The 122,500-nt window shown below is 36.9% G+C and overlaps 1 protein-coding gene and 2 long non-coding RNA genes across 10 annotated transcripts in view; all 3 read right to left on the reverse strand.

Moving 5' to 3' along the window:
- LOC147842525 (uncharacterized) overlaps positions 1 to 5,565 on the reverse strand; it is a 6,633-nt gene extending 1,068 nt beyond the window's left edge. Inside the window, exons 1-3 of the long non-coding RNA XR_015497442.1 lie at positions 2,454 to 5,565; positions 198 to 2,129; positions 1 to 150 (exon numbers count right to left, since the gene is read on the reverse strand). The exon at positions 1 to 150 is cut by the window's left edge and continues 1,068 nt beyond it. This is a non-coding gene — a long non-coding RNA (uncharacterized LOC147842525). The remainder of the gene's footprint in view (positions 151 to 197; positions 2,130 to 2,453) is intronic.
- Positions 5,566 to 10,193: 4,628 nt separating this feature from the next.
- LOC147842526 (uncharacterized) lies at positions 10,194 to 21,659 on the reverse strand. Of its 3 annotated transcripts, XR_015497453.1 has the most exons (4): positions 18,010 to 21,659; positions 14,418 to 16,271; positions 13,125 to 14,375; positions 10,194 to 12,250 (listed from the first exon to the last, which is right to left on the reverse strand). It is a non-coding gene; the product is annotated as an uncharacterized LOC147842526 (long non-coding RNA). The 3 variants fall into 3 exon arrangements; XR_015497452.1 differs by lacking the exon at positions 18,010 to 21,659 and having other exon boundaries at positions 14,418 to 16,387; XR_015497454.1 differs by lacking the exon at positions 18,010 to 21,659 and having other exon boundaries at positions 11,787 to 12,065; positions 14,418 to 16,387.
- A 5,377-nt stretch (positions 21,660 to 27,036) lies between these two features.
- On the reverse strand, positions 27,037 to 98,605 carry bicdl1 (BICD family like cargo adaptor 1). Of its 6 annotated transcripts, XR_015496800.1 has the most exons (12): positions 97,916 to 98,605; positions 81,375 to 81,590; positions 62,190 to 62,306; positions 51,749 to 51,895; positions 44,955 to 45,134; positions 44,019 to 44,237; positions 43,246 to 43,389; positions 41,203 to 41,333; positions 39,490 to 39,610; positions 30,692 to 30,809; positions 28,303 to 28,720; positions 27,194 to 28,108 (listed from the first exon to the last, which is right to left on the reverse strand). XR_015496800.1 is itself a non-coding variant. In NM_001442753.1 (10 exon segments), coding segments are annotated over 10 exon segments (1,821 nt in total). In that variant the 5' UTR covers positions 98,297 to 98,605; the 3' UTR covers positions 27,944 to 28,555.
- Positions 98,606 to 122,500: the final 23,895 nt, after the last annotated feature.

Below are 122,500 nucleotides of genomic sequence, written 5' to 3' on the forward strand. Positions count from 1 at the left end.
AGTTTTGTGCTCAAAGCACCTGCTGACTGCCTGGAGCTCAGACGTGTGCATATGCTGCAGTGCATGCCAGAGTGTGTGTGTGGTCACGTGATGTGCGTTTTCAGCGGTATAGAGTGGATTGAGATCTTTTCAGAAATGCTAGATGAAACCCTAGTGTGGACGTGGATCTTTTTTGTTCTAGAATGCCGTTTTATAACTAAGAGGTATTAGTGTTAACTGGGCCTGAGTATGTGTTTTTCGCAAGAGAGTTGCTGCTGCGATTGGGGACGGGCAAGGATCGCGATGCTGGCTCAGCATTGTGATGTCTATCGGCGATGATAGATGATGCCATCGTCCAATGCAACCCTACTAGACAAAAGGAAAGTGTTTAATCGCATTCTCTCCTCGAGTCGTACCGCCCCCAAACACATGTGAACATTTTAATTGGCTGTGCCTTGCCTTGCTGTCATGTGAGAGGCTGTATTCAGATGTAAAAGCGCCAAAACTGCACAGGGGAACTTCCTGTTCAATAATAAGTGACACACACAAAAAAGGATGTCGGCAGCAAAAAACGGTGGACAAAGAAACTTTTTTTTTTAATGAAAAGTGTAAGTCACTTAAACGCAAGTTCGCTACTAAATGAGTCTATCATGATAATGTCGTTAATGCTTGTGTCTTTTCCCTGCTTTAACGAACCGTCTATCGTTATAGCAGGCGGATATACTCTGCTTAATTCACCCTGGAGTGTTGGATTCGCCCATCCTCACCAATGTCAAGAGCAAACCTATGCCCTTGGATGACAGTACAGATTCAGAATATTTGACCAGATATTTTTTTACAAGATACTAGTATTCTGATTAAAGTGACATTTAAAGGCTTAACTAGGTTAATTAGGTAAGTTAGGATAAGGAAAATCATTGTACAATGATGGTTTGTTCTGTAGATCTATATGCTCTGTTTATCAAAAAATATACTGCTTAACGGGGCTAATAATATTGAATAAAAATAAAAAAACTGCCTTTATTCTAGCCGAAATAAAACAAATAAGACTTTCTTGAGGAGAAAAAATATTATGAGAAATACTGTGAAAATTTCCTTGCTCTCTTAAACATCATTTGGGAAATATTTTACAGAAATTGACAGAAGGGTGAATAGTTTTATCTTCAACTGTACTGATATACTGATACAGATATGTATGTACAGTCGTTTAGTGATGTGGTGCATTAAAAAAAATACTATTACAGTGCTGAGAATTTAATGAGAAGTAAACCATCTGGATGTGTTACAGTAATGAGCATTAGATCGAATCATTATCATGAAGATGGTCTTAAAATAGGCCTCAATTTTTCATGCAAAATAGTTTAATTCAGTCTTTCAGATTTAGGACTGAATGGGTTTTTTCAGGAGATTCAGTGCATTAGTTCAGGCTTCGTGATCTGGATAAATGTCTTCAGGACAGACGGCGAGTGTTTTTGACCTTCACAGACGTCTTCAGGCTTGTTTTTTTTTTTTTTTCACACATCAAGTGGACGAATACGGATGATACTGCCATAATCTCAGATGATGATGATGATGTTATGACAGAAAACTCTCTTTCCTTCAGTGTTGCCATACAGTTATGTTCGCCGAGAGCCAAGATTTGGTCTCATGGAAGGCCACATTGTGCCATACGTATATGAGCACGTTGTTATGAGTCCTGTATGAAGCACTCAAGTCTCCACATTTAAAGGATTGGTTAACTTTTGGATTTAAAGTTATCTGATAATTTACTCACACCCTTGTCATACAAGAAGTTCATTTCTTTTATCTTCAGTATAAATGATCTTTTTTGTTGATTTTGAGGAAAAAGCACTGAAGTTCACAGAATAGAGGGGCATCAAGTGTGCGTTGTAAAAAAAAAAATAAAAATAAAATAAGAATAATTAAAAAAAAAAAGCAGGGTTTCACATTATTCATTCCTGTTCCCCCAACATGAATCCTTTAAGTTAGTGGTTCTTAAAGTGGGGGTCGGGACCCTCCGAGGGGGCGTGGGTCAATGAAGGGGGGTCCGCCTGGTGATTTCCAAAAATCTATTTATTTTTATGAAACCATAAGAATTACTATATTTTATCCATAACCTACTGAAGAGAAAAAATAGTCGTTTATAGTTACTATGTATTATATAGTTACTATAGTAGCTTATACTTATAGCAGGCGGATATACTCTGCTTAATTCACCCTGGAGTGTTGGATTCGCCCATCCTCACCAATGTCAAGAGCAAACCTATGCCCTTGGATGACAGTACAGATTCAGAATATTTGACTAGATATTTTCCAAGATACTAGCATTCTGATTAAAGTGACATTTAAAGGCTTAACTAGGTTAATTAGGTAAGTTAGGATAAGGAAAATCATTGTACAATGATGGTTTGTTCTGTAGATCTATATGTTCTGTTTATCAAAAAATATACTGCTTAACAGGGCAGTATAGTTACTATGTATTATATAGTTACTATAGTAGCTTATACTTACTAGTTTTATTGAATTGCAACCTCTGGGGTAATTACATTATATTAAAGACAGCAATAGCAGCAGATTGACTTTATAACACCAAGTTAAACTTTCTGGCACATGTACAGCACTGACATGCATAAAAAAAATTAAACGAAGAATAGACTTGGTGTGTGTGTGTGTGCGATTGCATGCAACGTTGCTGTTTTTATAACCACCTCGGAAGATATTAGGGGTTGGGAGTCACTGGCATTGGTATTTTGGGGGTCGCGGGCTAAAAAGTTTGGAAACCCCTGCATTAAGTTAACATAAATTTAAGACGATTAAACATTAAACAACTAAATTTCCCTAAATAATCCTCAGAATTGTGTATTAGCTCATTTTGAATATGTACTTTGCACAAGCAGCAAAAATCTTTCGGTCTTGTGGCCGTTCGGATTGTGTGCCAATTGCCAAAAACTCAATAAAATCACGAAAAAACTGTTTTCATGTCTGCAAAACACACTGACTTTTGAGTCCGCAACACAATAAATTAATTTCTTATCTATTGAGTAATGAATATGGTATATGTCAAATGTTGTTCCCATGCTGATAAACCAATTTTAATTGTTTCCAATTTATACAATTACTTATACAGCATTGATGTTGTAATGTCATTAAAATAAAATCAGTTAAATAGACTTTGGCATTCATTTAGTTGCTGAAGCGTAAAACGTGACTAACAGCCGTTTACTCGTACACGCCCTTCAGAATCGGCAAGCTAGCGCAGAAGCTCCATTGAATATACTGGGGTAAAATAAATGCTCATATCATAAAGACATGGCGGAGGAAAATGTAATTTAATGCAGTGTTTCTTGTACAATCTGAAACCCCCTTTATATCGGATATCACTCAGGCAGTGGAGATCACAGATTTTTAAAGAAAACAGACCTTAAACGCACTGATTTTGCAATGGGTTATATGTCGAGCTAGTGTTCCCATACTGATAAACTTCCGATGACCTGTTATTGTGAGTTTTTTTTTTCCATTTTACCCGGTTCCTTTTACATCATCGATGTTGTAATGTCATTAAAATGCACTCCCTTAAACAGACTTTGGCATTCAATTAGTTGCTCAAGCATAAAACGAGACAAAAAGCCATTTACTCGCACGCGCCCGTCAGAATCGGCAGGCTAGCGCAGAAGCTCCATTGAATATACTGGGGTAAAATAAATGCTCATCTTATAAAGATATGGTGGGGAAAATGTAGTTTAATGAGGTGCTTCTTATACAATCTGAGACCCACTTTAAATCGGATATCACTCAGCCAGTGGAGATCGCTGATTGTAAAGAAAACAGACCTTAAACGCACTGAATTTTGCAATGGCAAAGTTCACTGGAAGCGCTTAACACAGGTTACTGGCAAATTAAAAGTCCTATTAGCATACTTCGGCATATACCCCATAGTTGAACTATGGTGGGAAACACGGATGGATAAACGACAAACAAAAGAACAAGGAACGCAGTCAAAAATAACACTTGCAACTATATATTTCTGTGTAACACCCAAACGCAAATTAAAACGCCAATCAACTCGGTTCTCTCGCTCTCTCGCTCCACGCCTGGATCACTCCAGCACAGTTGCTGCATCCCATTTCGCATACTTGTACTGCGCCCTAAAAGTTAGTACTTTTTTGTGAAGGAAAAGTTTACACTTTTGAGTTTGCAACAGAAGAGCATGCAAGCTTTAGGACAAACTACTTCCTCTTTAACAGATCGTTGTGTTGCTTAGTTATGCCCTCTGTCAATCATCCACACACCATCCACATTTCTGTCGTATTTAATTTCTTACCTTTTTGGAAAAGCAGCAGCAGGTTAATCTCCCATTCATGAGTCTTTCATGCTGAGAAATCTCCTCAGGTCTTTGGGTAATTCTGCATTCAGACGTTCAGACATCCAAATGTGTCTTTATATAAGTTATTAATTATTGTTTCAGATGAAATACAACACAGATAATGCCATTTAAATATGTTCCAGTTGGCTAGATATTGACTAACAGTCATTTAAACATCTTTACCGAAGCCTCTCTACTTAACGGTTGGTCTCGCGCGTCCATCATGTTTGTAGTTTATTTACACTTTTCACATACGTTTGTAGTTCTAATCGAATTCATGCGCAATGTATTGTGGGCAATATCAGCGGTTAGAATATGGACGCTTCTACACTTACATTTTTTATGGCATCCTCTTTTCACCATACTATAGTTTGGAACATACTAGTTCTATTTTCAAATACTATTTAGGACGGATAGTATGCGGATTGGGATGCAGCAGTTGTCTGTGTAATTAGGGCGGGGCCTATGCTAATGTAAAGAGAGAGACACACACAAACACACCTGCGGACGCAAATGATTATTTACATAAAGGAGAAAAAAGTACATCTCAGAGCTAGTGCCAGACTAGGTTTTGAGGCTAAGATGTACTTTTATAAAAGAAATTAGATAAGAAATAAATACAGGCCACAACTGAACATGGAGGATGGTCTTCAAAGTTAAATGACTAATAGACTTGGGCTTATTGGTATGTGTGTGCCGTTTGTATATTTATAACCACCTCAGAGGATAATGGGGCTCGCGAGTCATTGGCATTGTTGTTTTGGGGGTCGAGAGCTTGGGAGTTTGGGAAGCCCTGCACTAGGTCAGACTCTTATACATTGTCTTGGATCATTTACAACTGAATTTGCAAGTTCAGACTGCGATTTGGGGAAAATCCTGCATGTTTTCCCTGTTAAACCTAGAATACTTTTTAACTGAAGGATTAAATGAACTTCTTGGCTGAAAAGGGGGGAATAAATTGAGGATTTGTTCATTCATGCACAGTTGCAGAAGCAGCTCCACTGCTAATAAGAAATGTCATGTGTTTTTATATGTGGAAAGGAGATCGGATCTTCATGTATTTTAGCCAAAAAAGCTGAAACAGATTATTGGGTTCGTTCCTAAATGGACAGATTTCTTAAATCTGCTTGTGGCTTTACTGAATAGAGTCTTGATGGCAGATGCAAAGCCTCTGCTTTCCTGTATATGATCTTCTATTGACGTTCTGTAGTCGTGAATCTCACAAAAACATCACAATTCAAACGGAAATGCAGCCATTTTTAGACATAGTTTTGCATGCATTATTGTTAATCTAAATGGTAACACATCTTCAATAAGATTGTATTAGTTAATGTTAGTTAATACAACACTTGTACAGCATTTAATAATCATAGTTCAACATTTAACCAATGCATTATTAACATCTAAATTCCTGCTTGATAACATTAGGTAATGCATCGTGAGTTAAACTACAAATAAATAACTTTTTTTATTAACTGATGTTCACAAACATGAACAAGTACTGTAGTAAATGTATTGCTCACTGTTTGTTGTTCATGTTAATAAAAATACAGTTAGTCAATGTTGATGTTAATTCATGGTGCATTAACTAATGTTAACAAGGATGCATTTGTATTTTAATAATGCATTAGTAAATGTTGAACTATGAATAATGAATACGTTATTATTAGTTCATGTTTTTAAATACATTAATAACTAATGAAACCTTATTGCAAAGTGTGGCCATGTGAATATAACTATTGTAAGGTTTGTTTGCAGAGAATAAAAAATACAAATATAGTTGAATAAAACTATTTTGTTCTTTGCTTTAAAATCTAAATTTACTTTAAATAAGAGTAAATTGTAGCATCTTTCACAGAGAATTGAAAATGCATTTAAGATAACATTAATGGCTTGTTTTGTCAATAAAATAAATAGTTATATATTTTTATTTTGCAATAAAATTCTATTTTTGCATTTTTAACATCTAAATTAATTGCTAAATTAATAGTCAAAGTACTTTTAAAATGTTGGATTTTTATTGAAGCGGCTTAATACATAATGTATTTGCATTAATTCTTACAAAGGGTTATATAATCAAATTTATTTTGCATATAAATAGAATTATTTGCATTAAAAATATAAATGTGTTTCATTACCTAAAGTCAATGTTATTTACACACATTTTTTTGTTAAAAATTTTAATTAAAAATCTGTATTTATTGGATTCCTAAATCTGTAAGTTATTAAATCAAACAGTGGTAACATTTTCCATCACAATATTTTTCATGCATTTTGCTTTTATTTTTACTTTAATAAATAATGTATTTGCATTAGAATAATTGCTACGAATGGTTATATAATCAAATTTATTTTCCATAAAAATAGTGTTCTGTGCATTATTAATAATATAAATTTATTTTATCACCTAATATTAAAAACTAAATAAAATTGTCATTTATACACACTTTTGCTTAGAATTAAAAATCTGTATTCATTAGTTTCAAAAATCTGCAAGTCATTACATCAAACAGTGGTTATATTTTCTATTACAATTTTTTTATACATTTTATTTTTTATTTTTAAAGTACCTTAATACATAATGTATTTGCATTAGAATAATTGCTACAAATGGTTATATAATCAAATTTATTTTGCATAAAAAATGAATTTTGTGCATTTTATTATATAAATTAATTTCATTACCAAATGTTAAAAATCGAAATAAAATTAATGTAATTTATACACACTTTTACAAAGAATTATAAGTATAATTGCTACAAATGGTTATATAATCAAATTTATATTGCATAAAAATTTTATTCTGTGCATTAATAATAAATAAATTAATTTAATTATATAAAGTATAAAAATAATAATAAAATAAATGTTATTTACACACAATTTTTTTGCAAAGAATTAAAAATCTCTATTTATTACATTCAAAAATCTGTCATTACATCAAACAGTGGTTATATTTTCCATTACAATATTTGTCATGCATTGTAATTATCTAAGTGTGTTGCATTGTTTAAAATGCACTATATTAAATTATATTACTATAAAAATTAAATAAAATATAATAAAATAAAAACGAAAGGGCTTCATTTAATTCAGAAACATCTCATTTCTATTGATTTGCTATTCTTGAGTGATTTTGTGAGATTCACCAATAGGTTTAATAGTATTAATCGAGTAACGGCTCAACCCTGCGAGAATTCTGTTCATCGTATTTGTGCAGAGACAATACATGCACACATATATATGAAATATCAGCACATGTCCATGCAAACTGTGCTGGTTGAAGACACTTCTTTCAGCTGTGGTTATATTATACACTGGAGAAAAAGAACTTGTATAATGGACCTCCCCTTTATCAATTAAAATCATTTAATAAATATTTTAAAGAATTAATATTTGACACAAGCACATTTGTCCTTGTCTTTATTAAGCATCATCAGAGTATTACAAGCTGTCCTCTTCATGTTTATTGCAGGTTTGCAAAGCTCTCTTCACGTTTATTACTGGAATAAGTTCAGTTTTGCATTCTTTCTTTCATTGACATCACAGTGCACTCCACATGCAGACATTTGGAAGCCTTTTAAACATTGCATTTCTGTATAACTTCTTTTGTTTTTAAGGAATCATTTGGAAAAATAAGAATTTGATCATTATAAAACATACATCGGCTTGCAGTTACGATGAGTATAAATGGCATACATTTATGGAGAGTGTAACATCTGCTTTGTTTACAGGTTGACTGATGTTATTAACAACTGTACAGATAATAAATACACTTGTCCGCAGCCTTTGTCTGGAAGTGAAGCATTTTGAAGGCAGAACGTTAGCAAAATGGGGTCTTTTTTTTTTTTTGATCAGACTGAAGTGTGAATCACCCTTATTTCTTTTACATGTTTTGTATATATAAATCTAGTGAGGTTTGTGTTGAGATTAAGTTGTCATTTTAGCAGCCATTATTTTAAATTATGGATTTACTGCAGAAATGTAATACTGTAAACTGGTGGTTAAAAGTTTTGAAATAGTCATTTTTTATATATTTTTTTAGGATTTTTTTTTTTAAAGGTTTATGCTCGCAGTGTCTATATTAAAGTAACTGTTTTTCTATTTGCATTTTAAAACAAACAAAAAAAAGTGAGTCCAGTAATTTAACCCTTAAAAGCCCTTTTGTTATGTTCAGGATGAAAATGTCCACCGAATTAAACTGCTGTAAAAATGCATCAGATTCATATTTTTTTTTCTATTTTGTTAGCATTAAATCTGTTAATCAACTTCAGTACTGATCAAGACTACTAAATTGCTTTAAATTACAGGATTTTAACTATTTAAATGCCAAATTCATAAATGATGTCACTATTTAGTGAAAAAACACACATAATGACGTATTTTCGATATAAAAAGTAATTGTGGACTGTATTTTTTTCCCTTTTATCACAGTTTTGAACATGTGAACGATTAATAACAACATTGGCTTTAATGCATTGTTAGATTTTTATTTTTTTCTCCCTAATTTCCTGTTGGTGGCTGTTTCTGCCCTATTGACTTCCATTATAAGCACATTTGATGGTGCATAAATGCACAGTCTTTGTTTTTATTTACTCCATGTAGTTCTGAGAGCTGAGATTCATATTTAGATTTTCTCAAACTCATCAAGGTAAATGTGTAAAGATCACTCTCACAGACACACATTCACACAATTGAATTTGTTGTTATACTTCATATAAAATTCTGAAATTAATTTTTTTTTTTTTGCACGGGACTATCTAAAAGCTTTAATTCAGCCAACTGATGATCAACAGTAAAAATGATAAATTTCACCTAATCCCAACAGGGAAAACCACCAACAAAAATGCATTACATGGTGTCATGGCTTTGCAATAAAAAAAATGTGGTTACAATGGAAGTCAATGAGGCAAAAACAGCCACCAACAGTAAATTGAGGAAATCAATTCAAAACAGTCCATCAAAGGCAATGCTGTTTCACATGTCCAAGACTGTGCTAAAAGGTCAAACAAAATCCAGTCCACAATTACTTTCAATATTGTAAATGTGTCATTTTGTGTGTTTTTTTTTTCACTAAATCAGTAATGTCATTTATGAATATGGCAGTTAAAGAGTTAAAATTCTGTAATTTTCTGAGCAGTTTAGTAGTTTTGATCAGGAGGATGATTAAAAGATTTAAGATTTTTTTTTTTTAAAGAAATATTAATTAAATGCATTTTTACAGGAGTTTAATACAGTGGATGTTTTCATCCTGAACATAACAAAAGGACAGTAAATTTGCCCAAAAATTCAAAACATTTTCTCAAAATAAGATTTGTCACCAAAAATCATTCCGCTGAAACAGAAAATGTTGTGGCCAAATTAAGACTCAAAATCACCTGAGAGTGGATGAAAACATCCCCAACAGCACACAAGGTTAAAGCTGAATTTTCATTCATCATTCTAATATGATAATCATAGAGTGCTTTCTAATGATCATGTTGGATATATTGAATATTTTTGTGAGCAACTTACATTTTTTTAAATAAATAATAAATACAAATAAATCGGTGTTATATGATTCTTCAGAAAATCATTCTAATATTTTTTTTGTTGATTTGTTAAAAAAACTATATATATATATATATATATATATATATATATATATATATATATATATATAAAATATTCTATCTGATAAAACCATTTAAACTTTAGCTGAGCAGTGTATGTATTTGTAGTGTTATATTAATTTTCAGAAAGTGCAGAGAGTTGAAGGAAACATGGCACTTATGAAAGCCTGGTTAAAACCATAAATGTTTGTTCTATAAATAATTTCATAACTATTAAAATGAATAATTAAAATAAAATGAATAATTAAATGCATCTATTTATTTACATTTTCTATGTAAAATATGTTTTTGAGTCGCATATATGATCCACAGCATCACTGTAAAAATAAATCCACACATTAGCAGTTTTCAGTATTTTGTAAATCATGTTTTCCCCGTTTATTTCTGCTTTTGAATTGCATTATGGGATCTTGATCTTTACACCAACAACTTTTAACCTTAAAGTTGAAAAAAGGGACTTTTATGAACATTTGTAATAGTTTAAAGTGATTCATTGTCTGGGTTGCTGTTGTATATTATGCTACAAAAACCTTGCAATAAACTGCAAGTTCATATTCTGCTATTTTACATGATTATTTCTGTCCATATGTAGTTGTAAGAAATAATATAATTTAAAAAAATGTCATTAAAAGTTACTTAGGCTGTACTCACACTATGTACAGTTGCCTTGAACCGGGCCAAAGCACGCTTGTCCTCCCTCCCGTCTCCCCTGACGGCAAGCACATTTGGGCCTGAAGCACGTTTGCGTCATCGATGATGTGCTGTTCAATAAGAAGCGCTTTCGCTCAGCACAGTGGAGATTTCTTTATATCGTTTAAGTCATTTGATATGCAGTGACACGCAGTCAAATATTTCAAATCAAATATAGATCAGCCACTTTTGATGCTAATAAACAGTCATAAAGTCCTCGTGCTGCAGGAATTAGGAGGTCTGCTGAAGGTGCAGCTGTGGTGCAGTGAGGGCTTTGCGTCTTAAATAATCTATGACAGTTTTCCTTCATTGAACAGTGAGAATGATGAATTAATCCATATGAAACCCTTAAAAACCCTTAAAAGTTACGTCTCGCTTTCAGTTTCGGGCTCAGGCTCATTTTGGACTCACACAAAAGCGTACCATCCCAAAGCCCAAGTGAACCGAGCTCTGGCACACCTCTTCCAATTGGGTCAGGGCCGGCCAAGTGAAGAGCACTCGCAGTTCTCAAAGGATCGGGGAAACGGGCCTGGGTTAGCATAGTGTGAGTGCGCCCTTAGTTAAACTGTAGTTGAACTTTCAACATTAAAAGTCCATAGAGCAGAGATCAACATCCCAGAATGCAGTTCATAACTCTAAATAATCACTTGTGAATCATAAAATATGAAATCTGGTAAATAACTTATTTTTTTACTATTAGAATTGCTTCGTAATTGTAATATAATAATCAAATAATCTCCTTTTGTGTTATGAATGAAATACAAAGACGTGCAGATCCACACACACGAGGGCCGGATTAACCAATGGGCATTATATGCACAGGCTCAGGGGCCTGTACGCTTATGGGGCCCCTACGAGGGCGGGAAAATGTCGATTTTGTTGTGTCTATTTAGGCTAAATGCAAATAGCGCACCTCAATGGAATAAGCTAATTGAGTGATTCCCGCCCATCACAGTTTCATTGACAGAGACGACATAACTAAAGAGCGCGACACACAGCAGTGTAAGTGGCCTAGCTCGTAAAGAGCATGGCAACTTGTTTTGATGCAATCATGAACTCGGTTCGGATCCAGCGTCTGATGAACTCATCCCCCCATCAAATTTAGTCTTCTCTTCATCAAGAGGAAGACAAGTAGGAATCAATAATAAGTGTGTGTATTATGAAGGATTCAGATTCATACAACTGGATTGGAGAGGTGTTATATCCTATCATATGCATTATAAGTGTGTGGACGTTAGACATCAAAAATACCCTTAAATATAAATTTTTATTACTGCTTCAGTGAACTTTAACAAGTATATTAAAATCCATTCATTTTCACTAGTTGTATTAGTAATTTTTTTTTTTCAAAGTGCGCTTTAAATGCTTAAAAAATTAGTTCAAGCTCTATAGCAGGGGTGGCCAACCCTGTTCTTGGAGATCTACCTTCCTGCAGATTTCAGTTGCTACCCATATCAAACACACCTGAACCAATTAATTAGCACCTGAACACCACGTGATAATTACAGGCAGGTGTGTTTGATATGAGTTGCAGCTAAAATCTGCAGGAAGGTGGCTCTCCAGGAACAGGGTTGGCCACCCCTGCGCTATAGACTAGAAGTATATACTGTATATCAGGCGTGTCCAAACTACGGCCCGCGGGCCATCCCGCAGTCAGTTTTGTGGCGGCCCGCGAGGCTTTTTATAAATATCAATAGAATCTGGCCCGCTATACAAAAATGAACGTAATTCAATAAATAACCACCGGGTGTCGCTATTACATGCATTCAATTAAGCAGCAGTTCTTGTTATGATCTATCTATCTATCTGTCTATCTGTCTGTCTGTCTGTCTGTCTGTCTACACACAGTTGAAGTCTGAATTATTAGCCCCTCTTTGATTTATTTCTTCTTTTTTAAATATTTCCCAAATGATGTTTAACAGAGCAAGGACATTTTCACAGCATGTCTGATAATATTTTTTCTTCTGGAGAAAGACTTATTTGTTGTATTTCGGCTAGAATAAAAGCGGTTTTAATTTTTTTATGAACCATTTAAGGTCAAAATTATTAGCCCCTTAAGTCTTCAGAACAAACCATTGTAATAAAATAACTTGCCTAATTACCTTAACTTGTAACTTGATTAACCTAGTTCAGCCTTTAAATGTCACTTTAAGCTGTATAGAAGTGTCTTAAAAATATCTAGTCAAATATTATTTAATGTCATCATGGCAAAGATAAAATAAATCAGTTATTAGAAATGAGTTACTAAAACTAATATGTTTAGAAATAAAGGAAAAAAATCTTCTCTCCGTTAAACAGAAATTGGGGAAAAAATAAACGGGGGCTAACAATTCTGACTTCAACTGTATATATATATATATATATATATATATATATATATATATATATATATATGCGTGTCTGTGTGATGTGTGTAAAATTTGGCCCGCGACAACGTTGTTTTTTTTGCATCTGGCCCTCGGCCCAAAAAGATTGGACACCCCTGCTGTATATGATTTACTTTAAAAATGCAGGCAAAACATTATACATTCATTTAATTTTTTAAATATTATGATATTCTTATTTTTAAATTTAACAATGGGGTGCGACCTGGTAGAGGACCTACAAGACATTGTGCCCAGGGGCCTCTGAATTCTTAATCCGGCCTGACACACACACATACACATGCATGATGGGAGTTGTGCAAAGCAGCTCGTACTGCAAATCTATTTACAGGGGGTATGTGTGTAAATGAAGATGACTGGAAAGACATTCACAACAGCAGCTCACATTAAGACGCACACCAGAGAGACTTGCAAAAAACAGTGTTTAAATGGCAAAAAGACACAGTACAAAGTCAATGTGACATGAGACGCTTACAGTGTAGAACTCCAAAACGAACAATCTCTACAGAAGAGGCTCGTGTTGAAATGTTGAACGTACAGAACGACAGAAAGAGGCGATTCAGGCTTGGGCTGCTGTCTGGAAGATTTAAAGCACATCTGTGGGGTTTATATAATCGACGTGCTGCATGTTTAATTCATCCGCTGTCGGTCAGGAGAAGAACTACAGGCATTAATTAATAAGAACATCTGATGCTTGCCTTTTTTTTTGCATTAGCATTGGCTCATGTTTTTCAACTAGTTAGTTTTGACCCCTTAACTGTCACCGTCATGTTTACTTTCCTTTTTTTGCAATTAAATCTGAATCTAACCATGACAATCTGCTTGGAAAGGTCTAAGACTTCTAAATAAATATTTAGCCAATTTTTTTTTTATTATGTAGAAAAAGTAATAGGTTAAAACCAGCCTGACCTCCCGAGGAAATGTAAGTATTTTACGTTTTGTCAGTTTAGTGGCTAATTCGTACGAAATCAAACGAGTTAAGTCGTACAAGAAAGTACGATTTTAAAAAGTAACCCCACCCCTAATTCCAACCGTCATTGGGTGATGATGAGCAAATCATACTAAATTGTACGAATTAGATCGTACAAATTCATACGAATTAGCCGCTAAATCAAAAAGTTACGAATTGCCGTAAGATTGCGTTGCTTATAACACATTTCCTGTCATCCTACAACCTGTGAGACTGTTTGCAGTTACATATTTAAACTGTAATACTGTAGTCTAAACATAAAGCAATCATGACAAACTATATATTCTTTGAAAGCTTAACAATTCTAGTTTCCATTTCTGGTGACTGATTTTTGATGGGTAATACTGAGCAACAGGTATTAATTTGCAACCAGAATACTCATCAGAGTAGTAAAGCAATACTTTGCTACAGCAGTCCACATCAAGTTTAGTTTTTAGAGGGTATATACAAAACAAATACCACCAAACTACCCATACTAGTTTAGAATTTGATCTTTACTTCACAAATGTTGTCGAAAGTATGAAAAATATGCTCAAAACATAGAGGGCGTCCTTGTATGTTTACCAATAGAAACTAGCGATCATATTTGGTACTGCGGTTAAACAAGCTTGTGTTTTGAGATATCAACTTCAAATTTGGAATATAATTTGTTCAGATGTCTCACCTGCTAAAACAGGTTTTGTAAAATACGTATTTTATGTAATATAATCTAATTTTAATAAACTTTAATTTTAATAAACATAAAGGCTCATGACTAGGCCCACACGGAATCTGCGCGCTGAGATTTCCGCAGATTTTTAGCTCATCATTAATTCTGATTATTTACTTGTGTAAATGTGTGTAAATTTATATTTAATCAGTTTTAAAATTAATTTCAGTATTATTGACTAATATGGAAATATTCAAATGATTTATCAGCAATATAGTTTTAAAGTAATATCTTGTCTTTTAGTAGATATATTATATTGCTTTGTTTACTAAATAAAGTGGATCTAATTGGAGTTGCATTGTAAACATTAAGTTAAAAATGTATTGTTTTTTTAATTTCATATATTAAGTTTTTAGTTATGATACTCCCAAAATAATTCCGCATAAATCCGCAGATTTTAAACAAAATACTGCTAAAAATGTCCGCAGGCTCTCGCTGTCTCTATGACTTTTATTTGATTTAACTTTGAGTTTTTTATTACTTCAGCTGCAATTTGACATCTGTCTTCTTCAAAATGAGACCAAGCTTAAATCCATGCGCTAAAGCAATGAAGATCAGCTTTCATTGAAGTTGAATGTCGTTTTTGTTTTCTGTGTTCAAACAAATAGGGGTGACAGTCAAAGGTTTAAAGTGGCATTCAATGCAATACAAATGAATTGCAATTGAGATTTTGCTTCCGTAATATTTTAGCATTTTCTCCCATTATTTTTCATTAAGTCAAAAGGAAAACAAATCTTAATTTCATGCACATCTTTATGCATGTTTTCTTAGATTTCAGACATTTTCCTACCATGTTTGCTCTTAAATTTAAAGCATAATTTTATGTAATATGCATTACTTTCATTTATAAAGTTCATGTATATTTAATAACACAGCGCATCATTTGCAAACTAAAAATGTCAATTTCCTTTGTTAAATCACAGGTTTTGTTGATCTGTAATGCCTCTCCTACAGACCGGATCTGGACTGATAAATCAGAAGTAATTGAGTATTAAGTCTGGATTTCAGGCTTTGTCCACACGAACACGGCTCTTTTCAGAACCAGTTTTTTTTCTATGCAGTTTAGCTGTTTGTCCACATGAAAATAGGTGACTGAAACCGAAACTTTCTGAAAACTCTGACTAAGGAGATTTTCCAAAACTCTGGGTAGAATGTCATGTGGACACTACAACTGAAGTTTTTGCCTCACGACATCAGATTGCGCTGTTTTCTCCTTTCTGATTGGCCAACACTGCCGGGTTCACACCAAACTCAGAAGATTGGAAAGAGGCAAATTTCACATGTTAGCAGCAAAAGCATAGCATATTCGTCGTTCACACCGAGTCTCTGTTCTCACGTTTGCAATAACTTGAATGCAATTTTACTTGTGAAAATACTTTAATTCTCATTTGGTGTGTTAAGTGTCATTATTGCCGCCTGTTGGTTTGGTGTTGGCTTAACATCCAGCACAGTGGGTTTTGCCATTTTGTGTGGAAAGAATTTTTTTTTTTAAACGAAAGGAGTGAAAAATTAGTTCATAAAAATACCTGTGTAGATGTGGATATGGCCTTACTGTGCGTTCACACTAGAGGCGGCGAGAGCGTCAAAATTCATTACATTTGATCTGGTACCGTTGCAGCAAATTAGCAAATCACTTACTTTCCCACATTAAAAAAGTGCTTACTATAATAATAATAATAACAATCATAATATTAATAATAATAATTTCTTACATTTATATAGCGCTTTTCTTGGCTCTCAAAGCGCTTTACACATTGGGGGGGAATCTCCTCATCCACCACCAGTGTGCAGCATCCACCTAGATGATGCTACGGCAGCTATTTTGCACCAGACCGCACACCACACACCAGCTGATTGGTGGAGAGGAGACAGAGTGATGAAGCCAATTATGATAAGGGGATGGTTAGGAAGCCATGATGGACAGAGGCCATTGGGCAAATTTGGCCAGGATTCCAGGGTAAAACCCCTACTCTTTTTCTAAGGAAATACTGGGATTTTTAACAACCACAGAGAGTCAGGACCTTGGTTTAACATCTCATTCGAAAGACAGTGCTCACTGAGCAGTCCCTGTCACTATACTGGGGCATTAGGCCCCACACAGGCCGCAGGTTGGGCGCCCCCTGCTGGCCTCACTAACAACACTTCTGTCAGCAGCCTAGCTTTCCCATGTGGTCTCCATCCAGTTACTGACAGGGCGCAGCCCTGCATAGCTTCAGTGAGCGACCATTTGAGAGTTGCAGAGAGTGTAAATGTTGCGCGCCTTTTATCGAATTCATTTAACTATGGAAGATCAAGTTGTAGTGTGTGCTGTAGCTTTGCTCCCACTTATCCAATACGTCCATATGTCTGAAATATTTTTAAGCAGTAATACGGTTTTGTACTGTCGTCATAGTTGGCATGAGATCCCGCTTTGAAAAAAGTTATATAATCTTATGTAACTCGCCAGTAACTTTTTTTAAACTGTATGTTCGTGTAAGAAAGGGTTTTTCAAAGTCTAAGACAGTGGGCCTCCCTTTTGACACAACTTATCCATTGACGCCCCCCTCCTCCCAAACACGCACACACACACACAATCGCACACACACACAAAAAATTCTGGAGTTTTTCCTGCTACCTCATCATGCTTGGTTTCAAGGTGTCGCCGAAGTTTAGCGGGTCTCATGCTGTCATTAGCCAAAATTATCTTGACAAACCACACATAAAGGTCGTGGTTCATCAGCTGGTCCTGTCCACGTAAATCCTAAACTCAAATACTGATCATCATATAGTCGTCTTTTGGGTTTAAGCCCTGAACTTGAAGGCTTTGTATCGGGGGTCTCAGAAACCGATCCATTGTATTAGCAGGCATATACCTGTATTGGCGGGCTTGCCAAACAGAAGCGAATTCACAGCTATGGCCTTCTGGGTAAAAAAGGTTTTCTTATTTTTGACGTATTATTTTTTTTTTTAGCTTTGTTTAATTATAAAAAATAATAATAAATACATATAATAATTAAACTTAATAATTATATATTTTTTATTATATAATACTTTTTCCCGCGCCTCCCCTGACATGCTCTGGCGCCCCCCAGGGGAGGCGCGCCTCACACTTTGAAAACCCCTGGTGTAAGAAAACGTCGTAAATAACTTGAAATCTGACGACCGCAATAATCAGACCCTTGAGAACAGCTGTGGTCGGAACCATGGTGCTCCTTGCTGCTTTTTGCAGCTGTTTTTGCCTCTCCCATTTAACATTAATGACTTCCAGCTATTTTGACGCTCTCGCCACTTTCAGTGTGAACGCACAGTTGGGCTACGTCTACACTAATCTGGATAAAATTGAAAATGGAGTTTTCTTCTGAAAATGCTCCATGTCCACACTATTGTTTTCAATTCTTTCAGTCATTCACACTAATGCCTCATTCAAATGTCAGCGTCAACGCTTCCCATTCACACCCATTTGAATGGGTGATGTCAAACGTTGCCAAACTGAAATGTAGATTCGTCAGGCCACTTCAGTGGCGTTGAGGGCTGCAGAAGTTGGCAAGTTCTCAACTTTTCAAGTGCCAGCGGAAGCATCAGCCAATCAGATCGCTTCATGCAAATACCCCAGCTCAGACATTAGTTGATTGCAGACTAATATCATTAGCCCTAACTTCAGACACAACCTCCGTCAAGTGGTGGCGTTGACGCCCAGCGTGAATCGGCAGTAAAACGACTGAAAATGCTTTCAATCATATTCTGCGCATGCGCACAGACGTAAGACGCTTTTACCTGCATCACAAGCGCCTGTCGTTTATTTACTTTCCATCTCTTTAAAACGTCATGGCAAAATGTTGCAACTTTCATCTGCTTCCGCCTCTGAACAACAGCACCCAGTTAATGTTCTTTGACCTTTAAAGATATGGAGCATCTACAAATTGACGTTGATTTTTAATAAAGCTGTCAAAATGGACAGCATCCAAACATCTGCTTTACAATGTCGTCCACCTGAATTGATCACATGACTAAAATGCATGATCTTTTTCAAAAGCCGCAGTTTTCAGTCTACACTGCACAGGCCCGGATTGGGTAATCGGGAGGACCGGGAGAATTCCCGGTGGGCCGGTCCGTTTTTTGGCCACGAGGGCCGGTGTCCCTACCTGCTTGCACTCTCAGCAGTCGCACTTTTTCATTTATTTATGTATTTGACCATAGCCTCACTCTTTTTATTCATTATTTTGCCGCAGCTCCGCTCTTTTTATTTATTTTCTCGCAGCCCCGTGAGCAAAATGCAGCCTGCAGGGTAATGATGTAAATATCATCATTCGACCCCAAACAGCGGCACCTTAGTGGATATAAGAATTCGAATAATTAATATTAATGAATAACACACCTGCTCAATGAAAATCAGATGATTCACTATATTCACCTAAATTATTATCATTTTATTTTTTTCATTTTTATTGTTGAGACATATAATACTTTGAGGGCTGTTGAGCATTTAAAGTTCTAATGCAGCTGTTTTCTTGAAAAAGACGTGGAAGTGTCATAAGAAACTGAAATGGAAATGACCTTATTTTAATATAGTCAGTCGTGAACTGAGGTGGGCCGGTCTGGCTTGAAACTCCAGGGCTGAAAAGGAGTCCCACTCCAGCCCTGACACTGCAACACGAAAACGGCATTTTCAAATTGATCCACTTTGGAAAGCGTTTTCCATCTAAAAACCTTCCCTGTGTGGACAGAAGGCCGAAATGGAGAGAAAATGATGCGTATTAGTGTGGACATGGCCTAAATGTAACTTGATGGTTTACATTCAGCTGTGTAACAGAAGCAGACCTGATCGATCCTCCAGAAACATTCACGAATCCCACACACGACACACAAACGCTTACATGGAAATTGTTCTTAAATAAAAAGAAAGAAAACAAAGTGTTGATTCTTCGTTCAAAAGTTCTACATTTACAAATATATCGATTCCTTTTGATTTCAAACCTATTTGTGTCTTTGCGTATAAAAAAAATCACTCTTTGGGTTTCTCCAAACCAAAACTCACCTCTGCAAGAAAGAAGACAACGGCTGCATAGCTTTTGCTCACAATCTGCCCTACTTTCACACACGCGCACACACACACTCACACCTAACGCACACACTCAGTCACAGCTCACGCGTGCTCTCTTCATTCTCATAGGCTGGAGGAAGTACACTCTAAAAATGACCCAGGCTGCGTTCAGAATCGCGCACTAGCAAACTACAGTGCAGTTCTTTTTCTATGAAAAAAGACTGCCTACAGTGCGGTATACATATTCAGTTTGCTACAGTGAATACTGCATCACACAATGCACCTGATTTTGTCTTTCCAGTGTCCATTTACAGTAAGACTAATGTTTATCCCTATATAGGGCACTCCTTGAAATACTTCTCACAGCAGGAAGGTCACTGGTTTGAGTCCTGGCTGGGTCTGTTGGCATTTCTGTGTGGAGTTTGCATGTTCTCCCCGTGTTGGTGTGGGTTTCCCCCACAGTCCAAACACATGCGCTTATAGGTGAATTGAATGAGCTAAATTGTCCGTAGTGTATGAGTGTGTGTGAATGAGTGTGTATAGATGTTTTCCGGTACTGGGTTGCAGCTGGAAGGGCATCCGCTCTGTAAAACCTATGCTGGATAAATTGGCGGTTAATTGAATAAAAGGACTAGGCTGAAGGAGAATGAATGAATGAATTTACAATGTGGTTTCAACAACACAATCGATAGAAGTCGTTTTAAAAGGTATTGCAGCCTGGATTTTAGACTACATAAAAATTAGATCAAAATATTAACTAATTAAATCAAATCAAACCAGCGACCTTCTTGCTGTGAGGTGACAGTGAGCCACTGTGTGGCCATTGTAGATTTATCCTACTAATTTTCAATAAACATTTAATTAAAAACAAACGTGAGAATTTTTTGTGAAAACAATCTAGCAAACTACTATTTTCTTAAATGTTCGATTTTTCTATACAGTATTCCAGTTTATTTTCTCACCGTTACAGCAGTTTGCTACATTATAGTCACTAGGCATTTGCTGTTTCTCAATTCCAAGAATGCAGAGAATGGATTTGCGTTCTTGTGGAGACCGGTCTTGCCAGGTGTCCTCGGAAGAACGAACTCAGGAGACCGCGAGGGCAGAGAACGCGTCCTTTGAGAAATGAGATGCTGCGTTCTTCCTGATGGTCACGTGACCTTTACGCTTTTTAAATAATTTAAACATTACAGCACTCATACAACGATTTATTGTTTTTCCCCTCTTCAAAATATATACTTTGCATAAAAGCATTATAAATATACCCTGCACAATATAAATAAAACAGATTTTAATACGAATTTCAGCAAACAAACACCCTTAATGTGTTTATTCCTTTATTAAGATGTTCATGGTAATGTTTACTTTCACCGTTTCATTTAGGGAAACTCCTGAGGTAAATAAATCATATCTCTGAACTTTAATAATAAATCTAAATAAAATGCCGCGCTTCCCATCTCCAGTCGCAATGACTTCTGGGACTTCCAGAGCGAGTTCGGTGCTCAAGTCTGCATCGTTGCGTCCTCGATATCAAGAACACATCCGGGAAGTTTCATGCGTACTCCGTACTTGCGGTCTTGAGTATTGGAACTGAACTTAGGCAGCTAATGATGAGGTTACACGAGGACGCAAGACCGCTAAACAACGCATATTGAGAAACAGCCAGTGTCTGAGATGTCAAATGAGCGTTTTGTGTTTGTAGTGTGCTAGTGTTAAGATTGTGAACACAGCCGCAGTTGGAGTGCATCACTGAGGACTGATCATCATTTATCACATTGGTGAGTGTTTTCTTATGTGTCTTTAGTTTCTCTCATTTCTCCTGTGTGTGTGTTTCTGTAAACGTTTTTTTTTCAATGCAGTATTTGCAGAAGCTTCAGCTCTTTGGTTCATTCACATCTGACAGCAACTTCAGCATCAGTCGTGTTCTCCAGAAATGTGCTGAAAACAAGCAGGTATGATTGATAAAGCAGCCACTCTTTATGAGTCCTGTTGCGTTAGAGTTTGGATACGTGGCGTGCTGTTGTTTATGATCGTGTAAGCAGCTGCTGAAAGTTAATTGTGTGTACAATATTCATTTAATTGGTTGAAAGTAAATTGTGTTCATTTCTGTATGAAATATCTGTGAATGAACCCAAGAGCAGAACGCCTGTAGCTGTTTATGACTCTGAATATCGCAATGTGTTCAAGCATCATCTATAATCAGGCCCAAAGGAAACCTGTGTCCTTGCTGCTGCACTTCACCATTGGTTTGCTGTGTTATTATGCAGTTCTGCAGGGGTAATCAGGTAGATTTGGGAAGGTAGTGTTGGGAAAATTACATAAAGTCATTATTAATTATTAATTACATCGTTAAAATTGTATTTAAATAAATGTTCTTATTACGTTGACTGAAAGTACTCAATAAGTAATTTAATTACTTGATTTTAAACTACTTACGTTCATAGAAATCTTAAGGCATTGACATTAGATATTAAACACTGATTATTTGAATTTCGGTTTAAATTTGGGGGCTCGTCCGGGATCATCCATTATTGTTATAATAATAATAATAATTCCTTACATTTAAATAACGGCTTTTCTGGGTACTCAAAGCACTTTACACATAGTGGGGAATCTCCTCATCCACCACCAGTGTGCAGCATCCACCTGGAAGTCAAAGAACATCCTTGGATTTTTAATGACCACAGAAAGTCAGGACCTCAGTTTCCGAAAGAAAGCACTTACTGAGCATAATAGAGTCCCAGTCACTATACTGGGGCATTAGGATCCACACAGACCGCAGGTTGAGTGCCCCCTGCTGGCCTCACTACCAACACTTCCGGCAGCAACCTAGCTTTCCTATTTGGTCTCCCATCCAGGTACTGACCGGGCGCAGCCCTGCTTCGCTTCAGTGGGCGACCATGTGAGAGTTGCAAAGAGCTAGCTGCCGGCTACATCCTTGGTGAGGAGTAACTTAAAAAAGAGAGGGGTCAGTTTAAAATGTAGTTAAAATTTACTTAAAAATTTTTGTTTTATTTAAAAACTTTAAACTTAAAATGTTTCAAATGAATGGCACCATATTTCATACATACTCTATATTGACAGATTTCTTTCATGTGTTCATTAAGCAAGTGCATTATTTAGTTGAAACTACATAGTCTTCTTCTCTGAAATTATACCTTGTATTTTCATAAACTAATTTCTCACTCAGATAATTTTTTTTATCCATCTGCTATAGATAAATATAACCTTCTTTGATTGAAAAATAGAATTTTTCTGCAAAATATATTTGTATAACAAAAAATACAATCACTCTGCTTCTCTGAATTGATTAATGCAGAACTCTTACGTTAATTTACAGTATTTAAGGCAGGTACATTCTATGTGGCATAACTTGTTTTGCAGAAAATTATTTTAACCATAGTAACTAGTTATTTTACCTGTGTCTGTAACAACATCCTGGTTTCTTTTCATAACAGCAGTCGATTTGTCACTACAACATCTCTATTCAGAGACAAATACTAGCGTGGAAACTTTGTAGGCTTCTGTTTGTTGATAATGAGTTTAAAAAAATAAATATTTTTGAAACACTTTTTTGTTACTCCTCACCAAGGTTGTAACATTATATAACAATCTCGGACGAGCCCCCTTAATGATGAGACTTAGTAGTCTAATGTTTGATGATAATGAATTTAAAATAATGTATTTTTTTTAATGTAAGAATTTAACAAAGAAAGAATTAAGTGTCCTGGATGAGCCCCCAAATTTTGTGACGCTCGTAGCGTAATATTTGATGACTGTGAATTTAAAAATAAAAACTATTTGGAAGGCTTCCCACCAAGGTTGTAAAAATATATGATAATAATATACACCCCCCTAATTATAAGACTTTGTAGGCCAATGTTTGTTGATAGTGAATTTAAAAATAAAATATTTTAGAAAAACTGAACCCCTTTCTGTTTTTTTTTTACTTCTCACCAAGAATGTAACAATAAAAGATGATCCTGAACAAGCCCAATTTTGTGATGCTGCGTAGTCTAATATTTGATTACTTCATATAAAAATAAATATTTTTGAAAAACTCCTTTTTTGTTACTCCTCACCAAGGTTGTAAAAATATATGACAATCCCGGACAAGCCCCCGGACAAGGTTTTTTGAAACATTCCTTTTGCTTTTGCTTTTTTGTTACTCATCACCACTGATGTAACATTAAATGAGAATTACGCATCCCTGACAAGCCCCCGATTTTGTGTAGTTTCGTAGCCTAATATTTGAAGACTGTGAATTTAACAATAAAATCTTTTGAAAAAAACTCTGCTACTCCTCACCAAAGGTGGAATCATGTAGGACAATTCCAGAGCCCCCCAAATTATGAGACTTTGTAGTCTGTTGTTTGGTGATAGAGAATTTAAAAATAAAAACTTTTAGAAAACTGAACCCATTTTTAGAATGTAACAATAAAGGGTGATCCCGGACAAGCCCCCGATTTTTGTGATCCTTTGCAACCTAAGGTTCGGTGACTGAATATAAAATTACACCTTCTTGAAACATCACTCTTGCTTCCCTTTTTCTTACCACCAAGAGTGTAACAATTAAGGAGGAATTAAGCATCCTAGACGAGCCCCCAATTTTGTGATGCTTCATAGCCTAATGTTTGATGACGTAATATAAAAATAAAGTTTTTAAAAACTCTCCTTTTTTGTTACTCCTCACCAAGGGTGTAACCCTATAGGAGAATCCCGGACGAGCCCCCCAACTTATGAAACTCCGTAGTCTGTTTGATAATTTAAAAGTGAATTTAAAAATAGAATCTTTTTTTAAAAACGGAACCCTTTTTGTTAATCCTCACCAAGGATGTAATAAAGGATGATCCCAGATGAGACGCCACATTTTGTGATGCTTCGTAACTTAAGGTTTGCTGACTAAATATAAATATAAAATCTTTTTTAAACCACTTCACTTCTCAATTTTTTTTTTGTTACTCAACCCCAAGGGTGTAACAAAGGAAGAATTAAGGATCCCGGACGAGCCCCCAATTTTGGGATGCTTCGTACCCTAATATTTGAAGACTGGCAATCTAAAAATAAAATCTTTTTAAAAAGCCTTTAACCTTCCTTCTTTTTTACTCCTTATGAAAGATGTAACAAAGGATGATCCCGGACGAGCCCCCCAATTTTGTGCTGCTTCGTAGCCTAACATTTGAAGAAAGGGAATTTAAAAATAAAATCTTTTTGAAAAACTTTTGATCCCGGATGAGCCCCTAATATTGGTGATGCTTCGTAACCTAAGGTTTGCAGACTGAATATAAAAATAAAATCTTTTTGAAACATCACCCTTGCTTCCATTTTTAATTTTTTGTTACCACCAAGAATGTAAGAATTAAGGATCCCGGACGAGCCCCCAATTTTGTGATGCTTTGTAGCCTAATATTTGATCACTTGATGATTTTGATTTGAATATAAAAATAAAATCTTTTTGAAAAACTTATTTTTTTGTTACTCCTCACCAAGGGTGCGATCATATAGGACGATCCTGGATGAGCCCCCATTTTTTTTAAACTTGGTATTTTAATGTTTGTTAACAGTGAAAACTAAATCTAATTTTTTTGTTAATGTCCACCAGGGTTGTAACAATAAAGGGGCAATTATGCATCCCGGACGAGCCCCCAATTTTGTGCTGCTTCGTAGCATAATATTTCATGACTGTGAATTTAAAAATAAAATCATATTTAAAAACTCTCCTTTTTTTTACTCGCCACCAAGGGTGTAAGAAAGGAAGAATAAAGCATCCCGGATGAGGTCCAAATTTTGTGATGGTTCGTAGATTTGATGACTCAATTAAAAAATATAAATATTTTTTAAATGTCACTCCTTTTTCCCTTTCTTTCTATTTGGTACTCCCTAAAAAAGATGCAACATTAAAGCTAGAAAAAAAAGATCCCGGACGTGCCCCCTCTAAATTGTGCAGCACAATTACAGCAAAAAAAATGCCGAAATGCAGCAGCCATGACACTTTTGACATCATCATCATCTCATCATCATTTCAATAATACTATAGGTTTCTCATATCCTTCCATGTGTTCTCTCCTGAAATCAGCACAGATTGTGTGCGGGCCTGAATCTACAGGCTGATGTTGAAGACCGTTCTGTGATATTCATCCTGAGTTTGGTCTCTGGATCTGTGATGAGCCTCTGGCAGTGAGCTGAGGAGAAGCTTTTCTGAGGCACTCGCAGGCCAAACGCACTGGAGAATTCTGGAAAACCTGTCGAACAGAGCCTCGTGCTGTTTCCGACTGAGGTTTGTAGGTATGGATAAAGTGCAGAATGGCTGAAAGCCGTCAGACGATTGGGCTTGGTAGAGCAGTGGTTCTCAACCCCATAAATGCCTTTGTGTTTTTGGTTTACATAAAGGTTCCAGTAGTTAATGCATTTACTGGCATGAACTAATAATGTACAATGCCTGTACAGCAATAATTAATCATTGTTCAACGTTTGCTAATGCATTATTAAAATCCAAAGTCGTGCTTGTTTTTCATTAGTTAATGAATCGTGAGTTAACATGAACTAACAATGAATTACTTTATTTTTTTAAACTAACATTAATAAAGATGAATAAATACATTATCTAATGGAAACTTTTTGTAAAGTATTTTACACTGCGTTTTTGGTATTGAAATTTTAATGCATTATTCGACATTTCGGTTTCTGTTGGTTGCACTTAAATGCACTTAAAATATTTAGGGCTAAATTTAGATTTTATTAAACAGTTTTAGATTTATAAATTTGATTTCCATATCACATTTAAGCAATAATGTAACAGATTTCTATTCTCAAAAATTATAACAGTTTCAAATTACTCAATTTCTTTAAAACTAAAATAAATGTTCTTTGGTTAAGTTAAATTCAACATATATGCAACTATATATATATATATATATATATATATATATATATATATATATATATATATATATATATTTATATATTTATATATATATATATATATATATATATATATATATATATATATATATTTATATATATATATATATATATATATATATATATATATATATATATATATATTTATATATATATATATATATATATATTTATATATATATATATATATATATTTATATATATATATATATATATATATATATATATATATATATATATATTTATATATATATGTATGTATATATATATGTATGTATATTTATATGCAGTTCAAATTCATAAATCAAAATATCTACATGTATACATTTGTATTTATTAATTAATTAAACTGAATAAATAAATAAACAGTATTTGAAAATTATATTTTAACAAAATATATTTTTATTCATATTTGTAAAAAAATACTTGTACATTTAGATCTGCTTTATTTTGTGCAAGTAATGCAAATATTCATTAGAATTACATTTACGAAAATATTATTTTGTTTATAAAAATTAAATCTAAATTTAGCGTTATTTTTTTCCCCATTTCAAACAATTATGCAAATATATTTATATTACATTAATGAAATTAATTAACTAAATGTTGCCATAAACATCTGATTGCATCTATACTACCAATGAATGCACATCAGTATCTATGACCCCATTTACACTGTCAGGTCTTGATGCCCAATTCTGATTTGTTGCCTACATCAGATTGTTTTGCTTGTCCATTTACACGTTGTTTTAATTGTGACCCATATCTGATTCATGTGTTTACACTTGCTATACAATTTATGACAACGCGCGTGCGTAAAAGCAGGTTCTAGCATCTGCGCCACACAAGCTACTAAAAATCGTCTTGCTTTTAGCTCTGCGAAATATGCGCAGTTCATCCAACTTTAAAATTATTTTAAGGGGCAGGAGGAGGAAAAGGGCCGTCATCGCAGCTTGCTCCTACGGTTTATATATGATGTCCTCCACCATTCAGAGGAATTTGTGGATACGAGAGAGATCTCAGGTCTAGTGGGAGCAAATTGTGGCGACTGACCACAAGTCTGTGTTTCCTCTGTCGTTGTTGTTGTTGTTTACCGTGTCAGCTTCTCCACACATGCTCTTTGTTTCTACGTCATTAAACCGTGGAGAAGCACCACATTGTCGCAAGTTTAAGCACGTACAAAACAGAATGCCTCAACAAATCCGTTCTGCCTGTTTACATGAGTCGCGTTGTCACATATCACAAATCTGATTGATTTCCACATATGAAGGAGGACTGAAACCAATCTCTGAATATCCGAATGCATGAATTTTTTGCTCGTTCGCAAGGTCATAGAACAGATCCGATCTGTGTTACGTATAAGCAAAGAATCAGAATTGGGTCGCATTTAAATGGCAGTGTAAACAGGGCCTAAGTGTACGTGTGTGTGCATATAGTCAAGCTCAAAATGATTCATACCCCTGGCAAATTGTGACTTAAAGTTTCCTTAAAGTTTTTTTGTGACCAGAAATGACACAAGCTTCTCCCAAGAGATAGTAAGACAATAATAAGATAATAATAAGTGGCATTATTGTGGAATATAAATATATTTCAGCTTTCATTTTCACATGAACAAGTCCAAATTTGCCAGGGCTATGATTAATTTTGGACTTGCCTGTGTTTATAAATGTATAAATGTAGTTATTCTTATTTGAGTTATTTGAGTTGCATATAAATTCTCCATCCATGTGGATCTCACAGTTTTATCTGTTAGTATTAAAAATCCTAATGCATATTTTGGAGTGCACCAATGCAACCAATGAATGCATATTAGAGTTAGTCGTCCAAACCCAGGTGAGAACCACTGATCTGCAGATTGAGTCTTCCTGTGGTTTGCTGTCCTCTTCTCTCTCTCTCTCCTCCTGATCTCAGTTCTTCTTGAAGAATGAAAAGAGTGGCTTGTCTCGATCTGCCAGGCGCTGTGTTGGTCTGGAAGCAGCGGCTCCTCGTCTGCTGAAGGAGAACGGAGGATCCTTCCACTCCTCCTGGTGTTTGTCCATCAGCTGCTGATCGATTACTCTGTGCATGTCATCCTGAGAGAGAAACGCACATCATTCAGCGCTTAACTTTCACACACTGAGCGGTGAGTGAAGACGATAAACATGAACACTTGCTTTATAATGTCTGCTCTGAGATGCAACTCAAATCCCTGCCTAGTAAATAGACAAAACTGTCTGTCTGTACGTATGAGAGGCCCAAACACTTTCAAGTGTAGTTTAGCCTAGATATTTTTCAAGACACTTCAATACAGCTAAAGTGACATTTAAGGGCTTAACTAGGATTACTAGGGAGGTTAGGGTAATTAGGCAAGTTATTGTATAACGATGGTTTGCTCTGTAGACTATCGAAAAAATATAGCTTAAATGGCTAATAATATTGCCCTTAAAATGGTGTTTTAAAAAATTAATAACTGCTTTTATTCTAGCTAAAATAAAACAAATACGACTTTTCCTAGAAGAAAAAATATTATCAGACATACTGTGAAAATTTCCTTGCTCTGTTAAACATCATTTGGGAAATATTTAAAAAAGAAAGGAAATTGTAATGGTGGCTAATAATTCTGACTTAACTGTATGTTTTTATTCCAGCCAAATTAAATGAAATTGGACATTCTCAGAAGTAAAATATAATTGTAAATACTGTGAAATTGTTTTTGCTCTGTTTACCACTATTTGGTAAAATAATTAAAATAATTTAATTATTACACTACCTGAAAAGTCTTGTCGTCGATCCCAGTTGTAGGAGCAACAAATAATAACGTGACTTTTAGTTGATCATTTGTAAAGTGGAAGGTCGTTTTTCAGAATCATCTGTTGAACTTCAGCACAATCATCACAAATACAGCAGAAGACCTACTGGAACCCACATGGAGCCAAGATTCTGACAGAAATCTGTCAAGTTTGGTGAAGAAGAAAATCATGGTTTGGGGTTACATTCAGTATGGGGGTGTGCAAGAGATCTGCAGAGTGGATGGCAACATCAACAGCCTAAGGTATCAAGACATTTGAGCTGCCCGTTACATTACAAACCACAGGAGAGGGCAAATTCTTCAGCAGGATAGCGCTCATTCTCATACTTCAGCCTCCACATCAAAGCTCCTGAAAGCAAAGAAGGTCAAGGTGCTCAAGGATTGGCCAGCCCAGTCACCAGACATGAACATTATTGAGCATGTCTGGGGTAAGATGGAGGAGGCTTTGAAGATGAATCCAAAGAATCTTGATGAACTCTGGGAGTCCTGCAAGAACGCTTCCTTTGGCATGGCAGATGACTGATTTGAGTCATTGCAGAGATGTATGGATGCAGTCCTCCAAGCTCATGATGGAGTCAGACATAATATTCATTCTGTTTCCACTGCAGTATGACTTTATATTCTATACTGGACATTATCTCTGTTCAGTGACAAGACTTTTGTCTAAATAAAGTCAGACCTTACTGTCCTAATGAAATTATTAAAAATCAAGGCATGATCATAATTTATTGTGGTAAAATAAGCGTAATCTAGAGGCCTTTACCTTTCATATAATCCACTTCTGATACCAAATGATCAACTAGAAGTCAAGTTATTATGTGTTGTTCCTAAAACGTGGATAGGCGACAAGACTTTTGTCAGGTAGTAATGTGTATTAACTATTAAAACTTAATTGAACAGTGATTCTAAAATGCTAACATCACTAACACTGAAGTCAAATCAATTGAATAATATAAAACATATTTATACTTAAAATAAATATATATATAAAAAAAATGTCAATAACACCAAGCAAAATGACCAAAACCTAAACAAAAATGTAAATAAAAACATCAATCTACTTCAAAATATTTCTAAATACCATTAAAGTATCCAAAACAATATTGTTCTTGACCCTACAGGCGAACAATTCACTCCACTACATCAGAATTATTGTGAGCATGCACTGAAGAACTGGTGATGAAGCACATCACAATGACCCCATGACCTGGTGACCCCGAGAATGGACATGATGGGGACGGTTAGCTCCGCTCACCTCACCTCTAAGGCAGGAGGGATTGACCAGAGGGGAGAAGGGGACGAATGGAGGCTGAGAAAGGCCACTAGATCAGAAACCACAAGAGCCATACAGTGAACAGCCCTGAGGAGGCAAACTGCAGGCGGAGAGAGAGACAAGGGAAGCTCAGAGTTAAACAATCACACTCACACACACACTATGGAAGGCCATCAGGGACAAAAGTCATGCGGAAGTCTAATGCTAGCCAACTTTACCATCATAAAACATACAATAAATCAGACAACTTCCTAATTAAACGTAATTAATAAAATCAATAATAAATAAACTGTTATTAAAAAGTGTTAATGAAACAACTGCTACACATTACAATTTTTATATTTAATTGTAATTATTATTAACTATTTATTTATTTATTTATTTACTTATTATATTAACTTATATTATTTACTTATTAATTTTAATGGGCATCGTAACGAAACAGTTGTTAGTTTCATTCATGATAATTTAATGGAAACTCAGAATGTAATGGATGACCCAGAGTGCGTAGAATAGCTTAAGTTTTCTTCAAAACAACATTTTGGTAAATTACCAATCTTTACTAAAGCCTCTCAACTGTTGGTCTGGAGTGCAACTGTTGTAATTAACAATTTTTACCCATGTTTGCCGTTCTAATCAAATTCACATCTAACTCGTGTAACCCCACCAGGCGACTCTTCACATGGGAGTCGGTTGCTCTAAGGGCGTACTCACACTATGCTATCCGATCCATGCCCAGGCCCGGTTCCCAGATCATTTGAGAAGTGTGAGTGCGCTGAATCGGGCTCAGGCACAGTTCACTTGGCTGGCTCTGGCCTGGTTGGAAGAGGTGGGCCTGAGCGTGGTTCACTTGGGCTTTGGCGCGGTACGCTTGTGTGTGTGAGTGCACAAGGAGCCTGAGCCCGAAACTGAAAGCAAGACGTGACTTTTAAGGGCCTACTCACACTATGCTATCCGAACTGTGGCCAGGCCCGTTTCCCGGATCGTTTGAGAAGTGTGAGTGCGCTGAATCGGGCTTAGGCACGGTTCACTTGGCCAGCCCTGGCACGGTTGGAGGAGGTGTGCCTGAGCGCGGATCACTTGGGCTTTGGCGCGGTACGCTTGTGTGTGAGTGCAAAACGCGGCAAAGCCCAAAACTGAAAGCGAGACGTGACTTTTAAGGGACTGTTTCATATGGATTACATAATCATTCTCACTGTGCAGTGAACGCAAACTGCCGTAGTTTATTAAAGACGCAAACCCCTCACTGCACGACAGCTGCGCACCTTCAGCAAACCTCCTAATTCCTGCAGCACGAGGGCTTTATCATTGTTTATGAGCGTCAAAAGTGGCTGATCTGTTTGGCGAAATATTTGACTGTGTGTCACCGCATCCCTAACGACTAAAGCGAAATAACTGGAGAAATCTTCACTGTGCTGAGTGAGAGCGCTTACTGAACAGCGCAGCATCAATGACGTAAGCGTGCCCAGGCCCGATTGTAATGTGAGTGCGGGCCATCGGGGGAGACAGGAGGGGGGACAAGCGTGCTTTGGCCCGGATCAAGGCAACTGTACATAGTGTGAGTACGCCCTAAGGGACTGTTTTATATGGATTAATTCATCATTCTCACTGTTTAATGTAGGCAAACTGTCCTAGTTTATTAAAGACGCAAACCCCTCACTGCACGACAGCTGCACCCAGGGCCGGCGCGTCCATAGAGGCAACCTAGGCGGCCGCCTAGGGCGGCAGTATAGAAAGGGCGGCATCCGCGACACCTCCCTTACCACCCGCGTCCTCAGTTATGTCCGCGGCACCTCCCTCACCACCCACGTCCTCAGATATATTCGCGCATAGATGCAAGAATACAGAGAGCGCCGTCAGCGACACCTCCATCAGCACCCGCGTGTCCTCAGTTATATCCGCGCATAGGGCGGCAGAATAGAGGTCCGCGACACCCACGCGTCCTCAGTTATATCCGCGAATAGGGCGCCAGAATAAAGAGCGCAGTGTCCGCGACACCTACCTCCCTCAGCACCCGCGCGTCCTCAGTTATATCCGCGCATAGGGCGGCAGAATAGAGAGTGCGGTGTCCGCGGCACCTCCCTCCCTCAGCACCCGCGCATTCTCAGTTATATCCGCGCATAGGGCGGCAGAATAGAGGTCCGCAACACCTCACTTCATTTTCATAACCGGTCACTTTCGTTTTCACATTGGGGTTGAGGGCGGCGTGATCATCCTCTGCTTAGAGCGGCAGTTCAGCTTGCTCCAGCCCTGGCTGCACCTTCAGTAAACCTCCTAATTCCAGCAGCATGAGGACTTTATGAACGTCAAAAGTGGCTGATCTGTTCTGCGAAATATTTGACTGCGTGTCACTGCATTTCAAACGACAAAAGTGCTATAACTAGAGAAATCTCCAGTGTGCTGAGTGAGAGCGCTTACTGAACAGCGCAACATTGATGATGTAAGTGTGCCCAGGCCTGAATGTAATGTGAGTGCGGGCCGTCGGGGGAGGTAACAGTGCAATACTTATTTTTTCTTCCAAACGCACTAGCATAACAGTGCCATTGTGGTCTAATGGTCAGCACGTTGCGTTACGACGCTGCTGACCTGAGTTCAAACCTTACATAAATATTAATCTTTTTTTTTTTTTTTTTCATTTTTAGTGTTAAGACATGTAATACTGTTTGGGTTACTTATGTAGGTGTACATATTTTATTTATATTTTTTGTGTGACCACTGTTATAAAGGACTGGATATCTATAAAGAATTTTGCACAGAATATATATTCAGATATTGCAGGGAAAGACATTGTGATGTTTTAAAGAATAGTGTTGGAGATTTAGCTCCCCTTTAATCTTCTCATATTTCTGAAAACATTTGAAGTTCTAAAGAAGAAGTTTTCTTGAAAAAGACATAAGTGTCATTAGAAACTGAATTGGAAATGACCTTATTTTAATATAGTCAGTTGTCATAGATATATACACTAGATGTCGCCTGGCCTTTTGTTGTCTATTGGACGGAATGCGTCAATAGCGCCGCCATCTTGGTACAGGGTAGCGCTCCTTTAAAATGAATGCGGGACCAAGGTACAGTGGAGGACTGTGGCCATTCAAAGCCAGAGATATACACGTATACACATATATCTGTGATCGGGAGTTTTCCTGGATGCTAGTATGTAATTTTTTTTTTCTAATTACGAAAATTATAATTTTACATCACTTTTCAACATTGATGGATCAGTGACCGCACAGCCATTCCTGACAAAAAGCTTGTGTTTGTGTGTACAGAAATGTACTATTCACCCTCCCTGTTAAATTTGATCTAATCATGTCCTGAAACACACCTCCTCTCCTGCTTTTACTTCTCATACTGACGGAGGGAGCGATTCGATTCGATTCGATTCGATTTGTGAATGAATCCCCCGAACGACTCGTTCACTGAGCCGACAATAATACAATTTTCTGGCAGCGCAGCATCTCGTTGTCATATTTCTTTTGCATTGTTTGCTGATTTTATTCAACAAAACTAGCATAAGCCGAGTGTTTAGTGCGAGTTGGAGCTGCTTTGCCGTATGGTGAATGCAGTAAGTGACTATTATCATCAATAACGTTACCTGATTAGCACAAAAGTTCAGAACATACAAAAACAGAAAAACACTTAATCTTACCTATGAAATGTTCTGCCTTTGTGCTTTGTTTTCTTTGTTTGCTCGTTACTACACTTGTACACAGCGTTAAAGTCCCGCATCTTCACGTAATAACACTGTCTTGACTAGTGCGGTTGAATGACATTTGTCCTGGGAGCACTGTACCAATGTGGCGGCGCTATAGACGCATGCTCAGGGTCCCTATGCAATATCTAGTGTATATATCTATGGTCAGTTGTGAACTGAGATTTGTCATAAAATGGACACATTTACAGTGTCAAATTGCAAGTCTTGATCAAATTTTGTTTAAAGACTTCTGGTACAGATTGCCTTCCATAACACACATTCATAGACTGTCAAAAGTGTGTTTATCCTTGTTTTGGATGAGGAAGACTGAACTTTCAGACAACACACACACGCACACAAACATTCATACACTCAACAAAGGTATAAAGTCAACATGAAACTTGACTTAAATCTGAAATCTGAAAGTTGATATTAGATCTTCCTTCAGAGTGTTTCCATGCATTTTTTAAAAGTTTATTAGTTTAACCTTTATAATATGCATATTTTATACTATTATAATATGCGTATTTCATAGTGTATGCGTATAATAATAGTTTTTTTTTTTTCATTCTTTTATTTATTCATTTTCTTGTCGGCTTGGTCCCTTTATTAATCTGGGGTAGCCACAGCGGAATGAACCGCCAACTTATCCAGCAAGTTTTTACACAGCGGATACTCTTCCAGCCGCAACCCATCTCTGGGAAACATCCACACACACATTCACACACACACACTCATACACTATGGACAATTTAGCCTACCCAATTCACCTGTAGCGCATGTCTTTGGACTGTGGGGGAAACCGGAGCACCCAGAGGAAACCCACGCGAACGCAGGGAGAACATGCAAACTCCACACAGAAACGCCAACTGAGCCGAGGTTCGAACCAGCGACCCAGCAACCTTCTTGCTGTGAGGCGACAGCACTACCTACTGCGCCACTGCCTCGCCTTCATTCTTTTATAATACACATTAATGACTTAAGTAATACTGAGTATGATTATCGTAAATTTTAAAAGTCTGGATGCTTTTTTGTACTTTTATTACAAAAAATTGATTCATATTTTAACGTCATTTCATTGTCAAAACTATATTCACTATTAGTGATGACAAAATATGAATAAATAAATGACATTTATAAGCAGTTGAAGTCCGAATTATTTGCCCCCGTTTATTCCCCCCCCCCAATTTCTGTTTAACTGAGAGCAGATTTTATTAACACATTTCTAAACTTAGTTGCATAGTTTTAATAACTCATCTCTAATAACAGATTTATTTTATCTTTGTCATGATGACGGTAAATATTATTTTACTTGATATTTTTCAAGACACTTCTATACAGCTTAAGTGACATTTAAAGGCTTAACTAGGTTAATGAGGTTAACTAGGCAGGTTAGGGTAATTAGGCAAGTTATTGTATAATGATGGTTTGTTCTGTAGACTCGAAAAAACGTTTAAAGCTTAAAGGGGCTAATCATTTTGACCTTAAAATGGCTTTTAAAAAATTAAAAACTGCTTTTATTCTAGCCGAAATAAAACAAATAAGACTTTTTCAGAAGAAAAAATTTTATCAGACATACTGTGAAAATTTCCTGAATCTGTTCAACATCATTTGGGAAATATTAAAAGAAAAACAAATTCAAAGGGGGGCTAACAATTCTGACTTTGACTGTATAAGCTATCCATTGTATATTATATTTTTATGTTAAGTATGTTACATTTATTGTATTTAATTTTGTATTTGTGTATTTAGCTTGTTAATATAATGCATTAATTTAACACATGCAAATAGGATCAGAAATTTGTCTTGAAGATAATAATCCTGATTTCATGTTGACTTTAAACATACAGAAAGGAAGGAGAAATAAGAGAGGAAGATGCTGAAGGAGACGCTCCTGTTCATTAGACACAAAAAAAGCATTTACTGCTCCAGGATTATAAAGTGCTGATGAATGCAGTGTCTAAACCTGTTAAACATGGTGAGGTTTTGAAGTGTGGGGGTAAATAAGTACATTTCAAACCATGGAAGTCAATGGTCGCCAACAACCAGCATTCTTCAAAGTATCTTCTTTTGTTTTCAACAGAATAAAAAAAAATCATAAAGGTTTAAAACCACATGAATATGAGAATAAATTACGAGGTCACTTTGTATTTTTGCATGAACTACACCTTTTAGGTGTCCTTGTTAAGAGTACTATTCATTAATTGTAAAAGTGCTAGAGTAAGAGTTTTTTTGTTTGCTTTTTTTGTGTCTTTCTACAGGTGGTTTGTCAAGCCCACTCACCTGTTTGAAGCACTACGGAGACACGGAAGGGGTGGAGAAAAAAAAAGAGTGATTGGTAAAACTGTTTTTGAAAGTTTTTGCATTCCCTCGCAAAGATGTTTTGTGTTATCTTGCAAAACTGTTGTTCGACAAACACCTTTCATACATGACAACCCTCCTGTTTTTGCTGGGATTGTCCCGTATTTTACCATTATATCCTGTTATTAGGTATTTTCCCATATTTCTCTCATATTTTTATTCTTTTTTTTTTTTTGTAATTCAGTTTTTTATTTCGGAAAGTGAGAATATACAATTTTTACAATCAGATAACAAAATACTTTTAACAGATATAACCCCATATACAGTATATTCCCCATCCCCCCACCCCATTATACGCACATCAGGAAACACAGAATAACTATAGTTTAGACCAAGCTGTTGGAAAATTTACATTAAGTTGTCATCTGTAGCATCAGATGAGGGTTAAGTGTCCAAGATTTCTTTGACGTTGCATATGTAGATTTTCCATGCCGTAAGAATGTCCACTTTGGCATGGTTGATCCGTGCTGATGACAGTTCCAGATACAGTATTTCCAATAATGAATGTAACCAGTGCTTAACTGAGAGATCATGAGGAGGTTTCCACCTTTGTACCAACATTTTCTTTGTAGCAGTTGAAGTCATATTTTTATTCTTGAGAGCATGTTTAAATTAATATAAAAATGTCTGCATTTACTTTCTTTCCATTAAAGCTGTGCATCGATCAGCGCCCCTTATATGCAACCTCTGAATCTGTGAATGCATGTATAAGCACTGACTGACAGACGCGCTCCGTATGATAAATTGATCCCAGATCAGCTTCTGTACACACCATTTAAAGTGAAACTCTGTTATCAAACAAGTGAAGAGCAGCAAATGAATCTCTTGTTTTGTTTTGTTCGATAACAGAGGTGTCACTGCGAATGCACTGATAACAAAAGCATACTTTAACGGTTTGTGCTCATTTAAGAGTTAAAATAAAACACGCAGGACGTCCGGGCATGTTTACATATTATTAAGTGTATTTGTCTGTTTATACGCACACCCGAATTCCAAATTGTCCTGCACTTTAGCTCCTCTTTAAATGGCGTGTACAGCTGATCTGGGAGTCAGTCAGCGCTTATACATGCAATTATTGATTCAGAGCTTGCTTATGCGGGGTGCTGATCGACGCACAGCTTTAATGGAAAGAAAGTGAGTGCAGACATTTTTATATTATGTCAACATGCTTTCAAGATTAAAAATATGAGAGAAATATGGGAAAATACCTAATAATGGGATAAAAGTGTAAAATACTGGACAATCCCAGCAAAACCATGAGGGTTGTTGTCATGTATGAAGTGGAGGGTTTGTCGAACAACAGTTTTGCGAGGGAACGCAAAAACTTTCAAAAATATATTTACCTATCACTCAGTTTATTTTTCTTCCACCCATTTTTTTCTCCACTATCACGTCCCTTCTGGGTCTCCATAGAAGCACACTTTATAAATTCATACATTTTATTTTAACGTTTTTTTAATGAATATGGATTGATTGTAAGAACGTTTCTGGTGCAAATACTGGTTCAGTTAATGTGTCAGAGTTGAAAGAGTGTGTTTTTTACAGGTGGTTTGTCAAGCCCACTCACCTGTGTGAGACACTCAGAATTGCATAATGTTTGGGGTTCTCATGTGGGCACATACCTGTATGCAGGGCCGGATTAACCAATGGGCCTCATGGGCACAGGCCCAGGGGCCCGAGTGCACTAGGGGCCCCTGCGAGGGGGGAGAAAAAAAAGACAATTTCGCGATTGTCTTTTTAGGCTAATTGCAAATAGCGCATCTAGTTGGAATAAGCTATTCAGGGTTTACGCCCATCGATGCCTGATCGATAGAGACAACATGAGTAAAGAGCTGTGTTGCATTACAGCCGCAGTGGCGCACCTCGTAAGGCGCACAGCATCATGTGTTGACGCGATTGGTCATCAACTCGGTTCGAATTCACCATCAGCTGAACTCGTGCTACTTTTTTTCTTCCCATTACATATCAGATTGGAAATATATTTATTTTCAACAGGAAGGAAACATTTTTTTAAATTTTGCAAATGTGATATAAAGTCACAAGTGTCTCGTGGGTATTTAATAATGTTTAGCCTTATTATAGGTGCCTCCCTCTCTGCAAAAACTATATTGCTCAGACAACTGTATTTCCTCTGAGCAAAAAAATCGCGATCACATATTAATATTATTATTCTATTTAAATTATCTTTATTTCCTTAACTAAACAGAATGTTGTAAAGCAATACATTAGAATACCCTTAAAAAATATATATATATATATATATATATATATATATATATAGTTTTATTAGTATCTTTATTCAATGCTTTGAAAAATAATTTAAATCTTTGTAGACTATAAATACATATGTACTATATATAATTTATACAAATATGTGGGCAACAAATTATAGATTCATTTTATTTAAAAATTATTATATTATTCTTATTTTTTAAATTCAACTATAGGGGTGCAGCCAGGTAGGGGGCCTTACAAGACAATGTGCCCAGGGGCCCCTGAGTTCTTAATCCGGGCCTGCCTGTATGTAAGCACATACAATGTGTAACAAGGACACCTTAATATAAAGTGCTACAGGTTTATTTTTAGACACCATATAGTTTGAGTTGAGATCAGCTTTATTGACAGTACATTATATATAGTGGCCAGTGCTGATTTATTCTTACATTGAGTTCTTCCAAGTTGACATGTGTTTTGTGATTTGATGTGTGTGTGTGTGTGTGAGACTAACCTGCCAGGCTTCTAACTGCTGAGACAGGTTGAGTTTCTGCTGTATGGCGTCCAGCAGCTGACTGTTCAAAGACATGATGTCGATCTTACATTTGGCCAGCTCCATCTCCACCGCTTTCTTCCTGCGGCAGAGGGAAAAATGAAGAGCTGCTGAACTGCATCTCAGCTTCATGTGGAGAATGGCAGAAACGGGTACAGCCTGCACAAATTGTCATATCTCTAGTGCTGCGTTAAGATTAATCACATTCAAAATAAAAGTTTTTTTTTTATATAATACATGTGTGTGTATTATATATCTTTATTACATATATGTAATACACACACATCAAAACAAAACTTTTTTGCATAAATATTTATATACAAGTCGTATTATATTTATATCAAGTCATTCTTATATATATATATATATATATATATATATATATATATATATATATATATATATATATAAATAGAAATTAACATTCTCAAGTATATGCATGCATGTGTGTATTTACACTCACTGGCCACTTTGTTAGGTACACCTTACTAGTACTGGGTTGGACCCCATTTTCCCTCAGAACTGCCTTAATCCTTCATGGCAGAGATTCAACAAGGTACTGGAAATATTCCTGGAAATATTCAGTTTGAACTGCAGCAGATCGTCTTGACCATGTCTACATGCCTAAATGCATTGAGTTGCTGCCATGTGATTGGCTGATTAGAAATTTGTGTTAATGAGCAGTTGGACAGGTGTACCTAATAAAGTGGCCGGTGAGTGTATATATAGATAATAAATATACACAGCACACACACATATATTGTCAATTCAAACTTACTTTGGATGCGATTTATCACGATTAATGTTTGCCCAGCACTAGTAAAAACTGATCCTTTTCTGAGATTAAAGGCATTTGCTGACTCATGCACTAACAATATCTTAAATGTTTTGATGAAATCATCATTTTTAACTAGTGAGACAGAGCGTGTGCTGAGTGTTTATGCTACTGAAGTCTGGAGAATAAGCTTCCTGTTGTATCACAGGAAGCAATTTTCCTCTCTTTGCATGTGTTTTTTTTTTTGTTATCACAGTTTTAGTTTAAAAAATACTTATTTAATATTCAGCTAAAGAAAAAAAAAACACCTACACCTTGGTTGGCTTGCTTGGTTAGGCCAAATAAATTAACCACAACTTCTACTTTTTAGATGATCTATCTTTAGAGGACTCGTCTCATCCAGCATACCACCTATTTCAAATGTTACCTTCGGGAAGACGATATAGAACCATAAAAGCCAAAACAAACAGACTAAAAAATAGCACATATCCAAGGGCTGTTGCAATAATGAATGGACATTAATTTGAGGGTGTTTCTGGCCAAAATTATTTTAATCTTTTTAATTTGCTGCTAGGATATGCACTTGCCACTTTATACACTTGGACATTAAATTGTATGCCTTTCTGGCTCACATTTTATTAACTTTTAAATTTGAAAAGCTGCTTGGAAATGCACTTGCCACTTTATATGCACATCATACGCACTTTTAATATTGTATTGTGACTCTTTATTTGATCTTATTTTTTTATCTCTTTTTAATTATTGTTGTTGTTTTAGATAAATAGGACTGAACTGAAGGGAAGGGCAAATGTAAATTTCGTTGTATTTTGTACAATGACAATAAAGATTCTGATTCTGATAATGAAGAGTGCAGCCATTGATGTTCAATAGAGACATACTTGGCAATGGCTTCATCTCTGTCTCGTATAGCGCTCTGCAACTGTTCGTTGGGTTCGTGTACTTCTGTCATCGCTCTCAACCGCTCGTTCTCTTCTCTTGAAGAAGAAACCTCCACTGAGAGCAGCGCCACCTTCAGGATACACAGAACAGATTAATTAACTGAGGAATTTATGTGTTTTGAATGAACGAGACATTCACTACCTGACAAAAGTCTTGTCGCCTCTCCAAATTTTGGGAACAGCAAATAATAACTTGACTTCTAGTTGATCATTTGATATCAGAAGTGGCTTATATGAAAGGCAAAGGCCTCTAGATTACGCTTATTTTACCAAATTAAAATATAATGATGCCTTGATTTTTAATTATTTCATTAGGACTGCAAGGTCTGACTTTGTTTAAACAAAAGTCTTGTCACTGAACAGAAAAAATGTCCAGTATAGAATATAAAGTCATGCTGCAGTGGAAAAATTTTGAATATTGTGTCTGACTCCATCATGAGCTTGGAGGACTGCATCCATACATCTCTGCAATCACTCGAACCACTGATTAATAAAGTCATCTGGAATAGCAAAGAAAGTGTTTTTGCAGGACTCCCAGAGTTCATCAAGACTTTTTGGATTCATCTTCAATGCCTCCTTCATCTTACCCCAGACATGCTCAATAATGTTTACATCTGGTGACTGGGCTGGCCAATCCTGGAGCACCTTGACCTTCTTTGCTTTCGGGAAATTTGATGTGATAATGAAGTCATATATACTGTTGCAAAATTTTTAGACTTTCTATTTAGATTCTGTCCTTTTGATTTTTATATTCATCAAAGAATTCTTTGAACAATGCAACAACAATAGTGAACAAAATATTGAACACTCAACTTCAATAATTAACAACTCATAATAATCCAACAACAAATCAGCATATCAGAATGATTCTGAAGGATCTCGTGCTATTGCAGTCACAATGAATCACAGAAATAAATTACATTTTAAAATATATCCGAGTTATTTTAAATTGCAATAATATTTTACTGTTTCTAATGCATATTTAAAAAAAACATACATAATAGATTTTTTTTTCCCAGAAACATAAAGAGCCTAAAGTTATTACAAACATATGTCCTTGAAGTGTGTTAAAAAAAATAAAACTTGAACAAAACACTTGAAAAACTTAAACTCTAAAGTTTAGAAGCACAATACACAAGGATGGTTTTTACTTCATATTGTAACAAAATATGCCATACATTCTTATTTTAGATCGACATCAACATGATCACATCTCATTTGCAAAATCCCAGCCTGCTAAAAGCATACAAACACCAATCAAAACTAACCTGCCCAGCTGACCAATCAAAGCAGAGTTGGCTTAAGATTTTTTGTAGAATGCCCAAAACCTGTAACCATTGACTTCCATAGTAGGGAAAACAAATACTATAGAAGTCAATAGTTACAGGTTTTTAGCTTTCTTCTAAACATCTTTTGTGTTCAACAGTAAAAAAAAAAAAATCATGAAGATATAAAAACATATGAAGAAGAGTTAATAGTGAGGTAATTTTCATTTTTTGGGTGAATTATCCCTTTAAGGAGAACATTAGTATAGAGTACAGGTAAATTATAGAAAATTATGGATTAAAGTTGTTATTAAATTAGATTGCAATTATAAGAATAAATAGGTGCTCTAGTTTGTTTTTCAATGAATTATTCATGTAATCAGTATTAATATTCATGTTTGCCATGTTTTTATTTGAGAAAATATGAAAAAATACTTTCCTAGGATTAATAGCGCAGTTATAATGACTTCTGTAGTCGTTGTTTATGCCTTATTTGGAACAGCTGATGGGAGAGTAAATAATGGTAGAATTTAAATTTTTGGGTGAACTATCCCTTTAAGCCCTCAATTGATTCAAATGAAAAATGTTTCTAATATTAAATTAATATTCTGAGAAAAATGTCTGACCTTAAATGCATTTAAATCTGTTGTAGGACACTCTAACACAATACTAGGACACTTTAAGATGCCTAGTTTTAATAAAGATGACATATCTGCACCTGATTATGTAGCTGTAGCGCCTCCTCCTGGCTGCTGTGTGTTTTCTCCTGCTCCTGTTCATACAGTTCTCGGAGATCTCGCAGCTCCTCGCCCAGTTTACGAACCTGCTCTTCTAAAACCTCCTCATCGCTGCGCCGTGACCCCTGAAAACACACAAACACATGCTGAACTGGAATACTGTAGTAAAGCCTGCACATTCAGTGTGATGATACGAAGATACTACACACTTTGGAGCCCCCCAGAGATGTGCTTTACTGGTAATAATAACAGTACGAAGTCAGAATTATTAGCTTATTCTTTTTCAAATATTTCACAAATGATGTTGAACAGATTCAGGAAATTTTCACAGTATGTCTGATATTTTTTCTTCTTGAGAAAGTCTTATATGTTTTATTTCGGCTAGAATGAAAGCAGTTTTTATTATCTATAAAACCATTTTAAGGTCAATATTTGTTTTCGATAGTCTACAGAACAAACCATCGTTATACAATGACTTGCCTAATTACTCTAACCTGCCTAGTTAACCTAGTTAAGCCTTTAAATGTCACTTTAAGCTGTATAGAAGTGTCTTAAATGATATAGTCAAATATTATTTACTGTCATCATGGCAAAGATAAAATAAATCAGTTATTAAAGATGAGTTATTAAAACTATTATGATTAGAAATGTGTTATACAGGGAGGCTAAAAATTTAGGTGGGCTAATATATCTGACCTCAACTGAATATTTCATAGTAACCCAAACTGCTGATTGTTGACCCCGTGATTGTTACCGTTGATTCATTGCCGTCCAGCAGGTTTTGTGTAAGTCTGCGCAGCTCCAGAAGACTAGAGTGCAAACTGCCCGTCGGGACGTCCTTAGCCGACAGTGTCTCTGAAGACTCATCCATGGACGAGTCGGTGGATAAGGCGGAGTCTGTGATGTCATTTCCTCTGAGCTGAGAGCAGATGGAGCGCACCTGACAGTAGGCCTCCCACAACTGCAGACGGAGCTGAAGGAGAAACAAATCACACTCTTTTCGTCTTCGTATGCACCAGACACCTGATAGGCTTCCCATGCAACTTTGCACTTCTGAGGGGGCTATACACAAGTGAGTATGTGCACGTCTTGTGTAAGATGGATGGATGGATGGATGGATGGATGGATGGATGGATGTTGATGGACGGATAGACAAATGGATAGATAGAATAGATAGATAGATAGATAGATAGATAGATAGATAGATAGATAGACAGATAGATAGATAGATAGATAGATAGATAGATAGATGGATGGATGGATGGATGGATGGATGGATGGATGGATGGATGGATGGATGGATGGATGGATGGATGGATGGATGGACGGATGGATGGATGGATGTTGATGGACGGATAGACAAATGGATAGATAGATAGATAGATAGATAGATAGATAGATAGATAGATGGATGGATGGATGGATGGATGGATGGATGGATGGATGGATGGATGGATGGATGGATGGATGGATGGATGTTGATGGACGGATAGACAAATGGATAGATAGATAGATAGATAGATAGACAGACAGACAGACAGACAGACAGACAGACAGACAGAAAGACAGAAAGACCGATGGACTGACGGATATTTGATTATACAATTATACGCTTGTTTGTGTGTGAGCATGTGTTTTTTTTTTTTGGTGTTATTTATATGTTTGTATGTATGTGTGTGTGTGTGTGTACCTGCTCTCTCTCCTGCTCGAGCTCCTCCTGCTCCATGCTTTGCTCGATCTCGCAGAGCAGGTTGTGTGTGCTGGGACTGAAGGCCTGTAGACTGTGCTCCTCCGTCAGCTCGTCCAGTCGAGAGCTCAGCTGCCGGTGAGAGACACGCACCTCCTGCAGCTCCAGCTGACACTGACGCAGCTGCACACACACAAACATAAATACACATACTTACTGTATATAAATACACACACACACACACAAATATACACTATATATAAATACAGTCGCACACATACCCACATATTCACACAACTACACACATACATACTGTATATAAATATACACATGCACACACATATATACAGACATGCATATATAAATACACACAAATAACACATGCACACATATATGTACAGTAAAAAAACACATATAAACATGTTTAATGTACACACAAACACAGACATGCATATACACATGCACATGTATACATATGCACGCACAGATATGTACATATGCATGCACACATACTGTACACACAGAACATTCACAAATATAATCAAACAAACCCATAGGACTGTAATAAACATATACAGTACAGTCACAAACACATTGGACACACACACACACACATACACCCATAGGACTATAAAAACACAAGCAGTACAGTCACAAATAAATTGAACAGCCATAAGCACACATTTATATGCACACACACACACACACACACACACACATATAGGCACGGCAAGTTTATTTATATAGCACATTACATTCACAGTGGCAATTCAAAGTGCTTTACATAAACAAGAATAAAAGACACAAGTAAAATAAAAAAAATAATAAAAATAATTTAAAAAAATAAACAAAAAAAAACATAAAAACGGGTAAAATGTGATATAAAAGAATTAAGAAGAAGAGAAAAACATAATAGTGCAATCTGTCGGACGCAGCACAGTGCTCATTCAGTAAAGGCACAGCTGAACAGATGTGTTTTCAGTCTTGATGTGAATGTGCCTAATGTTGGAGCACATCGGATTATTTCTGGAAGCTGATTCCAGCAGCAAGGGGCATAGTGGCTAAAGGCAGATTCACCCTGCTTTGACTGAGCTCTTGGAACATCTAGTTTATATGATCTTAATGATCTGAGTGATCTGTTGGGTTTGTATTCAGTTAACATATCTGTAATGTATTGAGGTCCTAGGCCATTAAGTGATTTATAGACCAGTAATAATACTTTAAAATCTATTCTGAATGTAACTGGGAGCCAGTCTAGAGACCTGAGAACAGGTGTGATGTGCTTTGATTTCCTGGTTCTGGTCAGAATTCTGGCTGCAGCGTTCTGGATGAGCTGCAACTGTCTGACTGTCTTTTTGGGAAGACCAGTGAGGAGTCCGTTACAGTAATCCACCCTGCTGCTGATAAAAGCATGAACAAGTTTCTCTAAGTCTTCACTGGAAACAAAGCATCTGATATGTTTTTGAGATGATAGTATGCGGATTTACTAACTGCTATATATAAGAGATATAAGAGAATAGGATTGTCATACTAAAGCAAACGTGCCGTTACTCATGTTATGATTGTGTAAATGCTCCATCCACAGCCATACACTACTGCATGTGTCATTTCTGACTCATTTATTCCACAATCAGAAGTGTGTGATAATAGAAACGCATCAGTGTTTGTGATGTTGCTCATGCTCTATTTTTAGTCTCATGTTAGTGATCATCATTTTACACTAAATGTGTTAACCTCTATCATCTTTCTCCCCCTCAGACTTTATAAAGTCCATTTTGACCCAGAACAGACTGTAGTTTTAATAGTGGATGAAACTTTGAAATGACACCATTCAAATATTAATAATATCATTACATGTTTAGATCCTAGAGAAATCCTTTTTGTTATGTAGTGTCTTTTGTGGGGGCTTGAAACATTTGGGACTGACTTTTATTGCTACGTTTATATGAACCCCTATAGATGGATTATAACGGGCCCGGATTGGCTAATCGGGAGGACCGGTGTCCCTAGCTCCAGAATCTGTTGCTCTCAGCAGTCACACTTTTTACATTTATTTATTTACTTGACCACAGCCTTTTTATTCATTATTTTTACCGCAACTCTTCTCTTTTGATCTATTTTAATGATGATAAAACTCAGTTGTGTCATCATTCATAAAACAGTTGTTGTGGTCGAGCGGTTAGCACGTTAGGTTAAGACGCCGCGGACCCGAGTTTGATCTTCGTTAGAGTAATTTAGTGTTTTCATTTTTATTATTAAGACATATAATACTGTTAGGGTTGTTGAACATTTGAAGTTCTAAAGCAGCTGTTTTCTCAAAAAAAAAAAAAGGCGTGACAGTGTCATAAGAAACTGATTTGTAAATATTTATTTATTTACTTATTTTAATATAGTCAGTCGTGAACTGAGGTGGGCCGGTCTGAGGCTTGAAACTCCAGAGCTGAAAAGGTGTCCCACTCCGGCCCTGGATTATAACATCACTTTATAAAAGTCTGAAAGCAAACATTTATCAAGTAAAATACATGTGTTTTCTATATGTTTTATATCTGTAGACTGTTTTTAAGCTATCATGTGGGTTTCAAGAGTTCACACTTAGCTGATGATTTATAAAAGCTTGTTTGGCATGCTGTCCCGGGAGAGAGCCCCGAGCTCAAGGGCTCCTCGAGCCCGGGGCTTCCTCCCGTTGGCAGAGCGAGAGGGGAGCCTGAGCTCGGTGGATCTCAGAACTCCCCTGCTGCGGTAGCTAAGGGAACACAATGGGTTAGACAAAAGCTTGATTGTTATGTATGTTGAATGTCTTTGGATGGTGGGAGGAAACCGGAGAACCCGGGGAAAACCCACGCAGACACGGGGAGAACATACAAACTCCTCATAGAAACACCGGCCCTGTGGAACCAGGGCTGGCAGTGTTCTTGCTGTGGGGCTCACAGTGCTAATCACTGGGCCACCGTGCCACCCAATCAGAGGTAAAGGAGGAGAATAGGGGAGGAGGGGGGTTTCTTCCAAACGAAGATAAAGTGAACTGAAAACTGTGGCTATTTATAGTAGCTTAGGGTTCATATGATTGGAATATAGTAATTAGCAAATGCGAGACCGGCCGTGATAAATCATAAGCACGTGACCCTCTCGAAATTAGTTTATGAATAAACTTCACTTTTTTGTGTTTGTTTTAGGAAATTTCACTCCACTATTGTCACAGAAGTGGTACAGTAAATGCAATAATAACATGGTATTATTAAATGCAATTATAACATGGTATCAACATCGTACCTTTTAAAACTTTGGGCCCTATCATACTGTGCAATAAGGCGCAAGATGTGTTTGCTATGATTTGTTACAATTTTCAGACCCGCGCAACCCTAATCTTCCCATTTTGCGCCACATTGTTTAAATAGTAAATCCATCTGTGCCACTTTGTGGATGTGCTGGTTTAAAAAGGAGCTGCGTTAAGGCCCATTGTTGGCATGTTGCTATTTTGAGAAACTGAAATAGACCATCTGATGAAGCCAACAGAACAACATCGTCTGCGAATGTCTTCAGCATGCACTGGGGCGGTTTGCTGCCGAGTGTGACGCGGCTGGGATGAGAATCAGCACCTCCAAGTCCGAGGCCATAGTGCTACACCGGAAAAAGGTGGTTTGACATCTCCAGGTTGGAGAAAAGTCCTTACCCCAGGTGGAGGAGTTTAAGTATCTTGGGGTTTTGTTCACAAGTGAGGGAAGGATGGAACGTGAGATTGACAGGCGGATCAGTGCAGCGGCAGCAGTAATGCGGTCGATGTACCGGTCTGTTGTGGTAAAGAAGGAGCTGAGCCGAAAGATAAAGCTCTCGATGTACTGGTCAATCTACGTTCCTACTCTCAACTATGGTCATGAGCTTTCCTTGAGTTTCCTTCGAAATGAGTTTCCTTCGAAGGGTGGCAGGGCGCAATCTTATGGATAGGGTGAGGAGCTCTGACACTCGGGAGGAGCTCGGAGTAGAGCTGCTGCTCCTCCACATAGAGAGAAGTCAGCTGAGGTGGCTCGGGCATCTGTTTCGGATGCCTTCTGGACGCCTACCTAGGGAGGTGTTCCAGGCATGTCCCACCGGGAAGTGGCCTCGGGGAAGACCCAGGACACGCTGGAGGGACTATGTCTCCCAACTGGCCTTGGAACGCCTCGGGATTCCCCTGGAGGAGCTGGAGGAAGTGTCTGGGGAGAGGGAAGTCTGGGGCTCTCTCTTAAGTCCGCTGCCCCCGCGACCCGGCCCCGGAAAAGCAGCAGAATATGAATGAATGAATGAATGAATGAAATAGACTGTGCCACTAACCAACTGAAAGCTGCTCTAAAGTCCAGTGCAGAGCGTGTTAGTTATGTGCCTATGCAGGTCTAAACCCTTGCACATTGCTGAATACATGCAGGATGTACAGAAATACACAAATATCTTTACAGATGAAAACAATTAAAGGATTAAAATATTACAAAATTATTATTTTCTACATAAATATAAAAACCACTAGCTCCATGCCTTTACCTCGGGGGCTTTTTTCAGTTTATTCATGACAATCTGCATTTGTATAATGTTTTTATTTTTAGCAGTATCATTTATTATACGCATATTTATATTTGTTTTTAACAAAAACAAGTTTAGATTTGTCCACCTGTCAGGTTTTGGAGACGTCTGCATCACCATATGGTGCATGAGAACAGGACGCATGTTTGTATATATAATTTAGAAAAGGCATAGACCTGTCTGAATATGGTCCCAGGGTTGACAGTGCATGTCTGTCACGACACCAGACAGAGAGATCTAAGTGCAAGTAATATTTAATAAAAATATGTATCAAAGGATACCAAATGGCTTGTAGCCGGAAAACATGAGAAAAAGCAAAGTTCAAAACAAAGAATGCCAACAAACCAAACAAATTCGTCGTCCGACGAACAGAGAGGAACAAGAACAAACAACAGACTGATAACCAGCAGTAGCCACAGGGTGAAATATATAGGCAGTCAAACAGGGATCAGATGGACGATGATTAAGTTAGCTGATAACGTCAGCTGATGCGATAGCACGCTGTCAACACAATAAGGTAAACGATCACACACCCTCGCACACGACAACACACATGGCATCACACAACATACAAAAGGAACACACAGATCCATCCATAAACCATAAAGACAAAGGAATTGTCTGTAGACCTCCAAGACAGGATTGTCTCGAGGCACAAGGCTGGGGAAGGTTACAGAAACCTTTCTGCTGCTCTGAAAGTTCCAATGAGCATAATGGCCTCCATCATCCATAAGTGAAAGATGTTTAACCACCAGGACTCTTCCTAGAGCTGGCCGCCCATCTAAGCTGAGTGATTGGGGGAGAAGGGCCTTAGTCAGGGAGGTGATCAATAACCCAATAATCACTCTGTCTGAGCTCCAGCATTTTTCTGTGGAGAGAGGAGAACCTTATAGAAGGACAACCATCTGTGCAGCAATCCACGATTCAGGCCTGTATAGTAGAGTAGTCAGACTGAAGCCGCCCCGCCTGGAATTTGCCAAAAGGCATCAGAAGGACTCTCAGACCATAAGAAACAAAATTCTCATGTCTGATGAGGCTAAAATGTAACTTTTTGGAGTGAATGCCAGACGTTATGTTTGGAGAAAACCAGGCGCCGCTCATCACCAGGCTAATACCATCCCTACAGTGAAGCATGGTGGTGTCAGCATCATGCTGTGGGGATGTTTTTCAGCAGCAGAAACTGGAAGACTAGTCAGGATAGAGGGAAAGATGAATGCAGCGATGACCAGAGACATCCTGAATGAAAACCTGCTTCAGAGTGCTCTTGACCTCAGACTGGGGCGACGGTTCATCTTTCAGCAAAACAATGACCCAAAGCACACCACCAAAATATCAATAGAGTGGCTTCACAACAACTCAGTGAATGTCCTTAAATGGCCCAGCCAGAGCCCAAACCTAAATCCTATTGAACATCTCTGGAGAGATCTGAAAATGGCTGTACACCGTCACTTTCCATCCAACCTGATAGAGCTTGAGAGGTACTGCAACAAGGAATGGAAAATTCCCAAAGACAGGTGTGCCAAGCATGTGGCATTATATTCAAAAAGACTTGAGGCTGTAATCGCTGCCAAAGGTGCATCAACAAAGTATTGAGCAAAGGCTGTGAATACTGATGTACATCTGATTTTTAGGTTAGGTTTATAATTTTTTTTATAAATTTGCAACAATTTCAAAAACTCTTTTCACGTTGTCATTATGGGGTATTGTGTGTAGAGTTTTGAATAAATGAATTTAATCCATTTTGGAAAACTCAAACTCCAAACTCGGCCCTGGAGGGCCGATGTCCTGCAGATTTGAGCTCCAATTTGCCTCAACACACCTGCACAGATGTTTTTTAGAGAGCCTAGTGAGAGCTTGATTAGCTAGCCCATGTGTGTCTGATTGGGGTTGGAACTAAACTTTGCAGGACACCTGCCCTCCAGGACCGAGTGTGGACACCCCTGCTATAGAGAGTCCCCATAAACCACCAAAACCTGTGTGTGTGTTGTGTGTGTACTGGTTTTAGGGGTTTACAAGTACAGAAATGTGTATAATAACATGACTATGACCTAGGTATTACAACATTTAGGTGGTTTATTAGGACATGCATGATGTGCTCATAATTCAAAATGCTTCAATATCATGCTTAACAAGGTCTCAGTCAAAATTTTCAGAATAGGTTTTTACAGTATTAAATACAATGCACCTATAGAGAGTCCTCTTAAACCACTAAAACCCACATGTGTGTTTGTGTGTGCGTGTCTGACCTGCAGGTCTTTATGGTGGCAGTGTTTCTCCAGCTCCAGCGTCCTCTCTCTCAGCTCCTCCACGGTGTTCTGCAGCTGCTGGTTTTCCTCCAGAACAGCACAGACCCTCCGCTCCAGATCCTGCTTGCGCTCCGACAGCATCCGGATCTGCACACACACACACGGTACACACCGATCACACACCCGCAGACTCTCTGTATCTTCACATGAGCAATAATGACCGCCTCAGTCAGCGCGTTAGATGTGGTTTGGTGGATTAAACGGGTTAAATGTGTGGTGTTTGTGAAGGAATGCTGTGTTGCCAGGCTTCAGGAGGGAGTCAACAACACCTCCAGAGTCAGGAATGTGTGCTTGATAACGGAATAAATCCTCCTTAAACTGACTCCTGAAAACTGCTGAAGCACTCAGAGGCTCTTTAAAGGGTGCATTCTCACTGTGATGTACTAAAACTTGCAATGTGTTGTTTTCAATTTAGTTCAAGTGTATTTGTATAGCACTTATCACAATAGTTAGTGTTTAAAAGCAGCTTGACAAAAAGGTGCACATTATTGCATTGCAATTAAAATCAGAAAAGTTAATTTATTAGTTACCATAACACTTTATTAGTTCCTAATTACTTTAATTAACTAGTAACTAATAGCTTTTAACTGTTATTTATAGTAGTAGTTATATATAGGCATAGTTAATCTGCAGTTCTATAGTATATAGGTGATGTCTATGCCTACAAGTTGGTATTTTTTACTGTAAAGTGTTGCCAGTTCACACTAATCTGTGAAAACACAAAATGCTGTGATTTAATGGTTATTACCATTGACCATTGTTATTACCTTTTGAAACTGAAAAAGAAATGTAGTGTAGAAAATGATTTCACTCAGAAGTTATTAGGGAAATCAAAAGTTGCAAATTCTTTCAAAATTATGGCATTTTTAAGAAAAAAAAACAGCTAACAATTTTGCTATATTAACACTTTTATAATATTTAATGTAATAATATACATTTTTGTGCTGCATTCTAAACAAACAATATTATGACAGGAGAGCAGCTAGAATCTTTTAAGGTCCATGCCAGGATGAACCATTGCTGTGTAATATAATACTTTTAAAAATACTTTTATTCTTATTTAGTGAGTATATATATATATCACAGAATAGTTTTACTTTGTAAAATATCCCTTATTGTTTTATTTTGGTTTAATTTCTAAAGTGTTCTTCTAAAATTGCTAGTAATAGATTGAATAGTGGCAAAATACAATACATTAAAGTTATTAAAGTTAAAGTTATGAAAGAACTTTTTACAAAAAAAGTTTATAAAAAATGATTATTTTTACAAATAAAAATTGTGTTCATTTTATATTACTTTAATAACTATAAAAATGTATGCTTTTATTTTTAATGCTATATTAGCATTCATTAATTCTGTATTGCTTTGATTTGTAACCTTTCTGGCAATTTAAGAAAGAAAATGTAAATCAGCTATTTTTTAGTCACAAGACATTTTTTTTTAGTACATTGCGTTTTTTTTTTTTTTTTTTTTTTGCATGACACATTATTGACACTAATCTAACTCCATAGTTTTCTGGTAAAACGTCATCTGAATGTTTATTACTACTTTGTATTTTTTGCGTAAATTATTATTGGCACTACACTAGCTTCATATTTTTCAGGAAAAATGTGATATAAATTTTTTTAGTACATTGTGCTTTTTTAGTGAATTATTTTTGGCACTATTGTAGTTTCATACTTTACTAGTAAAATGTAATCTAAATGTTTTTTAGTACATGTGTTTCTTTTCTACGTAAATAATGTATGGCACTGGTTTAGCTCTATACTTTTCAGGTAAAATGTGACCTGGATGTTATTTTAGTACATTGTAGTTTTAGCATAAATTATTTTCGGCACTAATCTAGCTCCATTCTTTTCTGGTAAAAAAAAAAAATTATCTAAATTTTTTAGAAAATTTTGTTTTTTGAGTGAATTATTATTGGCACTAATCTAGCTCCAAACTTTTCTGGTAAAATGTGATCTGGATTACTTTTTAGTAAATTGTGTTTTTTGAGTGAATTATAATTGGCACTAATGTAGTTTCATGCTTTTCTGGTAAAATGGGATCTGGATGTTTCTGTAATACATTGTGTTTTTTTGTGTGAATTATAATTGACACTAATGTAGTTCCATACTTTTCAGATAAAATATGATCTGGATGTTTTTTAGTACATTGTGTTTTTTGAGTGAATTATTTTTGCCTCTGGTTTAGCTCCATACTTTTCTGGTAAAATGTGATGTGGAGTTTTTTTTTAGCACATTGTGTTTTTTTGCGTAAAATATTTTTGGCACAAATCTAGCTCCATACCTTTCTGGTAAAATGTGATCTGGAGGTTGTTTTTAGCACATTGTGTTTTTTGCGTAAATTATTTTTGGCACTAATATAGCTCCATACCTTTCTGGTACAATGTGATCTGGAGGTTTTTTTAGCACATTGTGTTTTTTGCGTGAATTATTTTTGGCACTAATCTAGCTCCATACTTTTCTGGTAAAATGTGATCTGCATGTTTTTTTAGCACATTGTCTTTTTTTGTGTGTGAATTAATATTGACACTAATCTAGCTCCATACTTTTCAGGTCAAATGTGATCTGGACGTGTTGATGTTCACAAAAGACCGACTGACAGTGAGAATCAGTGCTGGTCTGTTTGTGAAGCGAATGAAAGCGTCTTGAGCAGGAGTTTTGCTGGTTTCTCCCTCATGTCTTGACCCAGATCTGCTAACCTACTTCACCGCACTGAGGGAATCTCCCAGATAACACTGCAGGCCAACAGGGTAAAGCAAATTAACTAATACTCATCACCATGCTTCAGTACAGTAAGACTAAATGTGCAACTCAATTAAATATGCAACTAAAACTGCACATGAGTCATTAAAGGCACAGTTCACCCACAGATGAAAATTCTGTCATCATTTACTCGATCTTTACTTGTTCAAAACATATTTGACTTTCTTTCTACTGTTGAACACAAAAGAATATACTTAAAAAAGTTATAGTTGTATTGTAGTATTGTCTTTTCTGCTATGGAAGTCAATGGCTGCCAGCAACCATCATTCTTCAAAGTATCTTCTTTTGTGTTCAACAGAAGAAAGAAACTTATAAAGGATTAAAACCACATGAGGGGGAATAGACATTTTCATTTTTGAGTGAACTACCCCTTCCACTGTGTAAATGTGCATTTTGAAGTTTTCCATGTGAAATGAGTAACGGAAACGGCAAATCACAATTAGAAATCGCTTTATTTGCAAAACAAGAAGTTTTAGGTTTGCTTGAGGTAGTTTTGGACTTGTTTGAAAAGGTTTAATGTGAATAATGGGAGATATAAAAACATTTCCTGAATAAACTCTGTAAAACTTTTTTTTTTCCCGAAAATGTCATGTAAAGTAGACCTGTTATGCAAAAATCACTTTTATAAGGAGTTTAAACACTTGTGTGTGTGAATATAACCAGCTTCTAATGGTAAACATGAATTAATTTGATGTTTTTATCATCACACTTGATATAAACAGTCTACAGAAACACTTTGATCGACATTCTCCCTGTGTACATGCCATCAGAGGGGGAAAGCCCCACCCACTAGTCACCTTCTCTCCCTCATTAGCATAGTTTTTGATTGTGACTCTTTGCTGACACATAGGCATCTGTAGCTCCGCCCTCTTTTAAAAAGAGCACAAGCTTATTTGAATTTAAAGCGACAGTCACCAAAACGCCACAATTAGGATTAAAGCCTAAAAGAGGCATTATTTGTGTGGTGTTTTGTGCTGAATCTTCACACACACACACACTAGAAACATCAGAGACTTATTTTAGATCTGGTAAAAAGGGGCGTAATAGGTCCCTTTTTAAAAAGAGCTGAAGCAGACAGTGATGGAAGTGTGTTTGTGTCCTGGTCGTTTCTCTCTCTCTCTCTCTCTCGCTCTCTCTCTTTGACTGCAGTTTCAGGAACACCCAGTCATTGCAGCACTGCCTCTTGAAATAGAGCAGAAGTTTTCCTGCTGGAGTTCACACACTCCACATGGGGGATTCACTGCTCAAGAGCCTTTCCATCCGCACACTGCTCAGACTCTCTCATTCAGGTGTCTTTACACTGTTTGGATGGACAGAGCTCAGCTGATCCTGTCGATCAACTCAAGTTTGATTGACAGCTCGTCACTATTGACCACTAACCATGTGACTAAATAGCCTCTCAACCTTAACCTCCAGAGAAACTCACTGCACTTCTCCATGTTAATTGGACTGTTTTATTATTATAGTGCAAGTGTTTTAGTATCAAGTAATTAGGATACTTTTCATTACTTTTTTCCAATTAGAATTTTAATTATTAATACTTTTTAATAACTGTATTTTTGTTTTTGTTTTTTTGTGAGTAAGAACACAAGACAAGGTATTTACTGTATACAGCACATTTCATACACAATGGTAATTCAAAGTGCTTTACATAAACAAGAAAATAAAAACAAATTATTCCTTCATTCTTTTTCCCTTTCGGCTTAGTCTCTTTATTAATCTGGGGTCGCCACAGCAGAATGAACCGCCAACTTATCCAGCATATGTTTTAAGCAGCGGATGCCCTTCCACCTGCAACCCATCACTGGGAAACACACATACACACTCATTCACACACATACACTAGAGACAATTCAGCCTACCCAATTCACCTACAGCGCATGTCTTTGGACTTGTGGGGGAAACCGGAGCACCCGGTGGAAACCCATGCCAAAACGGGGAAACCATGCAAACTTCACACAGAATCGCCAACTGACCCAGCTGAGGCTCGAACCGGAGACCCTCTTGCTGTGAGGCAATCGTGCTACCCACCGTGACGCCCCCACAAAAATTAAAAAGATAAAAAAATAATAAACTGTGTTAAAACAGGTTTTAAATAAATCATAACAATGAAAAAACGCCACAAATAGTGTGATCGCTGTAAAAAATGTAGGGTTCCGCGCAATTTCTTCATGTTGTCCCAACACAAATTGCTAAAGTTAACTTATTTTTGCACATTTATGTACATTAAACATAAAACAATTAAGTTGTGCCAAAAAAAATCTCAAGAACTGTGTTGCTTCAGCTCATTTTAAATAAGTAGCTTAAACAACCATCAAAAATAACTTTATGAGTGCGTACAGGAGTATTACGTACATTATAAAATATCATTATTCTGGTTTAATTTCTACAATATTCCTTCTGAAATTGCTAGCAATACAACGAATAATGGCACAGTGCAATTTAGTTATTAAAGTAAAAGTTATAACAAAACTGTGTAAAATAATTCGACATATATAAATATAATTTTAGTGGTTAGCACTGTCGCCTCACAGCAAGAAGGTGGCTGGTTCGAGTCCCAGCTGGGTCAGTAGGCATTTCTGTGTGGAGTTTCCATGTTCTGGCGGGGGTTTCCTCCGGGTGCTCCGGTTTCCCCCACAGTCCAAACACATGCGCAATAGGGGAATTGAATAAACTAAATTGGCCGTAGTTTTTTGTCAGGAGGTACAGTGAAAAGCAGCCCATACAGTAGAGCTGTGAACCTACACTAGTCTCACGGTTCGGTTCGGTTACGATTATCATGCCATCGATTCGGTTCAATTCGATATCTCGGTGCATCACGGTGCATTGACGATGCTTTTCATAAACAGTTTTATAGTTTCTTCACAGCAGCAATTCTTCTATTAAATGTATGAATATATTTATATTTATATACTATTTGTAATACAATTTAGTCATTTAATACAAACAGTCAGATATATAAACTTTACCTTTAAACAACACGAGCATTTAGCAAATAATATAAACAAATATAAATATCCAGCTCGCTTTCTGATCCTTGTCTAGTTCTCTTACACCCCTTTGATTGGTCACACCCTCAACAAAAACGGTTGCGATTGGCTCTTGCACGCTGCGCTCTTTACAGATGAGTGACACTGATAAGCGGCAGGCGGCAGCGGCGATCACAGCTGATCCATGATAGACACGGTGGAGAAAACTCTGCAGACATGCGCTCGTTTCTGTATCAGAAATAATGCTATAAAACAGCCGAGAGGAGAAGAAAAGTCACGCCAGCAGGTTAAATGGGCCTAACTTTGCGTGTGTGTGTGTGTGTGTGTGTGTGTGTGTGTGTGTGTGTCTGTGTGTGTCTGTGTGTGTGTGTGTGTGTGTGTGTGTCTGTGTGTGTCTGTGTGTGTGTGTGTGTGTGTGTGTGTGTGTGTGTGTGTGTGTGTGTGTCTGTGTGTGAGAGAGAGAGAGAAATGGAGTACTTTCATTCTCTCAATCGCAGTAAAATAGAGGCTTTTGTTGTATTTGTCAGTGAAAGACTGATCCAGCAAACACACACAGTGAAATTGTGCACAGTTTATGAGTTTTAAGTAGTTGGAGCGTTGTAAATACTCGCGCTCGCCTCCCTCGCGACAGAGCGCATATGAGGTAAATGACGTCAGTACATAATAACCTGTTATGATTATTACTGAACCGATACCGAATTGTCCGCGTCTGCATTGCGGTGCACAGAAGAAACAATTAATTTTGACACCCCTACCATAGACTCACATCTGCTTTACATTTTATGGGGGAGTGTAAATATTGCAGGTATAACCGAGATAAATGTATTCACATGAAGAAAACAGAGACGAAAAATCACTTGATCACGTTAAAATGACAGTTAACATGCATGTATTTGACACATTTATTCACATGTTTGCATTACTGAGAGCAGGACAGAGGCAGGCTGCACTGGTGAGCAGTATCTTCATAATACCATTTAATTAAAATAAATGATCAACAAATGAATCTGTCTCGACAGCCTTTATAACTGAAGGAATTATCTACACACAATCTGAAGTCCCAATTAGAAAAATACTACAAACTATAAAATACTATTCATGAAAATACCTAAATACAGGCAAATCCAAATGCCCAACACAAGCGAGCTGCGCTCCAGATCAGCTTGATGACGTATAATGTCTCCGACACCACCTGTAGTCCCATTTAGCAGCCGTCTTTTTAAAGAAGCATAACCGATTAAAAAATTTAAGAGTGTGCCGTAAATGATGTGTTTTATGTCGTAGAACAAAACGTGAAAATATCTTGAGTGTGTGTTTGCCACGATCCTTATTTAAGCGATTTTACTGAAACCCTTTCAAAAAACCCATTGACTTTGGGATGAGGGAACCGGAACTGCTAAAATGCTAACTCGCTTCCGGGTTTTTGCATACAAATTGACGTCATAGTTCCTCCACTCTATTGGGACACCCCAACCCTTTTCACGTGAACGCACAAAATGAGTGGTAGAGAGAAAGGCTGACGGGTCAAATTGGGATCGGGCCTAAACGAACAGCAAATGTTCATTTTAGTGGTGAACTATCCCTATAAGTCATTTTCTGAGAATTTCATAATTTTCCAAAGCTGTGATTTGATGGTGGTTCGCCATTGATGACGGCCTGTGAAACTCACACTGACACTGTTTCTCCTGCTCTGTCACAACACACACTCCAGAAGCCAATTCACACAGATGAGTTAATGAGAAAAGCAACACACCCTCGCTCAGACGGCACGAAAGCAGTCACGATATGATCCACAATGAGCATGCAGGAAGACAAGCGGTTCGAGAGCACTTACTTCAAGCCCTTGCTGTTAGTGACGGGACACAAACCATCATTTGAGGAAGGAAAACAGAGGAGAGGAGGTTTTGAAATATGGTGTCACACTGTAACCAATAGTTGATTTAATTAAAAATAAGTGAGTAAACATGTGTCTTTTAAAGCAATTAGTTGACTTTACTTAAAAAAGTGTGGCAACTCTGTTGCCTTACTATTTACTATTTATTTCATTAAGTAAATAAACTCCAGCTGAAGTCAAAAGTATTCGCCATACTGTGAATTATTTCAAATATTTCCCAAATGATGTTTATCAGAGCAAGGAAATTTTCACAGTATTTCCTATAATGTTTTTTCTTCTGGGAAAAGTCTTATTTCGGATACAATAAAAGCAGTTTTTAATTTTTTTAAACCATTTTAAGCTTAATATTATTAGCCCCCTTAAGCAATATCTTTTGTCAACAGAACAAACCACTGGTATAAAATGACTTATATAATTACCCTTAGATAATTACCCTAACTTGCCTAATCAACTTAGTTCAGTCTTTGAATGTCACTTTAAGCTGAATAATAGCATCTTGAAAAATATCTAGTAAAATATTGTGCTGTCATCATGATAAAGATAAAAGAAATCATTTATTAGAAATCAGTTATTAACATCAGTGCCAATAGCCTATGGGTTAAGTGCGCTGACATATAGCACCATGGTGCTCACCGTGACCCAAGTTTGATTCCCGGCTCAAGGTCCTTTGCCGACCCTTCCCCTTTCTCTGTTCCCAACTATTTCCTGTCTTTTCCCTGCACTATTCTATCCATTAAAGGTAAAAAAAAAAAAAAAAAAACTTTAAAAATAATAATAATAAAAAGAAATGAGTTATTAACTTTTATGATTAGAAATGTGTTGAAGAAAAATGTGCTCTTCATTAAACAAAAATTAAGGAAAGATAAATATCCAGGGGGAATAAAAAATTGACTTCAACTGTATGTGCATAGTTATAAAAAATTAAGTTGAATCAACTTGAAAGTTCCAAGTTACAATGGCTTTTTAAATTAAAGTCAACTTGTCTCACTGGGTTTACTCACTTTTTGGTAACACTTTATAATAACTAGACCAGCAGTTCTCAAACCTTTTTCATCAAGTACCACCTCAGAAAAGAATAGTCTCCACCATATTGAACAGTATTGAAATACAGTAGCGTAAAGGCCTAATTAAGCAGCTACAGCACTGCACAGTTCAAAAACCAGGCAGATTAATTCTTATTATTACAAATATTTATTATTGTCAGCCACTTTAAACATTATATATAGTTTGAACATTAACACTGTACTGTGCTTATATGTAAAAAGCAAACAAACGAAATAAAATGTCAACATTTTAATAAAAATGTGCTTTTAAAAGTTAAATTACAATGTTAGACTACTGTTCTTAAAAAGTAAAAAAAAAAAAAAAAAAGCTAAAACTCGTACTTCACTGTACTTCAATGTAAAATATTAACATATAGTAGCCTATTCATCAAGACCTAGAAATGTTGTTTGGACCTCATAAATAGTCCTCATATTCACATATAAATAATTTGTAATACATTTTTCAATATATTTTGTGTGTAAATATATGAAATATTCCTATGCGTCCCACTAGAAGTATGCCTGTACCACAGTTTGAGAACTACTGAACTAGACAATATGAATCATTTATTAGCAAATAGCATTAGCAAATAGTTCATTTATTATTTGCTAAGAATTACCTCTACATTAATACACGTTAGTTATTTTGTTAATGCTTAAAAAATAAATTAAATATTTGCTAATGCTTAATAAATGATTCACAGTGTGTACACTACCTGGCAAAAGTCTTGTCTCCTATCCAAGTTTTAGGAACACATAATAACTTGACTTCTAGTTGATCATTTGGTATCAGAAGTGGCCTCTAAATTACGCTTATTTTACCAAAATAAAACATGATCATGCCTTGATTTTTAATTATTTCATTAGGACAGTAAAGTCTGACTTTACTTAGTCAAAGGCCTTGTCACTGAACATAAATAATGTCCAGTATAGAATATAAAGTCATGCTGCAGTGGAAACAGAATGAATATTGTGTCTGACTCCATCATGAGCTTGGAGGACTGCATCCATACATCTCTGACATGACTCAAATCACTGATTAATAAAGTCATCTGGCGTGCCAAAGAAAGCGTTCTTGCAGGACTCCCAGAGTTCATCAAGATTCTTTGGATTCATCTTCAATGCCTCCATCTTACCCCAGACATGCTCAATAATGTTCAAATCTGGTGACTGGGCTGGCCAATCCTGGAGCACCTTGACCTTCTTTGCTTTCAGAAGCTTTGATGTGGAGGCTGAAGTATGAGGAGCGCTATCCTGCTGAAGAATTGTCCCTCTCCTGTGGTTTGTAATGTAACGGGCAGCACAAATGTCTTGGTACCTCAGGCTGTAGATGTTGCAATCCACTCTGCAGATCTCTCGCACACCCCCATACTGAATCTAACCCCAAACCATGACTTTTACTTCACCTAACTTGCGGTTTGTCCATGCGGGTTCCAGTGGGCTTTCGGCAGTATTTGTGATGATTGGGTTACAGCTCAACAGATGATTCATCAAAAAATCGACCTTCTGCCACTTTACAAATGATCAACTAGAAGCAAAGTTTTTATTTGTTGCTCTTAAACTGAGATTAACGACAAGACTTTTGTCAGGTAGTGTAGATATTATAAAGTGTTACCCACTTTTATGTAGTAAAGTAAATGATCACTTTTTACAGTGCATGGCTTTGTAAATGCGGTAAAGCTTCACCTCAGCTTGCAGCGTCTCCAGGCGCGTCATGTGCTGGTTGCTGGAGATGCTTTTCTCTTTGAAGTCGTCCCGTAATGAATGAACCTGAGTTGACAGCTGTTTCTCCACCTCGGCGGCCTGTGGACACAAACACACACTTATTGTTTATAGACGTCTACCATACATGGGCTTCTACTATTTAAGCAAGTATGCAGCATATTGCGAATAGTTCTTGTCATTTTAGACTTTTTGTTTTGTTTCTGGACCAAAAATTAATAAATCAAGAAGCATTTTCTAGACAAGCACACAATATTGTCTTGTTTTAAGAAATAATATGGTCAAATTAAGTGAGTTTTTCCAGGAGGCAAAAAAAAAACCTGTTGCTTCTCCAGTAATCTATCAGTGTGAGTCATATCACAGAGAGAAACCACACACACACACTGACACACACACACACACACGGATAAGCGCTGGCATTCTGTGGAAGTTTCCAGCAGATCCAGTGTTTTCCAGCTCATTGGCTGCTGTGATTAGACCACTGAGAGAAACACTCATTACCATCAGCAGGAACTGACTCGCATCATCTGTGACTGTTACTATAGCAACCCTCCAGCCCTGCGACTGTTCACCGTGACCAACAACAACAACAACAACAACAATCACACTCGTCCAGATATCATATCATTTCTCGTAACTTGAAGATTGTTTAAAACTTAGAGCCAAAAAATCACCAGCAATAATTTACTGCCCAGTGGACACATGAAATCAAGGAGAAAGGAGATCTATTCATCAACCATTCTGTGTCTGTCTGTCTGTCTATCTATCTATCTATCTATCTATCTATCTATCTATCTATCTATCTATCTATCTATCTATCTATCTATCTATCTGTCTGTCTGTCTGTCTGTCTGTCTGTCTGTCTGTCTGTCTGTCTGTCTGTCTGTCTGTCTGTCTGTCTTTGTCTGTCTGTCTGTCTGTCTGTCTGTCTGTCTGTCTATCTATCTATCTATCTATCTATCTGTCTGTCTGTCTGTCTGTCTGTCTGTCTTTGTCTGTCTGTCTGTCTGTCTGTCTGTCTGACTGTCTGGCCGTCCGTCCGTCTTTCATTTTATCTATCTATCATTCTATTTGTCCATCTATCTGTCTATCGTTCCATCTCTGTCTCTCTGTCTGTCTGTCTATCACTCTGTCTGTCTATTTATCTATCCATCAGCCTGCATATCTGTCTATCTATCTATCTATCTATCTATCTATCTATCTATCTATCTATCTATCTATCTATCTATCTATCTATCTATCTATCTATCTATCTATCTATCTATCTATCTATCTATCTATCTATCTATCTATCTGTCTTACTATCTATCTATCTGTCTGTCTGTCTGTCTGTCTGTCTGTCTGTCTGACTGTCTGGCCGTCCGTCCGTCTTTCATTTAATCCATCTATCTATCTATCTATCTATCTATCTATCTATCTATCTATCTATCTATCTATCTATCTATCTATCTATCTATCTATCTATCTATCTATCTATCTATCTATCTATCTATCTATCTATCATCTATCTATCTATCTATCTACCTACCTACCTACCTACCTACCTACCTAACCATCCATCCATCCATCCATCCATCCATCTCACACACAAGACGTGCACAAACTCACCTGTGAAGGGCACACTCAGAAGTGCACAATGTTGCATGGATGCTTATAAGAAGGTGTCTGGTGCATACGACGACAAAAAGAGTGTGATTTGTTTCTCCTTCAGCTCCTATCATCATTCTATTCGTCCTTCTGTCTGTCTGTCTGTCCGTCCGTCCATCCATCTATCCATCCGTCCGTCCATATGTTGTTTTATTTATCTGTTTGTCCATCTATCTGTCTGTCTGCTTATCTTTCTTTCTGACTGTCTGTCCGTCTAACTATCTATCGTTTTATCTATCTATCATTCTATCTGTCCGTCCATCTATCTTTCATTTTATTTATCTATCATTCTATCTATCTGTCTGTCTATCCATTCGTCTGTCTGTCTGTCCGTTCATCCATCTACCTATCATTTATCTGTCTGTCTCTCTGTCTATCTTTCTATTGTTCTGTCTGTCCGTCTGCTCATCCTTCTTTCTGTCTATCATTCTGTCTGTCTGTGGGTCTGCTTATATATCTATCTGTCTGTCTGTCTGTCTGTCTGTCTGTCTGTCTGTCTATGTAATTTGCATATATTTCCATAGATCACATTTCTATACCTACAAATCTGAGAGGCCTTTAATTAAACAGCTGTAGTGATTCTTTCTGCAACTCCTTCATGAATTACACCAATCAAAACTCCATTAGTGTGTGCGTGTGCGTCTGTGTGTGTGTGTGTGTGTGTGTGTGTGCGCTGTCTGTCTGTCGTGTGTGAATCAGACGCTGGTCAATGTGGGCTGAAGTGCAGCTCTACATGACCAAAGCACATGGCAAACACTGGCCTCACATGCTCATCCCTTTATTGAGCCGCAAGCGTCACGTGTGTGTGTGTTTATGTGTGTGTGTTATGTCAGATGGCAGATCAGGGACACCTGCATTTAACATGCCTATTCCTTCATCTCTGCCTCATCTGCATAACAAAGAGCGTTGCTAGGGGAACCACTTAGTACAGTGGTACAGTACAGAGATTCCAGAACCCCAGATTCACAATGAGATCAATCAGTCTTTGAGTTTAGCAGCTGTATTTAAAGGTATAGTTCACACAGAAATGAACTTTATTCACTCTCAAGTGCCTAAAAACCATATTGAGTTTCATTGCTCAGAACACAAGAGAAGATATTTGAAAAAAGCTGAAAACCATTGACTTTGATTGTAGTAAACACAGTGACAATGTGAGTCAATGGTTACAGGTTGTCAGCATACTTCAAAATATCTTCTTTTTTGTGTTCAGCAGAGGGTAGACACTCAAACAGGGTAAAAGGTTAGTAATTGATCACAGGATTTTCAATTTTGCGTGTACTGTCCCTTTAAGGGGTGATGGTCACACGTGGAATTGAACATAACACTCAGGGTTGCCATAGCGATATGTAAGGATGGTGATTGGCGGCGATGAGATATTCCTGAGTCACACTGTCAGAGGAGGAAAACCTGTCTGCTGTATGAAGAGACACTGAGACAAATGTCAGACTGCTGGACGATCACATAATCAAGCTATAAACCCGCTCCATGTGGTTTGACCAAATTTGATGGGAAGATTTAAAATGATTACAGAATTAATATACTTTTGTACTCTAATGTTATCTAAGATGAGTATAGCTACTACTACTAATGCTGAGCATAACATCGCTCATTCATTCATGTCAGCTCAGTCCCTTTATTAATCTGGGGTCGCCACAGCGGAATGAACCGCCAACTTATCCAGCATATGTTTTACACAGCGGATGCCCTTCCAGCTGCAACCCATCACTGGGAAACACTTCAACATATTAACAGGTCAATTTTTTTTTTACCTGTACCGCATGTCTTTGGACTGTGGGGAAAACCAGAGCACCTGGAGGAAATCCATGCGAACACGGGGAGAACATGCAAACTCCACAAAGAAATGCCAACTGACCCAGCCGAGGCTTGAACCAGCAACTTTCTTGCTGTGAGGCGAGAGTGCTACCCACTGCGCCACCGCGTCACCATTACAACAAATTATTATTAGCCATTTAGTAAGATAAATTCAACACAAATACATTTTTAAAGGTGCAGTATGCAAGTCTGACACCCAGTGGTTGAACTAGGTGTTGCATTCTTGGAGCAAAACAAACACAAGCGCAGGTTGCCAGATTGAAGACCAAGTCGTTCGAGACTAAAGGCCGACTAAAGTATTTTCCATATTAAAAGAAGTTTTATAAAACTCGAATTGATATATTAGAAATGGCTTCTATTTCTCACAGGTGAACAACAGAAAACTGACAATGATCAGCTCACGTAGACCTCATGTGCTTTATTCAGTGCTAAATGCAAACAATGTGAGTTTAAATGCCGTTTTACAACACATTTATTGCCATACTACTGAAAGCAGCAGCAAATAGTTCACCTCAGATCTTGAAAATAAATAAACTGTTTAAAAATTTTACTTTAGAAACGAGACTCAGTGCAAGCCAACACATATCTGTGATTCAGCATGCATATTTGCTAATGTTAAAGAGGTTTAATATGTATTAATTAGATTACAACCCATTACATTTCGTTTGGTGCAAACAGCCAACTTGCTTATCACTGCGTATCTCGACACGTAGTGTGTTGTTAGGACATGGGGTTACAATGTAACCTGCTCACCTGATGTTTACATTGGTAACATTTATATTATTTGCTTATTAACAACCACCTTATGTGAAACTCTGAATCTGCATCTCATTTCTGAGTCTGCTACTGTCCACCGGAGGTCGCATTTCAGTCACGGACGCATGCTATTTTGACTGTAGTTGTTGAAAAAATACTCTGTTTTCCACTAAGGCAAAACAGGGTGCTGAAATATAATTGGCTAAACTGGTATTGGGCGAGTTAAATCACCAAAACAAAGGCAGCCGTTGCAGCACGTAACGACATTTTCAAAGCAGAATGTCTGACTTCAACATTGTTTTTCAGATAAACAAGGATGTTTATTCAGCATGTTTCTTGGCATTTTTATGCTTTATAAGTGTCAAAATCTTACATACAGCACCTTTAAGCAGTTTCAAGCACTTTATCCAGAATTGAAGCACTGTTCAAGCTTTGAAAACATTCGATTAAATTCAAGCATTTTAAGGATTTTTAGATGATATTTGACTAGATATTTTTCAAGATACTAGCATTCAGCTTAAAGTGACATTAAAAGGGTTAATCACACAAGTTAGGGTGGTTTGTTTAGAGACAATTGAAGAAAAACATTTCTAATAATACTGACCTTAAAATGGTTTTTCAAAAATTAAAAACTGCTTTTATTCTAGCTGAAATAAAAAAAATCTGACTTTTTTCCAGAAGAAAACTAAATTATAGGAAATACTGTGAAAAATTCCCTGCTCTGTTAAACATCATTTGGGAAATATTTGAAAAAGAAAAATCACTTAAGGGTGAATAATTATGACTGCAGTTGTAGGTCAATAAATAATTCTGCGATGTGCTGATCAGTTGTTTCTTTGTCTTCAGTTGTAAAGCTTATTTATTCTGATATTGGGGTCTGTAACTCCTCAAACGGCATCACGGTTGCTCAGTGAGTAGCATGATCGCCTCACAGCAAGAAGGTCGCTGGTTTGAACCTCGGCTGGGTCAGTTGGCATTTCTGTGTGGAGGTTGCAAGTTCTCCTCGTGTTCGCATGGGTTTCCTCCGGGTGCTCCGGTTTCCCCAACAAGTCCAAAGACATGCGGTACAGGTTAACTGGGTAAGCTAAATTGTCCATAGTGAATGAGTGTGTATGGATGTCTCCCAGTGATGGGTTGGAACCCATGTTGAAGTTGGTGGTTCATTCCGCTGTGGCAATCCCAGATTAATAAAGGGACAAAGCCGAAAAGAAAATGAATGAATGAATGAATGAACTTCTTAAACTCTCCACTGTCCTGTATCCTGCTCTCCCATTGGCTGTAGGTCATCACTAGCTATGTTTCCATTCACCTATTATTATGCACATTTTGGATATAAGCATAAAAAAATGGTTGATGGAAACGCCAAGATGCGCATCAGTTTTGAAAATGCGCAAAAAAAAAACATGTGCATACCTGAGTACACTCTCAGAAATAAAGGTACGCAAGCTGTCACTGGGGTGGTACCTTTTCAAAAGGTACAAATTAGTAGCTAAAAGGTCCATATTTAAACCTTAAGGGTACATATTGGTACCTAAAAAGTACAAAAGTGTTCCTCTTTAATCTTTTAGGTACTGATATATACGTTTGAGGTACCAGTATGGTGAAAAGGTACCACCCCAGTGATAGCTTGCATATCTTTATTTCTGAGAGTGTTGGATAAATTTTTTATTCGATAAGAAAACACGCACATAAACCACGATGGATTACAAGAGATCATGTGATGATAAAAATGTGTGTGAATGGACAAACCAGCAGGCTGAGCGCACTGTAAAACATCTGAAATGTTGTTTTGGTCCTTATAAAACACCTTAACCGGTTCAGTATTAGTGTTATTATATTAGTGTTTTTTCAATTGTTTACACACAATTTTGAAAACTGGGTTATTTTTTTTCAAAATATAACCACAATTATTCAAACACCACAATCAAATTTGCAGAATTCCTAGATTGTTTGCTAAATGACACACTTTAGTCAAATCACACACTTCAGTCAAAACATACACATATTTATAAAAATGCTATTAGTTTGCATTGAACTAACACAGTCCTCAATGATCAGACACTATTGCAGACAGTTTCACATTGCTGTGATAAATAAAAAACACATTTGTAAAAAAAAAAAAAAAAGTTTTGGAAATAGCATGTGCTAGGTTTTTGGGCAGACATTGTTATGTAAGGGATCATTTTGATGACAAATTAAAATAGTGACAAACCCAAACATTCTTCATGATTAGTTTGATATACTGTATATGGAGAATGTACACATATAGATCCACTATAAACTTATCAAGCACTGCACAACAGTGATGCTGCAGACTGAATATTTCAAGTATTTATTTCAATTTTAATAAATACAGTAATTCTGCTTTGATTTGGTTGAACTTTTTGTCCAGCTTTCATCAGTGTCAGTCCATGGTTGATAACATGGTCAATAAGTGTTGCACAGATTTCTTGAGTCAAATTTGGTCCTCGTCTTCTTTGTTCAGGTTCTATCAACTCTTCAAGCCCTTCTCTACCTCTTCCTCTACCTAGGCATCTTCCTCTACCTCCTTCTTCTCCTCTTTGAGCTCCCCCTCTCATTCTCACTCTTCTTCTAGCTCCTTCTATTTTTTGATGAATACAGGTGAATTCACCTGCTGCCTTTTATAGCACACCTGACTGCTGGGTTTTTAAATTAGCTCATCTCTGCCTACCTTTAGGACGTGTTTATTCAATTCGTTCATTAGTGTGGTCATTGGCAATCCGGGGCTTTGTAATGACAAGGAAGTAACCTCACAATCCTTATCTGTGTCTAAGGTGTCGAAATGTGTGTAGAGTTTTACAAATCACTGTGTGTAATGTTTTGCAAAAAGAGTGAAGCAGACTTTGGGCCCTGTCATATACCCGGCGCAGTGTGGCGCAAGGCACGGCGCAATAGTCTTTTGGTAGTTTCAGGAGTCGTTTTGAGGCGTTGCGCTACGCTGTTTAAATAGCAAATGCATTAGCGCTCATTTGTGCGCCCAAAGGCGTTCTGGTCTAAAAAGGAAGGCGATCTGAGGCGGACTGCTGGCGCGTCGCTATTTTGAGAAACTATAATAGATTTTTCATTACACCAAAACTAACCCGGTCTAAACTCCAGCGCAGAGTTGCTCCTCACTTACACACTGCTTAATACACACAAGAGAGCAATAGGCAAATATCTTTACATATGAAAAAATGTAAATATTAAGGATATATATAGGATATAATAAGAATAGATTTAGGATATAAATATAAAGGATTAAAATATTACAAAACATATTATTTTCTAGCCTACATAAATATGAAAAATCACTGCTTCTATGTCTTCATCTCGGGAGGCTTTTTCAGTTCATTCATAACAATTTGCTTTTGTATAATGTTATTATTATTAGCAGTATTATTTATTCTATACATATTTATATTTGTTTTATTAAAAACAAGCTTAGATTTGCCCACCTGTCAGGTTTTAGACCATATGGGGCACAGCATGTGTTTTAGGATATAACTCAGGTTTTTGAGCACACTTTGTTATTATTGTTCATTTATTCGTTTGCTGGAAATTAGAACTGAATTTAGAAATAGTTTTGAAATGAATATTTGCACTTAACAAACAAAATTATTTATTTATAGACTAATTGATGTCTGTGAGTAAAGGTTTCCCTATCCAAGAGCGAATGTAAAAGTGATCATTTATCTCTCATTCTCACGCAGTAGATGCTCTGTTTAACAGTTTTTTGTTAAAAAACTGTCAACTGTTAACTGTTTGCTTGTGAAATGCTCAGTTTTTCCACTTAGACTTACTTTGCGTCCTGTAAATAGTAAATGCGCTCTTGGCGCGATGCAGCTGGCTCTTAAAGGGAATGGGAGATGAGACTCTGATTGGTTTATTCTCAAAACACACCTATAACTCATTAAGAAAATAAACTCAACCCTTTTAGACCATGCACCATGGCACAAAGCAGGTTTTCCCGTCCTTAAATTAGCAAAAACGCGTTCTGACACGCCCTGAAAGCGTTTGCGCCCTGCGTTTTGCGCTCTGCAATTGGACCGTCAAAATAGAGCCCTTTGTGTGTAATGTTGTGCAAATCTGGGCCTGTGCTTTGCTACTTGGAGTAGAATTTTGCAAATTGTGTGGAAATTTTTTATTTTAGAGTGTAAACAATCGTAAAAAACTGTATTTATGACCTCCAGTAGAGCATCTGTGCTCGCGTCATCAAATGCCACCACACGTTCATTGCATGTTTTCTTCTGAGGCGCAAGTCATTTATTAAATAAGGAAAAGATTACCACAGCTTCTCCTACCGCAGTAAATTCTGTTTTTACTTTTGATTTTTGGTGCCAGTTTATCAGGAAGTGATAATTTTGTTAGATGGAAAGGTGCTTTATTCATGCGGTGTTTATGCGATATTATAGTTTTGCGAATAAATTTAGTTTGCATTTTTGGATAGATATCTAGCGACCGAGCGAGAAATCAGGGCTGAAATTGTGCAGTGTGATCTGGGCATTACTGATTTTGCTTTGGGATTCATTTCCTCAACCTCCTGTCTACCAGTGAACATAAAGTCAATGAGATCATCTATTATAAAAAGGTCAAAATCAGCTCATCTCCGTAATGAAATGCAGGTCTGTTTTTGTGTGTCTCCCCCCACCGCCCACCCCCTCTAAACCTTTGTAATGTAATTAGTGCAATGCGTCTCTCTGATCAGATTAGACTGCTGGGGTTCAAGCTTTTTGACAACCCCCTGTGTGTGTGTGTGTGTGTGTGTGTGTGTGTGTGTGTGTGTGTGTGTGTGTGTGTGTGTGCGCAACAGAAAGCATCTGTCCAACACAGCACAATATGTTCAACTCATTAGCTAAACATTTATGCTGTCTGTCTTTACTAGGCTTTACCTGCTCGTGAAGCTGTTCTACTCTATTATCTAGCTGTCACCTGTCTCTCCAGACGGACACTTCTTTAATGTATTATTATTATGTTTATATTTTAGTTTTTCATCATTAGTTTGGCTCATTTCTTGAAACAGGAATTGCATTCTCAACACTCTTCTAGCAAACAATTATTTAGCAAAACAACCAAGTCTTAAGTCTGGTTTATACACGACGCGTCCGCAGTTCTTTTTTTATTGTGTGAATAGCTTATAACTATTTTGTAAGATGGTTTTGGGAGTATTGTAACTAAAAGCCTATATATGAAATAAAAAAAAATACCTTTTTAACTTTTTTTTAATGTTTACAATGAAAATCCAATTAGATCCACTTATTTGGTAAACAAATCAAGTCTCTCATATAATATATGTGCTAAAAGACATATATAATATAATAAAATATATATATAACATAAGAAAATATTACTGTATAAACTGTTTTGTAAATAAATCATATGAATATTTTCCTGTTAGTTAATAATATTACTAAAATTAATTTAAAAACTGATTAGGGTGCTTTCAAACCTACACTTTTGTTTCGGAACCTGTCTTGTTCGCCCAGTTAGCGCGGTTCGTTTAGCATATGTGAAACCACCAATCGCTCTCGGATCCACGACAAATCAATCGCTCTGAGTTCGCTTGAATGAGTTGGTCTCGGCTCGATTGAAACAAACTTTGGAGCGGATCGATTGCAGTGAGAAAACGATACGATTCGAGCAGTTATATCACTGTGATTTATGGATACAGTAATAGGCATACGGCTATATGAAGAGAGAATTATGAGTAGGCCAGGAAGTTTTGCGAGTCTCTGGATGCCCGCAAATGAATGATAATCTCCCAACATATAATAACGTACCTTGTAGTTAAGCCTGGTTTATACTTCTGTGTCAAGTGACCGGCGCAACCCACGGCGCATGCAACGTGCGTAGCTGTGCATTTATACTTCTGCGCACTGTCTCTGTTGGTCTGCATTAACACTTCCAAAACGCTAGATGGCAGTGAGGTGTTAATGTTCCTCTGTGTCGAGTTTCTTGGCTGGTGTTTTGTTCTTTCTGAACGCTTCCGGGATGTACAAGTGGCTCAAACTCGCTCATTTTGAGGCAGAAACCGGCGGACTTTCCATTCGAAGCTCCTTCACGGGACTCCACACTTGTAAACAATCGCTCCATCGGGCTCACACGGCTCTCAGTCCAGCCCAGACTCGTCAGCGCTACCAAGTCGACCAATCACAGAGCTTACGTTATGGGTCGTTGCGACGTGTAGTTTAATTTTTTTAGAGGTGCACGTCAGCGACGCCGACGGCCATGCCGTAGAGCTATGCGTCGACGCGTAGGCTGCGCCGTAGCATACGTGTGCGTTTGAAGCAGAAGAATAAAACAGCCTTTAATCATTTCAAAAAGTGGCCGAAGGTAAATAATCTTGTGTCAAATAGAAAAGCAAGATTATTTTGCTCACCCCATTGCAGGCCTGGATTGGCTAATCGGGAGGACCGGGAGAATTCCCGGTTGGCCGGTCCGTTTTTTGGCCACGAGGGCCGTTGTCCCTAGCTGCTTGCACTCTCAGCAGTCACACTTTTTTCATTTATTTATTTATTTGACCATAGCCTCACTCTTTTTATTTGTTGTTTTGCCGCAGCTCCGCTCTTTTTATTTATTCTCTCGCAGCTTCGTGAGTTTAACGCAGCCTTCAGATAGGTGAGGTAACTATCATTCCACCCCAAACAGCAGCACCTTAGTGAATATAAGAATTCGAATATTTAATATTATTGAATATTACACCAGCTCAATGAAAATCAGATGATTCACTACATTAACAAATCTCACATAACTTGATCAGAAAAAAGGGTAGAAAAAGATTAAGCCATCATTAGAAAGTAATACTGTGGTTAAAAGTCTTGCAGATACCGGTGCAATACTTATTTTTTATTCCAGACTCTCTGGCATTACAGCGCCATTGTGGTCCAGTGGTCAGCACGTTGTTTTTTGTGTGACCATCGTTACAAAGAACTGCATATCTATAAAGAATTGAGCACATAACATATTTTCAGATGTTGCACTGAGTTGGGCTGGTCTAAGGCTTGAAACTCCAGGCCTGAAAAGAAGTCCCACTCCGGTTCTGCCCCATTGGCAGATTATTTTGCTTGTTTTAAGAAAAAACAGAATTAATTTTTGTCATATTATTTAATAAGATAACTTAAACCAAGACAATCTATTTTGCTCCTCTAAAAATGCTTCTTGATTTAAGAATTTTTAGATATTTGGTCTAGAAACAAGACAAAAAATCAAGCATTTTTCACCGTTTATTGTTAAATACTTGTGTCTAATATACTGTATTGTGCTACTTTGACATCTCTTCATTAACTGTACACTGTACAGACCATCTGGCATTGGACTTATATGTAGGATTTGTATTTGTCCTGTTGTCTTGGCATCTACATCAGCAATTCACCAAAACTACTATATTTCTGCAGTACATTCACACTCAAGATTTTTTTCAGTTCTTCTTTCACTGGAAGAGTCTCAGTTTAACCCCTTAGTGAACACCAGTACACCATCTTTAGGTGTTTTACATTTCTAAACATCCTTTGCATTTCCATCTGCAGCACAGAGAGTGAGAAGGCTCCATGTTCCAGTTTTGGAATGATATTTTATTTCATCTTATTTCATCTCATTTCTAAAGCAAAGATGCGGATGGCAACTTGTACCCTAAGCTGCCATTGTATATTACTGGTCTAGTAGGATAAAGAGGAGGAGAATGCTATGAGGTCTGCTCTGCTCTTTCTCGGCCTTATTATGGAGAATAAAGTCTATTTTCTGATATTCAAAACCTCCGGTCTGATCATTTCTAATTGATAAGAAGTCGAATTACGACAGTCTCAGGAGGATAAGACATAAGAATATTGTTTTTGTTGTAAAGCTTATTTAGTGTGTGTGTATAGAGTGTGTAAGTATATTGTGCGTATTGTATGTGTCCATCTGTGTGTGTATTAAACCTGATACTAGCTGTGTGTACCTAATAAAGCGGCCGGTTAGTGTAAATTTAGGGTCTTATTAATAACTCTCAATTCTGAAACAATCTTATGCAGGAGTTTTTTTTTTTTAATCTAAACTAGTCAATGATGAAACAGTTTCAGAGATCATTAGTGACTATCCAGCATTCGGGTTGCTCTTGTGTTTGTAAGAAATCAAAGAAATGTTTCTGTCCTCTGTTTCAGTAACGCTGCTGGTCAAGGAAAGAGGATCTGGATTAAAGCTTAATCCCACCTGAGTTCATCCGTGTGTGTGTGTGTGTGTGTGTGTGTCTGCCTTATGTCACTTCCTGTAGGAGGAAGGTCATCTGAGTCTGCAGCAGCACATCCATTAGTAGATTTCTCATCTCCTCTCCTATTCAGAGACTCGCTTGCTTAACAGAACAGCAGCATTAGCTAACATGCTGCAGATTATAATTATGTAAAAGGACTGTCGAAGAATTTCCGTGTATTAATCTCTTATTATTGTCAATGTGTGAACAGAAAACTAAACTAAAATGACAATTTCTGCCCTTTTGAATTATTAGCCCGCCCTGTATATTTTCCCCTAATTTCTGTTCAATAGAGAGATTTTTCAACACCTTTCTAAACATAATAGATTTAATAACTCATTTCTAGTAACTGATTTATTGTATCTTTGTCATGATGACAGTAAATAGTATTTGAGGTAATATTTAATTAGGCAAGTCGTATAACAGTAGACAATCAATATATATATATATATATATATATATATATATATATATATATATATATATATATATATATATATATATATATATATTGTTGAAACTAGAAGTTTACATACACTCTAAGAAAAGGAACATAACCTTATCCTTCCACAAGCTTCTCACAATAGTTTGAAGGAATTTTGGCCCATTCCCCCTGACAGAATTGTTGTAACCGAGTCAGATTTGTTGGCTGTCTTGCCCGCACAAGCTTTTTCAACTCTGCCCACAAATTTTCTATAGAATTGAGATCAGGGCTTTGTGATGGCCACTCAAAAACATTCACTTTGTTGTCCTTAAAGCACATTTTACCTAATGTGGCAGTATGCTTAGGGTCATGGTCTGTTTGGAAGACTCATTTGTGGCCAAGTTTTAATTTCCTGGCTGATGTCTTGAGATGTTGCGGCAGTATTTCTACATGATGTTCTTTCTTCATGATGCCATCTATGCTGTGAAGTGGACCAGTCCCTCCTGCAGCAAAACAGCCCCACAACATGATGCTGCCACCCCCATACTTCACAGTTGGGATGGTGTTCCCAGGCTTGTAAGCTTTCCCCTTTGTCCTCCAATTGTAACACTGGTCATTATTTATGGCCAAACAGTTCAATCTTAGTTCCATCAGACCACATGACATGTCTCCAAACATTACTCTTTTCCCCAGTGTAATTTAGCCAATTGTAATCTGCCTTGTTTTAAAATTCTGGCTTGTTGATTTTCCCATGTTGTCACACAAGGAAGCAGTGTGTTTGAGGTTTTTCGTAAATAATATCCTACAGTTGTGTCTCCAATTAACTCAAATGTTGTCAATTAGCCAATCAGAAATTTCCAAAACCTTGACACCATCATCTGAGCTTTTTCAGAGGCAGAATAACCTTATTGTATGTAAACTTGACTTTCAAAAAAAGTTATAACAATATCTCAAACAATATCTCTCTCATTATTCTGCTATTAAGTACAACAAAAACAAATTTGATAATCATAACTTACCTAAAAGAGAAGAGTTTAGTCACATTAACATTTGACTTTTTTAATGACTTCTGCTTTCAACTGTATATATATATATATATATATATATATATATATATATATATATATATATATATATATATATATATATATATATATATAGGGCTGTAACGATACACCAAACCCACGATTCGGTTCGTATCACGATTTTTGACCCACGATTCGGTTCGTATCACGATTTTTTTTTTTTTCGTGTGGGGTGGGAAAAAAAGATTTTTAAAACTATTTTTTATTAAATAACATTGGAAAAATCTTTATAAACTAAACATCAAAGAACAATTTTAACTATGCAAATTATTAACAATATAAATAGCCATATATAAAATAAATAAATAGCCAAAGCTATCACTTCTGTTTTCTTTGTAACAAAATACTGTTGAAAAACCAAACAGAACTAAACTCCATTGTGTAGATGGTTCAAGCATGTTGAAAATTATTTTTCAATCAAGTTCTCTTACATAGAAAAAGTAAATTAAATAGCTACTAGGGATGCTCATTTCGTTAATTTTGCTAACCGACAACCGCCGCTCATTAATCGGTTATTAACGGTGAACTGGTCAGATTACTATTAATTTTATATTAAACAAATTGACGTGTCTATTTTGTGTCTGACACATTAAATATTGCATTTTAAAATACTGATTTATTTTTATATATTAATAGCGGAACAGAACAACAGAGCATCTTCACGCACCTGCAGTGTTTAGCACAGAAGAGCAGAATAAACTAAATAAAATGAATAAAAAAAAATAGGACTGCCCTTAATTATTTTCACTTAAATAATTAATTTATATTACAAAACGAAAATACTGACTGATTCTTTTTAATAGCCGGCATGGGCTTTTTTTTCCAATCATATGTTTTTTCTTCCGTCAAATAAAAATCGCAGACTTCCTCAAATTGCCCGCTCCACGGAAAATATGCATTTATTTAATGCCCCGCTGTTATTATTATAATCACAAAACCTTTGACATTTTTAATAGAAATCATTATTTTAAAGAATATGTCCTGATATAGCCTATGCTTTCCTCTCTCTCCCTCGCGGTTCAAGTGCGCGCGCTGCGTGATGAAAAGACATCAACAATGCGCGCATATGTAGACTTTTTGTTTTGTTGTTTAAATATGATATTGCATTAATCTGCGTACATGCTTTAAGCTGTAAAATAAAAAGTAAAGCCTATTTGTTGCATTTATTACGCAGATCCAGGTCAACATAAGCGCTGGTTTAGCATCAACAGGTCTGTATCAAACAGCAATATTCTTCTTCCATTTTGCTTCTTTGGCAAATGTGTCTGTAGGCACAGGTTATATGTTATCGTCCCGCAAAATAAGTATGCCTTGCAGTTAAACAAGTGGCCGAAAACGAGGCGCACCTTACTGCCTTTGTTGACAAGGAAAAAAGAAGAGGCGCGGTCCTCTTATGAAACGACTGAATCAGCTGGGTATCGATTGTGCAAAAGTGTTGCTGTCTGTGTTGTTACAATTGTAATATTTAATACTATTGTGATATTCAAGATTTGTATATTCATACAGCTTTGGATAACTTAAAACAACGATTAGACCATCAGAGCGGTGTTAATGCGTCCTGAAGTAAAGCAAAACGGCTATAAACTCCAGCAAGATAGAGTGATTATATGCAGAGCCATATACCTTTATCTCTAAATAAAGTATAACTATAGAAACTGTGTTCATCTTAACTTAAAGCTTCGTCGTGTTTTCTGACCTCACGCACCTGTCAGTCAGCACTTTCAAAGGTTCAAACAGAAAGCGCACAGCACGGTTACAGAAAGGTTTGCGCTGTTACCTGACATCATCTGGTGAATGCCCATCCCTTTTGCGCAGCCACATTAACAGTGTGAGCAAATCATCGTATATGCGCTGAAAATCCGGCCGCTTTGACAGCATTGGCAATGTTTCTGTCGTTGTCGGTTGTCAAGCGGGGTTAAGTTGGTTTTGTTTTTGATATCCCTGACACATTCAGACGGTCCCTTACTAAGAGCTCCGTGCGAGCTCTCCCGGCTAAATATTGCGAGGGCTTAAACGGAGCAGTGCTTGTAATGTCGAACGAAAAAAAGTGTTGATTAGCTCAACTTTTGCAGGCACGCGTGACGTTATTGGAAAGGTAGTCACGTGGTGTGTCGCGATTCTCCCTTATCACACCGCGACACAGGATCGTAGATCTGAGTGTCGCGATTTCGATTTTATATCGTGTATCGTTACAGCCCTAATATATATATATATATATATATATATATATATATTAAGGGGTCTAATAATATTGACCTTAAAATGGTTTTAAAATATAAAAAATGCTTTTATTCTAGCCAAAATAAAACAAATGTGTGTGTATGTAAGGTGTGTTTGTTTGTTTGTACATCTGTGTGTGCGCATGTGACATACTGGGCCCTATCATACACCTGGCACAATAAGGTGCACAACGTGTTTGCTGCGATTTGTTGCTATTTTTAGACCAGCGCAACTGTAATTTTTACGTTTTGCACTAAGTTGTTAAAATAGCATATCCAATTGTGCCTCTTTGTAGACTCATGGGTGTGCTAGTCTAAAAATAGAGGTGTGTTCAGGCCCATTGTTGGCACGATGATTTTTTTAAAGAAATGAAATAGACTGTTCAGTAGACCAGCTGAAACCTGCTCTAAAGTCCAGCGCAGAGATATGTATATTAGTTCTGCGCCTATGTGGGTTCAAACATTTACAAATTGCTTAATACACGCAGGATGTACAGCAACACACAAATATCTTCACAAATGAAAACAAATAAATAAGTAAAATGTTACAAAAATGATTATTTTCTACATAAATATAAAAACCATGCCTTCTTCACCTCAGGAAGCTTTTTTCAGTTTATCATAATTTACATTTGTATAATGTTATCATTATTAGCAGTATTATTTATTATATGCATATTTATATTGGTTTTATTAAAAACAAGTTTAGATTTGTCCACCTGTTGGTTTTTGGAGATGTCTGCATCACTAAATGGGGCATAAGAACAGGACGTGTGTTTAGTATAACTCAGTTTTTTGACCACACTTCATTAAACAAAATTAAATATGTAGGCTAATGAATGTCTTCAGTGGAGTACGTACAACACAGTTTCCTTACTCCATGAAAGTAAAGGAGTTAAGTAAAGAGGAAGTAAAGAGACCGAATGGAGGAGGCTCGTTCTTTATCCTTGCGCTGCAGATGCTCTGTTTAACTGTTTTCTCACTAGTGAAGCGCTCAGTTTTTCCTCTTACAAAGTCTGCCATGTAAATAGCAAATGTGCCACAGCACGACTCAACTGACTCTTAAATGGAATGGGAGATGAGACTCTGATTGGTTTGTTCTTAAAACACACCCAGAAGTTATTAAGCGTATTTTTACGTCCTTAAGCAAAAGTGGATTCGGATACGCCCTTAATGCTTTGGTGCCATGTGCTTTAGACTTTGCACCTAGATCCTTAAATTAGAGCTTCTTTTGTGTGTGTGTGTGTGTGTGTGTGTGTGTGTGTGTGTGTGTGTGTGTGTGTGTGTGTGTGTGTGTGTGTGTGTGCGCGTTTGTGTGTGTGTACATGCATGTTCACGTGTGTGTGTGTGTGTGTGTGTGTGTGTGTGTGTGTGTGTGTGTGTGTGTGTGCGCGTTTGTGTGTGTGTACATGCATGTTCACGTGTGTGTGTGTGTGTGTGTTGTATATTGTATGTGGTATGTATATGTATATGTGTGTGTATGCGTGTGTGCATGTGACTGACTGAATAAACCTGATGTAGACAGACAGTAGTAAAGCACTATGTGTGTGTGTTCTAATTAGCTGCAGTAAATGTAAACAGATGAAGATGAAGAAAGATCTGCGTTCAGTCAGTGTGATGAAGCTCAGACTCAGGAACAGACTGTTGTTTGACCTCCAGCTCTTTTTCTGCCACAACACCACAAAATCAATCTGACTCAATTACAATTCAGATGGTCCTGTGAACAAGAGGCCACACTTGACACAAACGCCATTTAACCTGCAAATCTCTGCCCCGACAAATCAATAAGCCCCTTTCCTGTGTTTATGATCGTTCTTCCTAAATCAGCAGGCAGCATTCGAGATTTCATGTTTAGAAGTGATGATGGAGCAAAAATGGAGCAGAAATATGTAGTACACTGTAAAAAATGCTGGGTTCCAAATAAATCCCTCATGTTGTCCCAACACAAATCAATTAAATTAACTTAATTGTTTTTACAAATTGAAATGGACTTAATATAAAATAATTCAATTGTTCCCCAGGAAAACTCAAGAACTGTGTTGATTCAGTTCATTTTTAAATAAACAGTTTGAACAAGCAGCATTTTGTTGTTGTTGTTGTTGTGTAAATCCTACTTACTGACATCAAATGGTATATGTATATATATACACAACGTTGAAGTCAGAATTATTAGCCCATCCTTTGATTTTTTTTTTTCATTTTTAAATATTTCCCAAATGATGTTTAAACGAGCAAAGAAATTTTCACAGTATGTCTGATAATATTTTTTCTTCTGGAGAAAGTCTTTATTTGTTTTATTTCGGCTAGAAGAAAATAAGTTTTAAATTTTTTAAACACCATTTTAAGGTCAAAATTATTAGTTGAAGTCAGAATTATTAGCCTCTCTGAATTATTAGCACCCCTGTTTATTTTTTCCCCAATTTCTGTTTAACAGAGGGAAGATTGTTTCAGCACATTTCTAAGCATAATAGTTTTAATAACTCATTTCTAATAACTGATTTATTTTCTCTTTGTCATGATGACAGTAAATAATATTTTACTTGATATTTTTCAAGACACTTCTACACAGCTTAAAGTGACATTTAAAGGCTTAACTAGGTTAATTAGGTTAACTAGGCAGGTTAGTGTAATTAGGGAAGTTATTGTATAACGATGGTTTGTTCTGAAGATTATCGAAAAAAAAATTAGCTTAAAGGGGCTAATAATTTTGTCCCAAAAATGGGTTTTAAAAATTTAATAACTGCTTTTATTCTAGCAGAAATAAAAACAAATAAGACTTTCTCCAGAAGAAAAAATATTATCAGACATACTGTGAAAATGTCCTTGCTTTGTTAAAAATCATTTGGGAAATATTTAAAAGAGAAAAAAAAATCGTGACGTATATCCTGATATGAGATTTTTTTTTGTCATATATCTCCCAGCTGTAGTCAAAGGTAAGCAGTGGATCATAAACCTGTGACTTACCCTGCTGAGCTGCTCCAGCAGGCGGTGGTTCTGTTCTGAAAGTTCACTGATGGCTCGGCTCTTTTCCCGGTCGGCGTCCCGCAGCTGCAGCTGATGTCTCTCCAGCTCCCCCTGCAGGTGCTGCACATCCGTCTCCAGTTCAGCCACGCGGCCCTCCCACTCGCCCTCACGGCTCTCCAGACGCCGCCGCAGCTCGTGCTTCTCCTGCTCCAGCAGCTGCTCCACACACAAAACACAGGTACTCATGCTTAAAAATGCTTTACTATTTTATTATACATTTACATTTCATAGTATACATTTTGTATTATATTATATTATTTTATTAATAGTTCTGAAACTTGTGGGAGTGGGCGAAGTTAAAGATCTCTCTTTATGCAATGAAACTCTCTGATTGGTGGATTGTTTTATATACGGCATCATGGGAAATGTAGTTTTTCTGTGCAAAGTTTACTATCAAACATGCTTGTTTGCAAAATATGTTGAATTAATGCAAACAGATGGCTTCAACAGCAACATGTACAGCTTTATAGTTCACAAAACGTTTCTAAAATGTAATGTGTGTATTTATATAGCGCATTTATCGCTTCACAATCATGAGTTGGGTCTCTCCACCAGTGTGCAGCATCCGCTTGGATGATGTGACGGCAGCCACAGGACAACGGCGCCAGTGCTTCACCACACACCAGCTATTGGAGGAGTGAAGAGACAGTGATAGAACCAATTCGGTGGATGGAGATGATTGGGAGGCCATGATCGGTAAGGGCCGATGGAGGGATTTAGCTAGGACATCAGGGTTATATCCCTACTGATGCTCTATTTTTAATGACCACAGAGAGTCAGGACCTCGGTTACATCTCATCCGAAAGACGGCACTCACTGACAGTGTAGTGTCCCCTTTACTTTAATGGGGCATTAGGACTCACACAGACCACAGGTTGAGCGCCCCCTGCTGGCCTCACTAACACCACTTCCAACAGCAACCTAGTTTTCTCTTGTGGTCTCCCATCCAGGTACTGACCAGGCTCAGCCCTGCTTAACTTCAGTGAGTAACCGGTCTTGCAGGATAATATAGCTGTGGAAAAAGGTTCCAAGGTTTAAACCTATAAAGGTTTATTAGTCACCTTTAAAAACTTCCCCAAAGGAAAAAAATAATGATTAGCTCCAGATATTTTAAACGATTTGTTTAAGGCAGGGGTCTCAAACTCGCGGCCCGCGGGCCATTTGCGGCCCTCAGTGCAATATTTTGTGGCCCGCACCGACCACTGTACACTGACAGAATCAGCGGAGCGGGGAGAAAGAGCGCTCCCCGCTCCGCTGATTCAATCCGTACACAGCGCGCTTGTCATTCCATGCGCGTTGTCGCGCGCGTTTTGATCAGCTGTGTTGTTACGCGCGTACTCAAGAGCAGTGTTATCGCGCGCCTACTGAAGGGCGGGACCGAGGGTGTGTCGCGTCGCGGGGGGCACTTTTGATCATTTTGGAAGGGCACTTTCTATGCAAGACTAAAAAGGGCATGTGCTCTGCACAGGTTGAGCCCTATGTGTGCACGTGCCTGCCCTGCATCTTATATATATTATAGGTAGATACAGACTGGTACAGACTGATGTGACTGGAGTGGGGTGGGGGTGTTTTATTTATACATATATACGCCTTTTTTTAGGTGAGGGAATGGAAGTTTTGAGTGAGTTCCCCCACTTTTTTCCCTAGGACTTCAATAAGTCAAAGTACAGGTCTAGACTTAATGATGATCATCTTCAAGCCATACTGAGGGTCTCAACTGCTTCCGCTCTAAAGCCAAATGTGGTTCAGATTTGTGAGAAGAAGCGCTGTCAAGTCTCTGGCAGCAAGAAGTAGGCAAAAGATGCCATGTTCAGAAGAACTGTTCATAATCTTCACTCAATGTTCTATTAATGTTCAGGACACTTCATGTTCAGAAGAAATAATTAAAACTGTTAATAATGACATTTGAGGACTTTTTTTTTGTAAAATCCCTTATGCGGCCCAGCCTCACCCAGACTTTGCCTCCTGCGGCCCCCAGGTAAATTGAGTTTGAGACCCCTGGTTTAAGGGGTCTCCAGGATGTATGTGAAGATTCAGCTCAAAATATATCACGGCCATTTATTACACCATGCTGTTAATGGCTCTGTTTTTGTGTGTGTCTCTTTAAATGTAAATTAGCTGCTGCTCTCCACCCCTTTACAGAGGGGGGCGTAGCCTTTACGGTAGGGCTGGGCGATTTTTCAGATTTTTTCAATTAATTCAAATTTACGTTTTCAGACGATTTAATTTTGAATCAAATCGAGAAATCGCGATTTTAAAAAAATATATATTTAATACATTATAATGGCACCAATGCGCTTTGGTTCACTCTGTATGAAGCAGGAAGCACACCAGAAGCGCCGCAGGTCGACGCGCAGCGCAGCACCACGATTCAGGACGCAGGTCATATTTCAGCTGCGCCACAGAGCGCCATCTGATTAGTTTCATGTTAAATATAATGTGAATGTGCGCGTCTGGTGTGTGATAGTTAACTGTCATGTGTGCGCCTGTTAAAGCGTGAAGTCATGTAGGATTTTACTTGTTGCCTTAGTCTGAGTCACGTCTGTGTGGATTGTCAAGACATATTCCCTCATCAAGTCGATAAACTCGATCTCAACATGTTTGAAGGACGTAAAATCCTGCCATGTGAAAAACCGCGCCCATCTTTTGGTTTGAACACGAGCAGAGGTGAGGGACTGTAGCAGTTTTTTTTTTTTATTTATTTATTTATTTTTTTTATTAATGACAGGGTAACAATAACATCATAGAAATGCAAGAGTGTACATGAGTTTTACAGAGGAGCAAATAAACAAGTAAGCACATAAAAGAGAAAAGATAACAAGAATAAAAAGAAAAACAAATAATATTACCTTATGTGTTAAGAAAATTAAAAAAGGAAAAAAAGTTAACCGTTCTAATGGCTTTAAGATTTTTAGAGGAAGCAATAGTTCTAATGTACTGTTGAATTTCCTTTTCAAAAACAATAAAACAAGGTATACGCTGAGAGAATTTACAGCGGTGTATATGGAATTTAGCAAGGATTAAAAGGAGATTAATAATGAAATATTCCTTACTTTTATCATCAGGAGCATTAAAAAAACCCAGCAGGATATCCTTAAAAGATAACAAGAATCCTGGTAATATTTTACGATGAATATCTAAAGAAAGTTCAATCCAAAAGCATTGTGTATGAGGGCAACTCCAAAAAATATGGTCAGCAGTTTCATTGGGTATATTACAGAACGAGCAGCATGTATCTATATCTGTTTAAATCTTTTCAAAAATGTCTTGGCTGGGTAAAATCTGTGTAACAGTTTAAATGAAATTTCTCTAATTTTGTTAGCTATTATATATTTTACAGATAATGACCAAACTTTTTTCCAATGAATTTGGTCATATATTTCCATCCAGAAAAACTTCACATATGGAGTTGTTACAATTTCCTTTTGAAAGAGAGACCTGATTTTATAATTACGTGAGGAACGTTGTGATAAAAAACATATTTTTCCCTCTGAAGTTTCCAAGGGGTGCAATAGCACAGACGAAACACTGGATACTCCACCATAGCCTTTAAAAAGCATTATAACACCTTTAGGTATTGCATCCATTACAATGGAGAATTCTTTTGGAGTCACCGGGAAACCAAACTTGCATAAAAACTCTTTATAATTTAAAAGAAAACCTTCTGAATTAAATAACTGAGATACAGTCAAAATATATTTTTCAAACCAACCATTTAAAAATAAAGTTTTGTTTTTATACAGAATGTCCTGATTGTTCCAGATAAAATACTGATGAGGAGAAAAGTTGTGTTTGTAAATCAGTGACCATGCAAGTAAAGCTTGCTTATGAAAATTTGATATTTTAAAAGGGATTCTATCAATGAGGGACTGTAGCAGTGAAAATGAAAGTACCCGCCCCCATGACGTCATTTAGCGGACCTAGTTGAAAAGCAGACAGATTAGGTTACAGTCCATGATCAGGCAGCATAATACAGAGAGTGCTGCAAAGCCCATCAAATGATCGGTATTTAAAAGGGGGAAAAAAGAAAAATAGATTAGCTATATTACTTTATATTAGACACACATCTGGTACTTGTTTTTGCTCCTGCTATACGTCCACAACTTCACACATTAGGTTAAATTAGGCTTTACAGTTTCCATGTTCAGTCCTTTTCTTCCATTCTTTTTAAGAAAAAGGCATCAGCATTACAACCTGTCATTCAATCAGAAGAAGACAAAGTCAAAGCCGAGCTGACAGCCAATCTTTCCTAGGCAAAACTTGCAAAAAATACATCTGTATTCCTGCAACTGCAATATTTACACAAATATTTCGGTAACACTTTAGAATAATTATCCGTTATAACTAGTTAATAGACCATTAATAAACTGTTAGTTAACAAGTTATAAATGACTTGTTAAACAAAAGTTAATAGTTAGTTAATTATTTATAACTGTGCCTTATAGATGGCTATTAGATAACTTACAAGCTGTTAGTTAACAAGTTGTAAATGACTTCTTAACTGTATTTTAATGATTTATAACTATACCTAATAAATTAGTAATAGATCATGAACAAGCTGTTAGTAAATTACTTAATAAAGGCTTGTTAAGTATCAGTAAATAGTGTATATATGTTATTGGGACGTTATTCTAAAGTTGCAGCTATTCTTCATTTATTAACTTTTAGTAAATGAGGAATAGTTGCAACTTTAGAATAACGTCCCAATAACATGCTTAAGCTAATAACTAACACTTAACTATTATATTTACTCACACTTTACAGATCAGTTGTTCACCATCTAATAACACCAGTGAAACATTTTTATTAGACCACTGGTGTAATTTTTATTTTTTATTTTTTTTGTTTTCATGTTTAGCACTTCATGGGTTTGTATTCTTGCATACTGCTGTATTGCCATGTGATGGTTCAGTTTGTGTGTTTCTATACACTAAACACAACGTTTAACATTTCATCTGTGGAGTTTCTTTGGTAAAACACAGCACACAGAAAAGCCTATAAGTGGAACAAGGTTTAGAAACAAACATTTTATATTTTAAATATTACATCAAATTTCTGTAGCTTGAACTTGTTCCATCCATTTGCTGTTCTAAAAAGATTCACCGGTATTAGTAAAGTTGCAACTATTCCTCATTTACTAACAGTTAATAAATGAAAAATAGCTGCAACTTTAGAATAACGTCCCAATAACATAAACACACCATAACTGATACTTAAAAAGTCTTTATTAAGTAATTTACTAACAGCTTGTTCATGATCTCTTAATAATGTATTAGGTAAAGTTATAAATCATTAAAATACAGTTAAGAAGTCATTTACAACTTGTTAACTTACAGCTTGTAAGTTATCCATTGCCCATTTATAAGGCGCAGTTGTAAATAATTAACAAACTATTAAATTTTATTTAACAAGTCATTTATAACTTGTTAACTAACAGTTTATTAATGGTCTATTAACTAGTTATAACGGATAGTTATTCTAAAGTGTTACCAATATTTCTTATTCAAATCTTCAGCAAGGCTATTTAACTCGTGAATTTGTTTTACATTTATTTACACCTTGACTGATTTTTGTATGACATGGCCATTAAAAATACAATGTTCCTTAACCAGATGGTTTAAGTTACTTTTAAAGAGAGTGTTACTTCAGTCATGTTGTTGTAATGTTTTGAGAAGACTAGTAACACAATAAATTTTTTTTTTTAAAAATCGAAATCGAAATCGTGAATCGGTCAAACTTTATAAAAAACCTAGATTTTTTTTTTTTTTTGCCAAATCGCCCAGCCCTACTTTACAGCTTTCGCCTCAGTTACTCTGAAAACATCAACACGTGGTCAGTTTAAACTACTGATCTACAGCTTTCTGTTTGACAGACATGAAGTCGCTCAGAAAGATGACCCTTCATGTGAGTGTTCAATGATTAAATGAGAAATATTAAGTTCTCTTTCACGTTAGCTGTCAAATACACACAAGGTTTTATCTAAAGTGCACAAAAACACAAATTTACATAAGACTGCAGTGTGATTTTGCAAATTTACAAAAGCAAGCAATCATAAGTGATCCTCTCAAGATCAGTTTATAAATAAACTTCACGTTTACGTGAAGAGTTAGACTTTTCAACGACATGTAGTTTGTCATAATAAAATTAGTATTTAATTGCAATATAATGAAGTAAGCTCACTATTAACACAACTCTGTCCCGAACACGATTTTTTTCTAAAAGAGTGACAACATGTTTGATCCCAGAGAAAAACCCAGACTACAATCAAGGCATTTGAGTTCATTTAGAAAAGGTGCTTGCTTACTGAATAAAATAATTACTCCAGCTTGAGTGGCTTTGTGCTTAACCAGCAACATTAAAAGCATAAAAGGAGGCCTTTAATTCAGAGCTCATGCTAATCTTGTATCGGCCACAGACGCATACTCAATTGATACAAATTTGCACTTCAAAGATGTTCAAACCTGAGGTGAATTTTGCGAGAGCTTGCATTTCTTGTCTCCTGCATTCTCCTGCATATGCAGGATGTCAAGTGGGGTGTGAATGTCCCTTTAGGCTGTAATCTGGTCCATTGATAGCACATTAAAAGTTAAAGCCCATTCACAACAAGCGCGGTGACGATAAATTAGTGGTGGGCAAAACGAGGCTTCGTGAAACACTGAAACAGTCGAAGCAAATGTGTCGAAGCTACGAAACGTTTCGAAACTCCACTCTACAGTGACATCTAGTGGTCATTTTTTATGTATTGCACTAAAACAGCTTCAGCAAGGAACAGTTGAACAAATTGAGGCATTAAGCCCAACTTTGTATAATGAATCCTCTAAGTAACATAGTATAGTGGTTAAGGTGTCAGACTTCCATGCGGGGTTGATAGGTTTCGAAGCCAGACTATGACAGTTGTTTTTAAAACCAATTGGTAATGCTTTGCTCTTGTATCGTTTTGTTTCAACATTGGTCTGATATCCGAATGAACAATTTGTGAATAAATACGTCTTGTTTTTGTCTTAAAACAGGGTTGTTGCTAGATCAAAAACGGTGGCCTGAAGTTATCAAGAATTATTTATATTATTCATTAAATTTCCCATTTATTGTATTTTATTAATGTCTACCCAAACCCTAAACCCAACCATACTGTAAACATATTTATTATTGTTTTACAGTGTTACAAAAATGATGCTAAATTGATGGCGTAACTGCAGCTGTATCCTATTTAGGCTACACAAAACAGAAACATGATTAAATTCATAAAACCATGATTTCAGAGTATTTGTACAAGTCGGGATTCGAACCCAAAACATCATGCAAAGCATAGGATCAAGGACCAAACACACAGCCCTCTAAGTCATATGACACAGACATTGACTGATGAACTTGGCAGTCAAATGAGGATTCGCCAGGTCTCGAAACGTTTCTAAGCTGATGGATGCTTTGAATCACTTTAGTCACGTGACTAGGTGTTTCGAAACACTTTAGTCACGTGACTTGGGTGCTTCGGATCATGCTTCGGTGCAGTGTTTCGAAACACTTGCGCTTCGGGATCTCGACACTGTGTCGAAACATCAGTTTCACGTCAGTTATCCCTACGATAAATATATTTGTATCCACACAGAGAAACGAAACTGAGCTGTTGTAATGTATTGTGTGTATTTATATAGCGCATTTATTGTGTATGGCCAAAGCGCTTCACAATCATGGGGGGGTCTCTCCAAACTTCCACCAGTGTGCAGCATCCACTTGGATGATGCAATGGCAGCCACCAGTGCGCTCACCACACACCAGCTATTGGGGGAGTGGAGAGACAGTGATAGAGCCAATTCAGTGGATAGGGATGATTGGGAGGCCATGATCATAAGGGCCGATTGAGGGACTTTGGCCAGGACACAGGGGTTACACCCCTGCTCTTTCACGAGAAGTGCCATGGGATTTTTAATGACCACAGAGAGTCAGGACCTCGGTTTAATGTCTCATCCGAAAGACGGCGCCCACTGACAGTGTTGTGTCCCCTTCACTTTTACTAGGACTCACGCAGACCACAGGTTGAGCGCCCCCTGCTGGCCTCAATAACACCACTTCCAACAGCAACCTAGTTTTCCCAAGTGGTCTCCCATCCAGGTACTGACCAGGCTCAGCCCTGCTTAGCTTCAGTGAGTGACCGTTCTTGGGCAGCAGGGTGATAAGACTTAGATAAGACTTTTAATTGGGCATTATCTCTTGTGACCAATCTTGTGTAATCAATCTAATCAAACAGTCAATTTAGCAATCGTAGTCAGTCTTCCAGCATTTTTAAAGTAGAAAAACAAACACGCTGAAACCAGCACTGGACTCCAGCTAGGGCTGCACAATATATAATTTCAACATCGATTTCGCATTGTGAACATTGTCGTGCAGTGATTACATGAATGAGTCTGGATTATAGTTAACAAGACACTGAATTCGGGGCGGCACGGTGGCTCAGTGGTCGCCTCACAGCAAGAAGGTCGCTTGTTTGAGTCCCGGCTGGGCCAGTTGGTATTTCTGTGTGGAGTTAGCATGTTCTCCCCATGTTGGTGTGGGTTTCCTCCGGGTGCCCCCCCCCCCCAGTCCAAACACATGCGCTATAGGAGAATTGGGTAAAATAAAATTGACTAAAGTGTATGAGTGCGTGTGTGAATGAGTGTGGATGGGTGTTTTCCAGTACTAGGTTGTGGCTAGAAGGGCATCTGCTGCGTAAAACTTTTGCAGGCTTAGTTCACGGTTCATTACGCTGTGGTGACCCCTGATAAATAAGCGACAAAAGGAAAATGAATGATGGAGACACTGAATTCTGAACACTTGAGGTTTTTGCACTGCAGAGTTTAACTATAATAGAGTAAAAGTTTATTATCTGCAGTTTTTATGTGTAAATGTTTAAATGATCAAGGCATTTTGACAAAAAAAATTGTACCGTTTGTAACTTTAAAAACAAATTCTATATTAAAATGTATATTTCAAAGAAAATTTATTTATTTATTTATTTTGTGATTATTTATTTTGTATTTATGGTTGTAACTGATTATATTTTCTGCATATGTAACGCATAAAAAAACATTTTAATCAATCTAAATTAACAAATTATTTCCAAATAAAGCTATTCAAGTCTTCTGGGGAAATTGTCAGATTTTTCCAATATCATGCAGCCCTAATTCCTGCACTACTCATATTTTATATGACTTTCCAATTTTTCAATTGTTTCTATGATATCATCAATGAGCATCTCCATTGTGTCGTCTGTTTCTTTAAACCGTACTAGCCCTTTAATTTTCACTGGATTCTGACTGGCAGTCAGTGTTTTATTATTTATCTGTTGGGAGAAATCCTGATCCCAATTATATTTTCTATATCTTTATTGTTGTATTTGTGGTGTGAACTACAGCGGGGACAATAAGTATTGAATATGTCACTATTTTTCCTCAGAAAACATATTTCTAAAGGTGCTGTTGAATTTTCACAGAAGGTTGATAACAACTAAAGCAATTCATATATGCAAGGAAAACAAATCTAATTAGTTTAAAAATGAAGTTATGTGTAATAAAGTGTAATGACGCAGGAAAAAAGTATTAAACACATAAAGAAATTGAGGTGTAGAAAAGCAGTGAAAGCCCAGAAAGCAGCTGAAATCTCTCAGTAGTTCTTCAGCAACCCGTCCACTGTGTAAATTGGCATCAGCTGCTTCAGTTCAACATCTGCATTAGCAGGAGGAGGAAGATGAAACCAGGGTGGACATTTCAGCAAGACAATGATCCAAAACAGCCAAGGAAACTCTCAATGCTTTCAGAGACAGAAAATCAAGCTGGAGAATGGCCCAGCCAATCACCTGACCTGAATCCAATAGAGAATACGAAAAAAAGCTCAGTTTTGATAGACGAGAACCACAGAACCATCCTGATTTGGACACTCTGTTGAAGTCTGTGAGAAACTCACACCTGAGCAATGCATGTGACTTCATTCTCCACATGAGAGGCGTCTTTAAGCTGCATCATTAAAAAAGCCTTTTATATAAAGTTTTAAATAGGTTTCAGTAGTTCAACACTTTCTCCTTTTGTCATTTCATTGTTAAACACAGAACTCGTTCATCAGATTTGATTGTTTTGTATTATTTTTATGTTTGTATTGTTTGTTTGTTTTTCCAAAATCTGGTTCAATTCTATGTCAGCAGCTCCTTTAGAGATATTATTCCCAGAAAACAACATGACGTGTTCAATACTTATTTCCCTCACTGTAAGCTATTCTTTAACACTGTGAATGATTTTTAGAACTATATCATTATTGTTATCTTTATAGTTATCGAGCTTGGTGTAAACAGGCCTTTAGATGTGCAGATTTCATGGTCTAAGGCTTGAAGTTCTCATGTGGTTGAGGGTCAGACAGGTCGAATCCTGACCACCTCTAAGAGAGCCGGCTATAAATGTAGAAAATTAAATCTGGCACTGAGTAAGGCCTGTGAAATCCACTGTGAAGGCTATCAAAGCAATTATACATTGCAAGTCATTTCCATGCTGATCATTTGCTTTTTGCAGGAGGGTGTGAATATGAACAAAGAACTCCTACAAGTAGAATTAATCAAATGAGATTTAAAGGGACAGTTCACCCAAATATATGAATCATTTACTCATCGTCCACTTGATCGAAGTTTCTTTTTTCTGCTGAACACAAAGGATGATATACTAAAGAATGGTCAACACAGGCTCATTGTGGATATGTACCCCTGTCTACATTTATGAAGAGCGTGAATTATGTAGCCAGAGGTACATCTTGCTGCATTTTGTCCTTGAAACGAATGCCACGGAGGTAGCCTTATTTATCATCTGTTAAAACTAAATGACATGACTTTTATGATGCATTTCCATCATAGTTTATGCACATTTTTATTGATTAATAGTTTTCAATAACTACTAGTTTTCCCTAGTTGTGCATAGGGGATGACAACCGGATCACAACCCACAGTTTGAAACACAAGTGACCTGCAGATTAATACATTTTTCTCCTTGTACATTAATCTTATATTTGTAAAGATCACAGAGAGATCGCCTCTTGCGTCATTCAAATCCTAAGTATTAAAGCATTTAGGCTTTCCTGTAAAATTTAACGATGACAGAAGAAGTTGTGGTGGGTTATTCGGGATGTGGTGAATTTCATAGGTTATTAAAGGTGTTTTCTGTCACTACTTGTTTAGCCTGCATTAATGCATTCAGTGTAAGCTGCACAATTAATCATTAAAAGATCAGGATCTCAACACCCACGCAACAAATTATAAATGATGGTGATTTGCATATGTTTATTAATCCTCGCTGCATTCAAATCTGAAAACGCAAAAATCAAGAAAGAGATTCTGTCTTTAGTGTTTTGAGTTAGTTAGGAAGTTACAAACATTTAACACAGAAGTACTGGGAGAACAGTTTATAGATTAGCTTAAACCATGGATGTTTATGGTAAAGAGATTAAAATCACCGTCATTTGTGTTTAACTTGACACTCAAAAATGAAAGTTGTAGGCAGAACTTACATTCTTTAACCAATAGGTGGCGACAATCAGTCATCAAAAATATGCCCCTGAATAATTCTCCAAAAATGATCATCTAGCAATGAAACATGAAGTTTTATGAGTGAAAAACTGAATCATTTATTGAAAATAAGACTAAAATAAATATGGGTTGTACAAATTATAATGTTAGATTTCTACATTTAGCGCAATCAGCAACAGTCGTAGTAACACACTACAGAAGATTTTACATTTTATTTTTATTCAGCTTATTATTTCTTCATTCTATTTTTAATTAAAGCTGCTTCTAAGTTATGTTTGTTAAAACCAAAAGTGTCTTGCAGTGCTGTTTTTGTATAAATAGAAAGCAAATGACATTTCGACACCTTAGAATTATAAGGTTCAACTTCTATCTGACATTTTTGTCAAAATTGAGTTTTTGAAATATTCTTATTAAATGACATCTTATTAACATTATGTGATGTTTTTTATACGTTGTTTACATTTTAGGACTTTTTATTTAAAAAACAAAACGGTTTATCTACAAAGTTGAACTCTAGCTTGACTCTATAAGGTTATTTCTGTGAGTCAATCAGCATTTTTAATGCACATACGATGACCAATCAGGATCAGCTTTCTTTGTCAGTTCGCCGGACTGCTCCATTGACAGCGAGAAAGATCAAAAAGACAAAATCACACAAAATCAGAGTCGGCTAAATAATGCCACATCACACAAATTGAGACGTGTGTAAATGTGATGATTTGGAAGCATTTCTTGACACTGAGATTAAATGTGAAATTTTACACTGTTGAAAAAGAAACTTCATATTAAAAAACGTATATATTGAATGTGAAATATTTTTATTTGTGTACATATAGTCAGTGAAACACTTTTCATTGTTAATTAACTCATTTGCTCATGTCTGTTTTCTTTTAAAGTTTTAAATGTAATACTAAGCCTTGAAGGGCAAATACTTAATTTAATTAATGGGGCATAAAATTCAATAAATATAATTCAACAATTCATATAAAGCATACAGTTTAGCTATTAGGACCATATTAATAAAATAAAATTAACATCTGCACTGGATAAAATATTCAGCACAGCCTTGTATGTTAAATTTTAACAAGTAAAAATACTTATCCTAAAACATTAAATAAATGTTATAGAAAGCAAAATTTTTACTTTCTCAAGCATCAGCATATTGTTACACCACCAAATTATATATTTTTGATTGTGTTTCTTGAAAAGTAATGCTTCAATATAATCTGGGATAAGAATATCCCAGGAAAGAATAATCTGCCAGATAGAACCTTATAATTCCAAGCGGAAAATGACTTTTCAAAATTAGAAGGTTCTATCTGCATTTACCGTGGTTTTGTTACTCCAATTTGCAAATGTAAGAAAGTTTTGATAATTTACATTTAGAGTAATTTTTGGGTCTCTATCATGTTAATGTATGAAAAAGAACTGTTACAAACATTATTAGTTATGTGGAATGCAAAAACTTTGCAGCTCAACATCTCAAAATCATTCAGAACGCATGTGATGATTTGTCTCCTCTTTTTGGCTGATCCGAAAAATGGTCTGATCCGTGACTAAAAACTAATGTGATCCGAACCATGAAATTTGTGATCCGTTACAGCACTAGTTGTGCACATGTTTTTTATGCACATTTTTAACATTTCTGCGCATCTTGGCATTTCCTTTAAGCATTCTTCTGTGCGATATTCCAACAGGCACATAAAAACAAGTGGATGGAAAAATGTTTTCAAACATTCTTCAGAATATCTTGTTTTACGTTCAACAGATGAAAGAAATTCCTAAAAGTTTAGAACCACTTGAGTGTGAGTAAACAATAATGGGGAAATTTTCGGTATTGGTAGAACTGTCACTTTAAGACAAAGTCTCATCGTGCTCCTAATGTTATGATGACACATACTGATTGATCATTAAAAAAGAAAATTGCTGCATAACCATGTAAACAACACATGTCTGTGAAATCAAACACAGCAGGTTTTAAAACGCAGTATTCAATCTTTAAAAAAAACTAATTTACTTGTTCATTTTGCTGTGGTTTATTCCTCTATTTTCGGCAACAAAAGTAAAGCATCTTATTTTGCTGTTTTATTAATGTATGCAAATTAAAGCATAGCAGGTGAGTTTGATTATTGTGATTAGTTGACTAAAAAGTGAGTAAACCTGTTGCCTTAAAAATACACCGGCTACTTTATTAGGTACACCTTACTATTTCTGGGTTGCGTCCTCTTTTGCCTTCAGAACTGCCTTAATCCTTTGTGGCAGAGATTCTACAAGGTACTGGAAATATTCCTCAGAGATTTTGCTCCATATTGACATGATAGCATCACACAGTTGCTGCAGATTTGTCGGCTGCACATCCATGATGCGAATCTACTGTTCCACCACATCCCAAAGATGCTCTATTGGATTGAGGTCTGGTGACTGTGGAGGCCATTTCAGTACAATGAACTTATTGTCATGTTCAAGAAACCAGTCTAAGATGAATTACACTTTGACATGGCCTGTGCCAATTGTACCCACAGTGTTCTGTTCTTAGCTGACAGGAGTGGCGCCCGGTGCAGTCTTCTGCTGCTGTAGCCCATCCGCCTCAAGTTTGGACGTGTTGAGAGATGCTCTTCTGTTGTAACGAGTGGTAATTTGAGTTACTGTTGCCTTTCTATCAGCTGGAACCCGTCTGGCCATTCTTCTCTGACCTCTGGCATCAACAAGGCATTTGCGCGCACAGAACTGCCGCTCACTGGATATTTTCTCTTTTTCTGACCATTCTCTGTAAACCCTAGAGATGGTTGTGCATGAAAATCCCAGTAGATCAGCAGTTTCTGAAATACTCAGACCAGCTTATCTGGCACTAACAACTATGCCATGTTCAAAGTCACTTAAATCCCCTTTCTTCCCCATTCTGATGCTCGGTTTGAACTGCAGCAGATCGTCTTGACCATGTCTACATGCCTAAATGCATTGAGTTGCTGTCATTCGATTGGCTGATTAGAAATATGCGTTAATGACAGATGTACCTAATTAAGTGGCCGGTGATGTTAAAAAAATTATAAGTACTTAAATGGTGCATAACTCACTTTTTTAATTAAACAGTTTACTCACTTTTTTAAGTAAAGTCAACTTGTCGCTTTTAGGGCAATGGGTTTACTCACTTTAATAAAGCTTCAATAGGAATACAATGAAAAACATTCATTCATTTTCTTGTCGGCTTAGTCCCTTTAGTAATCCGGGGTCGCCACAGCGGAATGAACCGCCAACTTATCCAGCGGATGCCCTTCCAGCCGCAACCCATCTCTGGGAAACATCCACACACACATTCACACACACACTCATACACTACGGACAATTTAGCCTACCCAATTTACCTGTACCGCATGTCTTTGGACAGTCGGGGAAACCGGAGCACCCAGAGGAAACCCACACGAAGGCAGGGAGAACATGCAAACTCCACAGGTTCAAACCAGCGACCTTCTTGCTGTGAGGCGACAGCACTACCTACTGCGGCACTGCCTCGCCACAATGAAAAACAGTCATGCTCTTAATGTTACAACATACACTAATAATAATTGTAATAATAATAGTAATGTAAAAACTCAACATCATATTCCTGTGAAATTTTTCTCAGCACTCGAGTCAGACAGAGCATGGAAATACACTCAACTTCTTGATTTGCACAATCGTTTGGGAATGTTCATAACTAATGAGCCTAATTTTTCTCATTTTTCAGCATCTTGATATTCTGGATTTTTGTTATACTCTAATTTGAAAATTTTTCCCAGCATGCATTTATTTTTTTCCCCTCAGATTTCCCAGCATGCACTTGGGGACAAAGAATTACTATAGTTGCAATGGCAGTTGTATTAAAATTTGCAGTCACGTTTACAGCATTGTATATGTAACCCCACCGGTCCTACCGTCACCCAACCCGCTCTGAGCTGGTATCGAACCGGCAACCTTCTGCTGGGTGTCGGATGCTCTAACAAGGAGGCTAAAGACCATGGCCCCTAGCATTTGTCGCCAGAGCACCTTTAGAGGTCAGAGGAGTGAGGTTTACCTGCACAGCACTTACTAGCTGGTTACATATATAAATTGAAGACAGGTGTTTTGTTGTTGCTCTTCTTCTTTTTCTACTTATCAAAAATAATACATTAAAACATATATTTCTTTGTGTTGGCACTGTGGCTAAGTGGTTAGCACTGTTGCCTCACAGCAAGAAGATTGCTAGTTTGAGCCTCGGCTGGGCTAGCTGGCATTTCTGTGTGGAGTTTGCATGCTCTACCGGTGTTGGCGTCCGTGCTTCGGTTTCCCCCACATTCCAAACACATGCGATATGGGTGCATTGGAATAACTATATTGGCCATAACATATGTGAATGCAACAGTGTATGGGTGTTTCCTACTACTGGGTTGCAGCAGAAAGGGCATCCGCTGTGCAAAACATATGCTGGAATAGTTGGCGGTTCATTCCCTGATAAATTAGGAATTAAGCCGAAGGAAAATGAATGAATGTTTCTTGCACTTTGTGTACCAAATACACACACACACACACACACACACACAAAAACCTCAGGGTTGTCGTCAACCCAATGGCTGGGTCAAATATGGACAACCCCAAACGTCGGGTTAAAAGGTGTAATTTTAATCAATTTAATAAAAAAAAAAACTATTAAATAATTATTAGAGTAACAGGTAATGTTCAACTTCATGCACTAATAAAACAAAAATTCTGAACTGTCCAAACATGGACAAACATGGACAACTGTGTTAACGACAACAACCCAGCATTTCTAGAGTGCAGGAAGTTGAACTCAACGTGCTCCCACACAAGTTAATCTCGTTATACTATACTGAGCCTGTCGAAATAACAAGTTGTTTACACAACCCCTGCTTAAAGCATGTCAACTTCTTTAGTTTGATACCAGTATATAGTATATAGAGCTCCTTCTCACCTCCAGTCTGTCGTTTAAATCCTTGGTCATTTTGTCATATTGCTTAGTGAGGTCTTGGTTTCTTTCAAGTAGAGCTTTGCCCAGTTTAGCAGCGAGCACCAAGTCCTTCTCTTTCTGCCGGAAGAGCGACAGTAGGTCAGAGTCCTGCCCGCTCACAGGTGTCTCCGGGGCGGATTCCTGCAGCTCGTCCTCTCGGTCCCCGGTCAGCATGGCCAACTCCTCCTCCAGAGCCATGCCGAGCCCCCCGGGCGCGGTGTGTAGCAGCGTGAGTTCCCCGGCGGTGTCTGGCGAGTTCTGGCGGCCGGGATTTAGCGCTCGGTCCATGCGGTCGCTGTCCGGCTGCGGTGGTGCTGAAATCAGATCCAGGCAGGACGCGGACATCGCCGGAAAACACGACAGATGGATGGAGCGCTTTAGACCCGGTGCAGTCCCGGGTCCAGCTGACCAGTTGGGCTCGGGGTCGATCGTAACGCCATGGAAATCGATTAACCGTACGACTGCGCGTGCTTGATCTGCCGTCAATCAATCGATCATTTATCCTGAATGCGAATGTATTTGAAACACCGCGCGTTAACCTCCTTGGTGGTCGCCGTCTAGTCGCTGTGTCCGCTCCAGAGCATCGGGGTCCCGGTTATCCCCCATTATTGTCGCTCCTGGCTCACATCCCTGGCCTGTATGACACACAAATACACAGATTTCTCTCGTGCGCGAGCTTCCTCCCAGCCCCGCGCGCGCGCGCGCTCTCTCTCTCTGCGTCCGTGACGTCAGCTAATCAGCGCTCCTCGTAGGCGCTCATTGGTTGATTCTGATAGCGCCATATGCTATATTGAAGAACTGGGTGAAAGACGTGTGAATTTCGGGGAATGTCTACACTACAGTGTCTTCTGGAAGGTTAATGACCTCTAGTGGAATAGGTCAAGACTGATGTGGGCTTTTAATAATACCTGTTGGCTCAGTGTTGATTTACAGAATGATTCCTTTCTTTTTGTGTGTGTGTGTGTGTTTATTGCAAATTAGACTATGTTTGTATCATGGTTGAGAGATGCAGTCACACAATAATTTAACATTATGTTTTGTCTAATTGCCTTCTTGGAGTGAGTACATATGGACCAGTGATGCTTTAATGACCTAAATAATTATATTTAGGTATCTAATAACCAAGATTAAATGAATTGTATTAATTGTTTGATGATAATTATTAATAATACCCCTAACTATAATCATTAAACTACATCTTTAATAGTAATGACAATAATACATAATAATTTAGTTAAAATCATATGTGTTTTATGCATTGTATTAATTACACATTTTATTATGCATTATATTAATTACACATTTTTAATAAAAAGAAATCTACACATGCACACACACATGTATTATTTTTTTGTAAAACACACGCACACATGTATTGTAAATGTATGATTTTCATATAAAACATACACAAACATATATGTAAAAATACACAAAATACATGTGTGTGTGTGTGTGTGTGTGTACATGACTGTGTGGGTGAAATGTATTATATTCATGTAATAACATACACACACACACACACACACATGCTATATACACAAATATATAAATATATATACACTCACTTTATTAGGTACACCTGTACAACTGCTCGTTAACGCAAATTTCTAATCAGCTAATTACATGACAGCAACTCAATGTATTTAAGCATGTAGACATGGTCAAGACGATCTGCTGCAGTTCAAACCGAGCATCAGAATGGGAAAGAAAGGGGATTTAAGTGACTTTGAACGTGGCATGGTTGTTGGTGCCAGACGGGCTGGTCTGAGTATTTCAGAAACTGCTGATCTACTGGAATTTTCACGCACAACCGTCTCTAGGGTTTTTCATAAATAATAGGTAGGGTCATACCTAGTTTCAACCGAGGTCTGCAGTAGAGCATCTCTCCACAGACAATACGTCCAACCTTGAGGCAGATGGGCTACAGCAGCAGAAGACCACACCAGGTGCCACTCCTGTCAGCTAAGAACAGGAAACTGAGGCTACAATTCACACAGACTCAACAAAAAAGGACAACAGAAGATTGGAGAAACATTGCCTGGTCTGACGAGTCTTGATTTCTGCAGCGATATTCAGATAGTAGGGTCAGAATTTGGCATCAACAAAATGAAAGCATGGATCCATCCTGCCTTGTATCAACGGTTCAGGCTGCTGGTAGTGGTGTAATGGTTTGGGGGATAATTTCTTGGCACACTTTAGGTCCATTAGTACCAATTGAGCATTGTGTCAACGCCACAGCCCACCTGAGTATTGTTGCTGACCATCTTCATCCCTATATGACCACAGTGTACCCATCTTATGAAGGCTACTTCCAGCAGGATAACGTGCCATGTCATAAAGTGTGAATCATCTCAGACTGGTTTCTTAAACATGACAATGAGTTCACTGTACTCAAATGGCCTCCACAGTCACCAGATCTTAATCCAATAGAGCACCTTTGGGATGTGGTGGAACGGGAGATTTGCATCATGGATGTGCAGCCGACAAATCTGCAGCAACTGTGTGATGCTATCATGTCAATATGGAGCAAAATCTCTGAGCACTATTCCCAGTACCTTGTTGAATTGAAACCATGAAGAATTAAGGCAATTCTGAAGGCAAAAGGGGGTCAAACCCAGTACTAGTAAGGTGTACCCAATAAAGTGTTGTATTTTTACATGAAAATAAAACAATTCATATGATATGTGCATTATGTAGCTATGATTTTCAGATTTTATTGTATATTTTATTGACCATTAAAGTCCAGTTTTACATTTTTGTTTCGACAAAATGTTTAATTCATATAAAATCATCATAAATTATGTTACAATAAAACAACAGCAACTATAATAATAATAATAATAATAATAATATTAATAATAATAATAAAGATAATAATAATGATAACAATTATCATAATAACAGTTATAATAATAACAATAATAATAATAATAATAACAATAATGCTAATAATAATGATGATAATAATAACAACAACAATAATAATAATAATGCTAATAATAATAATAATAATAATAACAATGATAATAATAATGATACTGATAATAATAATAATAATAATAATAACAATGATATGAATAATAATAATTATAATTATACTACTACTAACACTAATAAAAATAATAATGATAATAATAACAATACTAAAAATAATAACAATGATACGAATAATAGTAATAATAATAATCATAAAAATAATAATAATAACAACAATACTACTACTACTAATAATAATAATAATTATTATTATTATTATTATACTACTACTTCTAATAATAATGATAATAATAATAATAATAATAATAATAATTATGCTACTACTACTAATAATAATGATAATAAAAACAATGACGCGATAATAGTCAAATAATAATAATAATAATAATAATAATTGATCTATAATCAATAGATTATCTGTCAGGTTTATATACCAAAATAAAAGTCACAGCAGTGAATTCTCAAACACATTATTCTGTTCTGTTTCATGCAATATTTGTTTATATACATATTTAATTAATGCAGAAACTATCTTTGACCACCGTTGTCGAAACATGTCATTACCATGTCATCTTGTGTATTCATGACTTCAGTCTTTGTGTTTTGAATGGGTTTGACCTCATTATTTCACAGCGGGGGGGCATCAATGAACACACAAACACCAGATTACAAACGTTATCATCACAAAAAAACATTCCACAATAGCAGCAAACAGGATTCCCTTCCTCCCGAGGATCTGATCTGCTTTAGTGTGCAGATCTTACGGATCTCGTTTAATCTCAGCGTTACTATAATGAGAGACATGTTTCAGTGCTTAAAGGCATAGTTCGCCAAAAAAAAAAAAACATAAGAAAAATCTGTTATCATTTACTCACCCTTTCATCCCAGGCTCATTCTGATTACATACCTCTATATACATTTCTGGAGAGCGCCAAATATGTCCCAGGAGCTACTTTCTTTGCAGTTTTCATTTTCACGAATCCACCAGAGACTGCTGTGTACGCTTTTTCAGATCTCAAATTTCCCTCTTAAGTGCCATTTGTTCCTGCTGTTCTCGCTTAAATCCACCAGAGGCTGCTGTCGACTGACTGACTGACCGACCGACTGGCTGATTGCCCCACCCACCCTTCTTCCCTAAACCTAACCAATAGTGTTTTTAAAAGCACCAATTGACCAGCACACACCGCCTTCCCTAAACCCAATCAACAGTGTTATAAAAATCAATCCAGAAAAAGAAATGCCTTCACCCTATTTTTTACCACATATTCAGATTTTAGGTTATATTCTTGTTTGTTTCATTATTTGGGCTTTTGTTTTTGTCTTACCTGCTTTCTGGAACCATTCTTCGCCAGACTCACCACGGTCAGCTCTTTACTGTATCTTAAATCCTCCGACGTATGCGGTGAGCCACTAGACAAACTGGTTACAGCGGGTAAGCCGTCCACACTGAAGTAAGCGGTTGGCTGGTAAGCTTAAAAAGGAACAGCTTCATACCGCCCCGTAACATTCCTTTTAAAGACAAAAGTCGTGCTCAATCATATCACGTGCTCCTCTCGAAGTGAAGTTTATTTATAAACTAATTTCGAAAGGACCACGTGCTTATGGTAATGCTCCCGCATTATTCAATTTATGATTCACCAATCAGACGATTACTAAGTCACTATAAACACCCTGAGTTCCATATAACAGCCATCTTCGTTTTGAAGAATCCCCCCTTACACCCCCACTCCTCCTCCTTTCCTAGATATTTGGCATGGTGGCAAAGTGGTTAGCACTGTTTCCTCACAGCAAGAACGTCACTGGTTCTAGTCCTTACCATGCCAGCCGATGTTTCAGTGCGGAATTTACACATTCTACCCGTTGGTTTCCCCCGGGTTCCCCGGTTTCCTACCACCGTCCAAAAACATGTAACTTAAGTTAATCGACTAATCCAAATCAGCACCATAGACATGCTCCTAGTAAGTAGTTATCTCTTAAGAGCAATCACAATCTGTTCATTAGCTACTACAGCAGGGGAGTTCTCCAGATCTAACTAAGCTCAAACTCCCCTCTTGCCTTGCAAACAGGAGGGAGCCCCAGGCTCGAGGATCTTATGAGCTCAGGTCTCTCTCTTGTGACAGCATGCCAAACAAGCTTTATAATCAATCATCAGCTAAGTGTAAACTCTTGAAATTAGTTTATGAAACTTCACTTTTTATGTTGAAGAAATGTGTTTTATTTAGTTGTGCATCAACATTAATTAGTCTTGTATTTTGCCGATATACACACTTTTTACTTTGACACACACTGTGAAAAATCCTGGATTCCACTCAATCGATTTTTGTTGGGAGTGAGACAACAACAAATTACAACCTAGGCTCATTCTGAAAACGTAGTCCAGCGGATGTTTCTGGAGGCCGCGAAATATGTCCCGGGAGGTACGTATTTGTGCAGTTTTTGTTTTCACGAATCTGCGAGAGGCCGCTGTGTGCGCTTTTTCGTATCTCGAATGTCTCTCGCGAGTGCTGTTCGCACCCACGCTGTTCTCGCGTCAACCCACCAGAGGCCACTGTCTGACTGACCGAATGATTGACTGCGCGACCGGCCAATCGGCTGACCCACCCTCTGAACCCAACCAGTTTTACTGATTGATCCGCCCGCCCGCTAACGTCCATAAACCCAAGCAACAATTTAGAAAAGCCGCCTAGAAAAAGAAAAGCCCTCGTCTGTTTTGTTTTTTTTACCACTTTTCGGATTTTACCACATTCTCACCCTGTTATGAACTCGTTTGCTTTATTTTTTGGATTCTGTTTTTGTCTTACCTGATTTCTGGAACCGCTCTTCCCCAGACTTGAACCCGGACGCCTTTGTCAACTCCTCCTCTCTGCATCTGAAGTCCGCCGACGCACACGATGAGCTGACCGAACAAACTGATTGCGGCGGGAAAGCCCTCCACACGGAGGTAAGCGGTCAGCCGGCAAGCGCGAAAGGGAATGGCGTCACGCTGCCCCATAGAGTTCACTTAAAAAAATGACAAGATGACAGGCTGTCTGGACTCTGTATAGCTGGGTGGTTTTCGGTTTTGTCTCCCCCCGCCCATTAGCGGGAACGGGCGCAGCGGGTAAAAAAACGGGGCGGGGCAGGCAGCAGGAATGCTGAACATAAGCGGGAGCGGTCGGGTTCATTAAATTTCCCATTTATTGTATTTTATTAACGTCTACCCCCACCCCAACCCTAAACCCAACCGTCCCAGTAACGTAAAAACAGTAGATGTACAGAGTATTATTTATGTTATCTATTAAATTACCCAATAAATTGTATTTTTTAACGCCTACCCCCAACCCAACCCTAAACCCAACCATCACAGTAACGTAAAAACAGTAGATGTACAGAGTATTATTTATGTTATCTATTAAATTACCCAATAAATTGTATTTTTTAACGCCTACCCCCAACCCAACCCTAAACCCAACAGTCACACTACTGTAAAAATATTAATTAGTGTTATACAGTGTCATAAAAAAATGCTGCTATATTAATGTGCAAATCACACTTCCGGCCGGCCACATATCCGATCTAGACTTTACCCCATCCCCATATCATAATCCTCATCACTCTGGTGGTCTGGTGCAATATGGCTGCCATTGCGTCATCCAGGTGGATGCTGCACACTGGTGGTGGATGAGGAAATTCACCCCAATGTGTGAAAAACTTTGAGTGTCCAGAAATGCGCTATATAAATGTAAGGAACTATTATTATTAATTACGTTAAATTAGAAAATGATGCTATAAGTTTAATTTACACTTAATTATTGGATCTCCCTAAATTTCCTGGGCCCTTTATTCGCTTATTGGTTAAATCCGCCCCTGCCTGGCCCTAATAGTTCAGTGTTCATGCTGAAGCATGTTATTGATGCTTTTCACTCATGCAAACACACCGGAAAGAATGCATGTTGCTCAAAAACAAAGACTTTACTTGTGGACTGTAAGGTTGACATAGAAAGGAAAGTGGGTCACTGTCATTCCAGAGCACAAACCCCCGAACCGGCCGTCCAATCACTGCAGGCTTATTTATTGAAGGATGAGCGGCGGAAAAACATGTTTGGAGGAGGATTGAGGCTGCTTTTGTAATCCGTGATTAAACACACAGTCACTCTTACTGTATTTGAGATCATCATTGAGCTGTGTGTGTGTGTGTGTGTGTGTGTGTATGTGTGTTAATGTATTGCTAAATAGCCCGACAGCTTGCGAATGCCATTTTTTTCGAATATGTTTGCTCTGATATTTATTATACTTATTGTTAAGCATATACCATAGGAAGTAGATCAGTCAAGTGAGGGAAGAAATATATAATAATAATAATAATAATAATAATAATAATAATAATAATAATAATAACAATAATAATAATAAGCCAGGTTGGCGTGGGTTTCCCCCACAGTCCAAACACATGCTCTATAGGTGAATTGGATAAACTAAATTGGCTGTAATGTGTGATTGTTTGTGAATGGGAGTGTATATAGGTGTTTCCCAGGACTGGGTTGCAGCTGGAAGGGCATCCGCAGCGTAAAACCAATTAAACATATGCTGGATAAGTTGGCGGTCCATTCCACTGTGGTTTCCTTGTTGAATGAAGGGACTAAGCCTAAAATAAAATAAAATAAAATAAAATAAAATAAAATAAAATAAAATAAAATAAAATAAAATAAAATAAAATAAATAAATAATGTTAATAATAATAATAATAATAATAATAATAAATTAATTATAGAAATTAGTTTGTTTGAGAATAAAGAAGCAATACATTGAAAGAAATTGATTCAAGCATTTTGTTGAAATCGAAAAAAAATTGTTAGAAGTAAATAAATAGGTACAATAAAGGTGAAAATAGATGGTATATAAATAAATAAATAAAAACTGTTAAAATCACAAACAAGTAAGAGGCTCTGTTAAAATGTTTTAACGCATGCATTAAATATTAATTTATTAATAAATAAGCAAGCAGACAGACATAAAGATAAAACAAACAAACAAGCAAACAAAATGCATTTTGTTGAAAAAGCAGAAAAAAAACGAAGTTACTGATAAATAAAAGGTACAACAAAGGAGAAAACGCATAAGAATAATTTAAATTATTTAAACCTGAAATATGAAATTCATAGATTAGCAAGCAAACAGACAGACAAATTAATAAGGGTCTCTATATATACAAAATATACACTATCCAGCATTAAAAACGCAAATTAGGGTCAATATTAAAATATTTTAACCCTGTAATAAATATAAATAGATAAGCAAGCAAGCAGACAGACAGACAGACATAAAAACAAACAAATAAACAAACAAATAAATAATTGTCTATATTAAAATATTTTTCAAAAATACATTAAGGTCTGTTTAAAAAACATTAGAATCCAAAATTAATATAAAAATTACAAAGACATATGGTTATGTATTGAAAGTGTAGGATTCAGTATTAAATATTAACATTGTACCTTAATGAGATAAACAATGATAAAACTAATAATAAAATTAATAATAATGTTACACACACACACACACACACACACACACACACACACACACACACACACACACACACACACACACACACACACACACACAAATTTCATTAATTTCATTAATTAATTAATTTTCTTTCGGCTTAGTTCCTGATTATTAGGGGTTGCCTAAGTGGAATGAACCGCCAACTATTCCAGCAAATGTTTTACACTGAGGAGGCCCTTCCAGCCAAAACCCAACCCAACCCAACCCATACACTCTTGCATTCACACACACACTACAGCCAGTTTTGTTTACTAAATTCACCTATACCGCATGTCTTTTGGACTGCGGGGGAAACCGGACTACGGGGAAAACATGCAAACTACACACGGAAAATGCCAACTGGCCCAGCTTGGCTCAGGGGACAGTGCTAACCACTGAACCACCGTGCCACCCACACTAATTTCAAATATATTCCAATAAATAATGGTCTATATTAAAATTATTTAGATCAGTATTAAATATTAAAATCTTAAATAAAAGTTAATACATTTAATTTAAAAAACACTTAAAATTAATCAAATTATAAATCAATCCAAGTCAGTATTTTTTCTTGAATTATTATCGAAAGGCCTTCAAAAAATAGCCTTACAGCAAGAAGGTCACTGATTCGAGTCCCGGCTGGGTCAGATTTTTTTGGGCATTTCTGTGTGGAGTTTGCATGTTCTTCTTGTGTTGCGTGGGTTTCCTCCGGGTGCTCCAGTTTCCCCCACAGTCCAAACACATGCACTATAGGCGAATTGAAAACACTAAATTCGCCATAGTGTATGAGTGTGTGTGTGAATGGGTGTGTATGGGTGTTTCCTATATACTGGGTTGCAGCTTAAAGGGTATCTGATGTGTAAACATGCTAGATAAATTGTCGGTTCATTCCACTGTGGCGACCCTTGATGAAAAAAAAGACTAAGTAGAATGAAAATGAATGAATGAGTGATATAAACCTAAATTGCGCATTAAGGCGTTGCTCCTAAATTACTTGTATCTGTTTTTAAGTACACTACTGTATGTATAGTATGCATGCCATGTAGTAAACAGAACTAAAGTCTCCTGTTCGCAACAGCCAATAATATTCAGCTGCAGGCCCGCAGAACCACACACATTTTAGGCACACATACAATCTGGCACACACAATCTAGGCAAACCATATATGGTTACCACGGATGTTAATGTTCTTAACATCTTCTTGGACATTGTCATCAATATATTTTGATATGTATGGTTAATAAAGATTGTACACAATAAACAATAGTGTTTACTTTATTTTACAAATATTGCGATCGAGATGGGCGAATGGGGAGCGTTGTTTGCGATTGCTATTCAATATAATAGACTGAAGAGTTTTCTATCAGTCATCATAGCTGATCAGTCATTATTATCTGACAGATTCAAAATAGCAGATACTCGTTTCCTGGCCTTGCTGAAAGATCTAAATTGGACAGGTTTAATTTTTATAATGGATTCATTTATAATGAAGGAAATAATAGCAAGTTAATATAGGCAATAATACATTTTACATGTAATAAAATCTTTTTACATACATGTATAACACTATATTAATATTTTACTCAAGAGTTTTTGCTTAATTTTCCAAAAACCTTTTAATTAATAATTTCCCAAATTAAATACTGTAGTAGTTTATAGTAAGCAACATATTGTTTTCAAACCAAAATTTAGCAATAAAAACAAATTAACTATTAACAGTTAATTAAAAAAATAATAAGAAGTGTGAGTGTGTGTGTGTGTATATATATAAACACACACACATACACACACACACACACACACACACACACACACACACACACACACACACACACACACACACACACATATATATATATATATATATATATATATATATATATATATATATATATATATATATATATATATATATATATATTAATCGAAATCGATCGAAATTTATGCTCAATTTCGATTATCGAATCAAAAAATAGAATCGTCGATGCTGCCACGCCCCCAAGTCAGCTTGGCTTGCCAAGTGGGAAAAAAACAGGCTTGTTGAAGTGCTTGTTAAACTGCAGAAGCAGGAGACCCGTCGACAGAACTTAAACCCTCTCCTCTTTCAATGAATTTGCCGGTGTGTAAGCATTTTGGATTTCCAGTGAGTTATGTTGACAACGTTCGTGTTGTCGACAAAAAAACGCAGTTTTGCAAGCTCTGCTATGTACGTATTATGTACGGTTCGTCCGATAGACAACACCGGTATCGCTATCTTCCGCCCGCCCCCGTTGCAAATCCGCTCGCGAAAAGTACACACTCAGGCCCTGTTTACACTGTCTTTGTTTTTAAATGGCATTTTAGAACGACAACAATTTGACATCCACAGTGGCGTGTGGCATTTCTGAGCAGCCCTCCTTCCTCTCTACCTCTGAAAATGCAAATCAAGTGACCACACAGACACAGACACAGACACACACACAGCCTTGCACTCCAGACAGCAGGTCCAGGCAGTCAGAGGACTGCTTCAATCTTTCACTCACTTGTACTTAGTCATTTTTGCGAACACCTCAGATACTGTTGGCTGGTTCCTGTTGGCTGAGCGTCTTTTTTACCGACGCCATTATAACGACACAGATCACTGCCTATTCACGAGTCCCGCAGCAAAAAGTGATTGACAGGTGATAATTATGTGTGTATCTTGCCTTTATTCATTTACTGTATGATTTGTTTATGGGTAAAACAAAGACCATGCAGGTCAGGTAGTTTAAATGGTAGGCTACAAATAATTAATTGGTCATTAACTAATTATTCATAATCGAAAATCGAATCGAATCGTGACTTTAGAATCGAAAATGTAATCGAATCGAGGATTTGGAGTATCGTGACACCCTTAATATATATATATATATATATATATATATATATATATATATATATATATACATATATATATATATATATATATATATATATATATATATATATATATATATATATATGTATATATATATATATATATATATATATATATATATATATATATATATATATATATATGTATTACATATGTATTATATATATATATAAAACTAACAGCTTTGACAGTTTAGTAAAATATAGTAGTTTACAATTAGATAATCAGTTGAGATAATCAGTTTATAACTAAATATATATTGTTTAAATGATTAACTATAGTAATTTATTTTAATGTGACACATTATTGTTTGCTTTTTATATTTTACAACAAAGTGATTTTAACCAAGAATGATTATATTAAGATCCTGAATTATTTTATTAATCTTACAATTAGACTGTCTATTATGTTTTCTTTGTGTATGTGGACACATGACTAAAGTCATAAGTGTCTTTAACCAATTTTTTTTTATTTACATAATTTGAGTTTAGAAACTGCAGACATGTTAAAATGATCGTTACGATATAATTATAATGAAATGGGAATCCATATTTGTGAAACTCAATAGGTGGCGATAGTGCTCCTAAGGAGCACCATTTATGGTTTGCCTAAATCAGGGGTCACCAACCTTTTGGATACTGTGAGCTACTTCTCGGGTACCAATTAGTGTGAAGGACTACCAGTTATTAAATAACACATTTTTCTTAATTTACTTTTAATTATATGTTATTATTAATAATTAATAATATTCATCTATGTGAAGACATTGATTATGTTAATGATTTCTCACAGTAGTTGTCAACAATGATTTAACAAGTTAGATAAATATCAATATGCAACACTTTATTTGTCTGAAATTGTAGGAAACTGAAGTTTTTTTTTAAATATATAACTTAAAGTAATTTTCAAATTTACACCAATGCAAGTGTGATTTAAAAAGAATACCTATAAAAATATTAGATGCAGCTTACTCATATGTGGTGCTATGGTGAGCTATTCTTAGAACAGGTTCGCGGGCAACTCATGTGAACCTGGCGGGCTACCTGGTGCCCACGGGCACCATGTTGGTGACCCCTGGCCTAAATCGTGTGTGCTAGATTGTGTGTGCATTTTTTGGATATTAAATGTAACAACAAGGTTTTGCAGATCACTACTGACAAAAGAATAGTTTCCTCTTCCTGTTAAAAGAAAAGTTTTATCTGAGAGATTTTCTAAAGCGGACACTATTGAAGTTAGAAAAAGATACCTGTCATTTCCCTTGTTGCCTAAAATCAAAGAAGTACATTTCAAAACAATTAATGACATCAATCCATGTAACGAATTTCTTAGAATAAGATTTAATTTAGACAGTAATGCTTGTATTTTTTGTTTGAAAAATATTGAATCCCAGGAACATCTTTTTTTTAAATAATTGTTCCATTGTCAAATCCTTTTGGGACAGATTGTATGAGTGGTTGATGACAAAAAAAATGTAATACCTGCGTTTGACTATCACATTGTGAAATTTGGCATTTTTATGAAAAACAAGGAAATTGAATTTTTGTGTAATAATATGTTGATTGTAGCTAAATTTTATATCCAAAAATGTAGATTTGTTAAAGTTTCTCTTTGTTTCAAAGCATTTAAAAATTATTTCAATATTTTATATAAATCTATAAAACAGGTAAAAACAAAAGGTGCCTTAAAGCTCTCTAAGCTGACCCCCCTGAATGTAAAGTATTTCCTTTTATATTATTTAAGGTTTATTTATGTTACTATTAGTCTGTACTGTTTTGTTTATTATATGCTGCTTGGATATAATGTTATATATGTTTAACAATGGAAGTTAAAAATGCCTGTTTGTATTCGAAGTTTAAATAAAAATAATAATAATAATACAGTTTTTCTCCCTGCTGAAAAACCCCAGCTTAAACCAGCCTAGGCTGGTTGGCTGGTTTTAGCTGGTCGACCAGGCTGGTTTTAGAGGGGTTTTGGCCATTTCCAGCCTGGTCTTAGCTGGTCAGGCTGGGAGATGACCAGCTAAAACCAGCTTGACCAGCCTAGCCAGACTGGGAGCCCAGCCAAAACCACCTATGTCCAGCTTAAACCAGGCTGGTAAAGCTGGTTTCAGCTGGATTTAGCTGGTCATTTTCCAGCCTGACCAGCTAAGACCAGGCTGGAAATGGCTAGAAACCAGCCTGAAAATGGTCAAAACCCCTCTAAAACCAGCCTGGTTGACCAGCTAAAACCAGCCAACCAGCCTAAGCTGGTTTAAGCTGGATTTTTCAGCAGGGTTTGCTTTGACCTGGTTAAAGAAACTAGGTTCCACTTCATTTTCATTTTCACTATCCCAGCAGAGCAGAAGACAGGTCTTGCAAATGTGTAAACCCTTTCTCATTGGGTTGACACATTTTCCTCACCATTTTTCAAAACAGTTAACACAGATGCCATTCAAGCAGTCCAAACTCCATTGTTTTAGCTATGGTAGCCAAACAGAAACTGTCTATTCCTAACTATTAAAAACTTTCAAGATCAGTATGAATTCACTGAAGCACCGGTTTGACACTCCTTCACACAAATCTTCAGTTAGCAATCAGTCTGCAAACATTAAAAATGGTGGAAGGTCTGTGTTTGTTCTGTGCTAGCATGGATGGAGGAGGTCAACAGTGGCTATGTCCTATACTCCCAATAGATTTAACTGTACATTGTTTTACAGTTTTTCTCGATTGCTTGGATGCAGTTGTCAACTGAAACTCCATCTTTTCAAAACAGTTAACACACAGGCCTAAACACTAGCACTCTTGGTCAAAATGGCACATTTTGCTTGCAAAAGGCACACATCGTGTCAAAACATTTAAAATATGAAACAAAAGCTAGTTTTACCTTCAAACAACACAACTTGGAAACAGGTATATGAGCTCTTTCAATTAATCAATACACAATGGACAACAAAATACAGAACTCAGTGCACCACCATTGCTTGTCATTGTAGCCTATTGCCAATGCCATTTGTTGTCTTTCTATTTGGGCTGTCAAATTTACCTTTTTGCAAAGAATTGGATCCAGAATAAGAAATGCTTTGATTAAATTTATATTGAATTCATGACAATTTTCAAACTGTGGCTGAAAACTGAAATTCTGTAAAAACAGACAAAAGTAATAAAATACTGTAAATATTAAAGAAAACACATTTAAAACAATGTACAGTCAAATCTATTGGGAGTATGGGACATAGCCACTATTGACCTCCTCTATCCATGCTGGCAAAGAACTACACAGACCTTCCATCGTTTATATAAGGTTTGCAGACTGATTGCTAATTGAAGATTTGTGAGAAGGAGTGTCAAACTGCTGCTTCAGTGAATTCAAACTGATCTTGGTAGTGTCTAATGGTTAGGAATAGATGGTTTCCGTTTGGCTACCATAGCTAAAACAATGGAGTTTGGACTGCTTGAATGACATCCGTGTTAACTGTTTTGAAAAATGGTGAGGAAAATGTGTCAACCTAATGAGAAAGGGTTTACACATTTGCAGGACCGGTCTTCTGCTCTGCTGGGATAGTGAAAATGAAAATGAAGTGGAACCTAGTTTATTGAACCAGGTCAAAGCAAACAAGAAAAACTGTAAATGGGTTTTCTTTAATATTTACAGTATTTTATTACTTTTGTCTGTTTTTACAGTATTTTAGTTTTCAGCCACAGTTTGAAAATTGCCATGAATTCAATTTAAATTTAATCAAAGCATTTCTTATTCTGGATCCAATTCTTTGCAAAAAGGTAAATTTGACAGCCCAAATAGAGACAACAAATGGCATTGGCAATAGGCTACAATGACAAGCAATGGTGGTGCACTGACTTCTGCATTTTGTATTTTGTTGTCCATTGTGTAATGATTAATTGAAAGAGCTCATATACCTGTTTGCAAGTTGTGTTGTTTGAAGGTAAAACTAGCTTTTGTTGCATATGTTAAATGTTTTGACACGATATGTGCCTTTTGCAAGCATAATGTGTCATTTTGACCATGAGTACTGCTGTTTAGGCCTGTGTTAACTGTTTTGAAAAGGTGGAGTTTCAGTTGACAACGGCATCCAAGCAATCGAGAAAAACTGTAATAAAATAAAAAGATTGTGTGTGCCTGAAATGTGTGTGTGGTTCTGCGGTTCTGCAGCTGGACATATCTCGCAACAGCACGAATCTAAACATGAAGAGCAATGCTGCCATCTGCTGGCAAATAAGTGCACTTAATAAACTAATTTGTCTTGTAAGCTTTACACAGTGTAAGAACGATGCATTTATTAATTACGCCAAATGGAATCATTAATACATCGCCTAAAATATGCATCAGTACATGCGGCATAAACTAAAGCAACATCATCTGAACGCATTATCATTACACATGCATTTACTATTAAAACACCTGCAGATCCCTATCGTTAAACCTTTTAAACGTGGTCCAATTTGCATACCAAGTTTGAGTTTAAAGTGATTTTATCGCCTGTTTTCTGCTGCTTTTGTAAACTCTGGAGGATAAGAGCTCTCGATGATGATGATTATTCCGGTCTGATTGATTTATGATGCATTTGTGTGAATACATTAAGCGTTTATATAATGCTCTGAGTCACAGTTCTTAACTAGTGACTACCCCACAGCTCTTCTACCAGAGCGAAGAAGAAGAAAAACACACATAGACTCTCAATGCTGTTACACAATCACACTTTTACAGATGTTTTAAGAAGTGAGAACTTACGTAAGTATTGTCTATGCAGTTTCGTCTTCATCCTTTGGGGGGCGCTCTCCTTCGTCTGATTATTTTCCTACAGTCTGTTCAGGCAGAACTAAATAAAGATAATTTTTTATTGATAATTTTTATTAAGGATAATAAAAATTAAGTAAATGGACTTACTTATTTAGTTGCTAGGGCAATACGGTGGCTTAGTGGTTAGCACTGTCGCCTCACAGCAAGAAGGTTGCTGGTTCGAGTCCTGTCAAGGGTCAGTTGGCATTTCTATGTGGAGTTTGCATGTTCTCCCAGTGTTGGCGTGGGTTTCCTCCAGTTTCCCTCACAGTCCAAACACATGCACCATAGGGAAATTGATGAACTTAAATTGGGTGCATAGTGTGTGTGTGTGGATGACTGTGTATGGGTGTTTCCCAGAATTGGGTTGTGGGTTATTTAAGATAGTAAAATAATTATCCAAATAATATGATATTAAGCAAATTGAGTTACTTATTTAATACCTATGACAACATGGTGGCTTAGTGGTTAGCACTTTTGTCTCACAGCAAGAAGGTTGCTGGTTTGACTCTCAGCTGGGCCAGTTGGCGTTGGTTTCCTCCGGGTGCTCCGGTTTCCCCCACAGTCCAAACACCTGTGCTATAGGTGAATTGATGAACTAAAATTAGCCGTAATATGTGAGTGTGTGTGTGAATGACTGTGTATGGGTGTTTCCCAGTATTGGGCTGTGGGTTATTTAAGATAATAAAAATAACGATCCAAATAATATGATATTAAGCAAATTGAGTTACTTATTTAATACCTATGGTAACATGGTGGCTTAGTGGTTAGCACTGTCATCTCACAGCCAGAAGGTCGCTGGTTTGAGTCTCAGCTGGGCCAGTTGGTGTGGGTTTCCTCCAGGTGCTCCGGTTTCCCCCACAGTCCAAACACATGTGCTATAGGTGAGTCAATGAACTAAAATTGGCCGTGGTGTATAAGGGTGAATGTGAGCGTGTGGATGGTTGTTTCCTAGTACTGGGAAGGGCATCCACTGCGTAGAACATATGCTGGATAAGTTGGTGGTTCATTCCACTTTGGCGACCCTTGATAAATAAAGGTCTAAGCCAAAGGAAAATGAATGAATAAAATGAATTTATTTCCTGAAATGCCTTATGACATGCTCAAGAAACATTACGATGGATATGGAAAATGGAAAACATCTGTTGAAATGAATAAATGAATGAGGGGGGTTCTCGAGATCTACCTGAGCTCAAACTCCCCTCTCGCCCTGCAAAAGAGAGGGAGCCCCGGGCTAGAGGATCTTATGAGCTCAGGACTCTCTTCCGGGACAGCATGTCAAACTAGCCTTATTACCAATCATCAGCTAAGTGTGAACTCTTGAAATGCTGTTGAAAACACTGATATTTTTTGTCTTATTATTATTTCCCTAATGTTTTTTTTTGTGTTAGCTTATAGTCAGGCAGAACCAAATAAACATAATTTATGATATTATAAAGCTCAGCATAATGATAATAATTTATTGCTGATTTTAACTGCTTGAAGTGGGTCGTAGCTGAGCTGGTTTTATGTACTGTAGTTCTAGCTTTTCTCTCAACATAAATTTTTTCACTTTCCTTCGGCTTAGTTCCTTTATTAATCAAAGGTCACCACAGCGAAATGAACCGCCAAGTATTCCAATATATGTTTTTTATGCTTCCAGCCACAACCCAGAACTGGGAAACACCCATACACACTATGGACAATTTAGTTCATCCAATTTATCTATGGTGCATGTGTTTGGACTGTGGGGGAAACTGGAGCACGGGGAGAACATGCAAACTCCACACACAAATGCCAACTGACCCAGCCAGGACTCGAACCAACAACCTTCTTGCTGTGATCCGACAGTGCTAACCACTGAGCCATCGTGTTACCCTCAGTATGAACAAACAGATGGTAAACCACTTAAAAAAGACCAAATTAGCCCCCCCCCCCCCTTTTTTTTTTTTTAGCAGAAATCTATTTACAATACTGCATGGTCTCTTATTTATAGTCAGAAAACTGTTAGTGTACAGTAAATCTATTAAATGGGCAATTTAATAAAACAAAAAATTATATTAATTAAATTTAGTTACTTATTTTGTTCCTGAAATGTTCTGATCTAATGACTTACTCAAGAAACATTATATATGTGGAATGAATGAGTCTATTTTTTAAAATTATTATTATTAATTTTTTACAATAACTTTATATGGGTTTTAACCTTTATAGATAGGACAGTGGAAATTTACAAACCGGAAAGTGTTGGGAGCAGAGATAGGGGAAGGATCGTCAAAGGACCTCGAGCTGGGAATCGAACTTGGGTCGCAGCGAGCACCTTCGTGCTGTTGACACACTAACCACTAGGTTATTGGTGCCGACTAATGAGTCATTTTTGATATAAATATTTAAATCCAATCAATGACAATAAAAATAAACATAAAACAAACTAACGATCATTGGTCAGTAAGATATTCAGTCAGGGCAGCATGGTGACGCAATCCACACCAACATGGGGAGAACACGCAAACTCCACAGAAATGCCAACTGGCCCAGCTGGGACTTGAACCAGCGACCTTCTTGCTGTGTGGCGACAGAGCAAACCATTGAGCCACTGTGTCACCCCTCTATAAGATATTATACTTCAGTATTAAACATAACAAAACAAGCAAACACATAACATTTCTTAATTAACTGATTGAAAAGAAGATTCAACGGCTCATTTATCTACCTGATGTTTAATCTTTGAATCAATAAATGTAGTCAAAAACACTGATTTTCACAAATATATTATTAAAAACAAACAATTAGCATCTTCAATTATGCATTTTTATTTCGAGAAAACAGAGACATTCATTGTTTTATTGAATGAATCAGTGTTCGTAAAAGGAATGATTCAATGACTCGCTTAAAAGAACTGATTTCGATTCCCTAAATGACTCACTCTACTGTTCATTTGTCGCCACCCATTGTGTACATCCTGAAGTGAAGTAAAGGTAGACGCCAATGTATTAGCACTTTAAACTTCTCTTAGCCAATCAAATAAATTTTTATTCAACCATTAGTCATAATGCTCTGATTTAATTGGTTATGTGATGTTAGTTCGCTATATTAAGCCTCCTGTATGCCGTTTGAAGGTATTCTCCATGTAAACACTACAGCTTCAGACTTGTTCTTGTTAAATATTAAGGAATGTTGAATGGACACGGCATGTTTCAGAAATGGCAAATAAAGCCCTACAGCACGTTTCCATCGCGCAATGTTTTCTAAAGCTTTGAGAGATGTTTGAAGGCTCCATCCATCCCACGCAAAACTACTTCAGACAGCAATTAATCAGCAGGTGATCTTTTTCTCTCCCTTTCTCTCCTCAAGAGTTTTCACTCCACCACCGCTCACATTAATACTACATATCACAGTATTAGCTGCATTTAACCAGTGAAGACGTTTGCATTAGAGCTACAACACTTCAAATGCCTCCATGTTATGTTCATATATCATATAAAGTTGGTTTTATATTGGCACATTCTGACTTTCCCCTAAATAATATCATTTCTGAAATGTATTTGCAAACTATAAACAGTGTTGGGAAGGAAATGTAATAGAGTACATATTACAAATTACTCTATTTAAAATGTAATAAGTTACACTACTTTTCGATTACTTTATAAAAGCAAAGTAACTAATTACATTTGATTACTTTTTGATCACTTTTAAGTTTCTAATGAACATTTTCAACTAAATAATTTTCAAGCATTTATACAGAGCAGGAGTGAGCTTACATTAGCTCTGTTTACTGTTGAAATCTCAGAAGCTTTCATCACTTAAATAAAATTAATTTAATTAATTTAAATTTAAAGTAGAGCCACCAAAAAACCAGACCTTATCACAAAAACATGTTTACTGTTGTTACAAGATAAAAATTTTTAGTTAGTTGTGCAGGTGATTTATGTGGCATTTGCAATAAAAAAAATGCATGTCATTTTTGCAATTTTCATTTTTATATTGAAGCCACTTAAATTCAATTCAATCACATCTTAGTGATCAATAAAACTGCCAATGAAACATATGAGGCAGAACTGTTCATTTCAATTATTTACTGTAACTAATATGCTGTACCAAACAGGAATAAATTGTAGTACTTTTCTGACTGCTTATCAAAATATAATCCAAACTGTTTGCTACGCTCTTCTAGCGCTAGACTTTCAGAATTTCACTCTGTAAATCTAATACGATCTCGTGGCACTTTTAGTCACTATGCTGTAAAAATTTGCAATTGTCTCCTAAATAAAGTGAAAGAATCCCCCTAAATTGATGTTTTTAAAAAGCTTGTTAAGACTTGTTTAAAATTGCGTATGAATATAACAGTTTGTGAAGTTTATGCAATTTATGTAAATTGAGTAGGTTTATATATGTATGTAAGGTGTGTGCATGTATGTAAAGAATATTGTGTGTGATTGTGTAGATGTATGCATACATGCGTGTACATGTATGCTTTTATCTGAGTATATATTTTGCTTTATTCGTCTATATGTTTTTTTTATTTGGTTTATTTTGCAATGCTAAATTGCAAACTCGTTAACCAATCAGGAGCATGCTCTTGTAGAGTCGTTGTAACAACTACTTTTTTTGAAGCTACATTAAAGAAAATGAGAGACCACAAAACAACAGGGTGCTTTCACACCTGTGAATGGATTCAGTTGTTCCGAAACAGAGATTACAATTGTTGCATTGTTGCTCTTTGCTCTTGGAGCGGTTCGCTTTCACACTGCAAAGTTTCTAATCGGACCAAAAGAGCTAAAACAAGTCACGTGCGAGTAAACTCTCCTTACATTGGTCAGAGTGTCAGGGTTTATTTTGCAGCGTCCCGCTAAGACTGTCAGGAGAGGTGGTGGTTTGGTGGTGATTGACAGATGCGCGCGCGACGTGTCTGAGGAGAGATGCGGTGGGTAGGGGTGAGAAGGGTGCGCGACGATGCCTATTTGATGACTGGGAGGGAGACGCGAGATTACCGGGAGATCATCACTCATATGCGGGCATCCAGAGACTCGCGAAACTTCCCGCCATACTCATAATTCTCTCTTCATTTAGCCGTAAGCCTATTACATATCCATAAAACACTGTGATATAACCGCGCTCGGATCGCTTTCTCACTGCAATCGAACCGCTCCAGGGTTCGTTTCAATCGAGCCGAGACCTCCTCATTCAAGCGATCTCGGAGCAATTACTTTGGCGCGGAACAGAGCGCGATTGCCCTGTTCACATATGCCAAACGAACCGCGATAACTGGGCAAACGAGACACGTTCCGAAACAAAAGTGTAGGTGTGAAAGCACCCTCAGAGATTCATGTGTATTTAGAATAATTGTAAATGACAACAAGAATAAACAATTTTTGTTACACACTGGGGATATGACATGATCAGTAGTCAACTCATTAAGTATCACTTTTCAACAGATATGATCACTTGATAACTGTCTTTCCCATTGAAACCAGTCTTTAGAGCAAGCAAAAAAAAAAAAGATACCATCAGTCCTTAAGTGAATCACATGAAAGCTCAGTTTCAGCAAACAGTTTATCAAGGGTTGGCCACGGAATCAGTAGGATGTGAATCAAGTGGATGAAAAAGTCTGCAGATATGAGAATGGATTGTCCACGTCCTGTTTTGATGTCTTAAAGTGCATACCAAAAACCCTCTGCATATAAACAAACATATAATCAAAACCTTGCCAACACCACACAAAACATATGTACAACCGAAATATATACAAAAAAAACAGGCCTACTTACATCTGAGGTATAAGAACAAAAATGTTCCTCAAATAAGGGCATCAACAAACGACAGTTCAATTTGGAGTTTTCCCAACCAGCGCAGAGCCCCTGGGACCAGAGTGAGTGCTCAGACCAGGCCTCACCTTGTCCACTCAATTAAGCCGCCTTTCCACTGCACAGGACATTCAGACACGACTGTCAGAATACGCCCCCTTGTGGCAGTCGCACAGAATTTTTTTTTGTTTTGTCATGCACCATAGGAGAGAAGCTGATTCACGTAGTGTTCAAAATAAAAGAGTGCACAAGCAAGAGCCTTCATTCTCCATCCGTTCAACATGGTTGAATGAATGAATACTAGAAACTCATAGATCGCTAAAATTTTGGAGGGAATGTGGAGACTTTAAAAATTATGTTTTTTTATTACTTATTTATGAATAGAATTTTTTAAAATATATACTTTATTTCTGATTTAAAAAATCTACTATTTCTCATCTTGCGTGCACATATCTGCTTAGACAACACTGGAATACATCACTTTCAATTCAATTCAGCTCACCTTTATTTGTATAGCACTTTTACAATGTAGATTGTGTCAAAGCAGCTTCACATAGAAGATCATAGTAAATTGGAACAGTGTAGTTCAGTTTTTAGTGTTTGAGTTCAGTTTAGTTTAGTTCAGTTCAGTGTGGTTTAATAATCACAACTGAGAGTCCAAACACTGAAGAGCAAATCCATCGATGTGTTACTCTACCGATCCTGAGCCGTGCAAGCAAAATCCCTTTATTAATTCTTTCACTTTTTTTATTTTTACTTTTGTACCATAAATGCACTCTATGGTGTGATGTAGCATTAAAAAAAAACAACTCTTGATAATATACAAATAAGCTGTGTGTTATTTTTTGTCATTCACTCAAAAAAGACTTTTGCTGCTTGTTCAAACTACTTATTTGAAACGAGCTGAAGCAACCCAATTCTTGAGATTTTTTTTGGGATAACTTAATTGTTTCATATTCAATCCACTTAAATTTGTTGTTAATTCATCGATTTGTGTTGGGAAACTTTAGTGTAGTTCAGTTTTTTGTGTTTAAGTTCAGTTTAGTTTAGTTCAGTTCAGTGTGGTTTATTAATCACTACTGAGAGTCCAGACACTGAAGAGCAAATCCATCGATGCGTAACTCTAACAATCCCGAACCATGCAAGCCAGTGGCGACAGCAGCGAGGGAAAAAAAAAACTTCACCAATTGGCGAAAGTGAAGGAAAAAACCTAGAGAAAAACCAGACTCAGTTGGGCACGACCATTTCAATTTCTCCGCTGGCCAAACGTCTTGTGCAGAGCTGTCCGGTCGCATACGGTCTAGTCGCAGGAGATCAAATATTTCAACAGATCCGCAGCTCAAATCAGATCCGAATTTTACGCGCACAGACATAATCGGAACTCCACGCAGCTCCCGGACTACTCTCCATTGCAAATGAATGACTTCCGGTCTGTTACTTGTCATGTGCACTGGAAAGGCGGCTTTATGTTTTAATTTATTTTTTGTGTGCATGTTAAAGGGTGAAGCAGTGGCGCAGTAGGTAGTGCTGTCACCTCACAGCAAGAAGATCGCTGGGTTGCTGGTTTGAGCCTCGGCTCAGTTGGCGTTTCTGTGTGGAGTTTGCATGTTCTCCCTGCGTTCGCATGGGTTTCCTCCGGGTGCTCCGGTTTCCCCCACAGTCCAAAGACATGCGGTACAGGTGAGTTGGGTAGGCTAAATTGTCCGTAGTGTATAAGTGTGTGTGTGTGAATGTGTGTGTGGATGTTTCCCAGAGATTGTTTGTGGCTGGAAGGGCATCCGCTACGTAAAAACTTGCAGAATAAGTTGGCGGTTCATTCCGCTGTGTCGATTAATAAAGGGACTAAGTTGACAAGAAACTGAATGAATGAATGTGCATGTTAAAATTGTTTAGAAAATTTAATTAAAAGAAATTGCATTATGCTTGCAGTAATTGATGGCTATTATTCCTTCTAAGGCGTTTGGCAACACACCCCATGCTTGTCATCCCAACATGCCATCTGACTGCCAAACCATCATCAGTTCGGGTGAGTAATATGTTAAAAAATGAATTAATTAAATACCTACACATGACATTTTGGTATTTCCAGTCATGCTGTGCATCATTATTGACATCCACCGAGGTAAATTGGAAATTACATAATGCTTACCCAAACAGTCTATTCTTGAAGCACGCTGGCACTTTTTATCCCCTCACTGTCCACCATTTCCCTTATAAATACTCATCTGTCATTGGCTCGGATAACAGCAAAAGCCTGTTGCCTGGTAACATCGCTTGTGTTTGAGAGAGAAATGCTGCTGCTTTTGTGTCTCTGTCCCTTTTTTTCCCCTAACAATAATGTTTATACTACACAACCATCTAAATTTCTAACAGCACGCCCACTGATGATGGTCTTTATATGAAGCGATCAGTCGGGACATTATTTTGCAATCTGTTATCAGTGGAATTATTTAGCAGCTCTATCTGAAGCATAATGCAAAAGCTGACAGTAAGCATCACACCACATGCCAAAACTTTGAAATTCATGTCACACCTCCCTTGCTATTAATGAACACTCCTCAGTCAACAAGTCAT

The sequence above is a fragment of the Danio rerio genome, chromosome 8 (assembly GCF_052040795.2).
Source record: "Danio rerio strain M-AB ecotype USA chromosome 8, GRCz13ab, whole genome shotgun sequence".
Taxonomy (NCBI): Eukaryota; Metazoa; Chordata; class Actinopteri; order Cypriniformes; family Danionidae; genus Danio; species Danio rerio.